The sequence below is a fragment of the Oryctolagus cuniculus genome, chromosome 2, assembly GCF_051225735.1.
Source record: "Oryctolagus cuniculus isolate XC-2025 breed Fujian yellow rabbit chromosome 2, ASM5122573v1, whole genome shotgun sequence".
Classification (NCBI taxonomy): domain Eukaryota; kingdom Metazoa; phylum Chordata; class Mammalia; order Lagomorpha; family Leporidae; genus Oryctolagus; species Oryctolagus cuniculus.
In genome coordinates, this window is record NC_142868.1 from 9,007,078 (window position 1) to 9,151,256 (window position 144,179).

Here is a 144,179-nt window from a genome sequence, read left to right on the forward strand (position 1 = left end):
TTGAAATGAGCCTATGAAGATAAATAGAAAGCCACTGAACGAGGCTTCAAAGTAAGCCAATGTTCTCCTGATTAAAGAAAGAGAGATTCTGTTGGTACATGTTTTCTTATCTTTATTTGTTCTCCTTCCTACATGAAGGAATATGGATGTGATGGCTGGAGGGGTAGCAGTGATCGTGACACAAAGATGATGAACTTTTGTACATGTTCAGGTGGTGGAGTAGAAACTGCACTGGAGCCCAATTCCTTTATGTCACCCTTAAGAAACTGTTACATCTCAAGATTACTGTACCCAACTTCGTGTTTTTTTTTTTTTTTTTTGACAGGCAGGGTGAGAGAGAGAGAGAGAGAGAGAGAGAGAAAGGTCTTCCTTCAACTTCTTATTAAACAAGAAAAATCCTAGTTTTTAAAGCCACTATTTCTTGGCACTTTTGGCCCTTACAACTGCATGTAATACATTTGTCCAAAGTTATATACATAATAAGTGGGGGATCTTGGTTTCAAACCAGGCTTATTAGTATCTAAATATTGTGCCTCTTACTAAAGAATGTGGAGAATCATGGACAAATATTACAGCTCAATTCTTCTGAACAGAGATCTCCCTTATTAACTCTTTAGTTGCCCTCTGATCCACTTTGTACCAAGCAGGCAGGATAAATGCTTGATTTGTAAGCCAGCTCCCCCTGTCCAAGGCCACGTGGTCCCAAACAACAGCCTGGGATTAGCACACATCACCGGCACCTCCTCTGGCAGGGAACGAAATGCCGCTGGCCCCACATAATGAGCTGATGAAATACACAAGCTTTTTCTTGCTCCTTGTCAAATGATTTCCAACCTTTCTGCACAAGAAGTCTCTTTTATTAACTCCTCGCGAAATACAACATGTTTTGAAAGATTTTGTCAGGCAAACTCTACTTAATAATAAATATTTGATTCACTTCCCCATTTGAATTTAATCAAATGCACACATAACCTCCAATCCTAGCTTCTGCTCTGCATGACCAGTGTGAGCACGCTGAGGCTGTTGTAATTTGAGTAGAGAATGAAGATACTTTGGTTTGTCTATACAGATTTCAATTTTATTGGGATTTCAAGGATAATAGAAAAGTCCTGACTCCTCTGGTCTCTTTTGAAGACTGTGTGTCTGTGGTCTCTGGTGCCAGCCTAGGCTGTGGAGGGTGGTCCCGGTTCTAGAATGTATGGTCCACATTTCAGGAAGTCAAGATCAAAGAGACTATAGAAGGAGGATGGATTTGATTCTGTTGCAGCTTCTTCTTGGTGTGCTGCACACTGTTTCAGAGCGAGGCTGACTCTGTGATCACCTTGGTTGTCCTAGGCATACCTCCCACCTGAAGTTTCAGCTACACGTGGCCCTGAAAGCCGTGTCCACATAGGTAATCAGTCTTACTGCTTTGTTTCCCATCGGTTGTCCTGTAGCCTTTTCCTCTATCCCTTATCATGCTTGTCACATTCATGATAGTTGAGTTCTGTTTGGACAACCTCTTCTGAGCACTTGTCAGGAGCCAACATAGCCTTAGATGCCAGGCTATACTGATAACTAAGATCCCTTATTTATGATTGGCTTTCTGCTCTGGTTTCTGGTTGATAATCATTTGAAAACTGGACTTGAGCCCCAACAGAGTTTATGAGACATAAGATAGCTAATACTAGTCTCCTTCTACCTTCTACTGGAATTGAAGACCTCTTGTTTCACCTCTAGTTGCTGATGGGCTTCTGCTATGGCCCTGACAGAGTCTTCACCCTCTCAACACTGTAGATCCTGCCTTTCTGCTGAGGGTATCCTTGCTGTTCCATCCTTCCTACCAGATTGAGTTTCTTTGTGTCCCTCTCCTTTGAACCCTCAGTCTCTCTAGTCTATAAATATTTAAAAGGCCAAGGTTTCATTCATGTCAGTTTCAGAGCGCCTGGAACACAGCATAGTGGTGGCAGATATTGATCATTACTGTTGGTTGATGAGTGCAGATGAGTGAATTTGAATTGAATCAAAGTGAGGAGAGGTGAGGTGTTAAGGGGGAGTCCGGTGATGATAGAGCTGAACTATGATGGACATTGAAGCCACTTGTGGTGATGCGGGATGCAAGGGAATCTGTGGGTGAGATATCACTGTTGTCATGAGGCCATCCCAGGATGAGTAATAACTAAGTGGTGATTTGTGATAACAGTGGTGGGGACAGAGTCTGGTGTTGCTGGGGGACTTGAGCCAAAAACGGAGAGGGGCTTTGATGTAAGAGCATAATGCAATTGGCAGAGACACTGGGAGCCTGTGTGCTGACCACAGCTCTGTGGAACACAGAGGGGGATGCATTGAGAGTGGGCAGATTCCACTTGAAATGACTGCGAAGGAAATGGGATTAACAGAAAACAGCTCGTTCTCAGGTAAGGCAAGGCCGTTGTGGGGGAACACACGGTGTTGAGTAATAGCACTGCAATGGCTGCAGAGACTGTGCCTCAGCCACGCTAGACCCCAGGATCGCTGCCTGCCTCAGCTCCCTCCACCCTGAGTGGAGCCGCTGCTGGCTTTGGCTCTGCCCCACCCGCCCACATCCTCTCTGACAGTCCTCCTGCCCCCACCATAGCTTTGTCTTTGATAGCTGCCCCAGAATCCCGCTACTTCTCTCCTCTGGGGAAGGCAGACCTCAAAAGGCAGCTCTTGCAGCTCTCCACCTCTACTTATCTTCCCAGCCAGGACTTTAACTTAATTTACTTCCTGACATTTCACACTGATATGCAGGAACTCATCAGTGGAGTTCTAAGTGTACACATGACTCACGGGTTTTTTGAAGAATGTGTGGAGGAGGGAGGACAAAAAAATCAAGAAAAAATGAGACGAAGAGGATTTTAGTCATGTAAGTCATGAAAGAGCCTACCAGGCCTGCTTTGGTTTTGTTTGTTTTAGAAAATGACTGGAGGCCATGATGTTTGAACTTTTCCATTGTCGGATCTGCTGAGAATTCAAGCAGGGCTGACCCCTGGAGATTTCTCTCTTCAGCTCCTGAGATGGAAAGAATGAAAGTCTGAATCTTATTAACCAGATCCACAGGACTTGGACTGAAAGAAATATGAAAACACAATTTCACGTTCAAGCCTGGGAAGGAAAAATAACTTCAGAGTGAACCAGATGTACTTTGGAATTCCTTGAGCGGCCGCACAGCAAGACCTAGGCAGCATGTGAATGTGTGACTGAGAGTGTGTGTGAGCATGAGGGAGAGTGTGTGATTATGTGTGTGTGATTGTGTGCATGAATGAGAGAGTGTGTGTGTGTGTGTGTGTATGTGTGAATTGTGTGTGAATGGGAGTGTGTGGTTGTGAGTGGTGTGTTTTAGTGGTGTTTGTGAGTGGGTGTGCGAGAGAGTGGTGTATGTATGTGTGTGTTATGTGCATGCATGAGAGCATGTGTGAGTGTGTGAGAATGTGGGAGTGAGTGTACATGTGTGTGAGAGTGGTGTGTGTGATTCTATGCATATTTGTGAGAATGTGTGTGTGTGTGTGAGCGTTTGTAAAAGTGAGTTAAGCATAGAGATGTGTGACCTTTTGTGAGTGAATGCGTGTGTGCATGTGGTCATCTGGATGGAAAACTGGTTCTAAAATTTTCACAAGGTCCTTTTTTATTACCAAACTAACCAAAAAGTGTTAAATGACCTTTGAAGATGGAGCTTCCTTTTTACAGAATGGGTCATTCTGTGACATGTTTCCTCGCCTTGGTCCCTGCCAGGTCAGTGTCCCTTCCCCTAGCAATCCTCTCATTGTCAGGGTGTGCCAAGGACTCCCCTGTCCCCTCCACTCACAGTGCCTCTCCTCCTTTCCAGAACCCGCAGAGACCTAACTGCCTTCCTTAAGCTCAGACTGTCTGTTGGTTAGGGCTGCCACCACAAAGTAGGGTAGTCTGGGTACCCTCCAGCCTGTCCTGGTGCCCCCCCCTCAGTGCTGGGGGCAGGAACCAAGCTTTGAGGAACAGGCCCGTGGGCAGAGGCCTCCCCTGGGCCCTAGCCCTTTCTGTCTCACTCTCTCCCCAGCCCTCCTCCAGGCTGCTGTATGATAAATGTGGGTATTTGTTACTTCCACTACAATTTAAGCCATTGAAAGTCTTACTGGGTAAGTCGGCACCGGCAGTTCGGCGGCTGGAAAGAACCCAGGTCTCTCTGAGTGCAGAGGGGCCCTCTGCTATTAATGGCCATGCCACGCCTGTCCGTTAGAGCAGGTCTGAGAGTCCGGCCTTGGGGGATCATCAGTGTCTGCCACCGCAGGTCATCGCCCATAAAAGAAAAAAAAAAAGGCTCCTAGCTTGGGAGGCTGCCAGCTGAGATCCGTGTGCCAGCAGATTTGGGCTCTGGTGAGAGCCTCTTCATTACACGTGACTTCTTATGGTGCCCTCACGGGTGGAAAGAGGTTGAGAGGGTTCTCTGGGGTGGCTCTCATAAGGGCACACATGCCACGTGTGAGAGCCTCACCTAGGCACCTCCTGAAGTCTCCACTTCCTTATATTATGATCTTGCAGTTTAGGATTTCAGCATGAGTTTTTTGGCGGGGAGGGGGAGACAGGGGGTGGATACAAACACTTGCTTCATGACAGAGCTTTGCTCCTTTCTGGAACTTGAGAATTTCTAGGTCGCCTCTGGCTTCCTCAAGTGTTTTCCTCCATACTGCTTTTTCCTTAAACATGAACCAGCCAGGTCTGACCTTTAATTCACTACAGTGCCATTTATAAAATACTGTTGAAGGCTTGTGGCCTGAGTAAGGAATTACAGTGCAGGGGAATATTACCAAAATGGCTGCTTCTAGTGTCCTTAGCTCAAAACCCTCCCCAGGGGTCCCCATGCTACTGTTTCCTTCTTAGCCTTGGCCAGTCTCCCAGCTGCCATGCCCAGTTTAACATCCTTATGGGGAGTGGAGTGGATCAGTAGATTTCTCCTAACCTAGTCCCCCGCCCTTGGCTCCTTGGCTGTCTGGAGGCTGTGGGAGAGAACGACAGCTCACAGACATGACTGATTTATTGTTGTCTTGGGCCTCTCTGTTTCAGGAGAGGATCTTCCTTTATCTCTGTCTAATCAAAATGACTTGCGAGCATTTTCCTACAAGCAAAGGCTCTGTCTTCCCTCATCGAGCAATTCAAGCCTCCCCATCAGAAGAAGCAGAAGAATTCCCGGCAGCTTTCAAGTGCCAGGCACATGTTTCTGGCTGTCAAGCTTTCCAAATGTGTTCAGGCAGTTGCGGCTGGAGCACCCTCGATCACACCCACCACCCTCTCCCTCTCCGGTGTCTTTAGGGTTACTGATATTTCTCATGAGAGTGCTAAATTCTTAAAACTGAGGACCCCATGTGACTACAATTACTAACTGAAAACTGTGGTTTCCACAAGGGTTCACTATCTGTGGCGTGGTTCTGTGAGTTTTGGCCAATGCATATTGTCACGTCTCCATCATTGCACATAGGATAGTTTCACTGCCTGTGTTACCCCTACCCTTGAACTCCTGGAAGCCTCTGAACTTTTTACTATCTATTTCATTTTGCCTTTTCCAGTATGCCATAAAGTCAATCACAAACTTTATAACTCACTTCTTGTACTTAAAAATTTGTGTTTGAGGGTCTTCTGAGTCTTTTCTTTTAATCATTGTGTAATATTCATTGTATAGATGCCACAAGTCCCTTTATCTACTCGCTGACTGGAAACAGTGTGGTTGCTTCCAGCTTTTGGCAGTTATGAATAAAGCTATCAACATTCATGCACATGTTTTTGAACAAACTTAAGTTTCCGGAGCATTTGAGAAAACACTTAGGAGCGTGACTGCTGAGTTGTGTGGTAAGAGTATCTTTAGTTTTGTAAGAAACTGGAAACGTGTCTTCCTATGTGATTGTACCATTTGTGTCTCTACCAGAAATGAGTTAAAGTTCCTGTTGTCCCACACCCTTGCTAGCATTTTGTGTTGTGCTGTTAGCATTTGAAATTTTAGCCATTTTCATAAGTATATTGAGTTGTCTTATATACTTCTGCTGATGCTCTCATTTATGACCTAATATACTTTTAAAATATATACTTACTTGCTATGTGAACATTTTCTTTGGTCAGATGTCTGTTTAGATCTTTTGTTTATTTTAAATTGGGTGGTTTATTTTCTTATTATCAAAGCTTAAAGGCTCTTTGTATATTTTGGCTATAAATCTTTCTTTATCAGATAGATGTTTTGTAGATTTTTTTTTTCTTACCCTGTGGTTCATCATTTTATTTTCTTAAGAGTATTTTTTATAAAGCAGAAATTTATTTTTATTTTATTTGGGACACACACACACACACGAGGGAGGGGGGGAAAGAATTCCCATTAACTGATTGACTCCCCAAAATGCCTATAATTGCCAGGATTGGGGATACCCAAAGCTGGGGGCCAGGAACATAATCCAGTTTTCCCATGTGGGTAGTGGGATCCAAACCATTTAAACCATCTCTTGCTGTCTCCTGGGGTGACATAAGAAGAAGCTGGAATCAGAAGCAGAGCCAGGATTTTTATCCAGGCAATCTCATGTGAAATGTGGGCCTTTAAAGTGATTTTTTTTAAAAGAAGATTTTATTTATTTTTTTGACAGGCAGAGTTACAGACAGTGAGAGAGAGAAAGAGAGAGAGAGAGAGAGAGAGACATAGAGAAAGGTCTTACTTCTGTTGTTTCACTCCCCAAGTGGCCGCAACGGCTGCAGCTGCACTGATCTGAAGCCGGGAGCCAGGTGCTTCTCCTGGTCTCCCATGCGGGTGCAGGGCCCAAGCACTTAGGCCATCCTCCACTGCACTCCCGGGCCACAGCAGAGAGCTGGCCTGGAAGAGGGGCAACCGGGACTAGAACTGATGCCCATATGGGATGCCAGCGCCGCAGGTGAAGGATTAACCTAGTGTGCCATGGCGGCGGCCCCCAGATTTACTTCTATGGCTTCCTGAGCCAAACGAGAAAAATATACAGAAATTTAAATCTGTGGTTTGTGTGAGATATTATTTTTGTGATTGACCATAGCAGGGGCTCAGTATATTAATTTGTCAATTCTTACCTCAGAATGCTGGGAGCAAAACTAGATAAACAAATGAAACCAAGATGCCCAATAATTCCTAAGTGATCACTTTCCTAGGCAATCCCCTTGACAGATAACTTCTTGGTTTTTAATAGTCAAGATCTAATAATAACATGCCAGCGACTGTTTTAAGCCCTTTACAATATCTATATGATATATACAGATATATATCAACTTCCATAGGCTGTAGGTATCATTTTTTACAAAATTTTACAGATGAGAGATGATATGTCCCCAGTTAGGGTCTAATCTTGCTCTTAACTGCCTCTAAAGGTAATAGGAAATTTTTAAAAAAGACATGTTATCTCTATATTTATCTATAGAGGAAAGTAAAGAATTGCAAGTACAGCTGAGGCTGAGATGAGTAAACCTGGTCTTTGCAGAACCTTTAAGGTTTGTGTATCTGGGTTTTGTTACCGCCCCAGGGCTGGGACCCTCAAGGAGCTGGCCTTACTTCTCACTGCAGCAGTGCGTGATGCCTGTAACCCAGAGGCCCAGGATAGAGAAGATGAAGGTATGATAATAACCAGGTTGGCCACAGCCATGACAAAAGCATCAGTGAGACAGTTGTTGGACTGGTCCATGTTAAAGCGATGCCTTAACCACTAGGCCAAACTCTGCCCAAAGAAAGTTTTCAATGTTAATGAAGTCCAGTTTGTCAATTGGTTCTTTCATTGATTATACTGTTGCAGTTTTATCCAAGTCATCACCAGACTCCAGGTTTCTGTGTTCATCTGCTTTTTGTTGTTACAACTAAATACCGAGACAATGAAATTTGTAAAGAGAAAAGGTTTATTAAACTCAGAGTTTCAGAGGTTCAAGTACAAGATCAGGTGATCCCACTGGTTTGGAATCTGGTGGGAGCTGTGGATGGCAATGGCAGAACGCATGCCTAGGAAGGAGCCCATGCAGAGTCAGGAAGAAGAGTGGGAGATGTGGGGCCCAATTCAGTTCAGGCTTTTATACCCTCCTTGCAAGAATTGCCTTCCGAGGACATGCTCCACTTGACCTGGGGACCTCACTTTAGGCACATCTCCTAAGCACCATAAATGGACTGAGTTTCCATCCTTTTAGTACCATGAAATTTGATGTTTAAAGTTCTATGTAGATTTGGAGCCAAATAATATTCAAGTAGAGCAGTCACCTAGATTTTCTCCTATGCTAGTATTGTAGCATTGCATTTGACACCTAGATCTGTGATCAATTTTGAGTTAATTTCTGTAAAAGGCATGAGGCTTCTGAACCAGATAGGAGGGATCTTCAAAATGTTCATGGAAAATGAATATTATTAGGAAACTGTATATAGATTTCAATTTTGGCACCAAAATAAAATTATCTTTTCATTCCATTTCCCACGAACTTTTTGAAGTGCCCTTGCATTTATTTTTGCATGTACATGTCCAATTGTTCCAGCATCATCTATTGAAAAGATGACTTTTCACGAAACAACCTTTGCTCCTTGGTCAAAAATCAGTTGACTGATTTTTGGGTACATTTCTGGGATGTCTATCTTGTTCAATTAGTTTGCTTGCTAATTATTTTTCCAAAACTGTAGTAAGTTGTTTTCTGTAGCTTTATAATAAGTCTTGAAGATGTGTACTGTCAGTCCTCACGTGTGGCTCTTCTTCAGTATTGTGTGTGGATTATTTTGTGATCCATAGTAACTTGTTGATATTTTCTGTACAATTGTGATGAATCTTTAGATCAAGTTGGGAAGAATAGATGCCTTAACAATACTGAGTCTCCCTGAAGGTGAAATCTTTCTTTATTTTGATCCTTGATTTCTTTTTTATTCTTTGTAGAGGGATTTTGTAGTTTTCCCTACATAGATCTTACACTTATTTTGTTAGACTCATACCTAAGTATTTAATTTTGAGGGGTGCGTGATAATGTAAATGATGTTATGTCTTTTACTTCAAAGTTTAGTGTTTGTTGATGTTCATTGTCAGGAAAAAGGCCTCCACACAAACTCAAACTCAAATTACCTTTGTGCATATAGTATTTCCCTGGAGATTGAGGCTAATTCTTTTCCAAAGCCTGATTGGAACAGTGCCATAAGGAGTTCATTTAGCCTGTGCTTGAATATTTTCTATGATAGGCAGCTCATTGTCTCTCAAAGCAACCGATTGTCTTTTGGGCAACTTTGCTTTTAAATGTTCTCTTGTTATCCTTGATTCTTTGTGGCTGAATTATAGCTTATTCTAAAACAGAAAAATAATTTTTTATCAAAATTAACAATTTAATCTGTTCTGTTTCATCTTCTTTGGATGGCTGTTAAGTTAGGATTCTCCCACAGGCTGGCACTGTGGCTCACTTGGTTAATCCTCTGCCTGCGGTGCCGGCATCCCATAAGGGCACCGGGTTCTACTCCCTGTTGATTCTCTTCCAGTCCAGCTCTCTGCTGTGGCCGGGGGAAGGCAGTGGATGATGGCTCAAGTGCTTGGGCCCCTGCACCTGCATGGGAGACCAGGAGGAAGCACCTGGCTCCTGGCTTTGGACTGGTGCAGCGCCAGCCGTAGCAGCCATTTGGGGGGGTGAACCAACGGAAAAGGAAGACCTTTCTGTCTCTCTCTCTCACTGCCTAACTCTGTCTGTCTGAAAAAAAAAAAAAAAGATTCTCCCACAACTGGGGAAGGTGAGTACAGTGAGCTGAAAGGTTCTGCATACTGAGCTGCCAGGTTCTAGGGCACCAAATAGGAATTAAATGCCAGACTTCAGGCCTGAATTTGTCACTAGTTAGCTGAGTAACTTTGGATAAGCCTATCATTTTCCAATTTCTTGATATTTACTACTGGGAAAATCTGTACTCTTATGACACTGTGCTAACCCAAAATAAATATAGTGAATTTGAAAGCAATTTTAAAGCAAAATATCCAGAAGAAGCTTAATTTGAACTCACTGTCCCTACTTCATTGTCACCACTGAAATCTATAAATATTCAAATGTAAACAGGCATATAAACAAGGAGAGAAACAGAGATGGTATACCTACAGTAAACCCTAGGAGGACCTGATTTCCCAGCTTCAAGTTTTACAGATGAAGATGATTAAAACATAATCCAGGCCAGCGCCGTGGCTCACTAGGCTAATCCTCCGCCTTGCGGTGCCAGCACACTGGGTTTTAGTCCCGGTCGGGGCACCGGATTCTGTCACGGTTGCCCCTCTTCCAGGCCAGCTCTCTGCTGTGGCCAGGGAGTGCAGTGGAGGATGGCCCAAGTCCTTGGGCCCTGCACTCCATAGGAGACCAGGAGAAGCACCTGGCTCCTGCCATCGGATCAGCGCCGTGCGCCGGCCGCAGTGCGCCGGCCACGGTGGCCATTGGAGGGTGAACCAACGGCAAAAAGGAAGACCTTTTTCTCTCTCTCTCTCTCTCTCTCTCACTGTCCACTCTGCCTGTCAAAAAATAAAAATAAATAAATAAATAAATAAACCACAGCAGCATTCACTCCCCAAGAAAAACAGCCAGCTGCTCATTTCTGAGAGAGGTGAAGTATTTCAGGCTCAAGAAAGCCCAAAATGAGCAAATGGCCTCACCTTGTAATTAATTTCTAGTGATCAAAAGAACAAAGCTCCATTTAGATGGCCAAAGAAGGATGTGAACTCATGATGATGGACGTGATGACTGACAGTAATGCTTTGCAGAAACTGGAATTCAGGGGCCCGGGCTGTGGTGCAGTAAGTTAATCCTCTGCCTGTGGTGCTGGCAGCCCATATGGGCACTGCTTCTAGTCTCAGCTGCTCCTCTTTTGATCCAGCTCTCTGCTATGGCCTGGGAAAGCACTAGAAGAAAGCCCAAGCACCTGGGCCCCTACGCCCATATGGGAGAAGCTCCTGGCACCTGGCTTTGGATAGGCCCAGCTCTGGCCATTGTGGCTATTTGGGGAGTGAACCAGTGGATGGAAAACCTCTCTGTCTCACTTTCCCTTTCCCTGTCTGTAACTCTACCTTTCAAATAAATAAAATAATAATAATAAAAAAAAACCCTGTAATTCAAGCATCCTCCTAAAAAGGCCAGGTTTTTCATGTAGCAAACATTCACCAAGTTGTTTTTTTTTTTTTTTTTTTTTTTTTTCTACTAGGCATGGCACTAGGTTTTGGGATCACAAAAATCAAAAATGAGTCTGATATAGTCTCTTGCCTTGAGTTACTTATAGCCTGGTGGTGTAGACTGCTGTATTTAATAAGTATCTGTCTCCAAGAGCTGTGTACCCCAAACCTTGATGCCTCAGGTTTTTTTTTAAAGATCTATTTATTTATTTAAAAGTCAGAGTTACACCAAGAGAAGGAGAGGCAGAGAGAGAGAGAGAGAGAGAGAGGTCTTCCATCCATTGGTTCACTCCCCAATTGGCCACAACAGCCGGAGCTGCACCAATCTGAAGCCAGGAGCCAGGAGATTCTTCTGGGTCTCCTACACAGGTGCAGGGGCCCAAGGCCTTCAGCCATCTTCTACTGCTTTCCCAGGCCACAACAGAGAGCTGGATAAGAAGTGGAGCAGCTGGGTCTTGAACTGGCGCCCATATTGGGTGCTGGCACTGCAGGCAGTGGCTTTACCCACTATGCCACAGCGCCGACCCTGATGCCTCATGTTTTATCATTTCTAAAATAGAATTGATCATGGTGTGTTCCTCTTGGACTGTGTTGTGGGTTAAGTGAGAAGATATCTGTAAATCTCAAGGGACAGTGACTTTCAGAAAATAAGGAATGGTGCTATAATAGATGCCCACATAGAGGTTTGAGAATTCATAGACCTCAGGCTCTAGAATTGAGTGGCATGTGGGGCTTGAGGCATGTGTCACAGGTACGTATTGATTGCTTTTCCTGGAGATGTCAGATTTTCTCTAATTTTTCTTCCTTAAAGATGTTCAGATTTGTATTCTGCTGTCCCATTGGTGTGTAGCTTTGAGGAGATTATTCCATCCTCCCAAACTCTGGGACAGGTCTTGATAAATCTAACTGATCATAGTTGTACCCATTCTCTCTGATAATAATTGACTTAGGTTGGGCACATGCATTTCTGCCCAATGAGATGTAAGTTGTCTAGGAAGCTTCCAGGAGAGATTTTCTTGGTCTTAAAATAAGAAAATGCTGGAGGTATAATCACCTTACCCCAGAAAAAGTTCAGTCCTCAACTGTGGGACTTGTGACTTTATTTGAAAAGAGGATCTTTGTAGATGTAATCAGATTAACATGAAGTCGTAACAGAGTAGGGTGAGCCCTGAATCCAATATGATTTTTTGTCTTTATAGAGAGAGAAGAGACAGAGAGGCACACGACACATGCACACATGCACAGTTGGAAAGATGGGGATGGTATATTTACAAGGCAAGGAACAGCAAAGTGTAGGTCTATACTTTTGAATGAATGAGGGCACTCTAGGGAACATGGAATGATCGTAACTCTTGGAAGCCGGGAAGAGGCTAGGAAATATCCTTTTAGAGAACCACAGAGGAAATATGGCCTTACTGATGTCTTCAGTCTGAATATCTACCCTCCAGAATGGTGAGAAAATAAACTTCTGTTGTTGTAAGCCATCAGTTTTGTGGCACTTCGTTATGGCAGCACAAGGAAACGTACACAGGCGCAAAGCCAGAGTCGGATCTTGGGCTCTTCCTTCAGATTACGCTACTGGATGAATCCTTCGGAATGTCTGTAGCCTCACTGCAGCTCTGAGGCTTGGGCTTTAGGGCTATGGTGAGTGGCCAGGGCTGGCGGGGTGTGGAGTTGGAAATAAGAGTGTCAATTGTTAAATCAACAATGGGAGTCACTGTGCACTTACTTCCCGTGTAGGATCTCTGTCCTTAATGTGTTGTCCTATGTGAATTAACGGTAAAACTAGTACTCAAACAATACTTTATACTCTGTGTATCTGTGGGTACAAACTGCTGAAATCTACTTAGTATATACTAAGTTGATCTTCTGTGTATAAAGATAATTGAAAATGAATCTTGGTGAAAAGTGGGATGGGAGAGGGAGTGGGAGATGGGATAGATGTGGGTGGGAGGGAGGTTATGGGGGGAAAAGCCGCTATAATCCAAAAGATGTACTTTTGAAAATTATATTTATTAAACAAAAGTGGCTCACTAGGTTAATCCTCTGCCAGCGGTGCCGGCATCCCATATGGGCGCCGGGTTCTACTCCTGGTTGCTCCTCTTCCACTCCAGTTCTCTGCTGTGGCCCGGGAAGGCAGTGGAGGATGGCCCAAGTGCTTGGGCCCCTGCACCTGCATGGGAGACCAGGAGGAAGCACCTGGCTCCTGGCTTCGGATCGGCGCAGCGCCGGCCATAGCAGCCATTTGGGGGGTGAACCAATGGAAGACCTTTCTCTCTGTCTCTCTCACTAACTCTGTCAAAAAAAAAAAAAAAAAAAAAAAAAGAAATGAAATAACTGCAAACACCCCCCCCCCCCCGAAAAAGGACTAGAAAATATTTATGACTCTGCAAAGTGGAAAAGGTTACATGCAATAGAAGATCTGACTATGTTATTTTTGTCAAAGAAATGTAAGTATGCATAAGTCCAAAAAGTAAAGAGAGTGTTAGCACTACATATAGTGTCCCTGAACTGTGACTACAGGCCACTGTATAACAGGTTACATACTTTGGAAAATGGCATCTCCATCTCATTGGTGAGTTCTTTCAAAACAAGGAACGCTGTGATCCTATGAATGATCTGTGCTTACCTGGGGCCAGGGTGCATTGGTGAATTTATGACTCCCCAGTTGTCCATTTAAACGGGAAGGTCAAAATCAAACAATATTTTTAAAAAGGTTATGTCAGGGGCCAGGGCTGTGGTGTAGCAGGGAAAGCCGCTGCCTGCAGTGCCATCATCCCATATGGGTGCCAGTTTGAGACCTGGCTGCTCCACTTCCAATCCAGCTCTCTGCTATGGACTGGGAAAGCAGTGGCAGATGGCCTAGGTCCTTGGGCCCCTGCACCCACATGGGAGACCTGGGAAAAGCTCCTGGCTTCAGCCTGGCCAGTTCTGGCTGTTGCAGCCATTTGGGGAGTGAATCAGCAGACAGAAAACCTCTCTCTCTTTCTCTCTCTCTCTTGACCTTTCCTTCTTGCTCTGTGTAACTCTGACTTTCAAATGAATGAATAAATAAATCTTAAAAAAAGAGGAAATAATGCAGGTGTAAAATCACTAACCTCAATTGCGGCAATGCTTCCTCTTTTGTTCCTGGTCAGAAATCAGTACATCTCTTGAGCCATGTTGGGTTGATTTTTCTGTTCCTTGCCAACCAGATTTTCCTAATCTACTCAGAAGGTCATTTCCTTCCTGCCCCTTGTTTGCTTATCTGTGAAGTGAGCATCCTACAGTAGCTACCCCACAGGGTTTTGTGGGGGATTAAATGATGTAGAGAATGATGCAGACTTTTGTCTTCTTATCTAATTTTTATTACAGTGTATAATATGCCCCAAACCGTATTATTATTATTACTATTTTTCTGTGTATTTTTCAGCCTTAACATGTAGTAAGCATTCAGTAGATATCTACCTTTGAATGAATGAGGTTACACTAAGGCACCTTAGGAATGATAGTACAGTCAAAGGAAGTTGCAATGAAGGATTGATTCTGGACCCTGGGTTCAAATCAAGACCTGGTGTTGTGTCCTGATTCCCAAATAATACACGAATGGCAGTCACGGATGCAAAAGCAGAGGGTTTATTCCAGCCGGCTGGGCTTTTACCCACACACATAGCGGAGCTGCGGTGTTGGGGCAAAAGACCCCCTCTCCCCTTGCCCCAGCAACTTTGTACTCTCTAACAAACAAGTACACATGTCACCACCCATAGGCTACTTCCTTATTCTCTACATGGCAACTACCTAAATCTGTGCATCTCACTGGTGCATTTCAAACGTAAAGGGCTATAGGTCACACAAGGGAAGTGGCTGGAAGCAAAGGCCGTAAATTCCAGGAATTGTTTGCTGAGCCTTGGTTTCCGAGAATGGGGCCTATCTCTTTTCTGACCTGAGATGAAGCCTGTCATAGAGGAACACTGTCTCTCTCTCCGAGTGCTTTGTATTTAGCTATTAAGCAAGCTACATTGCACAGAAGTGAAACGCAGTTAGTTAGTCCCTGCTCTCTCTCTGCACTGGGACCACCTCTGTCCTGGATCAGCTCAGGAGCAATCAGAGCCGGTGACTTGGTGCTTTTATGCCGACAGCTTTAAATGACAGGACACCTAAACTGGGTGGGGTGTGGGACAGACAGGAGGAAGTGAAGCTCAGAAATTGCCTTCCAAAGCTCCCCAGCGAGGCCTCAGACTGGTGCACAAGGATTAAGGCAGAAGTGGGAGCTTTGTTAAGTCTCAGAGTTAAGGAAAAAGGCTTTCATTTTGCCTGAGGGAGAGCGACTTACTGTTTCTCCCAAAGACCTTGTTTGAAATTAAGGTCTTGGAACACTGGATTCAATTAACTACCAGTTTAGGAACCTTGGGGAATTTAACTTGCTGCGTGCTTCATTTTCCCTTACAAATCACCTCCTATTTTCTCACTTTCGTATTTCTCCCACCTACAGAGAATTCTGTGCTCAGTATTGGGTCATGACCGGCTTCCTTTCCTCTAGTTCACACTGGGAACACTGTGCACGCTTTGCCTTCAAAGTCATTTTGCATCAAGTTGGCCTAGAATTAAGACCTTGAGAGAAACTACACACACACACACACACACACACACACACACACGCATACATACATACACACACATATATTTATTTAAATACATGCATGTGTTTAAATAACGGTAGACAAAGACTTAATTGTTCAGTTTAATACAACAAACACTTTAAAGCAGACTGTGTTTCAGTCTTCATTCTAGGACTATGCAGAGGCAGAGATAGATTAGACAAAATCTTTATTACAGTCTAGTGGGGGAAGAGAGACAGATAAATTGATAAATAACAATAATTGCATCTGATACTATTAGATTCTGAATTCGTATGAAAATTGGAGAACAATGAAGGGAGGCTTGGCGGGTGGTTAGGGATGAGGCATGACCAGGATGGGATTCACAGAGAAACAGTACTTCCTTCATCTCAGTCTGTGGTGAGAGCAGAATCTTCCCAGGTGCAGATACGAACAAACATACAGGACGGTTGGGCAGTTAACCAAGGCTCTACTCTACGAAGGGCACAAAATACCTGTAAATTAAATTGGAGTAAGGTGTCAATTGACCTAGGTTTTACCTATGGTTCCTGTCGTTTTGAAGGATTGTAAACTGGTCTCTCTCTTACTTGAAGAATATAATAAAACCTTAGTCTGAATTTACTACATTATAAAAAACTAGAATTCCTTTTTGACAGTCATAAACACAATCTTCAGCTTTAATACAGCAGCTTTTGGTGCCCGAAAAATATCTGTCTCTCTATCTCACTGTCCACTCTGCCTGTCAAAATATATATATATATATATATATATATATATATATATATATATAAAGAAGAAAGGGAAGGCACATTTGGGGTAGAAGTTAGAGTTCATTGCTCTGCATTAGAAAGGAACAGAACCAGAAGAGCTGTGTTGTGGAGTGGGACCAGGGGGCAACCTGGAAGAAGATGCTGCATTGCTTTGACTGAGAAGAGATGTCTGTGAGGAAAACCTTGTAGCCTGGAGCTATTTCCCGTTACTTGCAATGGTCTATGTGGTGTAAATGCCCTTCTCCATTTTCTCTAGAACATGTTTAGTTTCCTTGATCAGTAATATACTTGCAGCAGAGGTGCTAATTTTAGAAAGATCTTAAAGAAGAAGGTGTGGTTATAATTGACTCACTATTTACTGACCTAAAAAAGAATCCATGTACTTAACATTATATTGAATAGAAAAGTATTTGAACTCCATTGATGCCAAGTAAACACTGATACATATTTCAGAATTTCAGCTTATAGGAAGGCCAAACACCAGCTTCATCCAAGTGGAGAAATAAGAAGTGTGAAGCCTAAGAGTTCTGGCCATTCATTTGGTGACTAGCAGGGGGTTTGGTAGAGCTGGAAGAGAATATGGGAGTTTAGGTGGGTGGAAGGTGAGGGAGGAGGAACCATACAATGGAGGTGTGTGAATATCTTGTAGAGAGGGTTCTGCTGTTCCTAACGGAGTCTAATAGTTACAAAGAGCTACTAGGATGGTAAGTGCCTCACATAAGGGAACTAGGATGCTTTATCCAATGGAGTCTTACAGATTACAGAGATTTACTGATAGAAGTAGTGTAATAGGGTGATTTGTAGTACCCCCTTTTTTGCAAAGAGAAACGTAAAATCTAGAGAATAGATATATTCCTGCCCAAAGCCATTCAGTGAAGAATGACAGGGTTACTTATGTTGAGCTAAGGTTTGTCTCCCTGTAGTTCATCCCTATCAGTTCTCGTTGGTAATTAACAGAAAGGAGTCTTGAGGCATGATATATAAGAGTGCAGCCTGTGGAGCTCAAAATTAGAGTTAAGCTGATGTGGGTTTAAGTTCCAACTCCATCAATTATTAGAAACTCAAGTGAGTTTCCCACTGTATCTGATACCCCTGGATAACGGAGATTTTTGGCTGAAAAATGAGAATTTTAATGTCTGTAGTATATTCTGTTTTTTTTTTGTGGGAATTTATATTATATGCATAATTATTTGTCACATTGCCTAGTACACAATGCAGGTCAATTTCAGTTGACTGATCAGTTTCTGTCCTTCAGAGTCACATGGAATCCTTCTTTATATTTGTTCATATTTTAAATATTTAAACACACCTCTCGTCCTCTGCTGTCTATACCTTTCAGTCTTCTTTACACAGGCTGACCATCAGTTGTAGATCTTATTATGGATGTGCAACTCCCCCACCATTGGCATTCCCCTTTCCTCCTGTAAAGTGGGAGCATGAACTGGACAGCACAGGGCCCACTGGGGACTGACCCATGTTGAACAAACTCAAAGGCCAGTTCTTTCATGTACGTTGATAAAGGAAACTCTGACACTTTGAGCAGTGTCCACTAGTCCCCACATAAAAACTCTAGGAAGGGTCAAACAGTGCCCCATGTGTACAAAGCAAGAAGAGAGTAAGCTGGATACCCATTGTGAGTACAGCACACTTGCTGTTTTTTGCTCTAGAAATGAACCCGATAAACGTTTACCTTGGGACTGATGTTGTAGGCAAATCTTTCATTGAGAAAGAGGAGCATTTCCTCAAATTTCTTTTCCAAACTTACAGAGCTGCCGTTTTCCCGAGATGGAAAGATAATTTGGAGTCCACAATCACTGTCTTGCTGGAATTTGTTAGCTAGAACTTCAGATGAAGACCCTTCTCACTCAGGAACTATGTCTTACAACTCACTTTGATGAAGCAAATAGCCTCAACGAGTACCAGCAACTTCTTGCAGGATATATTTTACTGGAATCAATATTACTTGGGAAGCTAATCATAAAAATTAGTATCACTGGGGCCGGCACTGTGGCATAGTAGGCAAAGCCACCACCTGCAGTGCCAGCATCCCATATGGTTGTCAATTTAAGTCCCAGCTGCTCTACTTCCAATCCAGCTCTTTGCTATGGACTGGGAAAACAGAAGATGGCTTAAGTGCTTGGCCCCCTACACCTGTGTGGGAGACCTGGCAGAAGCTCCAGGTTCCTGGCTTCAGACTGGCTCAGCTCTGGCTGTTGTGGCCATTTGGGGAGTGAACCAGTGGATGGAAGACCTCTCTCTTTCTCTTCTGCCTCTCAAATAAAATAAATAAATCTTTAAAAATTAATATAACTTATATACTTGCCTCAGCTTCCCAGTCAAGCTCCCCCCCCACTATTGCTCTTCATCTACATATATCCTCCACCAAACTAAGCTCCCAGCTCTCTCCTTTATACCTCTTGTATCCATTCTTTTTTAGTTTTCTGTTTCTTTAGCATAGAATCCCTTTTCTGCCCAGTGATGCTTACTCACTTCTGCTTGTCCGTATTGTGAGTGATCTCAACTTCCATCATTTCCAAAGAACATCACTCCTTCTTCAGCGAATCAGATATTATGTCTTCCTTCTCTTAATGTCTGTGATTCTTTCTCCCGAGCCTCTTTTAAGGCACTTCAGCTCTGCTGCTACCTAAGCTTCCTGAGGCCAGGATTTGGATCTTCACATCAGTCTTCCATCTTTAAGAATCTATATGGCATGAGGTCAAAGGCATGAGACCTGGTGTTAGGCTCTAGGCTAGATACAATCTAGACTCTAGTACTAATCATCTGTGTGAGCACAGCCAATCTCCGGCATACCATAATCATCCAGCAAACACAAGCACTTATTATTTATAATCTTCATGACACTCAGGATAGTACATGGTATCCACTCTGTGCTCAGTAAATGTTTGTTGAATGAATAAATGAAAAGGCAAATGAAAAGTAGTTCACCGTTGAGTGTTTGTTGAAGGATGGAATGAATAATTTAATGGATTTGGAGGCAAATTTATCAAGTACACTTCTTTTCACCAAACCAAAAGATGTTCCACAAATGTTAAAGTGCTCTTGGATCTCACCTCAACTCACTGTACTGTTGGACACCTTTCTTGGAAGCATCTACTAATAAGGTGATGTGGCTTACACAGTATTTTACTTGTATTTATTTTAAGAAAGTTTATTTATGCTATGGAGTTGCTTCAAGCTTTTGAAGACTGAGAAAGAGATTTACTCTCTGTGCCTGTGGATCCGGTTGGTTTCTCTAGACGGCTAAGCCAAAAGACCTTAACCACCTTTGTAACCGTGAAGTTTCCGAGTGAACAAGATGCAATGCAGTGAGGTCCTCGAGTGTTGCTGCCTGAACTTTGAGGCTGCTGATCCGTATAACGCAGGCTAGCAGACACTCAGCTCCCTCCCTTCTCACCAAACAAGAGAAGTTACACAAGCTGGAGGGCAGTTGGATCGCAGTTTTTGCTGCCCCCAGGACACATCTTTCATCTTAATTGTGCTTATTCAGCTGTGGGGACACATTGGTATCTAGCTGACTTTTGAAAAAGCGCAAAAGCTCATTTATAAACACAACAAAATTCTCCTTTTGAGATAGGGGCTTGGTGTGGGAGTGGGGAGGAAAAGGATAAGAAAGTTTTCCATCTTATTTTCTGATATTCTTTTCTTTGTATGTGAATACTTACAGAGATGCCTGTAGGCAGTTTTCCAAAGATCCTTTTTGATCAAAGTTGATAAAGCTCTTTCTTTATGTAAAAAGGAAGTTCTCTGTTTCAACTCTTTCCTTACTTTGTGCTTTCTTATGAAGATAAGTCATCTAAAATCATACAGTCATAGGTTCTCATCTGCCAGGTGACATCTATTAATCCAATGAACATGAATTAAGTGATTTTTTTTATGCATCACACACCGACCAAGCTACAGGTTAAGGGTAGCAGGACTTAGAGAAAACAAAATTGTAGTTACCATTTATATGAGGGTCTTCAAAAAATTCATGCGAAATGTATATTAGGACAAAACCTATGCACAGATTTAAATATTTCGCCACCAAAATACATGGGTCTTTCGATTTCATTCTCTGTTAACCTTTTTAAGTTCTCTTGGATTTGTGTGCGTATGTGTACTATGTGTCAGATACTTAACAGATCCTTTTGTGTAATATTAATGAGAAAAAGCAAGATGGAGATTACTAATTTTATTCTTTAGAGCTGTGGAAAATGGAGCTATGGGAAGTAGAATAATTTGCCTAAGACCACTCAGGAAGATCTGAAATGTTTGGGTTGAGCTTTTCAACACTGGCTGCCAGAGAGGTATGAAAGGAAAGAAGCAAGGAACACTGGGGCACAAAATTGGATAGCAGAGCAGAGGGCAGCAGAGCCAAGCTGTGTTCTGCAAAGAGTTGTGCAACATTGCCTTTTGAACGAGAGAGAGAGAGAGACAGAGAGAGACAGAGAGGGAGAGAGAGAAGTGTGGATTGGGAAGTAAACTTAATCTGGTGAAACAAGATTTAGGATACCAAGCTATGTCCATGAGGTTCCTTCTTTAACACCTGAATTTACTGCTGTTTCCAACTATAATATGGATTAATTATAGGTAGAATTGAGTTAATAAGATAATCAATCAAACAATCCATCAGCGATTTTTGTTCTTTCTCTCTTATAAAAACAATGCATATTAATTATAAACATTTTAGAAAATGCAAAAAATAGAATGAAAAAGAATTGACCTTTGAGTAACTTCCTAAAACAAATATAATGCACAGTTGGGTCTCTTTTCTTTCAGTCTTATGTCTTCGCCTTCTAAATAGTTAAATTGTTTGATTTACATAACTGTACTGTGAATAAAATTTAGTAACGTTTTCACTGAATATTATAAGATATATTTTTCATGTTATAAGGTCTTCAAAGATATTCTTCATGATTGTAATCCATCAATTGGATATACACCACTTCATATAAACAAGACCTTAGAATTGGGTACAAAAATATTTTGCACTTTTCATGCTGATAAATAAAATTTTGATGAGAATTTTGTGTTTATGGATTCTCTGCAAGTTTAAATAATTTCTATAGGATAAATTTCCAAGAATGGTACTACTAAATTAGTCATATGTGCCTTTGAATTTTTTCATCTTAAGCCAATTTCCCTTTCCTTCCTCCATTCCTCCTTCCTTTCCTGTCTCCCTCCCTCCCTCTGTCTTTCCTCCCTTTCTCTCCCTCCCTCACTTCATTTCCTTTTTCCTTCCTTCCTTCCTTCCTTCCTTCCTTCCTTCCTTCCTTCCTTCCTTCCTTTTTTTATTTTTTATTTGACAGGTAGAGTCATAGACAGTGAGAGAGAGACAGAGAGAAAGGTCTTCCTTCTATTGGTTCACTCCCCAAATGGCCACTACGGCCAGCACTGCACTGATCGAAGCCAGGAGCCAGGTGCTTCTCCTGGTCTCCCATGGGGTGCAGGATTCCAAACACTTGGGCCATCCTCCATTGCTCTCCTGGGCCACAGCAGAGAGCTGGACTGGAAGAGGAGCAACCAGGACTAGAACTCAGCACCCATATGGGATGCCGGGGCTGCAGGCAAAGGATTAACCAAGTGAGCCAGGGCGCTGGCCCCTCCTTTTTTTTTTGAATGTCAGCAGTTTGGTATCTGTCCTGTGGACTAAAGAATCCATATTCTAGTTACTTTGTTAAAATACGAAAAGATGAACCATCATGAGTTGTTGGTGACAAGGAGCATTATGAACCTGCATCATGTATGCAGAAAAAATCATGGCTGATGGGGCCAGGAAGAAACATGACGTTCAGAGCTGGAGGGACCCTAGGGAAGCATGTGATATTGCCCCAAGCTGCAGGTAGGAAGACCATTTCACAGAGGAGGCAGCAAGTGCACAAAGCACAGAGTCTGTAAATGAAAAAGCTGTTTATAGCCCTCTACAATCAGTGTGTCTATGTCATTTTTAGCATAAATATTCTGTTGTACCAACATTAGCATTTGTAGGAGTCCCAATCACAGAATGATATGCCAGTCACTCAATTCAGAGATAGGGCTGAATCAGAATTTCTGATGACAAGAGTTTGTTTTGCATGAGACTTAGTATGTTTCTTCCTCATATATCCCACATCCAATATACCAACAAAATGAACCAGCAACTCAACCAATGTTCCTCCCTCTGTGTTTTCCAAGTCTTCCTTTGGTTGGCTGGGTAAAAGGAAGAGCCTCTATTCATAATGTCCTAATTTGACCAATAGGATATGAAGAGAAACCTGTTAGGGGGCTTCTGGGAATGATTTGCTTATTTATAAAGACAGTTGCATCTTTTGCTGGATATTGTATTGTCTACATGCGATGCCTGAAACTATAGCAGCAATCTTGTGATACAGAAGGGAGTTATGAAAATTTGTTGAAGATTTCAGAGTAGAATAATGGAAAAACTGTCTGGAATCATGTCTTTTTGTCGATAAACTACCTCTAAAGGCTCTCTGAACTATTTTTTTCTTGCGAGCTTTTCATTTCTTTTAATTAAACTTAACAACAGCTGTACGAGATATTTCTTATTTGTTGTTCAAGTGAATTGGTGGTTGGTTTTCTGTTATTTAATGCTCAAAGCATCTTACGGATGCAATATGTGAGTGAAACAGCGAGCATGGACTCAGCTGATCTGGAATGTCAAGGTGTCACATTAGTAGTGAGTGCTTTGTGTGGTTCATGATTTGAGAAAGATTTGGCTTTGCTCTTATATCCTTGAGAAAGTCTTTCTGATCCTCTTCCTACCACTTCCACCTGACTGGAGTGGTCTTTCATGAGAGCTATCACAATGGATTCTTTGATTTTATTGTATAAGTATTGTCTGTATCCCTACTAAATTTGGAGTCCCCAGTAATACCAACTCCGTCTTACTCATTTCAGTAGCTCCACACTTAGAATTCAAAATGAGAAACCAAATGAATGAATGGCTCACCAGATGGCCAAAACTCCCATTTTCCATGAAGTTAGTTAAGAGATGTGTGTAAGTGTGTGTTCATATAATTTTTGTTAGACTTCAGCACCTTTACCCATGTACATGCCTGCTGTGGTTTGTTCTTCTATCTTTCTTACGTTTATAGCATCTCTCCTAAATGCTCACCAGAGTTGAGATGAACCTCTTGCTCCCTAAGGGGAACTTAAAACTACTTAGAGTGACTTATCTTGCTGGGAAGGCAATTTGAAGAGAATGTGGGTTGTTGAAAGCAGAAATTGTTGAAAGCAGTCATTTTGCTGACTGACTCCCACAATGCTATTGACAAAATGTATCTGTCTCTTAATAAGAAGGCTGTGTAGTTTCTGGAGAGGCTGTTTGCAGTGCCTCTCCCACCCCATCCCAGCCCAGGGAGTCTGGGAAGTTGATTAAAGATTCTGTAGGTGGCTTGCGGCTCTACCCAGAGGCTTAGGAATGCATGATCTATAATACTGATTGAGTGACTAAGCTACCATCCTCACAGGGTTCAACAGATGACTAATAATTATTCTCATTCTACAATGTAGGGTTTGCAAAGCCAAGCAGTCAAGACCTCTGCACTTCTGTCCTGTGACTCACTCCTGCAAAGTACTCAGCAGTAAGGCCAAGGGAACATCAGAAACACCAGCTGGCATTCCTGGCTCTTCTCTCTGCCTATTTTACCCATTTTCTTTCTCACAGTCCCAGACCTGTAGGGGCTGCACCTCTGTTTTAAATGTGTAGGGAGGGATTGTGCTATGCCATGTTTAAGAATCAGGATTCAGAGGTTCCAGGCTCCATCATGCCCCAGATGTATGGCCTTGGGCAAAGGATTTGGCTTTTCTGAGCTCAGAGGTTGTCATCTCTGAGGTGGGAATTATGAAATAGGTTACCGAGCTATTATGGGAACTAATGGATATGAAGTGTTGTGTGCAGTGCCTTGCTACAGAGTGAGAGTTCAAGAAATTATAATTATTATTAAGTTATCTCCAAAGAGTGTGTTAGTGGAATAATTTGGGGACTTTAAAGATATTTCTCTAGGGGTATGTGTTTGGCACAGTGGTTAAGCTAAAGCTTGGGACACTCTCATCCCTTATTAACATGCCTAGGTTAGAATCCTGACTCTGCTCCAGATCCAGTTTCCTACTGATGCACACCATGGGGCACAGCAGGTGATACTTCAAGTGGTTGGGTCCTTGTTGCTCACATGGAAAACCTGGATTGAGTTCCGAGTTCTTGGCTTTGGCTTGGCCCAGCACCAGCTGTTACAAGAATTTAGGGAGGAAACTAGAAGATGAAAACTTTTCTTTCAAGTGGATAACATAAATAAATAAACAATTTAAAAAGCTTCTCTGGGGCCAGTGCTGTGGCGCAGCAGGTTAAAGCTCCGGTCTACATCCCACATGGGCACTGGTTCAAATCCCGGCTGCTCCATTTCCGATCCAGCTTTCTGCTATGGCCTGGGAAAGCAGTAGAAGATATCTCAAGTCATTCCGGCCCCTGTACCTGTGTGGGAGACCCAGAAGAAGCTCCTGGCTGCAGGATCCTGGCTTCAGATCAGCTCAGCTCTGGCTATTGCAGTCATTTGGGGAGTGAGCCAGCAGATGGAAGACCTCTCTCTCTAGTTCTACCTCTCTCTCTAATTCTTTCAAATAAATAAAGTAAATCCTTTAAAAAAAGCTTCTATGATAATTTATTTTTCTTAATTACTAATTATGATAATTTTTACCTTTCACTTGGGTAGGGGAATTAAAGCAGGGTGTGGTAGTGTCCAGCAAGGTGTAGCTGCTCAGCACATATTTTTCTTTCCTCTCCATGGCAGACTGGGATTCGTTGGTATGTTCAGCCTCCTGAGAGAGTTCTATCAGGTCACCATGGCAGAAGGTAGTGGTTCCTAAGCACCAACTCCAGAATGACTCCCAAACACTGGCTCACACACTGTTGTTGGCCATTGTTGGCCCCTTCTCTGACTTTGAGGAGAAAAGGGGTTGAGGATTTGGAAAAAAAGGTAGATACTTTGGCTATATTTGTGTGTATTCTCCTAGCTTGGATGTGGCCAGTTACAAATCCACATATTCCAGGCACTGGGCCATAGAGTTTAGGGGTAACGTAGGCAAAATCATGACTCTGGGCTCATCCCCATATGTTCTAGGCCAGAAGTATGGTTTAGTACTTGTTCAACACTAGATAAGAGCAGCCCCCAATATTGATGGCGTTTTGGACTTCCTACCACTCTGTTCTAACTGGGGGCTCACAGGTAGACTTATTAGATTCAGATAAATAAAATGATGCAGCATTTCCTGGATGCTAGTGTGAAATAAATTCATATTCACTGTATCTATAAGCTACAGGCAAATTAGTGCTTAATTAATAATAGCTCATATTTTCTCTCTGTCTCTGGGAGAGAGAGTTTGAGGCAAAAAATGTGAGTGTGGATCTTGGAGTCAGGAGCAAAAGCAGGATAGTTGGCTCCCTCACTTCCCATATTGGGGCCCTAAGGAAGTTGGCATACCCTGCTGATTCCATTTATTTGGTTGTAAGTATAGATACTAACAGCATCTCTCATAGAGTGTTATTGGGCATGAGTTAAATGATAGTACCATGTCCAGCTTATGTAGTCGATCATTTGTTAGCAATTATTATTAACATTCCCATAATCGTGTAGTAGCTGTTGAGGGGAGCTTTGTGCTTCCCTATGACTGTTTCTGAAGATTAGTGTTGAAAGGTAAGCATGAGAGGCCATTAATTCTACCCATATTATGCTTATTAACATTCACTCAAGAGAGTTCTGGGATGCTTTATGGCCAATTATACGTAGGCTTAGAAGAAATCCTTTGAGAATAGCCATGCATTTTCATGTAGATGCTCCTGAATACCCCTGCAGAGTTGGAACAAAATCAAGGACAAAGGTAGGGAGACCGGATATTTGGGGGAAAAAGCAAGGCAAATGCTTTTCTTTGGAGTGGTAGAATGAAAAAGGAGGGAAAATATTGGAACAATGAAAAGATTATTGCAACTGCATTTATCATGTTCGTTAAAGATCAAGATTAACTTCGTTCTTTCAGCAAAAGAAACCATGTATCATAACTTTTTTTCTATTGAAGATCTCTTTAGAGCTTTTTAGATCCTTTGCCTGGCATGGGATAAGAGGAGAAACCTCTAAACATTTGGAGAAAGCTTTTCTTGACCAACTTCTATGTTTTGTTTAAAGTAAAAGAAAAAAATTATGCTTAGAAACTTCTTGTGCCACTTTTTTTTTTTTTTTTTTTTTTTTTGGTGGAGCATTCACGTTGGAGTCACCCTGGTTCCTGTAGCAGCTTTCTATTTTTTTACTCTGTGGCTCAAGTCAATGTATTTATTCAACTGAATTTAATAGAATTCATTTCTTTTTAAAATTTTTTATTAATATAAAGAGAACAGATTCATATATTTCATAGATATAATTCTAAGAAGATAAGCATACTTCCATCCCTCCTTCAGTTCCCCTTCTTCCTTCCTTTCTTTATTCTTTAATTTTTTGCAATAATATACTTTTAGTTTACTTTATAATCACAGGCTTAATACAACCCTGTCTGAAATCGGACAAGACCCCCTAAAATTTACACTGAATTGTGGCCCCTTAAAGTTCCCTAGAAATGCTATCCGGTGTGCCACATGCACTACCGGAATTTGAGGTGCCTTACGATTTCACCATGGGCTTATTACTAAATCCCCGATATTAATAAGCCCAAGAGGGTTCTTGCCTAATATTTAGGGAAGAATTCTAAATACCGGCACAGATAAATGAGGCAGCATGGTACGTTTTAAGCTTTTATTTAGTGAGAAAGATGCATAGGAGAGTGAGAGGTAATTAGGGATTCATACCAAGCACCAGGAACCAGCCAGGTGGAAGAGCATGTAGGCCAGGAAGCCTAGAGCACATGGCCTGAAGGCCATACGCCCTGGAGGCACAGGGCTACAGCAAGCCCCTTCCTAGCAAGAGGCCAGGGAAAAAGAATCGCGGGGCACACTGTGCCCTAGGCTTTTAACCCACTTCCAAAGAGGAGTGGTTAATCAACCTGATTGGCTGGTGGGCACCCAGGTGTGGCCAGGTAGGGGGATGAGGACACACGGGGCGTGGTGAAGGCGTGGTCTTCCAGCTCACAACCCTAATCGATTTTAACCTATATGCCTGCCCACTGCATACCCACCCTGTTCAACAAGTAAAAAGTAGAAAGATCACTGTTCCATAGGAATATAGACAAGGGCTACTAACAAGAATCAAATCATAAGATGTCAGTTTCAGTCTTACACATTTTTATATTCTATATTAACTTCCACATATCAGAGAGAACATATATTTGACTTTTTGGGACTGGCTTATTTCACTTATTTGCTTAGTATGTGTACATGCCGAAATAGTCTTAGCCACAAAGGGAATACAAAAAGAGTCCAAAAGTAGCACAGCTCCAGTCCTTGCTAGACATGTGGCCTCACTGGGTGGCACTGAGGCTCTGCCAGTTTACCAGAGCATTCAGAATGACCAGGTAAACTATACGATCAGGTGGGAGAAGGCCCAGTGGTGCCATCCTGCCACTCCTCTTATTCCACTGATGCTCATATATACTTGATTTTTTTTCTAAGTGATTATATAAAAACAGATACAATTGACATAGAAAGCTGTTAAAATATGCTTTTAAATGAAAGAAAGCAGGTTGCAAATTATATGTACAGTCTGATCCACATGGTGTGCATGTATGTTTAAATAGAACAGTAAATGAGCCTTGTTCTATTATCTCAGGTTTCACTTCAGTTCTCAAACTAAGCAATAAGTGCTTGGATGTTCTAGATTATGCAAATGATGTGCCAAGTCATCAGTGAGGCACTCGTAAGGGACATAGAGCTGAATTTCTTGGCATTCACTCATCACTTTTTTCTTTAAAGGATGTTAAGGAGTGTTAGATGGATTGATATGTGAGAAAGTGCTTTGGAGAGAATTATTGGGGGAAAATTCTTCTTCCTCACTATAAATTAAGTGTACTAGTCAGCTGTCATCATAGTAATGCTATAACAATCTTCCAGGTCTCACTAGTTTTTAACAATAAGTGTTTGTAGGTTGACTACAATTTGGATGATCTAAGCTGTGCTCTTCCGTGCAGCTGCATTTCAAACTGGTTTGATTAGGCTTGTTGCTAGCTACACGTTGGGCATATGTCTATTGTGTGTCTCATTCTGAACCAGAGGTTTCTAGGGATCTTGTTTTTATGATGATGACAGAAATGAGAGAATTAGTGGAAAAATATGCTATCTTTTAAAAATCTTTGTAGAGAATCATCACAGTGCTCTCTTTACCAATATCATTTTGGCCAAAGCATGTCACAGGGACTACCTCAACATTAACTTGGGTGGAAAAATAACCTCTACCTTGTCAGGAGGGTGTCATTGCTAAACAACAATGATTTGCCAAAGAAAACCAACTGGACAACTTGATATGTTTACCTTGGCAGTTGGGGAACACATGTACTGGTACCTTATCTAGGGTTGAAAATATTTATCCAGGACTGCTTTAGAATAGAATGTAGTTGAAGAATTTGGTGGATATAAACGCGTGTGTGCTCCTAGTCGTCTGGAAGTGAACCCTATGGAAGAGAATTAGCCATGGGCTACCTGATAGGATTTTGGAGAAGAGGATTTCCTGGATAGATGAGGTGACTAAATGAGACAAAACAGAAGTGAATAGGAAGTCAGTGGCTTAGACAGTCACACCTGATGATCAGTCTGTGGAGTCACTGAGTGCCAAGGCCAATGGAGAAGCAGAACCACTGTGAGAGGTAGAATGAGGGGTTAAATCTTACGCTGTTGTGGAAGCAGGTGGAGGATCCATAGAAGGCTATACTCTGTGTCTAGTGCTGGGCCTGAGATCACCAAGGTCAGCTTTTGGGGAATAGATGGGCAGGAAGTGTAGAGAGCAAGGATAACACTGGATTTCACAAGAATGGTCTGGAACCTTTTTCTCCTACTACCCTGAACCTTGAAGATGTGATAACCTGAAGGGGAAACTGGTATCCTTTGCCACGGAACTACACATGCACCTGACCCAGGACCTGGAGAAGCTGAAGGAATAAACACAGAGAGTGCTAGAGGAGCTATGAGCTTAGGTGCTGCTCCGTACCAGCAAGACGATTTGGCATATCAGTGACAATGTGTATGCCCTGCCCGAGTGTCTGCTACTCTACACACCTTACACCAAGACTGAAGGTGTGAAAAGTGATTGCTGCTTCCCTGGATACTTCTATGACTCATGTTTGCTTTTTGTTGTAGGATCTCCAACATGGGAACTCACAGAGTTGAACCTCTGGGAACTGAGTCCTCATTTAGCTAAGCTGAGATATTACAAAGTCAATACATCCTGTAATCTCATGAGAGTCCTAAACAGAAAAGTGAGAAACGATGTGATTCTGGATGCAAATCAGAGTGGAGACACTGAGCTGGAAAGCACTGTGCCCTTCCTCACTCTGTTCTCTAGCGTGAGGCAGGTGAGGACTGTGGGGAGGGGAGGGGTGTCCAATGGGACAACAGACTCTGAGCTCACCTGAATTCTGTTATATGTGAAAGTGAGTGGAGCAATGATGCGGATTGCCTGAGATTTCAGGCGGGTGATGAGAAGGGAGGGTCACAAGATCAGAGAGGGAAATTGGGGTGTGAAAATATAAAGTTCCTTGTGGATGCAGCTTACTTTGTCAGGATTTTTTTTTAAAAAAGTATATGAATATTTATTACATGTGTGTGTGTGTGTGTGTGTGTGTTTCCAGCCTAGGGGGGAGCAGAGCAAATCAACAAAGCCACTGTCTGCTTAGGTGCCCAGCCAGGAAATGAGTCAGTGTTCCCTTTGTGAGAGGGCTCTCAATGTCTGTGAGACAAATCTCGGAGACTCCCTGCTTAACTCTCAGATAAGCTGACGCCCAGCATTTGTCCTCAGTCAATACACATCGCCTCTTTCTCATCTCTCAAATCTTCCTTACAGAGGGACGTGTGGGCTGTGCTATTGCTGGATGGTGGTTGAAAGCACAGCCATTTTTTAGAAAACCACGTACTCTGCCATAATTGCCATGTAAAAACCTGTACACATTGAATGTATACAACTTGGTAAGTATATACCTGTAAAGAGGTCACCACCATCAAGGCCAAAGTTTCCTCTTGCTCCCTTTGTTATTACTATTGATATAAGCATTTTTTGATAGTGCAGGACTTGGCATCAGATCTACTCTCTTAGCTGTTTTGAAGAATTTAGTTCAGTATTGTTAGCTACAGACACTGTGCTGTATCTGAAAGAGATTCAGAACTTATATTTCTTTTCTTTTTTTTTTTTTTTTTTTTTTGACAGGCAGAGTGGACAGTGAGAGAGAGAGACAGAGAGAGAAAGGTCTTCCTTTGCCGTTGGTTCACCCTCCAATGGCCGCCGCTGCAGCCGGCGCACCGCGCTGATCCGATGGCAGGAGCCAGGATCCAGGTGCTTTTCCTGGTCTCCCATGGGGTGCAGGGCCCAAGCACCTGGGCCATCCTCCACTGCACTCCCTGGCCATAGCAGAGAGCTGGCCTGGAAGAGGGGCAACCGGGACAGAATCCGGCGCCCCGACCGGGACTAGAACCCGGTGTGCCGGCGCCGCAAGGTGGAGGATTAGCCTATTGAGCCACGGCGCCGGCCCTATTTCTTTTCTTTTTAAAAAAGATTTATTTATTTTAAAGGCAGAGAAGCAGAGGCAGAGGAGGAGGGAGGAGGGAGAGAGGTCTTCTATCTACTGGTTCATTTCCCAAATGGCCAGAGCTGGGCTAATCCAAAGCCAGGTGCCAGGAGCCAGGAGCTTTCTCCGGTTCTCCTATGAGGGTGCAGGGGCCCAAGGACTTGGACCAAATTCTAATACTTTCCCAGGCCATAGCAGAGAGCTAGATCTGAAGCAGAGCAGCCAGGATATGAACTGGTGCCCATGTGGGATGCCAGCACTGCAGGCGGTGGCCTTAACCTTTTGCCTCAGCACTGGCCCCCATAACTTATATCTCTTGCACATCTGAAATGTTGTTCCCTTTGGCCAACATCTTTCCATTTCTTCTTTCAGCCTCTGGCAATCACTGTTTTATTCTTGGTTACTATGACTATTTTAGATTCCATATAAGAGTGCCATCTTTAGCATTTATCTTTCTGGGCCTGCTTATTTCATGTGGTATAATGCTTTACAGGTCTATCCATGTTGTCACAAATGGCAGTTTCCTTCTTTGCAAAGGCTGAATCATATTCCGCTGTATGCATATTCCACCATTTCTTACCCATGCAGCCATCAATGAATATTTAGATCGTTTCCATGTCTAGTATATTATAATACTTCAGTGAACTGGATATTGATTTCAGTTCCTTTGGATAAATACCCAGAAGTGGAGTTCCTGAATCAGACACCTCTTGGCAACCCTTGAGCAAGATGTTTGCATTTAGAATGCATGGTACTTAATGTCTCATTGTTTACATGCAGGGGTGGGGAAAGTCCGGCCCCCAGACCATATAAGACCCACAAAATCATTTGGCCAGACAGTGCAAAGGCAACTGCAAGTGGGACTTGAAATTCAATGAATCTACAGCAGGCTAATTTTCAAGTGGATAATTTTGTATGGTGCACAAATGATGTTATAAATACCCAAATGGCTCTTTTACTCCTGTTGGGTGAGTGCCATTTTAAATTCTGGAGTAATAGGAGAAGTCTCATTTATCATTTGTGCATTTGTTAATCACACACATACACACATCTCACACTCATAACCCATAGTAGGGGAAGGGATAGATAGAGAGTGAGAGAGCAAGAACACTGTAGGTCATCTACTGAAATGTTAACAGTGGCTTTCAGTGGGTGGTAAGATTAGAAATTGTTTTTGCTTTCTTCTCTCTGCTTTATTGCATGCTCCAATTTTCCTCCAGTGAAAGTGTATCCCTCTTCAAATAAGAAGATGAAGTACAATAAACATGATTTTAGAATACTTCTGAGCTGCCGCACCATTGCACCAACAGACCAGATGTGGGGGGCAGGGGCTTGGGTTTTCTGACCTCCCAGGGCTCTCTGCAGGCTCATGATTTTATGAAACATCAGCTGTTCTGAATTCCTGCAGCACCTGCCACAACAAAGAGAGGCCCTTTGCTGAGCATACTAATGTGGCTGTACGTGCCTTTAGAGAACAAAGAAACCAAAATGAGCAAGCCATTAAGCCTCCCTTGGAATCTGTCCATCCCACCCTGGCCTGAGCCCTCTCAGAGAGACAGAAGTCCACCTGCAAGGGAAGATGGCCAGTGTCAAGTGAGTCCCCACCACTGCCTCCCTTTTGTCCTCTCTGGTGGTCTCCTCCCTCCCTTTTCTGGTCCTGTGCCTCCCGTTTGGCTCACACCTCAGCTACTGCCTTGTTCTGAGGATGCATTTAGCATCTGCTCCTTTGGCTGTGCCTCTGAATTGTCTCATGCACACATGCTGCCCCCCTACATTGCAGCTGTGCCTGGGAGACAGGGTGGCTTCCCACGAGGCAAAGGTTACAGCAAATCGGCTCACTCTCTCAATCTTTTTAGCATCTTCCTGTCCACTTTCTAATATGCTCTGCTGAGTTTTTGACTAGTGCTCAAAGATATCAATCTCTGCTTGGCTTTGTTGAGATGAGACATGCAGATGTCTGTTCTTCATATGCAGCACCTAAAGATTAGGTGACTTCTGCCATCTACCCCATGTAGTGAATGCCAAGAGGAAGCTTGTGTTCCTCTTCCCACCCTGGCACTCACACTGTCTCAAGGGAGGGGGGATTGACAGCCTGAGTGATCTGGGGCTGACCCTCACAGAGATATATTTATTAGTGCATGATATCACTGTGCCTTAAAGACAGGATCCCAGTCCCCAACCTTCTTTGTGCTTACATAGCAGGCTTCCTTCATTCTTTCTCCAAGGTAGCAAGCATCCACTAGTGGGGACTCTGTCCTTTACCAAAGTAAGTTTATGCCCACTAAGCAGGCCTGTCATTCTCACCAATACAATCATCTAGCTAAATATGCCAAGAGTCTAGTTGGTGACTAGCTGTATAGCTTTTTTCTTCTACAGCATTTCTGAGCTTGCTCATCCCAGGATGTCAAATCTGAGTTATGGTGTCAAATCCAGCTTTCACCAGTGTTCTGCAGGCTTGCAAACCATTGGAGCAAGTGGTAGGTTTCCATTTGGTCCTTGTTCTTTGAGAGTAAATGTCAAATGGAAGTGAGGAGGGAGACTGGACACTACGTTGAAGAGTTTAGGCCTGGATTGGACAATCAGTGTATGGGGAATGCAGTGTTCTTGCAGAGTTTAATTTTGGGATGAGCTACCATTCCTCACCACAGAAACACTCCCCCGTTGGTGCACATCAAGCTGCTGCTGTAGGGAATTGATGCTTTTGCAAGAGTGTCAATAGGATTCTCATAATTTCCTTGTGGCATAGAACCAGGCTCCTTTCAACAACAGGAATTGCAAGAATTTTTGGTCCTAGTGTGAGCAAATTATAGCATGTGCTATGTTGAATGTAAGTGATCCGAAGAGGATTGCAATCTATAGTCTCATTTGCATTTGCTCTAACAAAGCTCCAGATGTTCTGGTGGGAGCTGGTAGAAATTGTACAAAATAAGAGCTCAATAACTTTTCTCTTCCATCACTCAATTCTTTGTTCCTTGAGGAAAATAATCTAAGATGTTGTGGGAGCTTTGATCCTTCCTTTCTTCTGTGTGATAAGAGGAGGCAGGGCAGAAGATCATGACCCTTTTGCTGTGAGAAAGTGGTCATCATTTCCCAAGGTGAATGGCAGAGTGTAGTGAAGTAGACTCTCCAGGTTTAAGGAAGGGAAGTCCTAGCAAAGCATAGCATGGACCCTGGATTCGGAAGAACAAAGTTTTTTAAAAAGTCAGATAATACGTGCAAATTTCTTTAGCAAAGGTCCTGGCATGTGGTCAGCTCTCAAGACATGGTGGATACATATTTATCATATTTTACTATAAGCATGTCCTGTGTCCTAAGGGGATGGGTTAAGAAAGGATTAGGAAGAAATAGTGTAAGGGATAGGAGACAGATGTCCACTCTAGGTGTGGCCTTGGTGAAGACTTCAGGATTTAAAGAGGGGAGGACAGTTAGGACGCACTGAATTCTTTTCACACACACTTCCATCCTTCTTTAATTCACCAAATACATTGTTTCATGGCCAGGTATAAGTATTCCTGGATAATAGAAAAGGTAGTAGACTTAAGGGAGATGTTGGTTTCAATTACAATGTTCTGCTAATTTGCTGCATGCCTGTGGCAGATTGCAATGGTGGATTTCAATCCCTTTAACTTTATCTTCTGCTATATGACTTTGCAGATCCTCTCACTAAAGATGGAATCCTTTATGCATATCTTAAATCTGGGCAGGATTTCTGACTTCTTTCAGCAAGTAGAACACGTAAGAAGTAAGAGTTTTCCAGCCCCGGGTCTAGATCTCAAGAGGATTGTCTTTTTCTACTTCCTCTCTGTTCTCTGTCATGGCCATAAGGACATGCTGGGTTGTAGCTTCTTGGGGGATGAGAAGGACATGGAGCAGGGCTGATTCACCCCATTTGACCCAGCAGAGGCCTGATCTGATCAGTGGACAACAATGAGCAATTTCTGCGCTGTATGATTGGGATCAGAAAAGATAAGCTGGTCTATCTGGATACATCCTAGATTCATCCCAGATAAATGCTTAATACAGATAATAAATTCTTATTGTTGCATGAAGTTTTGTGTAGTTTTTCTTTTTAGGTTTATTTATTTATTTGAAAGTCAGAACTGCAGAGAGACAGGGAGAAACAGAGAGGGAAAGAGATATTCTATCTGCTGTTTACTCCACAGATTGCTGCAACAGCCAGGACTGGGCCAGGCTGAAGCCAGGAGCTTCTTCTAGATCCTCAATGTGGGTGGCTGAGGCCCAAACACTTAGGCCATCTTCCTCTGCTTTTCTCAGACCATTAGCAGAGAGCTGTATTGGAAGTGGAGCAGCCAGGACACAAACTGATGCCCACATGGGATGCTGGCGTTGCAGGGAGTGGCTTTAGCCACTATACTACACTGCCTATTGTGTGGTTTTTCTTATCTAGTTTTGTTGTAAAGAGAGGTAAATGAAAAATGACCTGGCCATGTAACGTTACTTACTTCTCACCTTGGATTCACTCATTCACTCAACATATTTTGAGTGTGCTCCATGTGTCAGACCTGTGCTAAATGTTACTAAGGAGCCAAAGATAGTGGTAGCATCATTTTCACTGGGAGCCTGTTTGTAAGAGTATATGAAAAGAGCAGAGACAAAAAAAAAGGGCAGAGACTCTGTGATAGATTCGTCAATGTGTCTCCATGACCTAGGAGAGCAAGCTGGCACTTAGTAGATGCTTGATAAACATTTGTTGTCCAATGCAGATATAATGATATAATAAACATACACTGTTGCACATGAGTGTTTGTGCTATCTGTGTTCCCTGGAACCCATCAAATATTTTATTAAAGGTTGTAAACCCATTTCCTTTGCTGCCCTCTGAACTGACAGAAATAACTACCCCTGCTCTTTCCTCCATAGTCTTTTTTTTCTCCTCCTATGATATCAGCAGTAGAAACCACAGTGTGCTATAAACTTACCTCCATAATAGAATGCACATGCATAAATCAAAACAGCTTCTAACGGGTTGTCTGCAGTAATAAATGCGACAGAGGCAGCCTGACTGCCAGTGTAAGAGATTATACAAACCACTGCCTGGAGAAAACACAGCATCGTGAATAAACTTGGACTTGAATTATTTATATATTTTAGGCATTGTTTTCTCTCTTGCCTCTTGCAAGGCCTGGGAAGGCTTCTTCACTGAGAGCTGATAGTGCCTGAATCCTGCTAAAATAAAACCCACAGTTGTGATCTGTATTCAGCCAGGGTAAGGGCGAGGATGGTTATGGTCCCATGGGGAGTCAGCTAGGCTTACAGCATTGTTCAGTGAGAAGATGCCACTCAGGACTTAGGGGAGACCTTCTCATTGTGTCCCCATGGCCATGCAGCTGGAGGGAGAGCTTTGGAGACCTTCGTCCTCACCTCTACCAAAGGGATGCAGCTTCAGTCTCTTGTCTATAATAGGTTCCTACCCAGTATTTTGTTGTGGAAAATAATGGCTTTGCTGTAACAGAGAAAGCCACCACTGGCCTGGCTGATCTTGGAGACTATATTCCAATGAACTGAATTCAGAGAGCAGCAGGTCCTGGGGAGTCTTTAAAAGCTGTGAAGGCCAGGACCACAACCTTGAATGCTTAAATCAGAATTTAAGAGATGAAGCTGAATATCAAGATTTTAAAACATACCTAGGTGACTCAGATGTGCAGCCATGGTTGAGAGGAACTATTTTAAACCCTTCATTTAGAACACAGGGCAAGGACTGAGCACCTGATGTACATGAGCCATGTGTTCAGAAGAGAACTGGGGAACAGTGAAGAATGAGACAGTCCAGTCCCTGATTTCATATAGTTCTGCATTTAGTGAGAGATTCCAGAAAGTAAACAGACAACTCCAATCTGGTGGAACATGTGGTGATATGGAAACATAAAATGCCAGGAGAGTAATCGCTGCCATGATCATAACAAGAATGAAGATACTTGTTGCAAGAAGAACATTTGTTTAGCCCTTTTCAGGACTTGGTGCCTGTGCGAAACGATTTACATGAAGAACCTTCCTAGATTCTTGTGCCAACCCTGAAGGTAGTTACTGCTGCAAATAAAGAAAGTGAGGCCCAGAGAGGGTGAGTAACTTTCCTGAGGTAACCTGTAAAGGCGGGTATGGAGGAAAGTACTCCTTGCCAGACCTGGGAGTCAGGATGACGCCTCCAAGTGCTCCCCCAGGCTGCAGAGAGTGGGGAATGTCAGTATGTTGATGAAGGAAATTTAATTTTTCCAAAGTATTGCACTAGCATAAAGCAGGACCTTGCACACACACACACACACACACACACACACACACTGTTATAGTTAGGACAAATAGGCACAGAGACCTTTGCTTGTGCAGGAACATACTTTGCCATACATGGAAGATGAATACAGTTCTGATTCCCCTTTAAGGGCATTTTTTACCTCCCCCACCATGAATCTCAAGTTTTCACTGAATGCTCTTCTAGAGACTCAAGAGAAATTCTTCTCAATTTCAATAAATACTATTTTACCTGAAATTGCATAATAAGACCACCTGCTCTTCAGGTGTTCGGTTCTATACACACCTTGATCCACCCAGCACACACTTCAACTTGTTGTTGCCCCATTTCCTCCTGTTAGCAAGCCCTGCACCTTCAGTAGTTGAGGGAGAACTATGATAATCTGAATTCTCATCCCAACTAGGATAATCTGTTTGGCCTCTAGCAACCTTTGTCTCATGCAATCCAACGAAAATTCTTTTAATAGGTAAGAAAGTTGCCCTTTCAACACATTTAGTAGATGAACTGACCTAGACGAAGGTCATTCAGAAATGGCCTTCCCAGCCCTCCCTGGCGCCTTGATGTCACCCTCATGGTGACAGTGTGATGCAGAGTGGTGGGGATCTTCAGTGACGCTCTCACTTGCTCTCAATGGTTCCATTTACATTTCCTCCAGTCTCAATGCTCCTGCTTCCTTGCCAAGTCACTGGGCTGACCCTTGCCTTCTGGACTTCAGAGATCCAAGCAATCTGGGTGTTTGAGTTAGGAAAAGCTTTGTGCAAGTGTGTGTGATGTGCGTGTACATTGCGATCTTTATTAATGTCACCCCTGGCCCCTATTCACATCCAGGCTACTTTCAGGAGATAGAAATGCGGTTCCTTGCTCCTTCCTGAGGCTAAATTTCTAGAGCTGCTGCTTATTTATAGAATTTCTGCTTCTTTTCTTTTTCTCTTTTCAGTTCTTGATTCCCTGTCCTTTAATTGCTACTAGTTTAGCCAAGCCAATATAAAATATTTCCCTAAAGATGACTCAGTCAATTCTATTAGGCTGATACTCTCTGGAAAATCTAAATGGCACAATGAAAGAGGACTTCACTTCTGGACAGTTCCTCGAGTCTCACTGCTTGCCCGGCTGGAAGAAAGCTTTTTCCAAGGTGCACTGCTTTGGAGGACCCAAGCTACTCTCTCGAAACCCCCTTCCATCACCAAGCAGAGACTCTGGTTGCAGTCAGGATAGGGGGCTACATCCCACTCCGCAGGTGTCATTCTCAGCAGGATGAGTGCCAGGAGAGCTATTCAGAGGGAATTTGGGGGACCTCCAGGAATCATGTTGGGAAGGAAGCATACAGACAGTGTAGAGAGGCAGCAAAGCGCTCTTCAGAGACCTAAGAGAGCAGAAGACACTGCAAGAGTGTTTATTGACAGTAAATGTGCTGGAAATAAGTAGATGTGGACAATATCTGTTCTCATCTTACCTTGTCTCCTCGAAGGGAAAGAATTTTTAAACATCAGCTGGTTAGGATGAGCTGTATGGGTGATTTGGTATGGATGAGCTGTAAGGGCGATTTGACCTTTAATTAATGTGAAATGATGTATAAGTTCAGAGGAAGCGTCTTCCCATGTCTTCACTGACTTTCGTGGGAGAGGATGGAGCAGGTGACCTTTGAGTTTCAGATCCTGCCAGCTGGAAGGACTCTTCTGCTTTCACCCCTCCAATCCCTGATTTTCTCAGTGTCTACAAGATATACCCAACACTGGATGCCATAGATTAAAGACAAAAAGGAACTGTTTTCCTCTTAGGACGTTTCCAGGATCTTGCAAGGCAGGCCCCTGTAAACAAATCAGTTTTTCAGAGAAGGGAGGTAGTGAGACCTTCTTTCACTTACATGAGCTGGTTTTCTCTTCTCCTGAGAAGCAGATGAGATTAACAGACCATGGTGATTGGTTATTGTACTGAAAAAGAATGAGCTATTTATGCATCTAGAGAATGTTATGTCTGAAATACAGTTCATTGTTGGGAAATTTGCCTGCTTACAAAAATACATTTTTTACAAAAATATTAGGGAAAAATGTACTTTTCCACATTCTACAAAAGAGACTCCAGGAGCCCATGGTCTCTATCCTCTCTCTTCTTTCATGTATTGCTTGAAAGAGAGGTCCTGTGGAGCCTCCAGCATTTTAGCTGAATTTTCCAGCAGCCATGTGCCATTGAGTTTTGTGTTCATGATTGCTGGAATATCCCAACATCAGGAAGAGAACTGAGAGCAGCACAAATCATGGCTGGATGGTACTTAGCTCTTTGAAAGGGGATAGGAGTAAGTACTGTATTAGTTTGCTGAGATAGCCACAAAAAATTACCGTTAAGTTAGAAGGTATCAAGAAACAAACAAACAGAAGTTTACTCTCTCACAGTTATAGATGTCAAAAGCTTGAAATTAAGGTATTAAGGCAGGACTGGGGCCAGCACTGTGGCATAGCGGGTTAACGCCCTGGTCTGAAGTGCTGGCATCCCATATGGGCGCTGGTTCGAGACCCAGCTGCTCCACTTCCGATCCATCTCTCTGTTATGGCCTGGGAAAGCAGTAGAAGATTGCGCAAGTCCTTGGGCCGGTGTACCCACGTGGGAGACCAAGAAGAAGCTCCTGGCTTCTGGCTTCTGGCTTTGGATAGGCACAGCTCCGGCCATTGTGGCCATCTGGGGAGTGAACCATCGGATGGAAGACCTCTCTCTCTCTCTCTGCCTCCTCTCTCTGTGTAACTCTGACTTTCAAATAAATAAATAAATCTTTTTTTAAAGGCAGGGCTGCATTCTCTGCAAAAACTCAAGAGATGGCTTCTTCATGCTTCTTCCATGCTCCTGGTGGTGGCCAGCAGTCCTTGGTTTCCTTGGCTTGTAGGTATATAGTTCCAGTCTCTTCCTCCACTGTCACATGATTTTCTTTTTGCTGTGTGTGTCTTTGCATTTCTGTCTAAATTTTCCCCTTCTTATATGAACACCTATCATTGGACATCTTAATCTTATATGTTTTCCTCTTACATCTACAAGACTCTATATCCAAATAAGGTCACATCCACAGATATTAGAGGTTAAGAATTGAATGTACCTCTTTGTCAGACACAATTTTAGCCAGTTCAGAAGTGACAGTATGCTGGGTAGGGACAGTAGTCCCTAGTCTAGCAACCCTCAGAAAGCTATGTTATTGTACATTTATTCAACATTGTACCAAAATGTATTTAACAAGTCCCAGATACATCCCATGGGTAGACAATGCCACCAGTGGCTCTGTAGAAACCAAATTTGTGCTGTGGTTTTCTTGGTCTGATGCAGGCAGCCCCTGCTTACCTGTGGCAGGAAGCCACCTTAGGTGTCTCTCTCAGTCTGTTGGGTGCTGAGTGAAACCCCATCCCCTCCCCTTTCTTGTCTCTGCAGGCTGGGTAGGGACTTTGATTTTATATCTTAGACCTGTCTGGCTAGCCTATCTGTTGCTGCTGTCTTCCTACTGAGGCCGTAAGGTTCCAGGGGCCAAAGGCACCATGTCTTCATTGGAGTAAGCTGATGTCTCTTTCTGTTCACTGGAGAGGGTTGTTGGGATTTCCACTTCGGCCCTGGCTCCAAAGGGAGAGTATGTTCGGATCCATTTCTTTAGGGCCCTTGGCACATAAGCTGATTGAGACACTGCTGAGTCCCTCACCTTTAGCTGTACAAGATCACAGCCATAGAGCTAGTGTTGGATATATTATGATGGCCTCTAAAGGTAACTCAAGGCCTTTTGTAGCTCTTACATAGTTCTCTCAGGAGGAAGCTGACTTAATGGATTTAGGATTGAATGAGGAACATTAATAGCCCACAGTGCTGGATAGATGGGAATATTAAGTGGGAGGGAAGAAGGAAAGCTTAGATTTGTTATGGGGAGACGGGCCAGTGACTGTCACCCTTTATCTACTGGTTGAGTCCAGTGGAGATGAGACAGGGCATGGCCATCCTTTTTGTCAGTGGAAACTGAAGGCAAGTGTTGTTCTTGGGAAAAAGAATATGGTGTGTGTGCAGAAGCCAGCTGTCTCCTGTTGGCATTGATGGTGGGAAGAGTTTTCTGCTCTGGAGTGGGAATTCTGCTGTGGAGTGGAAATATCTGAGGGGCTAACATTTAAACTGTCTTTACCTATTTGTAAGAACTGATTTGCCAGTCTGCCCCATGCCGTAAGTCACTGTGGAATTTGTGGGAGCTGGATGGGGCTCAGGATCCTGATGACCTCTTATCCTTGCTCAGATAGAAAACAGAGGCATAAGAATGTGAAAAGGGGAAATTAATTCTTTCACAAAGGGCTGGTCTGTAATTTTGTGGTATTGGGTAAACTGGAAATGAGCTTGCTAACTATCAGGTGAGGAAAATATTTGTTTGAAGAGCTGTGATTTTATTTATAAGTAAAGAAATTGATACAGAGACCACAAGCACAGGCTGTAGCTGACTACGTGTTCAACAACATGTGGCTCTCAATGCAGAAGTGGTTCTGGCTATTTGATGACAACAAGCTCCTGTTAATGAGTGCTAAATGACAGGTGAGCTAAACACATTGGATTATCTCCTTCCATCACATCAGTAACTGTGTTAGGTGTGATCTTATCATCCCCATTCTCCAAATGACATCACTGAAGTTTGGAGAGACAAAGGAACTTGGCCAGGGTCATACACCTTGTAGCTGTCAGAGCTGGGATTTGGAAGCAAGTCAGTCTGAATGTGCTATGCAAATTCTTTGTCTCTCAAAGGATGCTCCCTGAGTCAATCAGTGACAAATTCTCAGCCCTTTATGGAGGCTTTGATTTGGCTTTAAGTGACAGTGCACTAGGGGTCCTAAGCGAATGTCAGCCTCAGCTGGTCCCAGGGATGCATGTCCTCGAAGCAGGCACCAGCTGTGAAACCACCCTCGCCTTCTTGGATTTGAAGGAAGCTGATGTATGTGAGTGCCACCTTTTAATCAGGGAGACCATCCATCTTCCGTTGTCATTTGATCCTTCTTGAAACAACAGCCACACATCTCCAGGCAACACAGACATGATGCAGGGAAAATGAAAACGGAAGAAGTAGCATCTTTCTCTCATTAATGGGAGAGGAGAAAACATGTGCTCTGCCTTGAGTGTTTTGGGGATGTGTTATTTTTAGAAAAGAACATTTTGTGATTTTAGTTATTAGATTTCTGAGAAAGATTTCCTTTTAAATTTTTTCAATAAGTTGAAGAATCAAAAAAGAATAGTAGATCTAGCAATAACAATCAATCAGCAGAAGTATATTGCACTCCTTCTATGAGCAAGGCATGGAGGGAGAGACAAAGAAATTGTAAGGCTTTGTCCCTGCTCCTCAAATGCTTAGAACTTACTAAGAAAGATTGCATAGTTATGTCTGTACAGTGCTTGGAAAATAAGGCCATCTGATTTTTGATGTTCATAGAAGGGACAATAACTGTAGAGGTGAACTTTGTAGGTCCCCAAAGAACAGCTAGAGTTGTTTATTCATTTGTTCATTTAATGAATATGTATTGAACACCTTTTCTGTACATAGCAGGCACTGGAGAAAGAATGATGAATAAGACCTTGTCCCTACCCTTGAAAAACATATAGATATACCATGAAGCAAATAATAGAATGTTGTACAGATACCATGGGGCCATAGTGGAAGAGGCGATCAATTCTTCCTATAAAAGAGAGACCAGAAAGACTTCATGGAAGAGAGGATGCTCAAGGTGGGTACTGAAGGACAGAGGCTAGTTGACTAGACGGAACGGGAGGAAAGTTCGTTCAGGCAAAAGAAACAGGATGTGCTAAGAATGTGAGCTGGTGCCATATGGGTGAGGCTGTTTGTGGCTAGGAATGGTGAGAGTTTATGGGGGCATGGAGAAACGGGGCTAGAGATGGACTTGGATACTCCTATATCTGAAGATAATGGGGGGATCCTTAAAAGCCTGAATGCAATGGACTGACTTTGTCAAATCTTTGTTTTAGAAGCAAGGGTCACACAGTTAGTTAGGGGACAGACAACTGGATAAGCCAGTGCAATAAAAATCATGATGGAAATAGTTTGGATTCCCTTAGAAATTTAAAGGAAAATAGTTTTATCTAGACTGGACTTGTCTGCAGATGGCTTCTTGGAGGAAGTGACAACAGCAGGAGTTAGCATGATAGAGACTGGGGCGATTAGGGAACATAGTTGTCCAGTGAAGAGGGATGTGTATTTGGGGCACAGAAAATTACTCCCTGCAGCTATAAGATGAGGGAGTGTGTATGCAGTGAGGGTGGACCCAGGAAAGGGTGGGTGCTTCTGGACAGAAGGCACAGAGAGGCCTCCTCACCAATCCAGTGAGACTTGGAGGACTTTAAGCAGGGTACAAACTGAGAAGAATACATTTTAGGAAGGACAGTTGACTTCTGGGAGGGGAATGAATGAGAAGAATGCAAACGTGGAGGAAGAGGAATCTATGAAGAGGCTGTCTTGAGTTGGTCATACAAAAGATGATAGTGGCTTAGATCAGAGTAGAGACAATAGAATGGAGACAAAGACATTAAATGTATAGGTGTTTAGGAGGTGAATAGGAGAGGCCTGGTGATCATCTGGGAGCCCTGCAATGCTGGAAGGAGGTAGAATGAGTGACAGAGTGAAAGAATTCAGGGGAATCTGGGATAATGCTTGTTGAGTGCATTCACAGAGGTGTAGAACATAGGAGGAAGAACTGCTTGGGGCAGGTAGATTGTATTATGGAGGGTGGATAAGAATACTACTTGTGCTGTCTGGGATGTGAGGGGCGTTTAGATTATGAGGGAGTAAGCAAAGAAGGAGGCAGTTGCATCTCAATTCAATCAATGTTAATTGAGGTAAATTAATTGTGTGTCCCAGGTTCTGGGTTATATACTGGGATCCATTGCTATACAAGGAATGCTTACAAGAAATCCTGCAGTCCAGTGAGAGATGAAGATGGAAACGCCAGTAATTCTAATATAATACATCCATGCAGTGATAGACATATGTACAGGGTTCCAGGAGAGTATTACTCGAGCAGATAAATATTGATGAACACCTGTGCTATGCCAGCATGGTCCTGGGTGCTGTGAACATGCCAGTGAATAAGCCTGACAAGACTTTTTGCCTGAAGGAGATAAGAGTTTATTAGAAAGACTTAATCAACAATAAGAAAAAAACACAGAGATAGACAAAGGGATTCCGATAAATATTGTGTTAATTTGGGTTCTGGGAAATCAGATGTAAGACAGATGTGGGAGGGAACTCGGGGAGGATGCTGGAGAGTCTGATGGAGCTGTCAGACTTCCATGCTGGTTTGCATCCATGGAGGAAAGAGGTGAAGAAACAAGGGCGGGTGGCAAAAATCTCCGACTGCTGTGAAGCCTACTAAAGTTTCAGCGAAGCTGACCAGGGCGGGCGTCCCCAAGTCAGTGCTGTCCATCACAGGATCCCATTTCCACTATACATGGGCAGCCTTAGTGTCCCTGCTGTACTTAGCCAGCAGGTGGGAACAGCCCACAGGAAGCGTGGTGTCAGAGCGTGTGTGTGGAGGGATTGCAGAAGCAACAGCAGGCGCTCTTGGACAACTATGTTCTTGCATTTGCAGATCTGCAAGGAGATTCCAATTGCTGCCACAAATGTAAACCAAGAAATCCAGCTGTAAAGGAAGTAACACTGGAGAGGTGAGGGGTGGGGGGTGGCCTATCTGCAGAGATGACATTTAACCCAAGATCAGAAGGGTGAGAAAAGCTTGGCTGAGTAAGCTTCTCCCGGAGCCCTGTACACATGTCTATCACAGCACTGATTTCTGTTTTCACCTTCATCTTTCACTGGACTGCAGGATTTCTTGAAAATGTTCTTTATATAGATTTTGGCCCCAGAATACAGCCCAGAGTCCGGGAAACACAATTAATGTATCTTGGTTAATGTTCGTTGAAAAACGAGATGCAGAGAGCAAGTGAAAAGGCCCTGTGGTGATATCTGAAGGTCCCGCATAAGGTCATTGTGATTTGATTGAAATTAGAAGTGGACAAGAGCCAGTGCTGCGGCTCACTAGGCTAATCCTCCGCCTTGCGGCGCCGGCACACCGGGTTCTAGTCCCCATCGGGGTACCGGATTCTGTCCCGGTTGCCCCTTCTTCCAGGCCAGCTCTCTGCTGTGGCCAGGGAGTGCAGTGGAGGATGGCCCAAGTGCTTGGGCCCTGCACCCCATGGGAGACCAGAAGAAGTACCTGGCTCCTGCCATCGGATCAGTGCGGTGCGCCGGCTGCAGCGCGCCGGCTGCGGTGGCCATTGGAGGGTGAACCAACGGCAAAGGAAGACCTTTCTCTCTGTCTCTCTCACTGTCCACTCTGCCTGTCAAAAAAAAAAAAAAAAAAAAAAAAAAGAAGTGGACAAGAGTGGCTGATGCTGTAGATAGAATTAGACAATTCAGGGTTTGGTAAATCATGTAAAGTCAATTAGATTTTATTCTGACTGAGAAGGAAGTCCAGTGGATAATTTCAGTTGGGCAATGATGGTGATGTGATCTGATTAATTTTTTAAGAAGACTATTCTGGCTGCTATGTGAAGCATGTATCATAGGTTTTCAGAAGTGGAAGTCAGTTAAATGGTGACAGATGATGGTGATTTACACAGTCAAGGAGCACTGGTCCAATCTGGGGCTAGTGTGGAGCCTTCTGGTTTCCTGGGACATGGGCCACCTAAGCTGAGGAGGTGGGTTTTAGGGGAAATCACAGTAAACAGGTGACATTTGAGGTGAATTTCACTGGTTCTGTAAGGGAGGATTAATCTGAATCACTTTTGGAAATCACTTCACTAAAACAGAGCCAAAGCAGCAGTCTTTAATTTAGTGCCTTTTATAGGACTGAATATGGTTTAGGAGTAACCATTCACAGGTGAAAAGTACTTAAATCAGAGAGACAGCATAGTTAGGGAAAGGAGACAAACCATTTTTTTTAATGGTCAAGAATATTCACTGTTAACTTAATACTTCAGGGGCTGAAGCAGAGAAGCAAAGAGAACTCTTGTCTTCTTTCTCAATTTGACTCTGGACCCAAACCAGAGTCGCTCAGCACCATTCTGTACTTGAAAGGCTTTGAGGAAGACAATTTTGTATGGTATTGGAAGGTTGTGTTTTAGAATCCAATCTTTGTGTCTCCTTTCCATGTTAAAAACAAAAACGTAGAAACCACCCCACACTCATGACAATAAGAGACCAAATCACAGCCCGGAGTACAAATGCCTGGCCAAGTGGCTCCATCTAACACTTGGTGGAGATTTTGATTCTATTTTTAATGTTTATTTATTCTTATTGTTTTAAAAAGCATAGTTGGGGGCCGGCGCCGTGGCTCACTTGCTTAATCCTCTGCCTGTGGTGCCAGCATCCCATATGGGTGCCTAGTTCTAGTCCTGGTTGCTCCTCTTCCAGTCCAGCTCTTTGCTGTCGCCCGGAAGGGCAGTGGAGGATGGCCCAAGTGCTTGGGTCCTGCACCCGCATGGGAGACCAGGAGGAAGCACCTAGCTCCTGGCTTCGGATCGGCACAGCCCCGGCCATGGTGGCCATCTTGGGGGTGAACCAACTGAAGGAAGACCTTTCTCTCTGTCTCTCTCTCTCACTGTCTATAACTCTACCTGTCAAATAAATAAAAATTTAAAAAAACATAAAAAGCATAGTGAGAGAACAAATGGGACAGGTGGGGGATGGGAGAGAGAGAGAGAAGAGTAAGAAATCCTGTGAGTGGGAAAATATTTCATGTATTGTTTTACTCACCAAATGCTTGCATCAGCCAGGGCTGTGTTAGGAGAAAGACAGGAGCTAGGAACTCTACCTAGATCTCCCACATGAGCGGCAGGAACTCAAGTACTGGAGCCATCACCTGCTACATCCCATGAGGCACATTAGCAGTAAGCTGAATTGGAAGTGAATGTGGGACTCAAATCCTGGCACTTTAATACGGGATGCAGGAGTCCCAAGCAGCGGCTTAACCCACTGCCCCATGACCCCTGCTTTTTGATTCTGTCTTTTAATAATCACTCTCTCCATTCTTTCCATTCCTTACTGCCTTGCCTTAGATTTACACTTTTGAAATAGATTTCTGACTGATTTCCCTTCCTCTAGACTTTTGTATTGTATCCAAGTCAAATGAAAAAATTGTTGTTTGTTGGTTGAATGTATCTGCAGATGAATTTCATTTTTCTTTCTTGTTTATAACATTGTGGAATAAGATGTCAAAATTGAAAACTAAGATGACTTCACATAAAAATCCATATTCTCTGTTCCTTTTTGAAAATCTGAATGAGCTGACCACACAGGCTGACACCAAGCAACAACAGGGTGATGCTGAACAGTAGCCATTCCTTTTAGCTCAGATGTATCATTTCACTTTAGTTTGTCATAATCTTGCCCTCTCTCTTACAATATTCTTTAAACACTTTTTTCTGTTGTCTGCCTAAGTCTGTGGGATATTTGAATTGAAAAGGCATTACTTTGCAGACTTTTTTGTAAAGATTCATTTATTTACTTGAAAGGCAAAGCTACAGAGAGGCAGAGGCAGAGAGAGAGAGAGAGAGAGAGAGAGAGAGAAACAGAGAGACAGAGAAACAGAGAGAGGGAGAAAGTCTTCTATTCACTGGTTCACTTCCCAAATGGATACAATGGCCAGAGCTGGATTGATCTGAAGCCAGGAGCTCTTATTTATGGTGTCAGTAATCACCTGAGGCTCTTGTCATGAGCTGCCAAGGCTATGGAAGCCTCTTGAGTTCACCAACTCTGATCTTATTTAGACAAGGCCATAATCAAAGTGGAAGTTCTCTCCTCCCTTCAGAGAAAGGTAGCTCCTTCTTTGATGGGCTGTTCTTTCTGCTGGGATCTCACTCACAGATATCTTTCATTTAGGTGTTTTTTTTTTTTTTTTTTTTTTTTTTTTTTTTGCCAGTGTCTTGGTTTTCCATGCCTGAGAAACTCTCATGGGCTTTTTCGCTGGATCCGAATGCCTTAAGGGCTGATTCTGAGGCCAGAGTGCTGTTTAGGGCATCTGCCATTCTGTGAGTCTGCTGTGTATCCCACTTCCCATGTTGGATCGTTCTCTCCCTTTTTGATTCTATCAGTTAGTATTAGCAGACACTAGTCTTGTTTATGTGACCCTTTTGACACTTAATCCTATCTTTATGATCAATTATGAACCAAAACTGATCACTTTGACTAGTAAGATGGCATTGGTACCTGCCACCTTAATGGGATTTGGAATCCCCTGGCACGTTTCTAGCTCTACCATTAGAGGTAAGTCCGAGTGAGCATGTGCCAAACTGTGCATCTCCTCCCTCTCTTATTCCCACTCTTATTTTTAACAGGGGTCAATTTTAAGTTAAGTTTAAACACCTAAGAATAATTATGTGTTAATTAAAGAGTTTAACCAATGGTATGACGTAGAACAAGAAAATACTAAAAAGTATAAATTAGTAAACTGTTCCTCGACAGTCAGGCAACGGCTGATCAAGTCATTGTTTCTTATAGTGTAAGTTTCACTTCTATAGGTTTCCTTTTAGGTACTCAGTTAGTTGTCACTGATCAGGGAGAACAGATGATATTTGTCCATTTGGGACTGGCTTATGTCACTCAGCATGATGTTTTCCAGATTCCTCCATTTTGTTGCAAGTTAGCGGATTTCATTGCTTTTTACTGCTGTATAGTATTCTATAGAGTACAAATCCCATAATTTCTTTATCCAGTCTTCTGTTGATGGGCATTTAGGTTGATCCCATATCTTAGCTATTGTGAATTGAGCTGCAATAAACATTGAGGTGCAGGTAGCTATTTTATTTGCCAATTTAATTTCCTTTGGGTAAATTCTGAGGAGTGGGATAGGTGGGTCATGTGGTAGGGCTATATTCAGGTTCTTGAGGAATCTCCAAACTGTCTTCCATGGTCATCACATTCTCTCTTTTTTTAATTTTTTTTAAAATTTTTTTATTTTTAAAATTTATTTAACAGGTAAAATTACAGACAGTGTGAGAGAGAGACAGAGAGAAAGATCTTCCCTCCATTGGTTTAACCCCCAAGTAGCCTCCACGGCCGGCACTGCACCAATCCAAAGCCAGGAGCCAGGTGCTTCCTCCTGGTCTCCCATGTGGGTACAGGGGCCCAAGCAGTTGAGCCATCCTCCAGTGCCCTCCTGGGCCACAGCAGAGAGCTGGACTGGAAGAGGAGCAACCGGGACTAGGACCCAGTGCCCTTATGGGATGCTGGCACCACAGGTGGAGGATTAACCAAGTGAGTCAGGGCGCCGGCCTCACTCTCTCTTTTTTTTAATTATTATTATTTTTATTTAATGTATGCACTTTACATAGATAAAAGTTTAGGAATATAGTGGTTCTTTCTCTCATGCCCCCCCACCCCGTTCCCTTCCCACCTTCCATTCCCTCTCCCATCTCCTTCTTCGTTATGGATCATTTTTAGTATGACTTTATATATAGAGGCCCAACTCTATACTAATCATAGAGTTCAACAATTTGCCCCCACGTCCACACACAATCTATAGAGTACAGTTTGGGGAGAGAATTTGCTATTGATTCTCATATTGCAATTCAATGTGGATAGAGGTCCTACCTGGGGAGCAAGTGCACATTGACTACTGTTGTTCCTTTAACAATTAACACTCTTTTTTCATGACATCAGTGATCAACTGAGGCTCTTGTCGTGAGCTGCCAGGGCTATGGAGGCCTTTTGTGACCATAGACTCCATCATTATTTGGACACAGCCATAAGCAAAGAGGATGTTTTCCTCTCTCTTCAGAGAAGACCCACACTCTCTCAAAACCTCTCACCAGCTTGCCTGCCCAGTAGGTGGGATCTGAATTCACCTTCGCATAGAAGAGCCTCAAGAATATCATGTCCATGTCTTCCAAGATCTCCCTTGCTCATGCCGCTCCCAGATGTCCCGTGAGACTCTGCTGTGTCACACGTCTCTGTCCTCTGACCTTGGTAGTTCTCTTCCTCCAGCTGGAGCGTCAGTTCTCATGCTCTCCACCTGGCGAGCATCTGCTCCTTAGTTTCTGCTCAAGCACAAAGCCTCCTCCAATTTCTACTTTCTCTTCACCCACTTCTCCTCTGCTTCCCTGTCCCCTCGGATCCACTGGTGTTCTGCTCCTTAGACTGTTAACCAGTCAATTGTAGCTCTTTCTCTGGATTGCACAACCTGTTTTGGTTTCTGAGGGCTGAATCCAGGATAGGTGAGTAGTGTCCACCAAATGAGTGTGTCAAGGTAGCAAGTTCGATGTTCCATTTCCTTCCCTATAGCATGGCAGAGTAACACCTCCTGTTTCCATATCAGAGGATTCCTGGGGGGGGGAGGGGATCAAAGCATGCATCTTCTAAAAATTTTAACAGAATGCTTGGGAATTACAAAGTAATATATGAATTAATGGAATTAATATAGAAAAGGAAGTATTCTCAACTTACTTAAAATGATTTAACTGAGTTATTTCTAGATACAATAGTGAATCGGAAGTCTGAATGCCTGGGTTATAGCTCTATTTTTATTACCAGTTAACTGAGTGACTTCGGGTGAGTCATTCTGCTGCTATATACCTCAGTTTCCACAGTTGAGCTTTGGAAATTTTAAGTATTTTCTCTTTCTTCTGTTCCCCTCCCTGTCATCTTCCTAGGAGTAAGACTTCCTTTTGTTTTAAAAAGGCATTCATTCCCCACATTTGTTAAACTATATTAACCGTAATATAGTAATGAATATCTAGTAATTAGTTTTTCTCATTAAATATACAAATCAGTGACAATAGATATTGTGTTGTACTGATTACTAACATTTCCTAACCTGAAATTGTTTTCATTATTTAATCAACACTAACAAATGCAATCTCCAGAGCTCAGCATCGGAGGATCTCGGCAGCTGGGGTGTGATGTCTCACTCAGTCTCATCAAATCTGTTGCTCTGGATTCACATGGCAACTCCATCTTTCTTCGCATGTCACTCTCAAGTCACCCATTGGACTGATTTATGGTTTGAGAGGAGGAGTTGGAGCTGAGGGAGTGCGGAGGAAATGAGGAATTTACTTGAAGGGGGAAAAGCTTCATCCTTTCCTTGTTGTCTAAATTGCAGCTTATAAACTTGATTCATTGACTGCCGGTTTAAAATGGCGTCTGCTAACAGCCTCTGGGACAGCTTCTCCGTAATGTGCAGTAAAGTGCCCATGGAGGCTTAGAAGAAGATGTAAACTCCAAACACAGTCATAAACTTGGATGTCAATGCACTGAAGGACAGAGCTGCAAGGACTTTCTGCTAACCTTAATGCCAACAGAGAAGTGCATTCCATGGGTATGGTGTTTTGCTGAGGAGGAGATGTTCTATGGGAAATAGGAAGAAGGGACCACCATCCTTCTTTCACTGTGTACTCCCTGGATTATATATCCCTTGGGAGGCACAATCCTGATTGAACTCGCTGGTAGAAATTCATGTGCACTCAGAACCTCAGCATGTAACCTTACTTAGAAATCAGTTTTCTCTGAAGATATAACTAATAAAGGATAGATATGTTTGCCCTACTTTGAATATTCCCAATATACCTGTATCATAGCATCATCTGGACTAATTCAAATTCCCACCAACAGTGTATGAGAGCTCCCCTTTCTCTACATTCTTGTCAGCATACGTTAATCTCCATCTTTTGGATAACAGCCATTCTGACATGGGTGAGCTGATATCTCATTGTGGTTTTGGTTTGCATTTTCTTGATGGCTAGTGAGATTGAGCAGTTTTATTTATATATATATATATATGTATATATATATTTGTATATATATTTGTTAGCCGCTTGCATTTCTTCTTTTGAGAATTGTCTATTGAGATCCTTTGTCCATTTCTTAACTGCATTTCTTGTTTTTGTTGTTGTTGTTGTTGCTGAATTTTTTGAGTTGCTTATATGTTCTAGATATTAATCCTTTGTCAGACAAGTAGCTTGCAAATATTTTTTCCCATTCTGTCAGATTTCTCTTCATGCTACTGATGGTTTCCTTTAATGTGTAGAAGGTTCTGCACATTCGCTTTTGTTGCCTGTGCTTTGGAGGATTTTATTCAAGAAGTCATAACCTATCTACACCAATGTCTTGAAGTGCTTCCTCTGCATTTTATTCTAACAACTTCATAGTCTCAGCTGTTAAATGTAGGTCTTTGATCCATCTTGAGTTGATCAGAATTGAGTTTTGTATATTGTGAGAGGTAAAGATCTAACCGATCTAATTTTATTCTGCTACATACATCCATCCCATTTTGCCAGTGCCATCAGCTGAAGATCATCTTTTCTCCAATGTATGGCCTGAGTAGTTTCGTCAAAAATAATTTGTCTGCATATACATGGATTAATTTCTTGGCCCTCTGTTCCGTTCCATTGACCTACGTGTGGTTTTTATGTCAGTATTATGCTGCTTTATTCACTGTAACTTTGTAGGATGCTTGGAACGCAGATATTGTGATGCCTCTAGCATGATTTTTTTCATTTTTTTGTTTTGTTAGTGATAACTGTGTATATTTCTGATTTCACATGAATTTTATTCTAATTCTGTAAAGAATATCTTTGGCATTTTGATAGATATTTCATTGAATCCATAGATTGTTTTAGATAGTATAGACATTTCAATTATATTAATTCTGGATGTGAGCGCAATCTGGCTGTGACATTTGTCACCCCATTGATCACCAGTGTTGATTCGACTGATCTGTCTAGGGGGGTGTCGGCTTCCTCCCTCACTGCTCCATGTGTGTCCCTCGTGAAGCTGCGCGCTCGGTTGAAGAGGACGACCTTTCTCACTAGAGGAGGACTGGTCTTCAGTCAAGGGTAAACGAGTAGCTGCACTCCCCTGCTAGAACCTCCAAATAAACTCTCAATTATATTAATTCTTCTAATCTATGAGCAAGGAATATCTTTCCCTTTTTTGGTATACAATTTTCATGTATAAGTTAATAATAAAAAGTACCAATGGACCACTAACCCCCCAAAATGATCACCATGAGATCATAATGGATTAAGGTGAGTCCTAAATCCAATGAGAGTATGCTCATAAGAGACACAAAAGCACATGCAAAGACAGAGAGAAGATGGCCATGTGAATACAGAAGCAGACATTGGGGTCATATGGCCACAAATCAATGAATTTTAGGAGTTGCTGGAACCTAGAGAGCCAAGGAAGGACTTGACCCTGGAGACTTCAGAGGAAGTAAGGACCTATTGACTACTCGGTTTTAGATTTTTGACCTCTGGAGTTACAAGGGAATACATTTCCATTGTTTTAAGATACTGAGTTTGTAGATGATTTTTTAGGGTGGTCACAGAAAGCAAGTATAAGTTTATACCAAGGATGAAAGCTCAAACATCTAAGGGATTGAAAAATTAGAGAAGGAAACTGGAGAGGGTTTGCTTTACTCAACACTCTATTATTATCTGCAAAAGTGCAGAAATGGACTTGCTGAATATTTCTATGGTTCAAATGAAACTGAAAAACTGGATTTTAGTTGTATTTGTGTTATATTCGTTTTATAGTGTTGGCCTAATTTTACTTTAAAAATGGTGCTAACCACTTCAAGCAGTCTGAGAACTCCTGTTCCTCCTCTGGGCAGGTGGTGTTTCCTTTCCTCATTCTTTGTAGAAATCCTGGGTGGATTTTCCATTTTATAAGAGGCAGAGTTGTGATCCCTTGGCCCTTCAATATTTATTTTATTTCTTCAGTGACAGCCATTTTTCTGACGTGGCTAAGATTGGAGTGTCTTCATGACACAGAAAAGGGTAGTTCCTGTACATTGTTTGAGGGAGGACTAGGAAGGTTGTGTGTGTGTGTGTGTGTGTGTGTGTATGTGTGTGTGTTGGCAGGGTGACATGGCTGATGGTTACTTCCATATTTATCAAATGTTCACATTGTCAGAAAACCAGAAATAATTAGACAGAATTCCATTTTGGTCTACTGAAATGGCTATCAAAGGTTTTCATGGGAACTCATAGGCAGAGCGAGCCCTTGGCAATTACCTGATGAAGGAAATTCTTTCTAAGGTTTCACTTATTTATTTTGAAAATCAGAGTTATAGAGAGACAGGGAGAGATGGAGAGAGAGAGAGAGAGAGAGAGAGAGAGAGAGAGAGAGATCTTTAATCTGCTGGTTCACTCCCCAGATGGCTGCAACAGTCAGTGCTGGGCCAGGCGGAAGCCAGGAGCTTTATTTGAACCTCCCATGTGGGTAGCAGGGGCCAAATACTTGTCTATGGATTTGGATCAGAAGTGGAGCAACCAGGACAGGAACAAGCACCCAGATAGAAAGCTGGTGCCACTGGGCTATGTCATAATGCTGGTCCTGGATTTCTATTTTTTTTTTTTTAGGAAATAATTTGGCATGTTAGGATGGAATACAAAAGTATCTTTGAAGTAGGATGAATGTCACAAAAAAGAACAATGTGACATGTAGAAGGAACTGTGTAAAATTAGGAAATTTTTCTAGGAAATTAAAATGCAACAGCAGAATTATGTTAGCATTATGAAGCAGGCAAGAACATAACTAAGATTATGGAATATCAAATTGTGATATAAGGGACAAATTTTGCAACTCTTTTAGAAAGTGTGGAACATAGACAAAATTGGTGAGAGAGCATGTTTGCAAAAATGAGTGAGTCAAAAGCTTTAATTCAGGAATCCCAAGTGTTTCTACTTGAGGAAGAAAAAACAATAATGACACACTTAGTAGAAATTTGCTACTGAAGAAAGACTCATGTGTATATGTCCGAATTGGTTCTTAAAAACAGAAGTAATTTCAGCAAAACAAGCAACAAACATGAACAAAAATATGAGCGAGACACACAATTGTACATGCTTTTCCTTTTTAATTACAAAAATGATGAAATATTTGCACACCCCAGCAGGGTATAATACAATAAAAGTTTCTCCTTGCCTCATCTATCTTGTTCTCCAGAGGTAAAAGTGTTAATAGCTCCTGAACAGCCTTGATGATTTTCTCTCTGCATTTACTAGCACTTGTAAATATATGTTAGTTTTCTAGACAAAAATAGAATCACAGAAAACAGGTCTGGAGCTTGTTTTTTTTTTCATTTAGCAATACACTGTAATTGTTTCTTCTTGTTAGGGCATGAGACTTTATGCAAGATTTGAAAGTGCTTAAAAGAGTGTTTTTGTGTAGACCTGCTATAATTCATCCCATCATTAATACACATTTATTTCTCTTTTTGACTATGAACAATGATGCTGTGGATGTTCTTAGTTTTGTCATATTATTTTCAAGTAGCTTTTGCTAGGCTATTTTTTGATGTTGAATTACTCTGGTGTAAAGTTTGATCTAAAGGTAAGGACAAAAGAAACCCACAAGGAAACAGACAGGCATAAATAAAACAAACGACTCAGAACAACCCCCTTCCTTCCCTGTCTACCAGTTACTTAGAAAGCAGTGGAACTCAAGAAGGCTTTCCTTCCGCAACCCTGAATCTCTTTGAATGGAATTGCATCTGCAGGATCCTTAAGTGGAACAGTAATATTGTGCAACAAGAATTTAACTCCAAGGAGACTTCTGAATGAAAAAGTCATTCTCTGATAAGCTGACTCAATTGACTTCCCATCTACCAGCTGGGGAAGGTGAAGGGCAGGGAATGATTTGAAGTCATATTCCATGTCGCAAGTATAAACCGCAAATGGAAAGACCAAGAATGAGAAAGGACAGGACCTGGGGGGTCCTTCTCTGAACTGGGACCACTCTCAGTGTGCAATTGTGGTGCAGAGTCGTGTGCCCGTGGGAGAGGCGTGGCCCTGGTGGAATGCCATCACTGTTCTCTTCCTCCCACTCTCCAGGGCAAGTTTACAGAATCTTCTATTTCACCATTCAGATGGGATCTGTGTGCATGGCTGATATCCATTCTAAGTAATAATTCTGACTATCCTGTTCAAGCACTTGGTAATGCTTGCTAAAATTCAAAGTGTTTGAAGATACCACTCAGAAAAATTAATAAAGAAAAACAATCCACTTTCTTCTCTACAAAAGCGGTGTTTGCAGAGAGTGACATATGACAATTTCCAGTACCACAGAATTGTGGCATTTTCTGCATCCTTAAAATGTTTGTGAAACCCAGGAAGAGCCTGCGTTTTTCAAAATAAACCACCCACTGGCAGATATTATCTGTCATTAAGCCATTCTTAATTTTATCTTCCATGTAGAAATTACGAACATGTCTGAGTTCTTTATGTTTAAAAACATTGTGCATGCCATTATTTCAAGCACATTAAAATACATAGAAAAAGTGAAAGTTATAAATAAAAGTAACTATTTCTGCTTATCATTAGTTATATGTTTGATTATAATTGTTTTTAAAAAGTCAGATAGGATGTCTTTTTTTTCCTTTGTGTCTTAAAAATTACAGAAAGAAATGACTTGGTTCTAAAAATAGCCATGTTTAAGTTTAACATGCCATATCAAAATTAGAAACATACACATTATTAAGACTACAAGAAACTATGCCAGAAGAGTAGGAATTGCTTTTGTTGACAGAAAATAAGTAGTTGTTGAAGAAATAAAGAGGAAGAAGGAAGAAATGTAGGGAGAAAAAGAGAGGGAAAAATTGGGGAGAGGGAGAGAGAATATGTATATTTAAATCTGACAGGGTTATAGTCTCCGTAAGGTAAAAATGTTCTACTTGTAAACTTCCCTGGATATTCTTTCCTGACCCTTTTTGATGGGGTCAAGTGTTTCTTTTGCTGAGCTTCATGGACATGTACCTTTAAATGCAGGAAGTAGGGGCCAGTGAAAGAAGGGTGGCTTCTTTCTTCTTTATTCATAGATTGTAATGAGTCTCACTATTTTTAACTAAGAAGAACAGTTTGAAATGCTACAAAGTGTGGATTCAATAAGATTTTTTAAAAAGATTTACTTATTTATGTATTTATTTATTTGAAAGACAGAGTTACAGAGAAGGAGAGACAGAGAGAAAGAGAACTTCCATCTGCTAGTTTACTCCCCAGACGGGCACAGTGACTGGGGTTGGGCCTGCCCAAAGCCAGCAGCCAGAAGCTTCTTCCAGATCTCCCACATGAGCAGCAGGGGCCCAGGCATTTCTGTCATCTGCTGCTGCTTTCCCCAGGCTGTTAGCAGAGAACTGAACTGGAAGTGGAGCAGCCGGGACACGAACAGGTACCCATATGTGATGCTGGCATTGTAGGCAGCAGTTTTACCCACTACACCACAATGCCAGCCCCTCAATAAGATTTTTTTTTTCTGAGAGACAAGGGAAGAGAAATAGAGTGAGAGATAAAGAGTTAGTTCTCATCTGCTGCTTCACTCTCGAAATCCCCCAAATAGCCAGGAGGAACCAGAAGAAAGCAATGATCTGGAAACTCCACTAGATCTCCAATGTGGGTAGTGGGGCCCAAACTATTGAGCCATCACTTGTAGCCTCCCAGGGTATGTATTAGCAGGAAGCCAGACCCAGGAGCAGAGCTGGGACTAGAACTCAGACACTCCAATATAGATTGGAGGCGTCTTAAGGAGGGGCTTAGCCACCAGTCGAAACACCTGCCCCTACCGAATGCATTTCAAGGTGTGTGTTGGCGAAGCCTCAGAAGCTCAACAAAAGGGACACAAAGTACCTCCTCCTCTGAGTAAAATTCAACTCTGTCACGTTTATGTGTTTTCCCTCCCTCACCCCACGTTTCCTTCCTTCCCTCTCTTTCTTCCTTCAACAACTTCTTATTAGAGATCAACATCAAAGATGTGGAATTGGGTGCAAGATTCTACTCTCACAAACTCATAATGGAGAAAGAAGAGTGTGTTCAGGAAACTGTAAGAGCGTTTAGTCTGGCTGGATTATAGTATCCGTGTGATATAATTGTCAGGTAAAATGCAGTACACCTAATTCCATTTGAATTTCAATGAATAAAGAGCAATTTTAAAGTATGCCACATGTTACATGGGGCAGACATATACAAAACATTGTTAATCAGACTGTTTCTGTTGTGCTAAGTCTGGCAACTCTACCCATAAAGGAAGTGAGGTTAGAAATATGGGCTGGGATAATGATGCTTTATATAATCATTCCAAGCAGTATGAATGTTTTGCTGCCTATAATTAAGTCCAATGAAGTATATTATTTCTGGAAATAACAAGATCAGATTGGACATTTATAAGGATAATTCTAGCTCCAGGAAGAATGTCTGAGAGAAGGATTGAGTTGAGGCAGTAGGACTAGAAGGAGCTGTTTTGTTGAGGTTTGCTCAGCTACAGTTGTTTCCAGTTCTGCTCAGGATAATAATCATTTCTAAGAATTGAGTGCAGGGCCGGCACTGTGGCAAAGTGGGTAAAGCTGCAGCGTGTAGCTCAGGTTTGAGTCCCGGCTGCACTACTTCACATCTGGCTCCCTGCTAATGTGCCTGGGAAAGCAGCAGCAGATGGCCCAAGTACTTGGGTCCCTGCACCTACAGGGAGACCCAGAAAAAGCTCCTGGCTCCTGGCTTCAGATCTGTGCAGCTTTGGCCCTTGTGGCCATTTGGAGAGTGAACCAGCAGATGGAAGATAATCTCTCTGTCTCTGCCTTTCAAATAAATAAATAAATAAACAAACAAATCGTTAAAAACAGATTCAGTGGATACTGACACATATCCTAGGTATTTCTGAGCACAAGTGTGAACCTTCAAATATTCAATTTGAATGTTTAGTCAACTAAGCTCACATCCTAGCTGAGGAATTCTCTTTTGTACATTAGGCTTTTAGATCAATATGTTCAAATTTATGCTTTATTTTAGTTTGTTTTCTGTTGCAGTCACCCAAAGTCACAAACCTTTATAAGCAAAATGAATCTATCACCCATGGTTTTAGTGGCTGGGAAGTCCAAGCCTGACTGGTCACATTTGTGGAGGGCCTTTGTCTGTGTCAGTTATGGCCAAAGGCGCCATATGGCAGGAGTGAGAGGGATTAGGGAGGTACCAGACCTACTTTTATCACAAACTCAGTCTCCTGATAACCCCCCCACTCCTGCAGGAGCAGCATCAAACCCTTATTCCTGAGGAGGGTGCCCTCATGACCTAGGGACTTCTTTTTAGGCCTCATTTCCCAGCATTACTGCGATGGTAACTACATTTCAACATGAGTTTTTGAGGAGATAAGTATGCATACCATAGCATGCTTGTGCAGCCTGAGTGTACCTTACTGGAAATGCTTTGAACCGAAGTGTTCCCAATTTCTGAGGTGTGAGTATTTGAGAAAATTTGCATATACCTGACTGGTTGATCATCCTTAATCTGAAAGTGAAATTTTTGAGCATCATGTCAGTGCTCAAAAGTTTTAGTATTTGGGAATTTTAGATTTTGGATTAGGGATGGTCAATGTGTTTGAAGGGGGCTTCCAAAAATTCATGGAAAATGAAATTGAAAGATAGATTTATTTTGGTTAAAACATTTTTGAAAAACCATGCATAGTTTTTTTCATAATATGTATTTTCACAAACTTTTTGATGATCTCATATGTTATCAACCTTGAACATGTGTTCTCAGACAGCAAGCTTTTATCTTGTGCTGTAAATGAACTAGGAGAGGCAAAAATTCTAAAGCAAGTCTTATTTGATTTGCTTTAATGAATAGATTAGAAACAATTAGAATTTAAAATGTCAAGAGGCTACTACTAAAATCTACTTTCCACTATGCTTGAAAATGTTGCAATTTCTTAATATATTTAATATATTAACTCACTTCCCTCAAATCTTGTTTGCTGATTACTTATTTAACATGTAATATTTTATTTTCCAAACCAAGTCTCTGATAATTAGATGAAGGATATATGTGTGTATGTGTATGTGCCTTTAAGTAGACCAATGAGACACTTACACAGATAGAAATGCAAACATGTAGCAATGAGGGTCTTAAGTGCTGGCTACAGCAGGATAAAGAAAATCAACAATTGTAAACACAGAGCTAGACTTGAAGCAGTGCATTATGGTGAGGGAGGTGTTTCTGTGATAGTCGGCTATGATTATGACAATCATGTTTGAGAAGAATTGATCATGACTTTAAAGCAAAGTGGGAGAGGAAGGAAGGCACAGAGCCCTAGCTAACAATTCAAGGTAAAATGGCACAGTAACAAAAGGAGTGAGAGACAGTAGGCATGAGAGCAATAGTGTGATTCCACATCTGGGCAGGAGCCATGAACTCTCCTTTATTAACAGGGGAAACGGGTGTCTGGCTGAGAGCAGTGCAGAGGTCTCACTTTGAGCCTTGTTGGGGAAGGGGATGCGGAAGTAGAAAAGTGAACATTGTGGAGCTCATGGTGTGCCTCTCGTTGTCAGCTGGTATGCCCAACTCATGAAAATGGAAGTTTGCGGGGTTTGAAAAAATCAACCCAGTTGGGGGGTGAACCAATGGAAGGAAGACCTTTCTCTCTGTCTCTCTCACTGTCTAACTCTGCCTGTCAAAAAGAAAAAAAAATCCAGTGACAAAACTGACATTTGAATTTGGATCTCGGTCTCCAAAGTTTACACCTTCTGTTTCAGCGTGTAGCTGCATGTGGTTTATATTGGACCCTTTGCCACTATAGGGAGGTTAAGACCGTTGCTTTTTCTCCTGATATAGCATTTTCTACCTCTATCTCAGGACACAGGAGAAACAGTCATATTCTATTATCATTAGCATCTTCTGTAGGGGAGAATGGATTAGTGACCTAGCCAAGGTCATGGGCGTGCCAAGCCTTTGCCTGACCAACTGTCTCTCCTTGCCATTAGATGAGCCCATGTTGTGTGAATCTTTCATCCACAGATATCCCTGAATCCTTACACTAGCCATGGCCGAGGCCAATACAACATGTTTGGTGATCAGTTTTTCAGTTGGGAGGCTGAATATCACCTTCCTTGTCCTCAAAATCTGGCGATCATCTGCTACATGCTTTGGATTGTGCTTTAATTGACATATTTTTAAACTTAAATTAATTTTGTCTGTTTTCTTAACTTCAAAAGTTAAAAGCAGCAGTTTAAGTATCCCTAACGTTATGTCAAGGTTGTAACAGTTGAGTAGTTTACACAGCGGTCTAACTACTCTATAATGGCTAAATCCAACTTGCCACCCCTTTTTGTAATTTGAGATTTATTGGAACCAATGATCTGCACCCATTCATTTAACATTGTCTATGGCTATTTTTGTGATACATGGCAGAATTGAGTAGTTGCAACAAAGATAGTATGGTCTGCTGAGCTAAAAATATTCACTACCAATGCTTTGCAGTAAATATTTTCTGACCCCTGGTCTGTGACAGGAGATACTTCTATCCTACATTTCTCATGAGAGTCTAAACATGGCATTTCATTCTGCCTTCTCCAAGAGAAAAAATAAAATACTTACTTTATTTGATAGCATTTAAATTTGCTAAGGCATTTCTTAATCACAAAGTATTTATTTCTACAGAGAAATTACATTTTTTTAAAGAAAAGGAAACTTGAACAACTACTATTAAAAAACAGCTGTGTCTGGTTTTGAACTCGGGTTTGAATGGTTCAAAACTTTCTTTACATTAAAGCTGCACTTTCCGTTTGAGCTCTGTGAAGCCTGTCCAACACTCCTTGTATGTCGTGAGCCAAGAGCAGTTGGCGACACAGGATAGCATAGCTCTGGTTGTTGTGGATAGCATACAACTTAAAAAAAAACCAAACATTTTTACAGGAAAATAAGCCTGGCTATCTTGAAGGAAGAAAACACAAATTTCAAAGAAATATTTAATACAAAACAAAAAACTTCAAATTAAGGTTTATAGTGCCCCCAACCCCAAGGGTTGGACTATTCTTCCTGGAACACTTTTACTCACAGTAAAAAGAAAAGAGAAAAAGGATCAAGGTTTTGGGGAAAATGCACAAAGGGGAAACCTCTTAATAGCTAGGATTTAAACAGAAAGGAGAAAAAGGGAAAGAGTTTGAAGGAGAAGAGAGGCCTCCGATGCAAACTTGAAAATGACTTTCACAGTGTTGTCGGTCAGTCTGCCACTGAGAAGCCTAATCAAGACATCTGCTAGGAGTTACCAGTTGATGGTGGTCTTGCTGTCACACCATTCTAATTGACATGCTGTGATTTCACTCCAGATTAACTTCATAAGTGGTCCCCCTAACAGAAAGATCACTTAAATTAAAAGTGGGCTGTAAATGGGGATTTGTGATGTTAATAGGCCAACGTAACCTCTGTGTCATTTACATACATTTCCATTTTCCCAACGTGTATTTGCATATATTGGAGGATGTCGCTGGAGCTTTTGCATGGCCAACATTGGTATGGAAATGAGCATTCAACTGGCACAGTGTCCAAAGAGGTATTTCTTTGACCTCCCCTCTGCACCGATTTTGGAGACGTCTTTGAGCTTCCAACACTAATAACATAAAACTCATGATCCAGAAAAATTAGACTTTAGTTATTTACCCAGGTGCAGTAAGTGTTTGGAAAACTGACTTGAATGGAAGCCTGGAGCCTTTATAACATTGAAGAGTTGATTTGGGTTTGAAAAGCTCAGTACAATCTTGACACTAAGAAAACCCCCAGAAATTCTGGCTCAATGTGGTTGCCCCTTGATGCTCCTCAATGCAGTATCCCAATGTAGTGGACCTGCCTATTTGGGAAAGCAGGGACAAGGTTTCCTGGAAATACAGTGGAAGTTTTGGGGACTAGCAATGAAACTGGAGTCTTTCTACCTTCATATTGTTTTTAAAATGAAATTTTAAAAAAATTCATGAGAGAGAGAAAGACAGACAGACAGACATAGATCTTCCATCTGCTGATTCACTTCCAGATGCCCACAACAGCTGGGGCTGGACCACACCAAAGCCAGGAGATGGGAACTCAATCCAGGTCACCACATGGTGTCAGAAACCTAATTACTTAAGTCATCACTGCTGCCTCTCAGAGTCTACATTAACAGGAAAATGGATTTATGAGTGGAGACAGAATTCAAAACAGGCACTTTAACAGGTGACTTAAATGGTAAGCCAAACACTTTGTGATTAGTTTAAAACAGAAGATGAAACAGAGGCCAGAGCAACATGGTGTGGTTATTGCTTACCATCAAGAAAGCTCTCTACGGGATAGAGAGGAGTAAGAATTCTGGAGTTCTATTGCATAGTAGGATAAAGACATATAATGCTAATTTACTGTACATTGCTCTATTAAAAAAGAGAGGATTTTAGGATATTTTCACTCTAAAGAAATATAAAATGCATGAAGGATAAATACATTTGCCCTGATTGGACATTGCATAATGTATACATGTAGTAAAACATGACAATGTACCCCATAAACATGAACAATATTTATATGTCTTACATTTTTTTTTCAAATAAAAATTAAAGATATATCCCTCTCTGTCAGTTTCATGTGTAAGCAGCAGGACACCACAGAACCCATATCCTGTAGACTGACATTGGAGTCCAATAAGGGGTAATAATTACCTGGTAACACCTTACTTAAGGACTGTAGGAATAAGGCTTACAAGTGTTGACACCTAGCACAGAGGATTGGTAGGCCAGGAAGAACACCCAGGGAATAGAATGGTGCCAGAATATCATCTAGACTACTTGGCACTTCAGAGAAAACATTTCTATATCTCACCCATGATAACATCTTTGAGAATTTCAGGGCAGTTAGATAAGGTGGGCAGATCTAGAAACTGTCCTATTTTATTACTGAGACAGACAGTGTTAGTCACATTATGGTGTGTATTCAGCCTGCTTTCCAATCTTTTCTTCTATTTCTTCAGTGAACCTCTCCTTCAATCCACATGATATTGATGGCATGTAGAAATAATCCTGTCCTTTCTCCCAGGTAAAGAGAGAGCATGTTTCTCTGTCTGGGTAGAATGATTGGCTGCAGGTGGGCAGCTCTAGTTGTGTGCACGAGACCTGATGAGCAGAGTACTTTTTCCACTGGCTTTGCAAAATTAGGAAGGTGTGGGTTGAGATATGCAGGTAGGCATATGAGTAGAATCTTTCAGCAGATGATTCCAGGACGAGATGAGACAATAGGAAAAAGACAGATCCCAGGTCCTCTCCATGCCAAAACTTCCTAGTTGTGTGAGCTAAGGCATTCCATTTTCACTGCTTTTATTCTGAGTTGGGTATCTGATGCTTGTAACTTAATTAAGACTTGGGAGAGGAGGAGAAGAGAGATAGATAACCAAAGGAATGAAGTAGGAATCCAAGTGCTGGTAAAGGATATGAGGTCAAAAGGTTGGAAAGAGGTGAGGCTATGTTTTGACAAGGAAACAAAACTCATTTGCCTTTTTTTTTTTTTTTAATTTTTTTTTATTTATTTATTTATTTATTTTTTTATTTTTGACAGGCAGAGTGGACAGTGAGAGAGAGAGACAGAGAGAGAAAGGTCTTCCTTTGCCGTTGGTTCACCCTCCAATGGCCGCCGCTGCAGCCGGCGCACCGCGCTGATCCGATGGCAGGAGCCAGGATCCAGGTGCTTTTCCTGGTCTCCCATGGGGTGCAGGGCCCAAGCACCTGGGCCATCCTCCACTGCACTCCCTGGCCATAGCAGAGAGCTGGCCTGGAAGAGGGGCAACCGGGACAGAATCCGGCGCCCCGACCGGGACTAGAACCCAGTGTGCCGGCGCCGCAAGGTGGAGGATTAGCCTATTGAGCCACGGCGCCGGCTTCATTTGCCTTTTAATTAACCTTTTTTTCTCCTTTTGTAAACTTTGTACCTGTCCTGTCTTGAAAAAGTACTATATTTTTTGGCAATTCTTAACAACGAATTTCCTATCTGGCATGTGATAATGCCCATCTATTGCACCATGCAGGGCTTTCTACTTTCAAGCCCTGTGAAAACAATGTGAAAGAGATTTGAGAGAAACAAGATTGGGAAGCAATGTGATATCACAGAAAGAATATTGGATTTTAAATTAAGGGCTGAGATTGGAATAAACATTTTGACATCCCCTTGGGAGGTATTTACTTTGTGACTCTGAGTCTTGTTTTTTTTTTCAATATGGAAATTGGGATGAGAATAATAATAATCCTAACCCCATATGGTTTTCTTATGAGTTACACATCAGACTGTGAATGATGGGGACTGGCTGGCACTGGGAGCAATAGGGTCTCATTAATGTTTTGTTTGTTGCTTTCAGACCAAGCAATGTTAACAATATCCAGAGGAGATGGAATGATTATCTACAAACTCAGACCCAGAGGAGAGACAGAACCCTTCCAGGAGCCAAAAAGGAGTGGAGCTCTTTGCTATTTTTTGTGTCTGACAGATTTTGTAAGGTGCTTTCATGACATTATGGGAGTATTTTAAGTTGAATCTCTGGATGCTGTTTGGACTACTTCCTTCTCGGAAACGTCCGGTAATTTTGTAGGTCCTCATAAGGCAATAGGAAACAGGAACCAGAGTCCTAGGGCTGACTCAACAGGAAAACTGTAATCCCAAAGGGAGGGCTTATGGACAAGTTTGCTTTTAGGTTGGCCTCATTCCCTGGGGTCAAACAAGATCCAAGGATTTAAAAAAGACTTGCTGTCTAAGGGGGAAAAAGAACTCAAACACCTCATTATTTCTATGTCATTTTAACACCAGCTCCATCACCTCCACTCCTAGAGCTATCAGTCAATAAGACATTTCTAGACAGTTTGCATGCATTAGCTTATTTAATCTTTTCAATGCCACACATAAAATCTCAGATATTATTAATATATGAGTATATAGAAGATAAATTATTCTCAAGAAATTAATAAATTTGCAAAGAACACAGCAAAAGTGAAACTAATGCCAGTGTGTTTGCAAAATGCAGCCTTCCTTTTCATTCCTGGGCACCATAACCACAGATGTATAATGAGTGCCAGTGAATAATGGACAGCCCACGTTGTTAAATCCGGGCCAGGAGTGTTATCAACAGTCACACCTGGAGGGAATCAGGGGCTGAAATGTTTCTTCTCCTTCCTTATCCTCAGGATGAGCAAATTGGTATAGAAAGACAGAGGCTTGGCTTACGGAGTGACTTGATTACCAAGCTCGGGGGAAGAGGTAGCTCACAGCCCCAGACCTGGAGTGCTGGACATTCATTTTCAGGCTCTGTTGGAGCTGGACTCCCAGCTCTGATGGCCTGGGAGATGTGTCAATGAGCCATTTGCATGACCCTTTTCAAAGTTAAGCCTATGATTTGGTCTTCCCTGCTGCTTTTTTAAAAAGCCCCTGACAGACACAATAGGAATAAAATAATATATCCACATGCTGGGTGCCTGCTTAAAAATTAAAAGTTCAAGTTCAAGGAACATCGCAGTCAAAAAGTAGTGAGTTTGGCAGAAAAACTCTAAATGTTAAAGTGGCTCATATTCTGTCCTGCACTTTTTTTTTTTTTTTAAGATTTTATTTATTTATTTGACAGGTAGAGTTACAGACAGTGAGAGACAGGAAGAAAGGTCTTCCTTCCGTTGGTTCTTTCCCCAAATGGCTGCAATGGCCAGAGCTGTGCCAATCCGAAGCCAGGAGCCAGGTGCTTCTTCCTGGTCTCCCATGCAGGTGCAAGGCCCCAAGAACCTGGGCCATTCTCTACTGCTTTCCCAGGCCACAGCAGAGAGCTGGACTGAAGAGGAGCAACTGGGACTAGAACTGGTGCCCATATGGGATGCTGGCACTGCAGGTGGAGGATTAACCTAGTGCACCACAGCACCAGCCCCTGTCCTGTACTTTAATCAAAGTGTTTCTGAGTAGGGCTGGCATGGCAGACAGAAAATAGCAGGTCAGATGAGAGATGGCCTAGGTAGGACAACACCCGCCCACCAGTACTCATGATCTCTGGGATTGATTGAGCACAGCATGTTTCTTTGGAGGCCGGCCTCCTGAGGAGGGTATGGGAATGGACAACCACACAAGGCAATAGACACTGAGCTGGGGAGGGTTGCATCAAAGGCCTGAAATCTCTTTGGTCAAGAAGTGAGGGGAATTGTCTACTCAGGGGTATGGGTTTGGTTATCCCCTAAAGGTTCATATGCTGGAAGCCTGGTTCCCAAGGAACAGGGAGGTGGTGGAACCCTTCAGAGGTGGGGAGATACTTAGGTCGTGGGGGCTCCCCCCTCCAAAAGGATTAATGCCTGTCTCTTGGGTGTGAGTTGAGACTCCACAGAGAGATGTTGGAAACTGAGTTCAGCTTTCTCAGCTCACTCTTTCTTCTTCCACTGCACAAACCCTCTCTCTCCTGTATCCATCACTCTCAAATGCACTCTTGCCATGGGTTGCTGTTTGCATCTTATGATGCAGCATAAAGCCTTTGATGGAGGCCGCTGCCCCATTTGGGACTTCCCTGATTCCAGAATTGTCAGCCCAATAAGTCTGTTTTCTTTGTACATTACTCAGTGTCAGGGAGGGGAGACATGGTTCCACAGCCTAAGGCCTTGGAGAACCAAGGCAGCATGAGGTGTGAAGGAAGTAGGCCCACTTTCTCCAACCAGAATCAGAAAGGGCTGGATAGATTACAGAAACAAAAAGACAGAAGTACCTGAATAGGAGCATCATCCGAGTCCAGGTCTCTGGTTGGCTCAGAATTGTGAGCGCTTCCTCGAGTGATCACTTTCATATTTGAGTGTTACCAGGAAATCTGCTGTCTTGCTGGTATGAACCAGACTACCTGAAATCCGAGCTGCAAACTCAGTTGATAGCTTTCTGTGCCAGTGGTTCATCCTTTGCCAGCCATAACAATGCCAACCATAACACTGCATCACCTTTGGATGATCACTTGTGGTAGTTCTGGTTTCCTGGGAAGCAGATACTGACAATGGAGTCCTGTGTGTAGGATATTGATGTAGGGGATTCTTGGGGTCCACATCTGTGGGAGGGAGAAGAATGAAGCAGGCATGGGCCAGAGGAGAGGTTGAGTTGGGAGGTAGGCCCAGAGACATTGTGGCCATGCTCAAGGGTCACGTGGAAGTAACTAGAGTGGCATTTCAGGATTGTGCCCAGTTGAGATGAGTTGGGGACTTTTGCTTCCTTTCTGATCTCTGGCTATGAGCAAGTGGGGACAGGGTGTCAAATATGGAAGTGGACATAATGGGGAACTTATAGCCAGGTCAAACTTACACAAGCTCTGGAGACAGCCTGGGAGTTCTCAGCTCCTTTCTGAAGCCATGCATTTTCAACACAAACAAGATTGCAGAAGTTGACCCTTGGCAGTGCATGTGTGTATATGTGTGAAATAATAGCACTTTTTATATAAATAAAGCACATAGGATACTTTAATTAATACATAGCATCTCTTGATATTAAAATTTACTGGATGCTGACCAACTTTGAGGCGGAGCCAAGATGGCGGAATAGTGAGGGCGCGCACTGATAGTCTGGGAAAAGATAGTTTAATAGAAGTGGAGTTACTGTAGCCTCAGGAAAAGGCTCAGGAAAAAATTGCAGAGGAAACTCTTCCGGATCTAGTGGATATGACATGGAGGACCTACGAGGAGAGCAAGGTCGCCCACTGCATGGAAGCCCAGCTGCGCAAGGGGAGGTGAGACAAAAACCTTGGTAACCCGAGACATTGGCGGGGAAAGGCAGAAAGAGCCTAGAGGGAACGAGGCCTGAAGCCCCACTGGGGAAAGTTCATCAGGCTGACTGGAGGAGAGAAAAAAATGAGTAAATAAGGGGAACTGGCACGGACATTAGCCTTTCTCTCCACTCACCTTACAAAGCCGAGCAAGACAAAGAGTAAGCGCCATTTTCCGTATGTAAAGCGGCGCCCGCCATTAGCCAAGCAGAAAAACCTTACTCGGGTGGGGAGAAATAACAGGAGGTTAGGGCCTAGTGAAAGTGTGGAGCTAACGAACTGAGACTGTGAAAATCTGACGGGGGGGGGGGTGAGAGAACTCACTGAGTACACAAACTTGGTAACCTTGGCAACCCCGTGAGAGACTGCGGAGAAATTTGAGACTACAGTGAGGGCTGCATAAACTCTTTGTGTGGTCCCAGGGGTAGAGCAGACGAATACCCACAGTGGCCAGATTTCATACATCAACTACACTCAATTCCACTCAGCTGTGTGGAATTACTTCCCAACTAAGTCAAAAAAAAAAAAAAAGAGAGAGAGAGAGAGAGAGAGCGAGCGAGAGAACAATCTGGGTGAGTCATCTTTGGCACACCCTTAACCCTGAAGAACCAAACAGAGCTCTCTGGCCACACCCATCACAGCCTCTAAGGAGCCATCAAAAGCAGCAGTCCACTTAATCTAGAGTCACAGTATAACGAGAAAAAACACCACACCGAAGAAACCAAAGAATATGCCAAACAACAAATGCAAAAACCAAGGTAACAAGAACAAGGAAGACACTATGATGTCCCCAAATGAAAAAGACACCCCAATTCAAGATTATGAAGATGATGAGATAGAAGAAATGCAAGAAGCAGATCTCAAAAAATTGATAAGAACATTAAGAGGTTCTTAAAAACAAATTCATGAACAGAAATCCTTAATGGACAAGATAGAAAATCTATCACACGAAAATGAAATATTAAGGAGGAATCAAAATGAAACGAAACAACTAGTACAACAGGAAACTGGGATAGTGACAAGAAATCATAATGAAGTGAAGAATTCAATAGATCAAATGACAAACACAGTAGAGAGCCTTACAAACAGAATGGGTGAAGCAGAAGAGAGAATATCGGACTTAGAAGACAGAGAACAGGAAAGTATACAGTCAAACCAAAGAAAAGAAGAGGAAATTAGAAATCTAAAACATATTGTTGGGAATCAACAGGATACTTTTAAAAAACCCAACATTCGGGTTCTAGGAGTTCCTGAAGGCATGGAGAGGGAGAAAGGATTAGAAGGCCTTTTTAGTGAGATACTAGCAGAAAATTTCCCAGGTTTGGAGAAGGACAGAGACATCCTAGTACAGGAAGCTCATAGAACCCCTAATAAACATGACCAAAAGAGATCCTCACCACGACACGTTGTAATCAAACTCACCACAGTGAAACATAAAGAAAAGATCCTAAAATGTGCAAGAGGGAAACGTCAGATTAAACTCAGAGGATCTCCAATTAGACTCACAGCAGATTTCTCATCAGAAACCCTACAAGCTAGAAGAGAATGGCGAGACATAGCCAAGGTACTAAGAAAAACTGCCAGCCCAGAATATTATATCCTGAAAAGCTCTCATTTGTGAATGAAGGTGAAATAAAGACCTTTCACAGCAAACAGAAATTGAAAGAATTTGTCACCACACGTCCAGCCCTGCAAAAGATGCTTAAAGATGTGTTGCACACAGAAACACAGAAACACGGCCATCAATGTGAAAGAAGGTAAAGGAAGGAAACTTCACAGCAAAAGATCACAGGGAATTCAAAGCATATATTAGAACTTATCTTTGGCAAATGGCAGGGCAAAGTTACCACTTATCAATAGTCACATTGAACGTTAATGGCCTGAACTGTCCAGGTAAAAGACACCGATTGGCTGATTGGGTTAAGGAACAAAACCCATCTATTTGCTGCTTACAAGAAACACATCTTTCCAACAAAGATGTATATAGACTGAAAGTGAAAGGCTGGAAAAAGATATACCATGCCAACAGAAATGAAAAAAGAGTGGGCGTAGCCATCTTAATATCAGACAATATAAACTAACACAAAAACTGTTAGGAGAGACAAAGAGGGGCACTATATAATGATTAAGGGATCAATTCAACAGGAAGATATAACGATTATCAATGTATATGCACCTAATTACAGGGCACCGGTTTATTTAAAAGATTTGTTAAGGGACTTAAAGGGAGACTTAGACCCCAATACAATAGTACTGGGGGACTTCAATACTCCACTCTCAGAAATAGACAGATCAACAGGACAGAAGATCAACAAGGAGACAGTAGACTTAAACGACACTATAGCCCAAATGGATCTAACAGATATCTACAGAAATTTTCATCCTACACATAAAGCATTTACATTCTTCTCAGCAGTACATGGAACCTTCTCTAGGATTGACCACATACTAGGCCATAAAGCAAGTCTCAGCAAATTCAAAAGAATTAGAATCATACCATGTAGCTTCTCAGACCATAAAGGAATGAAGTTGGAAATTAGCAATTCAGGAATCCCTAGAACATCTGCAAACACAGGGAGATTGAGCAACATTCTCCTGAATGAACAATGGGCCATAGAAGAAATTAAAAGAGAAATAAAAAATTTTCTGGAAGTAAATGGGGATAATTTCACAACATACCAAAACTTATGGGATACAGCAAAAGCAGTGTTAAGAGGAAAGTTTATATCAATAGGTGCCTACATCAAGAAATTGGAAAGGCACCAAATAGATGAGCTTTCACTGCATCTCAAGGATCTAGAAAATCTGCAGCAAACCAGACCCAAATCTAGTAGGAGAAGGGAAATAATTAATATCAGAGATGAAATAAACAGGAATGAATCCAAAAAAACATTACAAAAAATCAGCCAAACGAGGAGCTGGTTTTTGAAAAAATAAACAAAGTTGACATGCTATTGGCCCAACTAACTAAAAAAAGAAGAGAAAAGACCCAAATCAATGAAATCAGAGATGAAAAAGGAAACATAACAACAGACACCACAGAAATAAAAAGAATCATCAGAAATTACTACAAGGACTTGTATGCCAGCAAACAGGGAAACCTATCAGAAATGGATAGATTCCTAAACACATGCAATCTGTAAACTACCTAAATTGAACCAGGAAGACATCGAAAACCTAAACAGACCCATAACTGAGACAGAAATTGAAACAGTAATAAAGGCCCTCCCAACAAAGAAAAGCCCAGGACCAGATGGATTCACTGCTGAATTCCACCAGACATTTAAAGAAGAACTAATCCCATTTTTTCTCAAACTATTCAGAACAATCGAAAAAGAGGGAATCTTCCCAAATTCTTTTTATGAAGCCAGCATCACCTTAATTCCTAAGCTGGAAAAAGATGCAGCACTGAAAGAGAATTACAGACCAATTTCCCTGATGAACATAGATGCAAAAATCCTCAATACAATTCTCGCCAATAGAATGCAACAACACATCAGAAAGATCATCCACCCAGACCAAGTGGGATTTATCCCTGGTATGCAGGGATGGTTTAATGTGCGCAAGACAATCAATGTGACACACCCATTAACAGACTGCAAAATAAAAACCATATGATTATCTCAATAGACGAAGATAAACATTTGATAAAATACAACACCCGTTCATGATGAAAACTCTAAGCAAACTGGGTATGGAAGGGACATTCCTCAATACAATCAAAGCCATTTATGAAAAACCCATGGCCAACATCCTATTGAATGGGGAAAAGTTGGAAGCATTTCCACTGAGATCTGGTACCAGACACGGATGCCCACTCTCACCACTGCTATTCAATATAGTTCTGGAAGTTTTAGCCAGAGCTATTAGGCAAGAAAAAGAAATTAAAGGGATACAAATTGGGAAGGAAGAACTCAAACTATCCCTCTTTGCAGATGATATGATTCTTTATTTAGGGGACCCAAAGAACTCTACTAAGAGACTATTGGAACTCATAGAAGAGTTTGACAAAGTAGCAGGGTATAAAATCAGTGCACAAAAATCAACAGCCTTTGTATACACAGGCAATGCCATGGCTGAGGAAGAACTTCTAAGATCAATCCCATTCACAATAGCTACAAAAACAATCAAATACCTTGGAATAAACTTAACCAAGGATGTTAAGGTCTCTACGATGAGAATTACAAAACCTTAAAGAAAGAAATAGAAGAGGATACCAAGAAATGGAAAAATCTTCCATGCTCATGGATTGGAAGAATCAATATCATCAAAATACCCATTCTCCCAAAAGCAATTTATACATTCAATGAAATACCAATCAAAATACCGAAGACCTTCTTCTCAGATCTGGAAAAAATGGTGCTGAAATTCATATGGAGGCACAGGAGACCTCGAATAGCTAAAGCAATCTTGTACAACAAAAACAAAGCCGGAGGCATCACAATACCAGATTTCAGGACATGCTACAGGGCAGTTGTAATCAAAACAGCATGGTACTGGTACAGAAACAGATGGATAGACCAATGGAACAGAATTGAAACACCAGAAATCAATCCAAACATCTACAGCCAACTTATATTTGATCAAGGATCCAAAACCAATTCCTGGAGCAAGGTCAGTCTATTCAATAAATGGTGCTGGGAAAATTGGATTTCCACGTGCAGAATCATGAAGCAAGACCCCTACCTTTCACCTTACACAAAAATTCACTCAACATGGATTAAAGATCTAAATCTATGACTGACACTATCAAATTATTAGAGAATATTAGAGAATATTGGAGAAACCCTGCAAGATATAGGTACTGGCAAAGACTTCTTGGAAAAGACCCCAGAAGCACAGGCAGTCAAAGCCAAAATTAACATTTGGGATTGCATCAAATTGAAAAGTTTCTGTACTTCAAAAGAAATACTCAGGAAAGTGAAGGCCTCTTCACCGACAGAATGGGAAACATATTTGCAAACTTTGCAACTGATAAAGGGTTGATAACAAGAATCTACCAAGAAATCAAGAAACTCCACAACATCAAAACAAACAACCCACTTAAGAGATGGGCCAAGAACCTCAATAGACATTTTTCAGAAGAGGATCTCAAAATGGCCAACAGACACATGAACAAATGCTCAAGATCACTAGCAATCAGGGAAATGCAAATCAAAACCACAATGAGATTTCACCTCACCCCAGTTAGAATGGCTCACATTCAGAAATCTACCAGCAACAGATGCTGGAGAGGTTGTGGGGAAAAAGGGACACTAACCCACTGTTGGTGGGAATGCAAACTGGTTAAGCCACTATGGACGTCAGTCTGGAGATTCCTCAGAAACCTGAATGTAACCCTACCATACAACCCCGCCATCCCACTATTGGAATTTACCCAAAGGAAATTAAATTGACAAACAAAAAAAGCTGTCTGCACCTCCATGTTTATTGCAGCTCAATTCACAATAGCTAAGACCTGGAACCAACCCAAATGCCCATCAACAGTAGACTGGATAAAGAAATTATGGGACATGTACTCTAGAATACTATACAGCAGTCAAAAACAATGAAACCCGGTCATTTGCAACAAAATGGAGGAATCTGGAAAACATCATGCTGAGTGAAATAAGCCAGTCTCAAAGGGACAAATATCATATGTTCTCCCTGATCAGTGACAACTAACTGAGCACCAAAGGGGAAACTTGTTGAAGTGAAATGGACACTATGAGAAACAGTGACTTGATCAGCTCTTGTTCTGACTGTTGATGTACAATGTAATACTATATCCATTTTAGTATTTTTTTGTTCTAGTACTATTGGTTGAACTCTGTAATTAACACACAATTATTCTTAGGTGTTTAAATTTTAACTGAAAAGTGATCCCTGTTAAATATAAGAGTGGGAATAAGAGAGGGAGGAGATGTACACTTTGGGACATGCTCAATCGGACATGCCCCAAATGGTGGAGTTAGAATCATGCCAGGGGACCCCAATACAATCCCATCAAGGTGGCATGTACCAATGCCATCTCACTAGTCCAAGTGATCAATTTCAGTTCACAGTTGATCACACTGATAGGTCTAAGAGTCAAAGGGATCACACAAACAAGACTAGTGTCTGCTAATACTAACTGATAGAATCAAAAAGGGAGAGAACGATCCAACATGGGAAGTGGGATACACAGCAGACTCATAGAATGGCAGATGTCCTAAATAGCACTCTGTCCTCAGAATCAGCCCTTAAGGCATTCGATTCTTGCTGAAGAGCCCATGAGAGTATTACAGGCATGGAAAGCCAAGACACTCTGGGAAAATAAAAAAGAAGACCTAAATGAAAGATCTCTGTGCGTGAGATCCCATTGGAAAGAACGGGTCATCAAAGAAGGAGGTACCTTTCTCTGAAGGGAGGAGAGAACTTCCACCTTGACTATGACCCTGTCGGAATAAGATTGAAGTTGGCGAACCCAAAAAGCTTCCATAGGCTCGGCAACTCATGACTAGAGCCTAGGGAGATTACTGATGCCATAAACAAGAGTGTCAAATTGTTAAGTGAAAAACCAGAGTCACTGTGTACTTACTTCTCATGTGGGATCTGTCCTTACTGTGTTGTCTAATGTGAAGTAATGCTATAACTAGTACTGAAACAGTATTTTTACACTTTGTGTTTCTGTGTTGGTGCAAACTGATGAAATGTTTACTTAATATATACTGAATTGATCTTCTGTATATAAAGATAATTGAAAATGAATCTTGATGTGAATGGAATGGGAGAGGGAACGGGAGATGGGAGGGGTGCGAGTGGGAGGGAAATTATGGGGGGGGAAGCCAATGTAATCCATAAACTGTACTTTGGAAATTTATAATTACCAAACAAAAATAATTTACTGGATGCTGACAGGGAGTAAATATCTAAAATAGTTCTTGGAGGGGGGTCAGCAAGGAAATAAAGGTAATAGGAATAAAGAATAGGGATCTCTGGTGGTGGGAATGGGAGAGGGAAGAGATGTATAATTTGGGACATGCTCAGGCTGACTTGCCCCAAGTGGTGGAGTTGGAAGCATACCAGGGGATTCCAATTCAATCCCATCGAGGTGGCATGTACCAATGCCATCTCACTGTTCCAGGTGATCAATTTCAGTTCACAGTTGGTCATGGTGAAGGGACTGGGAGTCAAAGGGAGCACATAGACAAGTCTAGTACCTGCTAACACTAACTGATGGAGTAAATAAAGGGGAGAGTGATCCAACATGGGAAGTGAGATACTCAGCAGACTCATAGAATGGCAGATGTCCTAAATAGCACTCTGGCCTCAGAATCAGCCCTAAAGGCATTCGGAGCTGGCTGAAAAGCTCATGAGAGTATTTCAGGCATGGAAAGCCAAGACACTCTGGCAAAAGATCTCTGCGAGTGAGATCCCAGTGGAAAGAACAGGTCATCAAAGAAGGAGGTACCTTTCTCTGAAGGGAGGAGAGAACCTCCACTTTGACTATGACCTTGTCTAAACAAGATAAGAGTCGGAGAACTCAGAGGGCTTCCATGGCCTTGGAAACTCATGACTGGAGCATAGGGAGATTACTGATGCCATAGACAGGAGTGTCAATTGGTAAAGTCAACAACAGGAGTCACTGTGCACTTACTCCTCATGTAGGATCTCTATCCTTAATGTGCTGTACATTGAGATTTAATGCTATAACGAGTACTCAAACAATATATTTCACCTTGTGTTTCTATGGGGGTGCAAACTGTTGAAATCCTTACTTAATGCATACTAAACTGATCCTCTGTAAAAAAAAAAAAAAAAAAAAGAAATTATCAATTCCCAACTTGACTCTCACTGGGATTAAACATGACAATAGGTCTGCTCTGATTTCATCATCATTTAAAAAAAATCATCTATTATTTTTCACTTTATGTTTCTGTGTGGGAGCAAACTGTTGAAATCCATACTTAATGTATACTAAGCTGATCTTCTGTATATTAAGATAATCGAAAATGAATCTTGATGTGAATGGAAGGGGAGAGGGAGTGGGAAAGGGGAGGGTTGTGGGTGGGAGGGACGGTATGGGGGGGAAGCCATTGTAATCCATAAGTCGTACTTTGGAAAATTATATGCATTAAATAAAAGTTAAAAAAAAAAAAGAATAGGGATCTCTAAGGCCTAATTTTTGCCTTGCCCTTTTTTGTTCCAAGTCTTGGACAATGGGAGTCAGCACCCATGGTCAGCACTTCGGCCACCGCTTTACCTTTTGGAGACTTTGTGTGGGTGCATACACATTCTTGGACGCACACACACACACACACACACACACACCCAGAATCTTAAGCTTCTTTTTTTATGGAGAAATATCTGCAACCCTGAACCTCAGCCCCCTTCCACAGGGAGTCAGTGCATCAGTGATCCTCCTGCTATCCTTACCAACGAGGTACACCGGTCTGCAGTGCCCTCACCACCCTCATCTCTGGAAGATGGGTCAACCTGGCTTCATGAACTTACATGACCTGCTAGGCCTCTGCAGGCCTTTGAGTTACAAGTTCAGTCCTAGGATATTACAGCTGAAAATGGAGTCCAGGTTTCTCAGTACAGATTTCACAGCAATGGGACCACTACAAAATCCCTCCAGGGATTCGGACTGAATTTTCTGGACAGCCATTTGTTATAAGAGTTCCCTAAGGAATGGGAATACATAGCCCAGATTGAGAGCACTGAGCAAGTCAGGCCATCGTTTTGCAGTTTAGCAAATTCAGACACGTAGTGAGTGAGGTGCTGTTGTGTGAGGAGCTAAGAGTAAAATCAGGTCTCTAGACCAAGGCCTGGCACACTTCCCTTTGGGTCATAGCGTCTTTTTTAAATTAGTGTGGGTTGTATGTGGGAAATATAAAGTGAGAGGTAATCTGGCTAAAATGCCAGAGTTTGATCCTATTTTGTAAAAAGAATTAGTATTTATTTTAAGGGAGAGAGGGAAAGAGAAAAAGAGAGAGAGAGAAAGTGCTTCCATCAGCAAATTTGAGTTCATTCCTCAGAGGCCTTCAATGGCTAGGGGATAGGCAGGCCCAAAGCTGGGAAGTAAAAACTCAATCCAGGTCTCCCTTATGTGTTTCAGGGACATAAATACTTGAACAACCGTGGCTGCCTCTCATAGTTGGCATTGGCAAGAGGTTGGAGGTCAGGAGCTGCAGACAGCTTGAACCCAAGCATTCCTATATGAGATGTGGGCATCTTAACTGATATCTTAACTGCTAGGCTAAATATTCATCCCAGAGTTGGTTTCTGAGTTTGTTAATTATAAGCATGCATTGCCTCTAATTATTCTACCACCTACTAGTGCCTTTATCTTCCCTTGGTTTTATGACTGAGATAGCACGAGGTCCTGCAGGTGAATAGCAGAATGGAAAGAGGACTGAAAGATACATCTGGTGGTTTCTGTAAGCCAAAATTGTTCTCGATGTTTAATGGTGGTATCTTAGCTTATTGTACAATAACCTTAGGAGACTGGTATTATTAGCTCCATTTCAAAGTGATGAAACAGGCGCAGAGGGGTTTGGTCAAGAGTCTCACAGTGGCTGGTGCTTAGTTCATAACTTCCAAAGCCAGTAGAGTGTAAGTTCCACAAAGGCAGGTATTTTAAACCTCTGTTTGTTCATTGATCTTTTTACTACTGCCTACAATCCTGATATCACATAGTATATGCTCAGTAAAAATTCATTGGATCCACGAATAAGTACCACAGGGGAATAGTGATGAAATATAGAACACTGGGAGTTTAATGAAATACACAGGGGAGTTTAATGAAATATAAAACACTGGAGAAAAATTCTACTTTTTAAAAAAGATTTATTTATTTTATTTGAAAGGCAGAGTTACAGATAGGCAGAGACAGAGAGAGAGAGAGAGAGAGAGAGAGAGAGAGCGATCTTCAATCCGCTGGTTCATTCCCCAGATGGCCACAATGGCTGCAACTGAGTCTATCCAAAGCCAGGAGCTGAGAGCTTCTTCCAGGTCCGCCACTTGGTGCAGGGGCCCAAGCACTTGGGCCATCTTTCCTTTCCCAGGCCATAGCAGAGAACTATATCAGAAGTGGAGCAGCTGGGACTTGAATTGGTGCTCATATGGGATGCTGGCACTGCAGGTGGTGGCTTTACCCACTATGCCACAGTGCTGGTGCTGAAAAAGTTCTACTTTTAAGTTTATAACTCAGAAGCCTTCAAAACATATGCAATGGAGCAAGGTGTGTTTAAAATGCCTCTCCCAACTTGTCTGATTCCCTGTTGACATATGCCAAGTGATAGCAATATGCTAACCACATCAGAAAGTGAGAGTATATAATGATGTTACATTGTGTAGGGTAACTTTAAAAAGCTGTAGTTAAAGGGCTAAATAGCATTGGTATCTGATAGATGATTTCAGCATACTAGGCCCAACAAAGAGGTATGTCTGTTGAGAGAAGCTGACTGGGCTTTGGGAAGTTTGGGGGACTTGTGGCTTCCCCCATCCTTGGACCTGAACAAATGTGTATGCCAACAGTCTTCCATATACTGGTTCCAAAATCATAGCAACATTTTCAGAAATGTATGTATCCCTCTCATCTCTGCCTCTCCAGTACTTGGTCCCTATGGCTACCCCACAAATGCCTGTTGAATGAAATGCTTATTCCTATGGGAATGGTATTTCTCTCAGTTGAAGCACACACCTCAGATATAGCAATTTCTATGCCTTCCCCCCCCACCAATAATAACCTCCAGTTTATTTTGGATTGAGGCACAGTGTAACCATTTGTTACTACTTTTATGGTGTATAATATGCTGGTGACATCTGGCTTCTCAACAGTTAGCTGAAGTGTTTTCCATGTGTTAGACAACTGAAACAGAGGAGGCCCAGAGAGCTGGGGGGAACTTGCTCTGGCCACTGAGCCAAGAAGCAGTAGCAGTAGACTGTAAGCTCTTCTGACTCAGCTCCAGGAAGGAATCCATTCTGTGCTTTAAGGATTAACCTTGGGCAAAGAAAGCTTTGGTCCTTGGCTGGCTCCTTGGGGGATAACATCTAAGTCCTGGGAATGTCCTCTGTGTGCTAACAATGTGATTTATCATGGGGGTTGCGGGCCATGTAGTATCCGCTTGACCTCCTGAGAGTCTGAAGACTAAGGGAAGCCCTGTGGGCAGCAAGTTAGACCTACGACACCATTCCCAACAAAAAATCCTCGACACCAAGGTTTAGACAAACTTCCTTCCTTGGTTTTCAATTGTAACGGGTGTTGCAATACACCATCGCTAGGAGAAACAAGTTTAGTCTCCATGACTCTGAGAGGGACTCTGGGAGGACCCTGGGAGGAACAACTGGAAGTTCCCAGTCTCCCTGGACCCTGCCCTACTCACCTTTTGATGTGACTGATTTCCATCTGTAACCTTTCCTCTGTGACAGACCACAACTGTGAGCCTAGCTGCTTTGTGAGGATGGCCTTGGGTACTGCCTGAGCGCCTGTGTTCCTACAGCTCCTCTCTGCCACACTGGGGCGAGGATCAGTGGCGGACTAACTGGGGGGCATTCCCTCCAAAAGTGAAAGTAGGAAGCACTGGAGGAAGTGGCCAAGAGTGGGACGTAGGTATGGGATGGAAGTGACTTTCCAAATGGGAAGGGAGCGTGAGCCCAGCAGGCAGTACACCTTCCTTCCTTCCTTGCTTTGCCCAGTAAGCATCAGGGTACAGCCTGGGACTCAGCCCTGGATACCTTCTGTCCTGGCACATACATACTCCAAGAGCGAAGTGGAATTTTTTGTGAAATAAACCATCTTTGCAGTGTCTCCCTCTCTTGCATTCTCCTGCTTTCCTTTCTTCTCTATCTCTTCTCTTCAACCCTCCTCACTCTTCAACCCTCCTCACTCCCATCTTTTTTTTTTTTTTTTTTTTTTTGCTGTATGCCCACTGTTGTGTCAGTTTTCTCAGAGAAAGTGGAAAGGGTAAGCACAGCGGTTGAGATGGAGGTTCTGAGTTCAATTCCACGTTTTGGTTCTTGCTTCCACTGCGTTCTTGTTCTTGGTCCCTCTTGAAGTCGGACCAGACCTAGGATAAAAGCAAAAGAGGCTTTCTAGTCCCAGCCCTCATTCTACATCTGCAATGAATTCTAGGCTCTATCTCCTGAGATCATGCAAATAGCAATTACTCTAGCCCCCATGCTAAGCTACAACCACACAGAGTAAGTTCTCTGAGAGGCATGCCAGCTGTGCATTTTAATGGCTCTCATCCACAGGAACTCTGCCATCTTAGGAGAGGATAAAGAATTGACTAATATATAGCAGGAAAATGTACATTTTAGGCCAGTCTAAAATGTATAGATTTCACTGCTAGAATAAGGCAGTTTCACAAGGCTTGGGGTAAGGGAAATTTGTCTTCATGTATAACTGAGAAAACTCATTTTTTCCCTCAAGAAATGAATGATTCAGCCACCGTCTGCTATCCACAGGCAGCATGATACCACACAACCCTGCACAGAGTTTTACCTTCTAATATTTGCTGATGAGGGAGACAGGTTTACCTGGGAGTGCCACTGCCTGAAGGGCAGCATTGTTCCTCAGGATGATTTCCAGAGCCTTTCTTGATCTCATTTTCTTGTTTTTGAGCTTTATTTAGGTATAATCGATACATAAATATTATATGTTTTTAAGATGCTGGGAGAAACAAGTGCAGTCTCCATGACTCTCCTGAGAGGGACAACTGGATGTTCCCATCTGGTGTCCCCTGGACCCTACCTTATGCACTTTTGTGTGTATACGCACACACATACATACATATATACATACAGGCCAGCTATTTTCTATATGGAACAGAGTGGATGAACCCGGAGCACATTATGCTCAGTGAATGAAGCCAAACACAGTAAGACAAATATTACATGATCTCACTTGTATGCAGAATCTAAAAAGTCAAACTCATAAAATTGAAGAGTAGAATAGTATTTACTTGGTTTAGGAGGAAAAGGGAGATGTTCGTCAAAGAGGACAGACCTTCAGTAACAAGACGGATAGGTTCTGAAGACTTAACGTACAGTCTGGTGAAAATAATTAGTAAAAATACATGCTCTACTTGAAATTTGCTAAGAGAGCAGATCTTAAGTGTTCTTCACACACACACACACACACACACACACACACCACTGACCTTGGTTTAAACCCTGGTTGCACACTAGCACCCCATGGAGAGTTTTTCACAAAGTCTTAAAGCCCAGCTTCTCCCCTAAACATTTGACGTATCCTTGGTGCTTGATGGCATGGTAGTTTCTTTAATCCTCTTGGAGAACCACACCTACAGGGTCTCCTCCCCTACACCTGGCCTTTTCCTGTTTGTGTCATCTTTACCTCTGTGGTCCCCTCACCTGGTGCTTCCCATGCTTCGCCTGCCTGGTGCACCCTGATTCATACTTTTTAAAATTTTATTTATTTATTTATTTTTATAGGCAGAGTGGACAGTGAGAGAGAGAGAGACAGAGAGAAAGGTCTTCCTTTTTCCGTTGGTTCACCCCTCAATGTCCGCTGCAGCCGGTGCGCTGTGGCCTGCGCACCGCGCTGATGCGATGGAAGGAGCCAGGTGCTTCTCCTGGTCTCCCATGCGGTGCATGGCCCATGCATTTGGGCCATCCTCCACTGCACTCCCGGGCCTCGATTCATCCTTTAGGAGCTGACTCGAGTGCCGCCTTCTTGGCTCTTTCTAAGAAGCCGGGGGCCAGGAAGAGGCGATCACCATCTCATCTTTGTCCCCCTGAAATTGCCTACACATCTCCCATCGTGGGAATTTCACAGAATGATAGACATTTTTGTTTACCCATCTGCTGGGATTCATAGCTGGGACCTCATCTCAGTCACCCTTGTCTGCCTAACACCTGGTGGATTCAGCACCTGCAGTGGGAAAAGCAGTTGGTAAATACTTAGTTGGAGTGAACTGAGGGACTCAAAACAGCTGTCCTGACACTGAGGCTGAAATCACCATTTCTGACAAAGCTGGTCTCCTTGTTTGTCTGTTACTATCTCTGCTTGGCATATCAATGTGCTTCATTTGTGCAAACACTACTCCCACTTGAATATTGAAGTATTTTGCTAATTGCAAGATTGCTTTTGGCCACAGGGTGATTTTCTGGTGCATTCTAAGGCAGAATTTAAAACCAAGATTGCAAGGGGAATACTCAGTGGTCTGTAACAAGCCTGCATGCAGTGATGCTAAGATGCACCTGCAGACTCCATGGATTTATATGAAAATCCAGAAGAGATTTCCTGCCCTTTGAATCCTCTCTAAGGTCAAAAACCCTTTGATATTAGGGACGATATCAATTGTTTAATTGCAATGTCTCCTTTTTTTCTGTTTATAGCAAGTCTCTGCTACAGTGTTGGAATATGTAGAGGGATGGGGCTGGCAAGCTGAACTGGATGGAAAGCAGGAGAGAACATCTGCAGGGGCCAGCAGGTATGCATCGGGTGGCTGTACTCCTGTGGAGGACAGTGGCTGAGCTGGTAGTTTATCATGGCATCCATTCTGATTGCTCATTGCCTGGAACTTTCCAGTTGTAAATATTTTTGCCAATAGGTCCTTGGAGGAATTAGAGGCCTGCAGAGACTAGAAGCAAAGTATTTATCAACAGAGAGTGTTAAGTCTCTCTAGGGGATATGAGAGATTTGTGGCAGAGGTGGGTCAGGTGAAGTATGCATCGTGCAGGCAGCAGCCAGTAGGTGATTCATGACTTCCTGCAGGGCAGGATGGTACTAGGTCATAGTACAAGGATTCAAAGTAGGGACCATGCTAGGCCTGTTTGTGTCGTGATATGAGCCCGGGTCTGAGAGTGTCTCAGTTCATGTTCTCTTTGCTGCTTTATCTTTTAGATAACTATCTGAGTATATGAATATAAGCAGTCTATCATAGCAAATCAAGCTGAGATGGACTCTCCTAGTACTGCCAGTTATGGTTTGTATATGGTTTGAGTTTGTCTCCCGTATGTTGGAAGCCTGGTCCCCAGTGTGTCAATGTTGGGAGGTGGTGGAACCTTTAAGAGGTGGAGTCCTGTGGGAGGTGCTTAGATTATTGGGGACGTTGCATTCAGAAGAGATGAAGGAAGTTCTTTGGGAGCTGGTTAGTTCTCTTGATGGGTGGTTATAACAGAGCAAGACTGCTTCTCCCTGTTTCTGGCCTCTTGTCTTGCCATGGGAATTCACCCTCTCACAAATGCTTCTACCATGATATCATTGACTGTGATGTGGCACAACCAAAGGGATCCAAGCCAGAGGCCAGTAGATGTTGGCGTCATGCTGTTGAATCTCCAGAACTGTGAGCCAAATAAATTATTTCCCTGATATATAACAGCATCAGGTATTTTGTTATAGCAATGGAAAATAGACCTATATACACTACCATCTTCAATATGCAGTTTTTACCTTGTGATCTAATGTGGCTACTGTAGTTCCCACTATGATACCCATATTCCAGCCATTAAGAAGAAGAGAAGAGAAAGAGTGTGTACACTCATTATATGTCAAAGATTGATCCAAAACTTCAAACTCAGAACTTCCATTCATACATTATTTACATTCATACATTATTGATCGGAATATAGTCACATAGATATACTTTGCTTCAAGAGAATTTAGGAAACAAACTCTTATAACTGAATGGTCTTGGTGTATCCAGCTAAAATCTTTATTATTTAGAAGAAAAGGAGAGGGGCTGGCATTGTGGTATAGTAGGTTAGTGTCTGCCTGCAGTGCCTGCATCCCATTTGGGTGCCAGTTCGAGTCCCGTCTGTTCCGCTTCCAATCTGGCTCCCTGCTGATGGCCTGAGAAAGCAGTGGAAGATGGCACAAGTGCTTGGGCCCCTTCACCCACATAGGAGACCTAGAAGAAGCTCCTGGCTCCTGGCCTTAGATTTGCCCAGCTCTGGCCATTGCAGCCATTTAGGGAGTAAACCAGTGGATGGAAGACATCTCTGTCTCTCCCTCTCATTGTCTGGAACTCTGCCTCTCAAGCAAATAAATAAATCTTTAAAAAAAAAAAGACAAAGGGATAGATGTTGGAGGAAATAATCAGCCATTTTGTTCCATAGGAGATGTTTCCTTGACTACTGCTTCAACTCGGCAAAATGTAATAAAGTTCCCTAAGTGCTTGGAGGGCTAACTCAGAAGCAGAGTCATTTCTAAATCAATTTTCTGTTTAATTATTTTGTTTGAAAAGCAGAGAGATATAGAAATGATAGATAGAAAGGTGTGTAGATAGATTGATAAATCTTCCATCTACTGGTTCACTCTCCAAATGTCTACAAATCCAGGGCTGGGTCAGGATGAGTCCAGGAATCAGAATTTAATCTGGGTCTTCCGTGTGAGTGGCAGGGACCCAAGTATTTGTGCCATCACCTACTTCCTCCCAGGGTGTGCATTCACAGGAAGCTGAATAGGAAGTGAAACTAGGACTTGAACCCAGGGTTTCCAATGTGGGATACAGGCATCTCAAGCAGTGTTTTTTTTTTCTCTGAAGATGTACTTGTTTACTTTAAAGCAACATCTTAACTCCTGCACCAAATCCCCACCTCAAGGCACATTTGAATGTCTTAAATGCCATCTCAGAACAAGAAATCAATGATTAAGGTTAAAGTATTAGCATTCGGAGGTAGCTCAGCAAATCTCAGCACCTATAAACATCTTTTGGTTGATGCATTTGTCATACAATGTTTAATGTTAATTTAACTTAGCATAATTTGTGGTGAGAGTGTTTGCCCAATATTCCCAAGAGCACTAGGGAGGTGATTTGCCTGTGCAGGGAGGGGAGCAAGCAGTTGAAATAGGATTGCAAATTTCCATAAAATTAATTACTTGGAAGGAGACATGAAAATTACATGAATGGAGGTGGTCTATGTATAATTTGTACTTCCCCTTTGTAAAAGGCTTCATGATTTTATGCATGGTATAAATTGTGTATGTGGCCATATATATATATATATATATTTAACATGATCATTAGCATAGTCATATGAGATAGTTGGGGAAAGTGTCATTTACATTTTAGAGAAATTTGGTGATTAGATCCTGAGCTTGGAGCTTGAGCCTGTTGCAATAATAATAGGAGGAGTCTTAGGAGAGGATGAGGGCGATTTTCATGTGGAAATTTGAATAGTGTGATGTGTGCAGTCAGAGAATAAATTGCAGTGATTTTAAAATGTCTACACTTAAAAAATCTATTTAATTTTAAGTTTAATCCCAAACTTCACGTAACTCACATGTACACGTTAAGGAACATAGTGATATTTCCCGCCCTACCCTCCCTCCCATCCGTGCCCTCACCCTTTCTCCTCCTTCCTCTCTTATTTCCTCACTTAATTTTTACAATGATCTACTTTCAGTTTACTTCATACTCATAAGATTAACTCTGCACCGAGTAAAGAGTTCAACAGACAGTAAGAAGAAGAAGAAAAAAAAGCACTGTTCCTCCAATTTTTGACATTTCTCTGATTGAGGAGAGAAGTCTGAAGCCCTTCCCATTGAACATGGTCTGGCCTTTGTGGTTCTTTCGTGGGAGGGACATCAGACATCTCAAGAGTTGCCTTCTGCGAGTAGCCATTTAAAGACTGAATTCACTCTAGCTTCCTTGATGGTGCTATTGAGGTAACTCACAAAGTAATGCAGGTGTTGCAGACAGTGATGGCAAGCACTCTGGGAGCTTTTCTTTTTAACATATACACTCATAAGGCACACACAAGAAACACACCATGGACCTGAGTGTGCATGAGCATACATTTATCCTTGAACTTTCTCTTCTCTCACTTGAGCTTAGAAGACAGTCTATTGCCAAGTTTATGAAGTATAATAGAAAATTTCATCTTTCTATTCTTAGGACAAGATAACATTGATTTTTTTTTTCCTAAGAGGCTCAGCACAACATTGTAGCTAATAGCAAAACTTTGTGTGTCTAGAGCACCCTCCTGTCCTGATCTCCAAGATTTCACTTCTACAAGCGACAAGATGTTGGCTAGGAACTTCTCCTACTTCACATTTTTCAGTGGGGGATCCTGGGCCTGCTACCACTGGGATATGAGCTTGCTACTCCACCCTCAAGGTGAAGATAGAAACCAAACCAGAGTACTCCTGAAGTGTAGAATGGTCTCAGTCACCATGAAATGAATAATCAAGTGCTTACTCTATATATGGTTCCAACCTGCATTGAGGCTCAGCCTGGAGCAGATTTGGAGGCAGTGGAACCAATAGAGCTATTGAAACAATTGCACAGAGATCTGCAGAGACAAAAGGTTGCATGTTCTTTGAGGAGAGACTCTTTTTTTATTTATTTGACAGGTAGAGTTAGACAGAGAGAGAGACAAAGAGAAAGGTCTTCCTTCCATTGGTTCACCTCCCCAAATGGCTGCTACGGCCAGGCACTGTGCTGATCTGAAGCCAGGAGACAGATGCTTCCTCCTGGTCTCCCATGAGGGTGCAGGGGCCTAAGCACTTGGGCCATCTTCCACTGCCTTCCCAGGCCACAGCAGAGAGCTGGACTGGAAGAGGAGCAACCGGGACAGAATCCGGCACCCCAACCGGGACTAGAACCCTGGGTGCCAGCACCGCAGGTGGAGGATTAGCCTAGTGAGCCATGGCGCTGGCGATGAGAGACTCTTAAGAAGTTACCCGTGTATTCAGTCTAGATCTAGGAAGCTTGAACTCAAAATGCTGTCAGAAATTCTGGTAATGAGTAGCTCATTGCCATAGACCTCTCTAGCCAGAATGGACTCCTCAGTATCTCCAAAGATACTTATTTATAGTTTATCCCTGTTGTGACCTTCTCCTGAAACTAGTTTCTTCATATTTTCTGTCTCTGGTCATAAGGGTCCAAAAAATTATTTTGGTGTACATTAATTTTTCAACCTATAACAAAATACTTAAGCAGTCTGACTTTAAAAGGGATTTATTTTGGCTCATGATTGTGGAGGTTCACTGTCCAAAACCAGGTGGGCCTATTGGTTTGGCCTCTGCTGATGGTGTCTGTGCTGGCCGAGTTCTGAGGTGGTGCAGAGCTTCACTTGGTAAAACACAAGGAATATGTGTGACTTTTTATGCCTATGTAGTCTCCTATAAAACGAGGAAGATTGAATCATGAGCCTCACCCTAATGACCCCATCCAATCAAATTGAATCCCAAAGACCCTCCTTTAAACTCCATAATTGGGTTAAGTTTTCATCCCCTTAGTGTTATTAGTGACACTCTGGGAAATTAACTACTGGATTGGGGGCTCAGGGGGTGGGGAGCCTATGGTTTTAACCATAGCACTCTTCTATTCTCTGCTTGCTTGGAAAGAAAACTGCATAGAACAAGTCAGCAGACAATACCTTTAGGATGGGGTTCAGACAGACATATTGTGAGCTCATGCTCAGAGAACTTATTAGTGTTGGACACCAGACTTAATCTTCCTAAGCCTCAATTATCTCTTCCCTAAAATGTGGGTGACAGTGATCATGATGACAATACCTGTGGAGTGGTAGTCAGGATTAGGTAGAAGGTAAGTTTAGAAGCTGCTGCATTGTGGAACACTGATCATTGATAGCTCTTTTGCATCAGTAGCACAATCCAGTATAATCTTTTTCCTCTGGATCCCCTTATTGGCATCCTGTCAGTTGTCTTCATTGTTATTCAGCGTCTGCTAGACCTTTCCTCTCCATTAAAGTCACAGCTGTAGCTGCATCTCTGTACATATATACCTCTTACTTTTCCAAGTTCCATAGAAGCTAGAGATTGAGCTTTAACAAGTATCATGCAGATGTACCCACTGAATGAATACCAATCATAAGAAAAATTTGATTTTTAGCTCTGCTAGGTTTTTTAAAAAATATTTTTGGCAGGTAAATTAGGGCTTATTTTTATGATTTTTTAACATTTTGCTCCTGTAGAGCACCTCTGATAGGTTCTTTTCCATGGTAGTTTTTAAAATGTACCTGCATATCACCTCATTGGATCTCCATGATTCCTCTACAAGGCAGAAACCACTGCCATTCCTGAACATAGTTAATGAACTCAGACTGCTCTGGAGGCAATGTGACTTATCCATATGGAGCTTATGTCTCACTGGCTGCTTGTGCTCTGCCCTCTCTCCTGCACTGGGCTGACTCCCCTGAGAAAGTCCTAAGAGATAATGGATGTGAAAACCCTCCACAGGCTCCAACGCGGAATATGAATGTAGGGGATTATTGCTATTATTTCTAGGGCAGGCAAGTTATAGCCTCTTGTGGAATCATCTATCAACCAGGAAATCCTGTTGCTGTTCACTGAATTGTACCCCTGTGACCCAAAAGATAATGTATTTCCCAATGTACTTAACTTAATACCATGGACTGACCTGGACCTTGAACTGAGCTTGGTGAGAATATTTAAATACAGAGCCTGACAGCTTATAACCCACGGCAGCTTAATCTGCCTGCGGTGAGCAGCCAAGCCAGGGAAGGGCAGTGGAATGTGAGGATGAACAGGTTAGAGCTGGATGGTATTTCTTCAAAAACAACCCTGGCTTACATTTATTTTTGATAGCTTGGTGAAAGGAACATCTTTGCTTGTTTTGATAATCAAGAGCACTCCTCAGGCCACCTTCCACTGGCACACTTATGCTGTCAATTTCAACCTCCTTCACACTGGGTCAGGACCATTCCATATTGATTTAAAAAGCCACTGGGGGAATAATTGGACAGGAGTTTGATATCATGGATCAACAGCCTGATGGGTCCTTCACAGACCTACAAAAAAGAAAATACTTTCTGGATATTCTGCAGACAGGAGTTAGTGGGAAAGAAAGGGTGCAATGTCTCTGTGTTAATCTCTTAAATACTAGACTTAAATACAATTGAATCATACAATTAAGTTAGTGTATGAGTAGAAGGGAGCTTAGACATTACTGCAGACTGATTTTACAGATACGAAAATGAAGACTGACAATGGTGGACAATTTGTCACGTTTGATATTGAAATCCTTCAAATTTAGATGAATATTTCAGTCCCCAACTCTTTCTGCCCTTATCATGCTTTCATAAACCCAGGGTGACATCTGATCAAGCCAAGAATGACTCAAATAGTCAGTGTTTAGAGTCATTTCTCTTTTGGGTTCTAATGACCATCAGTCAATCAACAGGCACAAGCTCTACTCTGCACCTGATACAGAGCTTAGTGCTGTGAGGGGGCCCTAAAATGGTATCACTGAGATGCTGTCTTCAAATCATGCTCACATTGTGAACAACCACCTGCACAATTACTGAATAATATGTAAAACACACATACTATAGTTTGTGGGGACCATGTTATTCAAGGTTGACACAAAACAAGAAGACACTGTTTTTGGACCTTTGGGTTTAGTTTGAAGGCACTAATTAATCAGCAATGCCCTTCTGTAGGTTTTTAACCAATTGAAAAATAGCTCTAAGAGCAGGATAGTGATTATAAGGAAGTCAATTTTATTGCTGGTCGAACTTGAGTCAGACAACAGAGCTTGATACCATGGCTGAAGTGGACAAATCCAACCAGTGTAGAACCTGGAAAAATCATAACCCAAGAAGTAAGATGTAGGGGATATCTTATGTGTGACCCGATGGGAGATGAAGTTCAAGTTAGAGAAGACAGAGATAGAGTTATGGTAACAGAAAGGGTGAGCCAGAAGAGGATGAGAGACCCACTATCTATCCCTCTAAGAAGGGAAGTCTCACTTCCTGATGGAAAGTGGGAAGTGGGAAATGCAGGGAGGATAAATTCTCCTATTTGAAAGGGCAAGGAAGGATTATGCAGACAGGAAGAAGTACTTCTTCTACACCTTTAGGAACTAGAGTTAGAAGATTTCACCAAGTATAATGTGTATCACAGCATCACATTTTACCCCATCAACATATAAAAGAAAAGAAAACAAAACAGAAACAGGAGAAATGAAGACACACCAAACCACAAGGAGGTAATAGGGTCCATGCCACAGAGCTGGGGATGATGTAAGAACCTAGGTTTTTATGTTTATGTTTTAATTTTATTATTAATCGCTATAAATATTCAATATAAAATTCGCCATTTTGGCTGGCGCCTTGGCTCACTAGGCTAATCCTCCACCTTGCGGCGCCGGCACACCAGGTTCTAGTCCTGGTCGGGGTGCTGGATTCTGTCCCGGTTGCCCCTCTTCCAGGCCAGCTCTCTGCTGTGGCCAGGGAGTGCAGTGGAGGATGGCCCAAGTGCTTGGGCCCTGCACCCCATGGGAGACCAGGAGAAGTACCTGGCTCCTGCCTTCGAATCAGCGTGGCGTGCCGGCTGCAGTGCGCCGGCCACGGCGGCCATTGGAGGGTGAACCAATGGCAAAAGGAAGACCTTTCTCTCTGTCTCTCTCTCTCTCACTGTCCACTCTGCCTGCCAAAAACTAAAAAAAAATTCACCATTTTGACCACTTTTTAAATGTATCATGTACTTGATACTGCTGAGAAGATTAAACAGAAGCTGGAGACCAGAAACTTCTGTGTCTACGGATTAGCACATATGGCCACATCCATCCCCTGAAACGAATGCTTTCCTTTAAAGGAGTGGCAAAGGAAACAAACACTGTTTCTTTCCCATAATTACAACTTTACTTCTGGTCAACAAATATGTAGGTTTTTTTTTTTTTTTTTTTTTTTTTTTTTTTTTTTTTTTCCCGTACCAAGGGATTCTCCATTTCTTAACAGTCCTATGATTTAACTCAGTTTTGATGCTATCTACCTGGACATCAGATCTTACAGATTAAGAGATCAATCCTACAAGGCTGCACCCACTTCAAACACCAATTTTAAGGGGTGGGTCCTCAGGTAACCCACAACGTCTGTCTGACTTGGTTACCAAATATAAGCTTCTATGACTCATTCCTCAGGTTCTATCATTTGCTAGAATGGTTCCCAGAAGTCACAGAAACAGCTCATTTACTGGGTTATCAGCTTATTTATTTATCTTTTTACATTTTTATTCATTCATTCGAAGAACAGATACAATTGGAGAAAGTGCCCATCTGCTGTCTTACTCCCCAAATGCCAACAATGGCTGGGCCTGAGCTGGGCTGAAGCCTGGAGCCAGGAACTCAATGTAGGTCTCCCACATTGGGCAGGGACCCAATTAGTTGAGCCATTACTGCTGTCTCCCAGGGTCTGCACTAGCAGGAAGTTGGAGTCTTGAGCCAGAAACAGGCATTGAAACCGGGGATTCCATTATGGGAGATGGGCATCTTCAATGAAGTCTTAACAGCTAAGCTGAATGTCTGTTCCTAGGTTACCAGTCTATTATAAAAAGATACAATACAGAAATTGCCAAATGAAAGAGAGGTACAGGCTAAGGATAGAAAATGTGCATGGAGGGGCCGACGCTGTGGCATAGTGGGTAAAACTGCTGCCAGCAGCATTGGTATCCCATTTGGGCGCCGGTTCGAGTCCTGGCTGCTCCACTTCCATTCCAGATTTCTGCTATGGCCTGGAAAAACAGAATAAGATGGCCCAAGTCCTTGGGCCCTGCACCAATGTGGGAGACCTGGGAGAACCTCCTGGTTCCTGGCTTCAGATCTGCAAAACTCTAGCTGTTGCAGCCAACTGGGGAGTGAACCCAGTGGATGGAAGACACTTTCTCTCTCTGCCTCTCCTTCTCTCTCTGTGTAACTATGACTTTCAAACAAATTAATCTTTAAAAAAAAAACAAAAAGAATGTACATGGAACATCGATGCTGTCTCTACCCCCCTCCCATCACCTCCAACTGTACAACAACCTGGATGCTCTCTGAACCTACTCATGTTGTGTTTATAAATGTTGTATTATGTAGGCATGTTTGATTAAATCATTGGTGATTAGTGGTCTACTCAACCTCCATCCACTCTTCCCTCCTCTGTCAGGGGGTAAGGCCAAATTCTGATCTTTTAATTACAAGGTGGTTCCTCTGGCCACCAGCCCCCATCCAGTGTTTGTCTAGGGACTTTCTAAAAAATGCCTAATTAAATTCAGGTGTGGCCAAAGGAATTTGTAATGAATAGCAAAATACTCCCATAGTATTTATTACTCTTATTATTTAGGAAATTCCAAGTTTGCAGAACTCTGCTGCAGAAACAAGGATGAAGCCAAGACATTAATTTTTTTGCTATAAAACACAGTATCATATGATTATAGGGGTTAAGCATGTGGACTTGGTTTTCAGATAGTCGTGGGTTTAAATCTACAATCTACTACTTACTTATTGTGTGAATTTGAGTAAATGTTTTAACTTCATTGAATCTTTGCTTCCTCATGTATCATATGGAGATGCTGAAAGTGGGATCGTGTCAGAGAGCTTATAGGAGGCCTAAATGAAGTAATATAAGAAAGAAACAGGATTCTGCCCATCACAGGATAACTTGCACTGATGCCATGGCACCTGGGGGTGGGGCATGAAGTAGGAGGTCTCAACAGTGGCAATGCCAGCACCAGTAGCATGGCTGCGGCATTCTCCAGACCAGTGCTGGGAGGGGCACACAGAACCAGCTTTATGGAGCTCAGCTTCATGCACTTTGAGGCAGGAAAGAAATATTAGGAAGAGTTTCTAGAAGAGCAGAGGCATTAGGTAGAAGTAGACTGGGCAGGTTCCTATCATATATACTCTAGAGATGTGGAAAAATAAGCTCAGCTCAGCGTTCAGCACATTGAGTGAGCCAGAAAAGCAGTGCTGTCAATTTTCACTCTAGTGTGGGGAATACTACAGATGAATAAGAGCCAATGGTAGCCAGGTAAGGCAGATTCCGTGTCATAAATGAACCCAGGACTATATCAGAAGCCATGGGATAGCAATGATAGAAAGCAGATCCAAAGGGAGTTGGGCAATGGCTTCAGATCTTACTTTCAGCACTTGCAAGTATATACTTGGAAAGTTACATGACTTCTCCAGGCATCAGCTTCCTCACCTGTAAATCAGATAAAGTGCTATTTTTACACAGTGTTTGTGGGACTAAAGTGTACTCAAGTCTACAAAGGCACTTTGCAAACTGTCAATCCAGGCACAGATATGAGAGGTTATTAGGTTATTTCTAACTAGTTGCTGCTACTGTGGATTTTAGTTTAGTGGAAGAAATTCATCTAGTTCATGTTCTATTTGGTAGTTTTTTTGAAACTCGTGTTCTCACTCATCAAACACCTTGAAATGTGGAGGCACCTAGAATGGCTGAAACAGAAAAATCTATCACCTAATTCAGAGCAACCTCTTCTCTGTAGCTCACAGGAAAGGGAGAGGAGACCATTTCTTTTGTTGGGGGTGTGTAAATCAAAATGGAAAAAAAGAGAGTTGCAAATGAGAGGTCTAAATGCAGGAAGATATCCAGCAACGTGTCTGGTTTTGATAATTGCTCAGCTAAGAAAATCTAGTCTTTATCCCCACCCTCTACTCACATTTTAAGGTCCAGGTTTCAGTTAAATGTCACTGTGTCAAAGATGCATGTCAGACTTAGCCAATGCTCTCACATCGCTCATTTGTTTTCTTCATCACATTTGTCACTATTGTGCTAATCCATTTGAGTGACTAACAAGCTACCATAGACTGGGTGGCTTATAAACAATGGAAATCTGTGGTTCACAGTTCTGCAGGCTGGAAAAGTCCAAGATCAAGTTGGCAGACTCATTGTTTCATGAGGGTCCATTTTCTGGTTCATGATCAGTTGTTGTCTTGTTGTCTCCTCATGTGAGCAGAGGGAATGGGAGGTCTCTAGGGTCTCTTCTAGAAAGTTAACTGTCCCATTCATAAGAGTGTTACCTAATCTAAGTGTCCATACTTTGCTTCTATCACATTTGAGATTTTTGTTTCAGTATATGAAGGGTAGGTATTCACGAAGGCACAGACATTCACTTTACAGAACACTTTGGAATTATCTTATTACTTTACTTATGTATCTTGCTGATTATCATATGATAAACTATTAAGGGCAAATTTTATCCACCTCACTATCTCTAACGCCTCTCAGTGTCTGTCTCATAACGGAAACTCAAATAGTTTCTTTGCATGCATGAATGAATGAATGAATAAATGAATCCTCCAATCCTGGAGGTGTTGGGAATCACAGATAATGACAATGTGACCATTGCTTGCAGGAAATGGCAGCTGGCTCAGAGATGGACATAGCAGAGATTGTAGAGGCTGAGTGGTCTGGATGGAAGGGTCTGACAGTTTAGTTCTCTAGGATCACGATTCTGATGGGCATCTAGGTAGAGACCCCCTAATGATGGGCAGCAGACACTCTTACCTGCAGCTCTGCATGATATCACCAGGAGCCTTAAAAGCAGCACACACAGAGACCAAGAACACTGTAAACCCTTGCATGGAGAATGTGGGATGAAGGATGGGAAAAGGGAGGAGGTTGCTGGGAGCTGTATGACTCACTTGGAAGGAATTAGCATAGACTCTTTCTGTGGTCCTTTCCTCCACTGGGGGTCTGGCAAACAATTCACATTCAGAGAACAGAGATCTTAAAATACAAACCAGTAGAATCTTTCCCCCAAAGTTCCCTAAACATCTAACACTGACTCAATATTTATGTGTGCACGTATAAGAAATAGCACAGGGCTAAACACTTCACCATCATTATCTCATTTGGTCCTCATGACAAGTACTTCCTATTATATTCCTATGTTACATATGGGAGAGCTGAGGCTCAGAGAGTGAACTGATTGCTCAAACCGATAAATGGTAGAGCTGGGATTAGAGCCCACTCAGTCTGGCTCAGAACTGGTGCTTCTAAGCTACAATTAACAATTGCACATGAACACAATACCTTTGACCAGTAACTTTTTGTAAGAATGTAAACATCTTGAAGTTCTTCAGGGCTCTGTCTTCAACTCGTTTTCATGATTCTTACCTTACACAATCACCAGGGGCTTTACCTCTGTCATTTCCTTCCTATCAATTCACCATTTGTGTTTATCAGCTTCAGACTGCTGCATGCAGCTGCCTGCTGACTTCTTTAGCCGGCTGCCCAACAGCATCACAAAATGCCCAGAACAGCATTCATTATTTCCTCCCTAAACCTTCTTTTCCTGAACATTTCCTATTCCACTCAAATTATGCCTAACCCATGCAGCCGTGCCAGTGGGAAATCTGGAAGTTATTCGTGAAAGCTTCTTCCTAGAGGGTGTTTCTCTTTATTCTTGCCCCACTATATTTTTGTTTAATATTATTGGCTATTATGATGAGTATTTAGCTAGTTTCTTTAAGTCAGGTATTCACCATCCCAAATCCACCTTAACTAGTCACTATATTAAGAAACAAGTAGTAAACGAAAACCTGATTACGTTACTCGTCTGTGCTCTTTTCCTGCTTGAGATGTACAGTTGTTTCGCTATTTTGTTTTTAAAACTACCACAGGGTATTTTGTCTTTCTTTCTATCTTCACTCCTTTTTTTTAAATTTTTACATTTATTTAATAAATATAAATTCCAAAAGAACAGCTTTTGGATTAGAGTGGTCCCCCCCACAATAACTTCCCTTCCACCCACAACCCTCCCATCTCCCGCTCCCTCTCCCATTCCATTCACCTCAAGATTAATTTTCAATTATCTTTATATACAGAAGATCAATTTATTATATATTAAGTAAAAATTTCAACAGTTTGCACCCACACAAAAACACCAAGTGTAAAGTTATAGTATTAATTCACATTGTACAATACATTAAGGGACAGAGATCCTACATGGGGAGTAAGTGCACAGTGACTCCTGTTGTTGACTTAACAATTGACACTCTTGTTTATGGCATCAGTAATCTCCCTAGGCTCTTGTCATGAGTTGCCAAGGCTATGGAAACCTTTTGAGTTCACCGACTTCGATCTTATTCCGACAGGGTCATAGTCAAAGTGGAAGTTCTCTCTTCCCTTCAGAGAAAGGTACCTCCTTCTTTGATGGCTCATTCTTTCCACTGGGATCTCACTTGCAGAGATCTTTCATTTCACTCCTTTTTTATTTTGTGCTTTCCCCCAATTTTCTTTAGCTTCCTCTTTGTTCCCTGCTCTGAAACTAATGTTAAAAGGTTTATACTGTAGAAACATATTTTCATACACATTGCCTCATTTATTTCTCAGAGTACTGTTGATAGGCAGATGGAATTAGCTCCACGTTTACCAGTGAGGTCATGGGCTCAAATGGGTAAAACACGTTGCCAAAATGTATAGAGTCAGTGTCACGATGGGCACTGGGTTCTGGGCTTACAAGTCCTGTCATTATTCTACTCTGTAGCACTGCTCTTTGAAGGAGGACATAACCTGCTATTTATACCTCTCAACCTTCCAATACAACAGAATACATTGTTAACACCTAGAGATGTCTGATTCAACCCAACCAAGGCAAGTGGTGTTCAGTAGAGGCCGGTGGGGGAAGAAGTACATGCTATAACAATAGAGGTTTTGGCTTCAAGCATTCAGTATTTGTGGCAATGATACAGCGTACTTCACCCTGAGAAGGAAGCGCTTCCGTTCTCCTGGCTACTGGCCAAGTGGAGGTCACGACCAGAGCTTTTCTTGAAACTGTGGGTTTGTGTAACTCAGAACAAGCGAACACCACAAAATCAAACACTGCTGCTCATTCTTTGTGTCTCTACTGCCCAACACAGACATGCTTGCTCAATAAGTAGTGCTCTATTATTGGGATCAACACTTGTGGATTTAGAGATGGAAGGAAACTTAAAGAGAATTTTTTGTGCACCACAGAGTTCCTAACTCCAGTAACTTATGTAATAGATGCACACCATAGATCTGTATAATACAGTGCATGTGTTTTGTGATGTGTGAGTCTTCCCTGTACTCTCATTTAGTACTTATTTACTCTTCTTTTTTTTTTTGACAGGCAGAGTGGACAGTGAGAGAGACAGAGAGAAAGGTCTTCCTTTGCCGTTGGTTCACACTCCAATGGCCACCGCTGCCGGCGCACCGCGCTGATCCGATGGCAGGAGCCAGGTGCTTCTCCTGGTCTCCCATGGGGTGCAGGGCCCAAGCACTTGGGCCATCCTCCACTGCACTCCTTGGCCACAGCAGAGAGCTGGCCTGGAAGAGGGGCAACCGGGACAGAATCCGGCACCCTGTCCGGGACTAGAACCCGTGTGCCGGCGCCGCTAGGTGGAGGATTAGCCTAGTGAGCCTCAGCACCGGTCTATTTACTCTTTATTGTTTGTTGACTATTATTACCATAACTGGCTTTCTAAGTAAAGAAATCAAAGCTTAGTTATTAGGGTGCTTGCCTCAATCTCCTAGGACTGCAATTAGTCAGGAATTAGTGTTGGAGCTGAATTTGAACATAAGCAGTCGGGTTCCAGATGCTGGGGTGTAGTCAGTTCTTCCTGCTTTCATATCTAAGGCTCCTTCTGCTTCCTGGGCAAAGGAGCTGTGCTGTAAGCAGGCTGCAGATTGGGAGATAACCAGGTGACTGCAGCCATCCGTGAGGTGAATGCAAGAAGCCTCGTAGGGGAAGCTGCTTCCGTGCTTCTTGGACAGGGGGAGGGGGCTTAGGAGAGAGAGAAGTCAGAATCATCTCCTGGGGGCTGAGCTGAGGGAGATGGTGGTGTCCTGACTGGAGGGGAAGACAGATGCATTTTTCTCTGAACTGAGCTGAGAACACTGGCCATCCATTTCAAGTCTACATTTTGGAAGGAAAAGATATAATGCCCTCTTAAAACCGTTCTCCCTTCTCTTGCAAAATGAAGGTCAGCAGGAGAGAAGTAGCATCTGAGATGCTAATGAAAGAAAACCCCGATGACTGCAGAAGCAATTTGAAGATTTGCCTGGATTTGTTGAGGCCCCTGTGGCTGTGCCTTCTACTTGCAATTCCTCCTCAGCAGTCTGGATGGGGAGATAAATACATTTTTTAAAAGTTCAACATTCAGGCACTTTTGAAAGTAGGGAAAGCGGAACCTGGGAGGCTTAAAATATTAATCATAATATCCAGGCTTGCCAGAGAAGAGAGGATGGTGTTCTGCAGGTGTAATACAGACAGAAAATCCCCTCCAGGAACAAGTGATATGGAGGTGGATTTCACGCATGTGCACACCAGACACAAACACAAGGCTTGATTCATACTTAATGCGGACTTAGATTCCAAGCCCTCCTCCTTAAAGAGGAAGCAGCAGGCCAGAGGTTTCCTTCAGGACACTCTGAGACCTCAATAGACTCATTACACAGCCAATGAGGCTGTGCTGCAGCAATAGGCTGAGCCCAGAAATACAGATGAAAGTCTTTCGGAAGGCTGGGTTAAAAAACAGAGCACAGGCATTCAGAGGTAGGAGTTTAGTGGCAGGATTCCCAAGGCCCCAGCCCAGAGCTCAGGAGAGAATCTCATCGGAACACATGGGTAGTGATTCTGTACATTTTATCTCCTTTGAGCTCTCCGGTGGTCCTAGGAGGTGTACTTGCAAGAGTTCTTTTTAGTATCTGGGAGCTCCTTTGCCCATCTACTGAATATTCCAGGGCTTGTTCTCAAGTCAGATCTCCTTCCTGTGCTCTTTTAGGCTGCTTATTGCAGGTCCCAGCCACAGAGATAATGTGCCTTCCTGATCTGCTTCAAACGGCTTCCACTCACTGCTTTACTTTCACAATCAGTAGGAGTCTCTTTAGCTCCTTGTGTTTGTGCTGCTCAAGATAAGCCCTTAGGCTCTCTTATGAGGTAAATATTTTGAAATGATGGAAATACTGAGAATGCCAGCAGAGAGGAAGCAAATAAGGTACTAGAACTTCCAAGTTGTTTGAGTTTGGTTCTTGGTGGTTAGCTCCTCTCTTCTCTCTGGAGTGTACCTGGACTCTCAATGATTCATCATTCTGTTTTCATTCCTGAGGTGGTCATCATTTTCTCCTTCACTTCCCCCTGGAAACTCTACCTTATTATTATTATTATTATTATTTTGACAGGCAGAGTGAACAGTGAGAGAGAGAGACAGAAAGGTCTTCCTTTTCCATTGGGTCACCCCCCAGTGGCCGCTGCTGCTGGCGCACCACGTTGATCCGAAGCCAGGAGCCAGGTGCTTCCTCCTGGTCTCCTATGAGGGTGCAGGGCCCAAGCACCTGGGCCATCCTCCACTGCACTCCTGGGCCATAGCAGAGAGCTGGATTGGAAGAGGAGCAACTGGGACAGACTCCGGCACCCCGACTGGGACTAGAACCTGGGGTGCCGGCACCGTAGGCTGAGGATTAGCCTAGTGAGCTGCAGCGTCGTCCATCTGCCTTATTCTTTAAGTAGAGTAAGCAGCTTGCTATTTCTTAATCTTGTCCACAGCCTGTTTCAAATAACTACACCTTTCCTTTCTTTGTTTTCCATGTCTGTCTTAATTGAAGCCTCTTCTCTTGGTGCAGCTTTCCATGCTCCTTGCAGTTCCATTCACACTGGTAGAACCCATAAGCACCTGCCACAAGAAAGCCTGGGTAAGTGCTTAGCTCTGCCTAAGAACAATTAGAATCTTCAGGATTGGACATTGGTCACTGGAACCTAAGATGAGTTGCTTCATGCTGAAGGTGGTCATGTTTGAAATAGTACATGGATTATAACTTTGTGTAATATTTAAGCACTCTCATGGCTGCAGAGTGACTTGGTCTTGTCAAAACAGCTTTATACTTGAAGACTCAAATTTCAATTTCAGACCTATCTTCTACTGGCCTCATGGTTGTAAGCACTTTCTGAAACTTACCTCATTCAATTATCAAGTGAGATCTGTAATACCTAGCTTATGACTTTTTTTTTCATTATGCATTCTTTTTCTTCCAACAAAGCCATTTCCAGGATAACTATGGAGTATTGGGAGGATATTCTTCACATTTCTCCCATGTTAGAACCAGATGCTCATGAGAAGGTCCCAACTGCTGAAATCAAAAGTTGTTACTCCACTCTCTATTTCCATTCTTCCCTAATGTAAGGACCCAAAGACCTGAAGTTCCCTGCCCCACCAGAGTCTGCAGCGCAGTTTCTTGCTGTGGTACTAAAAGCACAAACATACACACATGAAAGCACAAGTTTCATTGTCCACGTGTCTAGTTCTCTCTTTTCCTAACAGGCTTACATGGGTGGTCAAGTTGTGATCAGATTCTTGCTTGGTGAGAATGAAATCAGACAAAAGAGCATTTACTGGATTTGGGAGTAAAGTGGCATCTTGGAATAGTGTGGTATCTGCACTCTCCGATTTGGGATGCTTTTGCTGAATGGAAATGAAACAGAGCCACTGCTTTTTTTTTTTTTTTTTGACAGGCAGAGTGGACAGTGAGAGAGAGAGACAGAGAGAAAGGTCTTCCTTTGCCATTGGTTCACCCTCCAATGGCCGCTGCAGCCGGCGTGCTGCGGCCAGCGCACCGCGCTGATCCGATGGCAGGAGCCAGGTACTTCTCCTGGTCTCCCATGGGGTGCAGGGCCCAAGCACTTGGGCCATCCTCCACTGCACTCCCTGGCCACAGCAGAGAGCTGGCCTGGAAGAGGAGCAACCGGGACAGAATATGACGCCCTGACCAGGACTAGAACCCGGTGTGCCGGCCCTGCAAGGCAGAGGATTAGCCTAGTGAGCCGCGGCGCCGGCCCCCACTGCTCTTCTTCAAGGTCAATGATTTCATAAACATCCATTGGTAAGATCAAGATCTCACAAATTGAGGATTAGGGGAAAACCAATTTAAAGTTTTTTGCTACATGCATTTAAAAGACAAAGCAAGTGAGTATCCTACAAAGTATTCACTTGCTTTGGCAAGCTAGACTCATGACTTTGAAAGCCTCTCTGAAAAAAAATAAGCTTCTCCTGGATGATTTCTTCCTGATCCAGGAGCTATTACTACAGCATTGCCTTCACTGAGGCAGAATACTTCTCCAGTTTTATGCTGTGCAGAGTACTTCTCTCTCAACTTTAGCAACCAGCCATCCCAGAAATGGTATTTGTTGGCTCTCTTGTTCAAGAGTCTCAGAAAAATGCCTGGTCATTTCACAAGTTGCAAACCCATCCTTTGTCTCAGGCCCTCTGTTTGGTGGATTTTAAATACATAGTCAGGGAAGGCTAACTTAAATTTGAGCAATGAAGTAAGGGGTCAGGTTAGGGGAAGCCATGTAAAATTTGGAAAAAGAAAATCCCAGAACAAAAATTTAGCCATTTTAAAAGCAGCAATATGACCAGGTTTAAAGTGGAACTGAGAGGGGTGGGAATGAGATGTATTGAAGTTCACTCATGTGAGTTTCAGGGACCCAGCAAGCAGTTTAGGGATTTGTTCTCAAGGTGATTAGCAGTCACTATAGATCCCAGCATATCGTGTAAGACACATGACCTTGGACAGGCTTGTATCACACTGAGCCCACTGCCTTTGTGGTTCTTTGTTTCTGTATTTCCATGCCAGTCATCTTCCTTTTAAACAAAAAAACCACTTTCATCTAAATGGTTTAATATCTTCATTTGAGGTTAGCCCTCATCATTCTGGCTCAGGGCCAACTCGAGAAGTGACTGCCCATCTCATTGTAACTATACTGATTTTCTGGTTTAACTCTTTGGAGGATACTCTCTGTCATATTTGCTGGTTCTTGGGAAGTATAATGCTATTATTTTCCTACTCATGTACCAAGAACATAATCAAGCACATAGCTGCTTTAGGAATCCAAGCCAATAGCAATAATAAAACACACAGATTTAAGAAGAGTGCTGTTTGGAGTCCAGGTGTGTTGGGAGCTGTTCTAGCAGTAGCCAGACTGAAAACACTCAGCATTCTCAGAAAGGGAGAGTTAGAAATAAACACTTACGTCATCCTTTCCTTCCCCTGCATTGATGCAGTGCAGACGGATGATGGTCCAGCATTTTGGATTTGTCTGGTTTCCTCATTAATTCTCCTCTCACTTCTGCGTTTATTATCTACAATGACAATGGCATACTATCCCTAGGCAGCTTCTAAAGTCATCTAACTGTCATTAGAGCAATAAAGACTTGTATCTTTCCTCACAGTAAACAAATTAAACTTCTCCTTGGCATCCAAACCTTCAGATTAAAGCACTGCTGTCTTTGTTGTAATCACTACTGTTCTTTGCAAACATACTGCATAGCAGGCATAGTTAGTTGCTTTACTTAGACTATTTCATTTAATCTTTGCAACGGCACTTTCACGTTAAGGATCATTGACCCAAAATGCAGAGGAGGAAACAAATTTCTGAGTGGTAAAGTGCTTGTCCTTTAACCAAAGTCTGTGAATAGCAGCACCTGACTCTAAGCCAGAGCTGCACATTCATACAGCCCATGCTCTACCCAGAGTACTTCATGCTTCTTAAATACACTAGACTGTTTCCACAGATTCTTTCTTAAAGGCTTCCCTTTCCCACTGTAGTATGAATTCACCTTTGCTTTCTTTTCTCTGAATACGTCTTAAGAAGCCTGTAAGGATCCAATTTCACTCCATCTTTTTTTTTTTTTTTTTTTATAATTCTAGCCCTAGAGCCACAGATTCATTATTAGAGGGGACACTGGAGATTGTTTTATTTGGATGTTTCCAATCTTGAGTTCCTAGTTGGTAGACTTGAAGGTATTTTCCATGTCCAGAAATACTTATCAAATCACTGTACTGTTGTTTGGTTTGTCCAGCTCAAATATGAAGTTTAACATTGTTTGATAAACAAAAGTTGTCTAATGGATAGAAAATTTCAAAAGACCGGCTGATGGTGGACTACTAGGGAAAGAAAGGAATTATTAAAAAGGGTTGCTGGTGAAAACTCTCAAAAATAACACCAGTTTGTTCTCACGTGCTCTTTTATAGATGACTCAGCTGATGCCCACCAGGAGGAAAAATGAACATAAATTAAGCCTCACTGGTTTCGCAGTAGCGTTAAAGCTTATGTTGTCCAACTGTAGAACTTGTTGAGCAACTAGTAGTAGAACAGTCAATAGAGGGGAATTTACTGTGGCCCCAGATGTCCTCTTCCATTTAAAATAACATATATATTTATTTATTTGAGAGGGAGGGATATTGATTACTTGATTGATTGAGAGGGCTTCCATTTTCTAGACTGCTCCCTGACTGATGATGAAGGAGCCGAAGCTGGGATCTAGAAACTCAATCCAGGCCTCCCACGTGAGTGGCAGGAACCCACGTGCTTGAGCTATGATACAGTTTCCAGGGGTGTGCATTAGCAGGAAGTCAGAGTCAGGAGCAGCTGGGGATCCAACCATTCTAACCAGTGTCTTAACTGCTAATTTAACAACACTGGCTATCAAACATTCTGCTTCTCTGTAGTTCCTGCCCTTTGGTTCAGCTTTTCTGGAGCTTCACACGTGGCTCTCATCATTCTTTCAAGTGATGCCTTTCATGCTTGGGACATGGAATTATAACTCACAGTAGATACACAGCACTGGCATAGAGCTTACAACCCTCTCATCTCAGCTTGCAGATCATGAATGATAAATCAATCATTTTCTTAAAAGTTCATCAGGGTTTCTGTCCTTTGACCCTTTGTTCCCTGATGCAGCCACAAGCTTTAAAACTTTGAATTGAAGATATGCTTCACTACATAAACATCTGTCTATGCTCTTGACTCTTTATTTCTAGAATATTCTTTCTACACTCTTCTCCAGCCCCTTCTGGGAAGCTTTTCATAACTTAATAGGATAGCATGAAGCCCACTAAGCCGTGATTCCATAATACCTTGAGTGTTTTCTTGTCTATCACATTCAGTTATAATTAACTACCTATTTCTCTCTCTTTACCAGGACTATGGTTCCCAGTGGCCAGCGATGATATTTTATTCTCTTAGCCTGAAGTTTAGAACTGCATTGAGACACGTAGTTGGTGCTCAGTGAAAGGAATGCATGCATGCATGAATGAATGAATGAAGTTTCAAAAAGCCAACTCTTAATACCCTGCTGTCTTCCCATGTACTCATTTAGGGCTCAGCACTAGATTGTGTGGGCTTTCCTGTGTCCTGTCTGAGTCCATTCACCAAGAGCTGGACTTACATCTTCATCACAACAGTAGAAATGTGGAGTTGACAGGAATGGAAGTGAGAAGATGCAGGGAGTGACAGGGAAGGGAAAGCAATGGGGTGGTAATCACACATGAGTAAAAAAAGTTCCATTTCACGGATGAGGAAACTGAGACAAAGAGGAAAGTGACTTACCTACGTCACATAGTGGAGATTGGAACCTGCTTTCCTGGCCACAGACCCCTGTGCCTTTCCACTAGATGGTGAATATTGCAATACGTACATACATCTAACACACAGTCAGAAATCTACTAGTTCATTTCTGAAGATAACAGACTCATTGTCTGAGTGAGGGGCCCGTGGTTGAAATGTTAAATATGATTCCTGATTTAAACCCAGCTTCTCACTTGGAGCAATGACTCAGGCTAACTCTGCAGGCAGCATGTTTTCCTTTGAGATTTCTCATCCAATCTGTTCCCAGTTCTCCTAGATTGCATAAGGATAATGATGAATTCCGTGACTAGATCCCGCCTTCCTTAGGCTCAAAATAGTCGTCATTCTGTTTTTCATGGTAGATGAAGATATATATTAGGATTTTAACATTCTTTGAACATTCATTTTAGAAACAGAAGACATCCGTGGCAGGTGGAGCTTACAAATGATATTTCTAATCAGATGTTCATCCAGAAAGCAATTAACTTCAGAAAGTGTCTTCCCTGTAAGGCCCTGGAGGCTTCTGAAGATTTCCTCACTCTCAAGTCTCTCTGAGCCTCCTTCACCCCCGCCCCAGTGTGGCAGAGCTCAAAGAGAAGTCCTGTGGATAAGGACACCAAGCACATTGTAGTGACTCAGAACCGCAGAGGCAAGAAGCCTTTTTCTTTCTGCCTGCATTCCTATCGCAGAACCCTCAAGGTTGTGTTTTCTCGTGTTTGTAAACTGCTCTGGGCTCTGCCAGTTTTCAGTTTTATCTTGCCTTCTGCCTTGGCTTCCTTGCCACTCATTTGAGGAAATCCAAGGGAAGAGAGGCTAAGAGTTTGTTTAATGTCAGAGAGTCATGAGTGAAGCCCTGGGTCAGCTGTTCCTGCCTGTGTACGGGTGGCAGCAGCCTCTGTTTGTCACCTGTGACCTGCATTTTTATAGGACTGTTGTGATGTTTCACTGAAGAGTCCCCAGAGAGTACTTGGTTTATGCCTGCTTCTCAGAAGTTTCTCAGAAGGGTATTTATGTTATGCCCTGTCTCTGTCCTGTCTGTTTGAAGAAAAACCTAGGTTGAAAGTACTTTGTCCAGTATAGCAATTTCCAGGGCTGCCCTAAAGTATAAAATGGTTGTATTAAGACAATAGAAATTTCTTATTGTACACTTCTGGAGGCTCAAAGTCCTTTATCAAGATGTTGGCAAGGCCACGTTTCTTCCAAAACCCATAGAAGACTCATTCCTCTTCCTAACTTCTGCTGGCTTTCTGGAAACCTTTGGCATTCCTTGGCTGTGACTACACCACTGCAGTTTCTGCCTTCATCACCACATGGAGTTTTTGCCTGTGAGTCTCTGTCTTCATATGGTTGTCATAATAACACTAGTGCTACTGGGTTGGGGATCCACTCTATGCTGATTTGACCTCATCTTAAATAACTACAACTGTAAGAACCCTATTTTCAAATAAGGTCACATTCTGAGGTGCTGTTAGGACTTAAGCATGTATCTTTTAGTGGGGTGGAGAGAAGGCAAAATTAAACCCATAATAGATAGATATTATATATTATATTAAATATTCTAGTCTATTTCATCCATGTGTAGTTTAGACTTCTGCACTATTTATATTTTACTTGAAATATCAAATCTTAGAATCACAGTCTTAGAACTTCAAAGAAAAGTATCGTTTTTTTCTTTTTCTTCCTTTATATCCCTGTTCGGAATCTTTGTTCATTCCAGGTCTCTAAGATGCCCATCTCACCAACTCCAGCTCACTACTGATGCAACAGCCAGAGCTCTCTTTCTCTCTACCATTCCCTCCTTTCTGGAAAAATCTTCTCTCCAGATCAATCATCTTCTTCTTCATAGGACAAAGACCAGACTTTTCTCTTTCATACAAACTGCCTGTCAGTTCTTGACCCTTACTTACTCCTGAGACAATTGTCTCAGTTTATCCCAAACTGCTCTAATTTTAGAACTAAAAAAATGCATCTGAAGAAATCCCCCAGTCATGGACAATCTGGTGCAGTTGGTCATCCGGCTACCTTCCCACTTCTTTTGATTGCACAGCTCTCTGGTTATTACATGTTTAATTATGTCTTGCTAAATACGCATTGCTTTGGCATTGACTCTGCTCATTGGATGCTTCTGCTAAATTACATGTTTCTTAAGTGTTTTGAGTCCAGATAAACCTGGCTTTGAATTTCAGTTCTGGTGAGCTTGGTCAATGCATATCTTAATAAACATCAATTTCCCCAAAAACAAAAGGGGGAAACTTTCATATATTCTTTAGTTGTTGTGAGGGTAAATTAAATATGATGAATAAATCACCTGACAAAGTACCTGATGGGTACCAGGCTTTGCATAAATGGTAGATTGTTTCTCACTGGGGGTGGGGAGGTCTATCTGTATATTCCAGTGTTTCTGTGTTCAGCAAGTACTTTTGAAAGAAAGCTCCACATTCCAGAGTTCAGATCTCTTGAGCTATGATCATTCTATCATGCTATTTTCTCTCTGTCTTAAAAATAAATCCATTGTTTCAGAGGTTATCCTTACCAAGAACTTTGTTCAAAGCCTTGCCAAGTAACGTGGAATATGACAGATGCGTTTTCTCCGGACCTTTCACTACTGGAATTTTCCATGTCAATAGCTTTCTACCCGCCAGTGGGTTTTGATCTTGCCAGATTCAGTGCATGGTCCATGATGGGAAAGCAGAAAGACCTTGGACCCTTTTTATGCTCCAGTTCCCCTGAACTCAAAACATAAACTCATTTAAAGTTGGGTGGCGTTATCGACTGAAGGTTGGGGGTCATTTAATGCCTTCTGTTACATACCAGTCCCACAAAGAAAGCAGAAGTGTTTTAACTTAGTGCCTCTAGAGAGTTTTAAGTAGGAGGGAGCCGAGAATGAGTGACATTGTCCTTTACCCTGGAGGGGAAATCCTGATTGTGGTCAAAAGTATATCACTGGCTCTTGGTTTTTCCCTCGGATCCTCACTGTGGGGCCTGACTTCTTTTTATCTAGTGGGTATTTGATTTCATGAAGAGATTAATAATTCACAAGGTCTGGGCAGTACTTTTCCACTGAGGGCTGCGTGCAGAGACAAGCAGAAGTGCTGCAAAAGCCCAGGGGCTTCTGACAAGGTCGGATGCCTTACGCTTCAGCAAGTACTCAGAATCCTCGGGAATCACTTGATTGCTGCAGCTGACACACGGGAGGGCAGAGATTTTTGAAAGATTGTGAGCTTTCTTGGCTGGAGTTAAAGTGAGCTCAGTCAGAGAGATGATTAGAAATGGCCTGTCAACAACAACAGAGACAAAAATGTAAACGAAGTTTTAATTAGCAGTTCCAAACAATAATTCAAGAGGTGTTTTGAAATCATACATGATTCATTGTGATGGTGAGAAGGTTAGTATGGATCGGTGAGCCAAGGGGAGAGGAGTGTGATATATATTATTGTAAGCACTTATGTTGATTATCCTTATCTGCCATTTTCTTCTTTCAGGCACTTTGCATTGCATATTGCATCACCTTGATTTTTTTACATCCATTCTGTGAGATACACATTCTTAGCTTCAAGTTATAAAGGAGTCAGTCAGGCTGTTTCAAAGTTAATGAAGTGGTAACAAGCAGGGACAGTGTTTGGCCCTCAGCTCATATGTTTAAAGAGACTATTTTTCCATGTGCTGTATCACCTTCCAGTAGTGACGAAACATTAGGGTTTAGTATTTTACAGCATATGAGGATTTTAGAGACCATTTAAATATCCATTCCCCTTGCTTTTCACAGCAACCCTTTGCAAGGACAGATTGGGGTTTGCTATCTCTACCTGCAAGTGAAGAGTGTAAACTCGAGAGAGATTAAATAATTTCCAAGACAATTGATTAGTGACCAAGATGTTCCTGGAACTCAGGACTTCTAATCCCACAGCTGGATCTCTGTGGCCATGCTTTGGAGGATAAAAAGGTTTACATCAATGGTAGCTGCCATTTTTGGTCCCAATCTGAGCCAAAGGAGATGAGGTTGGAGACTGGCTTAAATTCAATACACTATTTTCACTTCTCCAGAGTCAGGCTCTGCTGTTTGTAACCAAGAACTCCGTTCAACACAGCATTTCACAAATGTTGTGTGCAAAGCAACTGGACAGTGCTGCTTCACAGTCTGTCTTCAAGTCACCCCAGCTCATGGTCACACCTCTATGTTTAGCACTGTGGATTGTCAAAGTCTGCTCTATATGATCCAAAAACTTGCTAACCCATTGTATCAACCCTGCTTTATGGAACTATTTCAAGCAATTATCTGGTAAGATGCCCTAGGAATCTGATTTGAGATTCAACCAGGGGAGCAGAAACATTAGAATACTGGACAAGGAACTAGAAAAACCTTTTGGAGCACTTGATCAGCTGCTAACCAGCTATCTATCATAAACAAGTTTCTCAAACTCTGAAAATATTAAGACAACATTGGATGGGTACAAGCATGTGAAGGTAGGACAGTCTATGGAAGATAAACAGAACTAAGGTTTTCACCTGAAATGTTTCTTTCGTTCTGTATTTAGTTGGCTTCCCCACAGTACATGTCCTGACATAGCTTTGGGAGGCAGGAGATCTAACTTTCCTGTCCAACATGAAGTCTCAGGATTTATACAACCAGACAGATTCTTATGGTCTCTTCCCATCAGGAAAATGAGCTGCAGCATGTTCTGTACTTTGAAAACTTTACTCATGGATGCCCCTAACTGATCACATTTTGTACCCATAACACAATTGAATGGGGGCTGTAGTAAAGCCCATTTGTAATAATTCATCTTTAATTTTGTAGAGAATGGATGAGGTCTGGGAAGGCAAACATCACACCTCTGCCTCCACATAATCATTAACAACATCATAACCTTTCAAATGGATTACACAAGCAGCTATGATGGTAGATACACTTGAGATAAATTCTTGGTTCTACTGCTTACTCATGAGTTTCCTTGTCCAGGTTATTTAACCATTATATGCCTCATTTTCTTCTTTGAAATGGATTATGATAACTCTAGAACCTTCTTGAGGTAGTTATGAAGATTAAGTGTGGACATCCTTGTGAGCAGTTAGCCTTGTACATGGCAGAGAACATTCAGCTAATATTCGGTTATTATGTTTAGTGCCTAAGACAGAGTAGTCCGTGATAAATAGCAATCCCATTTCCAACAGCTTGATGCTCTGTCACTGATGAAGGTGACACAACACATGGGTATGATGCCCTAGTAGTCTTCTCTCACAAGAAAAAATTGGCAAATCTCATCTGAATCAGGCTCCTATATTAAGAGATTTAATAAGATTTAATAACACTTTTAGATGCTATTTTCAATTAGAAATAGAAAATATACTATTGGGTTTTAAAAATATTTATTTATGTGAAAGAGAGAGAGAGGAGAGAAGAGAATGAAAAAGACAGAGAAGTAGTGTTCTCATTCACTGGTCCACTCCCCAAATGTTTGTAATGGCAAGGTTGGGTTGAAGCCAAGAGCTGGAATCTCAATCCAGGTTTCCCACAAAAACCCTTTATAAACCATCACTGATGCCTTCCAGGGGCTGCAGTAGCAGAAAGATGGAATCAGGAACTGGAACTGGCATAAAACCCAGGTATTCTGATGTGGGTCATGGGCATCTTAACTGGTGTATTCACTACTTGGCAAAATGCTCACACAACCATGGGTTTTTAAACCAATAATAACAGGTAAGCAGATTTTATTTTTTCTTTTGTTTTTGAAAATGAGTTTCTTTGTGGTGTAAAGGTGGAAATGGGCTAAGAGGTTCAGGAGGAGGAAAATGCCTAAAAGGCCATTTGTAGTACATCAGGAAATGGGTTCTACTGCTCATTTTAAATCATCTGCTGTCGCTCCCCCTCTTCGTGGAGGAACGACACAGGACCCTGCGCTGTTCTTTCGTCTGCTCGGCCCTCCCCGGGTTTGCTGCTGGTTCTTCCCGGGTTGGCTACTATCCCTTCCACCTCCGTGGAAGGGCAGTTCCCCCTGGCCACATTCCCCACTTCTGCAGGGGAGCGGCACACCGCCGGCCGGCTTTCTCGGGGGCTGCACGGGTTCCCTTAGATGTTCCCCATAGATGTTCCTGGTGCATGCCGTCTCTCTCCTCCTTTATAGTCCTCTTCCACCAATCCCAACTCGGCTGCCCACACACCGAGTATGCTGCTCTCCAATCAGGAGCAAGTCCTACAGTTTATTGGTTGAACTGGAGGCAGCTGTGCGGAAGCTGTTTACTCCTCTCCCAGCGCCATATTGTGGGAGAGCAGATGCATAGAATAAGTCTTAATTCCAGTAACTCAGTCCAGTCCGGATTGCTCCCCACAATCTGCTTTGTATGTAGAAGTTTTGCTGTTTAGATTACAAGTTCTAGGAAGATACAATTTGTGATTGGGCTCTTTCTGTTTCTCATGTGTGTATCATCACTATTTAAGGTGTCCATTAACTCTATTCATATTATTCTATTTGCAATTCTTTCCCACTCATGCCTCAGCACCTTTGTATGTGTTGTTTTCTCTGCAGGAAAATTCTTTTCTGGCTGTTTAACCCATTTCTCAAAACTGTGCTCAAATGTCACCTCCTGCAAGGCTAGTTTTATTTGCTTTCTTGATCACTTGGGATTTCCTGGACAGGAAGAAGAACTGCTCATTGGCACAATAGCTAGAGAACAGACAGTGCTCTGATAATTATGTCACATCCAGGACCAAAAAAATCCTTATTTTCATATAGGAGGTCTCTGGATATTTTTAAGGCTTTCACATGATCAAGTCTTCTCTAATGAGACTCTTGATGTCTTGGGATTCCTCTTACAAGGAAGAGATTTGTGTGGCTTTGCAAACAGAGATAGTAGGGTTTATCTCTTGGTGCCTACCACATATTAGTTATGTAAAAACTGAATCTCAACATTCTCTCTCTTTTTAAAAAGGGTACAATGACAGCTATCTCAAAGGTGCATATGATAATAACTATAATAATAATAGTCAAACATCCAGCATGTCTCTGGGATCTATCAGGCACTCATTGAACACAGTAATCATAAGGTTTTCAGTCCTTATGGGATATTCTGGGGCTCTTTCTAAGAACTTGCAGTTCAGTTTCCGTTATGCATGCATAAAACCTCTTTATACAAAGTGGTCCTAAATGTAGCTTATCATAGAAACAACCCATCTGCATGTGCTACTCCATCTTTCTGGAAATGATGACTCTTGCCAACACAAGGATTATATTCCTGGAAAATATTGTTGGTAAAGAGTGTTGCTGATGAAGTCAATGCATAATAATAAAAAAAGAGGTTTAGTGGATGAACAGTTAAAATGCCCTTATAGTTATTTCCAGAAGCAAACAAATGTTATAGAAAACACCAAATTCCAAAACACAACTTATTTATCAAGATTAAATTCTTGCTTTGTATACAGACATTGGTGCTGTAATTATATTGATGTAGAAACTGAGGCTTAGAGGATAGTGTATACTTATTTCATTTTCCTTCATGGCAATTTGAGTGAACAATTTGAATGACTCTTTTTGACATTGACATTGAAAATTATTATTTCTTTTCACTTTATTTGAAAGAGATAGAAAGGGAGAGAAGAAGGGAGGGAGGAAGGGAGATAGGTGGTGGGGTCAGAGACATGGAGAAGTAAAAGAAAGATAACTTTCATTTGCTGGCTTCCTCTCCAAATGCTCACAACAGACAGGGTAGGGGCAGGCTGAAATCAGGAGATAAGAATTCAGTCTGACTCTCCTACATGCGTGACAGGGACCAAACTACTTGAGCCATCATTTGCTATCTCCCAGGGTGCACATTAACAGGAAGCTAGATCGGAAGCAGTGGAGCCCCCACTTGAACCAGGCACTCTAATATGCAATGCAGGTATCCAAAGCAGGGTGGGTTGGGTCTTAACTGTTGTAACAAGAACCTACCCATTGATATTCTTTATTATTACTTTTTGTTCTTTTTAAAAAATGTTTTATTATTTATTTTGAGAGGTAGAGTTACAGACAGAGAGAGGCAGCAACAAAGAGAGGTCTTTCATCCGCTGGTTCACTTTCCAAACGGCTGCAGAGGCTGGAGATGGTCCAATAGGAAGCCAGAAGCCAGGAGCTTCTTCTGGGTCTCCCACGTGGGTGCAGGGGCCCAAGCACTTGGGCCATCTTCTACTGCTTTCTCAGGCCATCACAGAGAGCTGGATCTGAGGAGGAGCAGCCAGGACTTGAACTGGTGCCCATATGGGATGCTGGCACCACAGGTGAAGGCTTTAGGCCACTATTGCACAGTGTCAGCCCCTACTTTTTGTTTTTAATTCTCCAGGGAATCCATGTTGGGTTTGTTTATCATTTTATTAATATTATGACAAGGGCCAGTGTTGCTGTGGATTTGTTCTGAGGAGGAGAAGCGCAGTGGGGGAAAGAGGCACAGAGTCACAACACAGTCACTGGGAGTTGGGTGAAAGTGGGCTAGAGGTGAGCAGCTCGCAGACTTGTTTATTCCAGTTGGTGCAGAAGCTTATATAGCCGAGGCAGCCAATCCAGTCAAGGGGTGTTTTATGCCGTAACCAATTACTGCCTGTTGCCAGGCAGGCTCCTTTGCCAGGTGGGTTCTGAAGCCATTTCCTGAGTAATTGATGCTCACTTGCCAGTGGCCATCTTGGCATGGCCTTATTCCACCACAGGACAGTGGTACCAGATGATGCATGCAAGATAAAAGAGCAGAATGGAAATTAAAGTTGCATGCTTTACAAAAACAATGAATGTTCCATTTTAACATAATTTAAGATATAGAGAAAAATTGCAGAAGTGGTATAGGCACTTCTTTTTATATACCTTACCCTGTTTTCCTTAATATAAGCATCCTATATGACTTGGTGCAATGATCAAGACTAGAACTCAACATTGATAGAATATTATTAAATAAATTATGGACTTTTATCAACAGTCACTGAATTTTTAAATAATATATTTATGCTAGGACTGAATTCAGGATATTCCAAGTCAATTAGATGTCTCTGCTCCTTAGTTACCTCTAGTCTGTTACAGTTTTTCATTCTTTCCTTGTCTTTCCATATCTTGACATTCGTAAAGGGTAATGGTCAACTACTTTGTAGAATGTCCCACAACTTGGTTTTGTGCAATGTATTGGGCTGAAGTTCTGTATATTTGCTGAGAATGCCACAAACACAACGTGGCATCCTTCTCAGCAGGCCATATCCAGGGTGCATGATATTGATATATCTTGTTACTGGTAGTGCCTACTCTGGCTGCTTCATTGTTTAAGCTGTTTGCCAAGTTTCTGTATTGTAAAGTTCTTATATTTCCCTTTGTTGTGAACAAATTTCTTGGACAAGACACTGAGATTTGGCAAATCCTTTTTCTCCTTATATTTCAGACTGTGAATTGTGTACCATGTCTGATTCATTTTTGCCTTGTAGTATTTGTGTAGTGGTGATTCTAGATTTACCTTACTATCTACATTGTTAAACTGAAATTCTATCTCTTATCCCACATTTACATATTTATGTGTGCTTCATTTATCATATCAATAGAATTCATGGATATTTTTCTAACTATATGGATTAAAATGGGTAGTGCCATTATTTATTTTATAAACACATCATTTTTCACAGTTACCTTGGTTGTATTTGGGAAAGCACTGGGAAAACTGATCGAAAACTGTGTGAGTCTTTTCTGTTATTATTATCAATTGTATCTCTATCAACATCATTATAAATTCTATACATCAGTTCATCTGAAAAGAGGGTTTAGGTGTTAAGAAACACACATACACATACATATACACATACACACACATGCACACTGAAAGCCTAAATCCACCCTTCTGTTCCAATATGAACTGAAATATTTATACCAGTAAACTATGGATATGGAGACAGAGAACAGAGCATTAGAACATGAGAGGGAGGGAGAGAGAGTGTGCATCAGAAGCCCACGGGTAGGGAGAGGATAGTCAGCTCTGCCTGGAGCTGCTTGCTGAGTAGATGTAAGCAGGCATCAGTCCCCCTTTCCACCTCCATGGAGTAGGCAGGACAGAGAATTTCCTGTTTATCTTGGGAAAGTTTTCGACCTTTAACAGAATTGGTAACCAAACATGAGCAATCATTAGATATTCCTTTACGATAAAATCCATCTCAGAGCAAATGGACCAGTTGTAAGTTTTTGTCTTATCTCAAAGTAGACTGAACATAAGGCTAATCAGCAACATTAACTAAATCTTTTGTGAGCTTATAAGAGATGGAGGGATTAAAGAAAATAGGAGACTTGCAGTGTTCTGGAAAAACTTCTATGTAACTTGGAAAAATGAGGGGGAGAAAAATCCACCCAAACACTGAATTAGAGGCCAAGAATTCAAGTGCTGATCATGTCTGTTCCCTAGGAGTTTAATATCCTCATCTGAAATATGAAGCTATCTGATAGTCTTTGAAATCCCCTGCTTTCAGCTATCAGACCTGCGTTGTTTTCTCTAATGTGTTTATTATTGGTAGAGTGGGTGTGTTGTATTAATTTGTAAGAAATTCCTGGAGAGTTTAAAGCATTGTAGCCCCAGGGTCCATGAACTGAGAACTGCCCTAAGGAGGACCAAGGAAAGCTGGCTGGATTTTCAAAGCTTAGACATTGCTGAAGACAAATGCATGAAACCATTCTGTGTCTGATGCTTCCGTGTAATTGTTTGAATTCAGTTGCTGTTGGGCACATATGCTAGAGAGTTTGGTTTCAAACCTAGCATATGGTGGCTTTGGAATAAAGTTTGGATTCTTTTTAAGATCCTTGGCTCATGTGTCTTTCCAGTTCTGGCAAATGACAGAAGAGAGAGTAGAATAAGGGGACCAACTATTCTGGTTAAGAGTGTTATGTAAGGGAAGTCTGCTTTCTCTACCCACTTAGGGGAGCTGGCATTTAACATTCAGAAGCTCACATCATTATGTTTTGTCTTTCTTTGTGCTCTCCCTCTCTTTCCCTTCTCTATCCTACCCCCTTCCCCCATCCCTCCCTTCCTTTCTTCTTCTCCTTCCTTCTTCTTCCTCCTCCCCCTCCCTCCCTCCATCCTCCTGCCTCTTTTCCCCTTCCTCTCTTTTGTCCTTCCCTCATTCCCTCCCTGCCTGCCTCCCTTCCTTCCTTTTTGCTCATGTGTTCCAAAAGACAAAGAGAGCTTTTTCTGTGAGATCTGTTCATATTTGTTGGAAAGCCATGAATAGAAGGGCCATGTGCAATGAATGTGGCGCTCTCTGTAACCAGGCCAAAGCCTGCTCTCTGTTGAGGGACTACCCCTCCTGGGACACGTGTTCTGATACAGAGGAGAATAAATTCATTTCACTTAACAGAGCCCATGTCCTCTGAGCTGCACATCCAGGATTTTCACCACATAGAAAGAAAGTAGAATTAGAAAAGACTTTATAGTCCTTTTAGTTCAGTGATTTTTCCCAATTGTGCTGTACAGTGCTTTGGAAATTTGGAGGTACCTCAAGGTTGTTGGGAGGATGTTGTTGTTACTTCAAGATTATCAAGGTTGAATGAGTGAGCTCTGATTCCCTATCCTACTTGCTAGTCAACGTGGTAATTCAGAGCAAGGAGAGTGTGCCCGGGACTGCTGGGCAGGATGTTGGTACTGGCTTTGAGAGCTAGGGCAAGTTACTTAATTTCTCTGTAAAATGGGAATAGTAATAATATGAGTACTTATATCATAGAATTATAAGAGAGAAATTAGTATATTTATATAGCAATTATGATGTAAGTCTTATTAGTAGCACCTAATAAGTAGTTCTGCTTGATGAGAAAGTTTAGCTTTTGAGAAAATATTTGAATATGCACATAGGTATTTTTCTAATTTTATCCAGAGCAAAGCAACTATATTATATAGTCAGCTAAACTGTGCTTGGGCCTCTCTGGTGACAAAGAGCCATTTTATCAATTTGTGGGACCACCTGCTGTATAGGCAGTAAGTTCTTTCTAATGAGAAAAAGTAGCAGCCGGCGCCGTGGCTCAATAGGCTAATCCTCCACCTTGCGGCGCCGGCACACCGGGTTCTAGTCCCGGTTGGGGCGCCGGATTCTGTCCCGGTTGCCCCTCTTCCAGGCCAGCTCTCTGCTATGGCCAGGGAGTGCAGTGGAGGATGGCCCAGGTGCTTGGGCCCTGCACCCCATGGAGACCAGGAAAAGCACCTGGCTCCTGGCTCCTGCCAGGATCAGCGCGGTGCGCCGGCTGCAGCGGCGGCCATTGGAGGGTGAACCAGCGGCAAAGGAAGACCTTTCTCTCTCTGTCTCTCTCTCACTGTCCACTCTGCCTGTCAAAAAAAAAAAAAAAAAAAAAAAAGTAGCTTCAACTGACTATTCTTATTTCTCCTTTTTGATATCATTCAAAGTTAGTCTCTTCTACTTCCGTACAACACCTAGTTGTTTTCAACCTGACCTAAAGTTTAGCTCAACATTGTTGATGGATGTACCTCTTCACTTACATGAATCTGGGAAGAGTGAGCCTGCTACTGCCCAAGGAAGCTTTCCTGCTTTTTGGTTAACTTTGAACACTAGGAATTCTTCCTGCAGCCTAACTGGCTGGACTATCCTTGTAACTTTCCTGTCTTCCTCAGTGCTGCTTAAAATTCCAACTCCAGTTTTCCAAATGCCCTTGAAACAAATAAGGGAATATTTATTTTATCTTCTCCAGAACAAGGTTTACTTGAACTATTCTTTTTTTTTTTCTTCTCTGACAGGTAGAGTGGACAGTGAGAGAGAGAGACAGAGAGAAAGGTCTTCTTTTTCTGTTGGTTCACCCGCCATTGGCCGCTGCTGCCAGCGTGCTGGGACCAGCGAACTGTGCTGATCCGAAGCCAGGAGCCAGGTGTTTATCCTGGTCTCCCATGGGGTGCAGGACCCAAGCACTTGGGCCATCCTCCACTGCACTCCCAGGCCACAGCAGAGAGCTGGACTGGAAGAGGAGCAACCAGGACAGAATCTGGCGCCCCGACCAGGACTAGAACCTGGTGTGCCGGCGCCTCAGGTGGAGGATTAGCCTATTGAGCCACGGCGCCGGCCTCAACTGCTCTTTTTAAAAAAAATTTTGTTTTTCAAAGAGTTACAGAGAGAGGGAGAGAGAGAAAAAGATTTTCTATCTACTGGTTTACTCATCAAATAGTTTAACAGTCAGGGCTGGGCCAAGCTGAACCCAAGAGCCTGGAGCTCCATCCATTTCTCCCACATGTATGGCAGCACCTACTGACTCCAGCCATCTTCCACTGCTTTCCTAGACACATTAGCAGGGAGATGGATAAGACATTGAGTGTCTGGGATTCAAACAGTGCTCATATGGGGTGCCAGCATTGCAGTCCGAAGCTTAACCTGCTGAGCCACAACACCAGCCCCCAACTCCTCCTATGTGAAGAATTTCTGCAGGATTCATGTAAATAAAACTGAAGTTATTGTAGAGGTAAAGACTTTCAGTCACCTGTGCATTCTCGGAACCTCAGAATTTTGTGTCATTAGGGCTCTCTGGCTCTTCTTTTCTTATTCATCTGCTTTGGTTGCTTATTGTTAATGCTCGCTCTGGAGAAAGCAAAGGGGCCTCACTTCACCCTGCTACAGCTGAGGACTCCAGCGAGCTGCCGCCTCTCCCAAAGCTGTGAGCTGAGCTTTATGAGAGTTCAGAAGGGAGCACTTGATCCTGCCTCAGGCATCAGAGCACCTTGAGTTCCACATGGAGGCCTCACTCACATCACCTCCACTAGGTACCTCCGTGATAATGCTATCCCTGGTCTCAGGGGCTCATTGGGGGTAATCACTCTGTTTGTAAGACTGGCACAAATGCATAAGGTCATGTGACGAATAATTGATTACAAAGGACATTCTCTCTTGGCCCTGCCCCCAAATGCTTAAGTGAAAATATCTGTCTGGTGGTTGGTTTCTTTCAGTACACCCATCAGCTCATGCATATCTGTCCCAATTTAAACTCAAGCTGGGGTTCCTCAATATGCCATACAGTTTGTACAGGCCTGTTGCTATTGTGGTGCCTCATTTGAACAAATGATGACACTAGTGCAGATGTTGAGTCCAACCTGTGGTGGTGACAGGAAGTGTTCCCAAAGAGAAGCTGAGGAGGTGCTTCTGTGAGAACACAGAGGTTCGATCTTAATAGGGATCCCATAAGCAGAGGATGATGAGCTGCAACCTTTAGTGGTTTAGTTTGGAATTCTAGTGCAATGTGCATGCACACAGGCGCAGTGCACTTTCCTAGGATACTGGAATAGAATAGAATGTGATTGCTTTGGGGAATAATTAAAATAATTAGGCTTTAAATTAGAACCATTGACTTGGAAGGCTATTTTCTTATGGTGATTTACTCTAATATAAACAAAAAAAATCAATACTGTTTACATAGTGTAATCCCGTTAAGATTGCTATATTTAGCCAGCCTTTACTCCTTATCAAGGTTGACAGTGATTGTTTATCTATCTGTCCATAATAGTCAAGTTGCAACTGGAAAATCTAAAAACAAATTTAAAGCTTTTGCTTTATCAGTTATTTTTTTCAATTGCATTCCTTTGCCTTTGATTGCATTTGGTACAGGCTCTAGCCCTTATCTTTTTTAGTTGTTTGAGAAATTTCATTGCAAATATGTTTTTATTTATTTATTTATTTAAAATTTTATTTAAGGTATACAAATTTCATGTATACAGATTTAGGAATATGGTGATACTTCCCACCCTACTCTCCCACCTGCACTCTCACCCTTCTTCCTCCTCCTTCTTCTATTACCACTCATAATTTTTGCAAAGATCTATTTTCAGTTTACTTTACATTCATAGAGTACCCCTATACTAGGTAAAGACTTCAATAAATAGTATGAAGAAAAAACACACTGTCCCTTAACAGTAGAGACAAGGGCTGTAAATGATTATCACATCTCAAAATGTCAATTTCACTCCAATAGATTACATTTTAGGTAGTATTAGGTACCCCAGAATGGGGAAAACATATTAGACCTTAGCTTTTTAAAAACAAATTCCTAAATTGTTTAATTTATGATTTTAAATTTTCACCCCCCAAACAAACCTATTTATTATACAGGATATTTCTCTTCAAGACCATTCATTCATTTATCAATTCATAGAAGAAATATTTATTAAACATAATGTATGCAAATGAGTGAAATATTATCATGATCACTCTCAAGGAATAGTTCAATAACTAGGGGGAAATATCTCTTTACGTTTTAATCCCAGATAGAGTATAATTCCTTTTAGAATAGTGGCATTAGCCAAGCACAATGGGAACAAATAAATGGAAACTTGAATCTTCTAACTGTGATATTGACAAGAATTCAAATAGTAGATTTTCTAGAGGGGGGGAAAATTCAGAGCAATCTTGTGGAGTCCAGCCCACATTTGGAGAATAACAGATATTTCAGTTTTTATGCAGAAATGCTTGGAACAAGGGCTGACAATTTTCCAGATTGCAGAAGGCTATAGAAGACAATCTTTGAGGACTGTACATCCTACTCTTATCCAAAGTGAAGACCCTGAGGAGCTTGGAACAGATGAGTGACATGATCAGAACTTGGCTTCTAATATCCATGTTTTTTCCCACTACACATTTTCCATGATCTTTTTGAATAATCCTTATATGCATGGCTTTCACAGTTTTGCACCAACATAAAATCATCTTTTAATTCCATTTCCACAAACTTTTGGAAGTACCCTTGCATGTGTCTATGTGTACATATATATATGCACATATATTTATTTTTTTCTCAGTTTATCCTTAAGATAACCTTAATATGTATAGACTTTCCTTTTTTGTGTGGCCAAAATGCTGCAAGGTGTATGTTGATGAGTGGAAGAAGTGGAGCAGAGAGGAAAGTTGAGAGGGAAAATAATTAAAAATCTCTTGTGAGCTACTTTGTGCTAAGACCTTTCTTTTTTTTTAAGATTTATTTATTATTTTACTTGAAAGTCAGAGTTACACAGAAAGAGAAGGAGAGGCAGAGAGAGAGCGGTCTTCCATCCGCTGGTTCACTTCCCATATGGCCACAATGGCCGGAGTTGAGACAATCTGAAGCCAGGAGCCAGGAGCTTCCTCCGGATCTCCCATGTGGGTGCAGGGACCCAAGGACTTGGGCTATCTTCTACTGTTTTCCCATGCCATAGCAGAGAGCTAGATTGGAAGTGGAGCAGCCAGGACTCAAACTGGCGCCTAAATGGGATGCCGGCACTGCAGGCGGCAGCTTTACCTGCTACGCCGCAGTGCCGGCCATAGCCGTTTCTGCATTTACTGTTTGTGCATTTTTGATAGCTGTAGGAGGTTGTATAATGATTATCATTTTTATAAATGAAGAAATTGAGACTGAGGATTATTATATGATTTAAAATATACACAGGTGTGGACACTCACCACATGCAGGGCACTATTCTGAACACTTTTGGGATCTAAATCATTCAACCCCCATGACAGCTTTAGAGATGAATAAATTATTATCATATTTATATAGATTAGGAAGTGGGACAGAACATGCAGAGAGACTTGCCCCATTCGAAAAAAACCTGGTAAAGAGATAATGTAAGAATTAAACCCAAACCATCTGTCTGTATAGTGCATTTGTTTAATCACTATAGTGTATCTGATTAGTGCTTTAACAGTTGGCCTGGAATTGATACATGATGTACCTTGAATCCAAATCTGATGAACATTCCACTCTTTTCTTGAACTTAAAATATTATCAATCAATCAACTCAATTCAATTCAAAACATTTATTGACCACTGCTGTATGTCAGATTTTGTGATGCAAGTGCACTAGTACACACACACACACACACACACACATTTCTCAACGAGAACCATCATTAAGTTATGGAACAAAAGATCCTTTAAGATTTGTAGTAACCATTAATAAATCTAGTTTCTTAGGCCACCAGTCAGAAAGACAGTACTTTAATGTATATTTAGATATTAGCTGTTTAAAATATTTAGTTATTAACATCTGTCATTACTAATATCAAGTATTTAATTAACCTATTGATACTTAAAAGCGAAATTATGTTCCTACTTTAGGACATGGAGCTATCGCTATTACAGTTAAGTAATCCTCAAAATCAGATGTACAAAACTCTATCCTTTGTTTATCCTGGATAAAGTGCTCAGTCTTTTTTTTTTAAGATTTATTTATTTTATATTCATTTGAAGGACAGAGTTACAGAGAGAGAGAGAGAGAGAGGGAGGGAGATGCCTTCCATCTGCTGGTTCACTCCTCAAATGACTGCAATGGCTCGAGCTGAGCTGATCTGAAGCCAGGAGCTGGGAGCTTCCTCTGGGTCTCCCACGCTGGAGCAGGGGCCCAAGCACTTGGGCCACCTTCTACTGCTTTCCCATGCCACAGCAGAGAGCTGAATCGAAGTGGAGCGGCCAGGACTTGAACTGGCGCCCATATGGGATGCTGGCATTGCAGGCTGGGGCATTAACCTACTGCACCACAGCACCAGCCTCTCATAATTTTCTTAAGATTATTTATTTATTTTATTTGAAAGGCTGAGTGACCGAGAAGGAAGGGACAGAGAGTGATATAGAGAAATAGTCTACCTGCTGTTGCATTCCCCAAATGGCCACAATAGCCAGGACTGGGCATCCTGAAGCCAGGGACCAAGAATTTCATCTGGAACTCCCACAGGGGTGGCAGGGGCCTAAGTATCTGAGCCATCATTTGTTGCTTTCCCAGGCACATTAGCAGGGTACTGGATTAGAAGTAGAACAGCCAGATCTTGAACCAACACTCTGATATGGGATGCTGCTGTCTTAAGTAGCAGCTTAACTGGGACCAGATGCAGAGTCAGGATTCAAGCCCATGCATTCTGACACTGGAGGTGGATATTTCAAGTGGCCTCTTAGTCACTGCCCACTCCTCCCCCTCCAACACACGTTAGCTTTTATCACAGGAAACAGTAGTATAGGAAGCACTCCAAAAGAGTTTCTGTTCCAGACATACTCCTCCCTGTTTTAAATTATTGTTAGCTAGTGTCCTTATGATAGGATCAGTCACTCTAGTCTGATTAACATCTTCCTTTTGTACACATAGTTTCATTGGTAAGAAGAACCCAGTGTCCTGGTACCAGTCTCAGCTTCCTCTTGAATGCTGCTGTAGATACAGTCTATGATAGAGGCATTAGCCCTTGAGAACTGAGAACTCTAAACCAGTTGAGCTCAAAGTGATGGCACAGTAAGACACAAGAAAAATCCCCTGATCCTGGAATGCAAGTGACTACTAGGTCCCTTGTGTCCTTTCCTTTTAAAATGTATTCATTATAATTATCTTGTTCTGTGTCCCAACTGTGTGTTGGGGAACAGATAACTAACTTAGTTTATGGTTCTCTTACACTACAGACTGCACCCAAATAACTTAATGCAGATCATGGATTGTGGATTCTAAGTCACATGTCAGTACTGAAAGGGATTTGAGAGAGGATCAATGTTGTTAGCACTCAAAAGGGCATGGATTACTGGGGCAGAAAAACAGATTCTTCCTTCCTCAATACTTTTCTGCAGGTTATGAGGCAGAGTTCTATGGGTTGCAGTTCCAGGGATCCCTTGCTCTGTGGGTTTTGTTAAGTTTGATCAATGGGAGTTGGCAGTAGGAGATTGGAGATGAGGAGAGTGTGTCTTAAGGCTTCATTCTTTCTGAATCCTTCCTGCTTCAGAAGGCCTTTGGCAAAGCTGTGTTTTCTACAACTACAGCTTTTGTTGGGCAGACCTCCTGCCCCACACCCTTCCCTTTCCCCACTAGGAATAGGAACTGTGTGTGAATGACCACTAGTTACATCTTCAGGAAATCTTATGAAACCCTGGCTGATGTTTCATTTCTATGCCAGTACTGACTGACATTTCTAGTTTAAAGTACTTTTTTTGGTCACTTTACTACTAAGTGAAAAAGAAAAAAAATCATGCAGCTATTTTGGATTTAGTACCTTCAACTATAAAATAGAGTTGTAGGGAATCATCATGTTTAATGAGAATCTATCATATAATGGGCATTTCACGTAGGTTAATTCATTTACTATCCATATTAGTTTTATGAAAGTGTTTTTTTCTCACTTTTCATCATATATAACCTGTAGCCTGAAATCCATATGGGCACCTGTGACATGTTAGATATTCAGTAAATGCTTATGAGCACATGATGCAAAAATAAAATTCGTGTCATTATCTTAGTTATAAGTAAATTCATGGCATGTTAATCACCAGATAAAGATCACAAAGCTAAGGAATACTACCACACTTTTTTTTTAACTTTTATTTAATGAATATAAATTTCCAAAGTACAGCTTATGGATTACAATGGTTCCCCCCCCCCATAACTTCCCTCCCACCCGCAACCCTCCCCTATCCCACTCCCTCTCCCCTTCCATTCACATTATGATTCATTTTCGATTCTCTTTATATAAAGATCAGTTTAGCATACATTAAGTAAAGATTTCAACAGTTTGCTCCCACACAGAAACATAAAGTGAAAAATACTGTTTGAGTACTAGTTATAGCATTAAATCTCAATGTACAGCACACTAAGGACAAAGATCCTACATAAGGAGTAAGTGCACAGTGACTCCTGTTGTTGACTTAACAAATTGACACTCTTGTTTATGGCATCAGTAATCACCCTAGGCTCTTGTCATGAGCTGCCAAGGCTATGGAAGCCCCCTGAGTTCACTGACTCTGATCATATTTAGACAAGGCCATGGTCAAAGTGGAAGTTCTCTCCTCCCTTCAGAGAAAGGTAGCTCTTTCTTTGATGACCCGTTCTTTCCACTGGGATCTCACTCATGGAGATCTTTCATTTAGGTTTTTTTTTTTTTTTTCCCCAGAGTGTCTTGGCTTTCCATGCCTGAAATACTCTCATGGGCTTTTCAGCCGGATCCGCATGCCTTAAGGCCTGATTCTGAGGCCAGAGTGCTGTTTAGGACATCTGCCATTCTATGGGTCTGCTGTGTATCTCACTTCCCATGTTGGATCGTTCTCTCCCTTTTTTATTCTATCAGCTAGTATTTGCAGACACTATTCTTGTTTATGTGATCCCTTTGGTTCTTAGTCCTATCATTATGATGAATTGTGAACTGAAATTGATCACTGGGACTAGTGAGATAGCATTGGTACATGCCACCTTGATGGGATTGAATTGGAATCCCCTGGTATGTTTCTAACTCTACCGTTTGAGGTAAGTCAGCTTGAGCATGTCCCGAATTGCACATCTCTTCCCTCTCTTATTCCCACTCTTATATTTAACAGCGATCACTTTTCAGTTAAGTTTCAGCACTTAAGAAGAATTGTGTATTGATTACAGTATTCAACCAAACCTATTAAGTAGAACAAACAAAAAAATACTAAGAGGGATAACATATTAAGTTGCTCATCAACAGTCAGGGTGAGGGCTGATCAAGCTAGACTAATCTTAAAGCTCTTTCCAGGAAGTTATTTTGCTTACCTGCCTTGCCAGTTCCGATATGACTGTTGTGGAAGGCCAATGAAAAGAAAATGTGAAAGCATGTTACTAATTCTGAAATCTACTTAAACACACTGCATCGCTATTACTTTTGTGGATATAGTTTATAATCTATTTCCTACTCTCTTGCCCCAGAGGGAGTGAGATCATAGATGCAAACTCATTCTCATTTAAGTGTTAGTCAAACATAAATATGAAGGTGATTTTCTGTGAGAAAAAAGAAAATTATTGAGGTTTTCTTCCCTTCTGTGTTATTTTCTCAGCTGTATCATTCTAATGGCTTTGCTAATTAGGAAATAACCTTTCAAATTTCAAAATTTAACAGTAGAAGAAAGCATTATTTTAAAGAAAGCATTTAGACAGTGGATCTGTATGTGACAGAAAATTATTCTGAGAACATAAGTTTAGAAAGAGCTTGAACTTAGTTCTCTGATTCCCAACTCAAAAGTAAATGGAAGTCGTGAGAGTCACAGGAAATTGTTCCTTGGACCTTGGGTATAGATTGAGGTTCTGAACCTTGGGACGCATTATTGACTGATTCCATGATGAAACTTATGTCTCCTGGGGAGTGTGCAAGATTGGCTAGACCCCAAAGGCAATGGACTCTTTGATGAAGAAATGGTTGGAAGAACCTTGCAGAAGTTGTACACAGCATAGCATTTTTTTTTTCTGCTTCTTAATTGCTTATACACAGCTTCAGAAAGTTCCAATTATATAGCAACACAGGAATTGTGAAAAGCTAGATTTACCTCTTAGGGCAGTGTCCTCAGCAGTTGAATTCTCTTCCTCTGCTTGTTGGGGTTCAACCTTACTGATCCATATCGTTTGTAATTTGGAAGATCTCAGGTTCTAATTATGATTTGTATCATAGTTGAAAGAAAACAAAAACTCATAGGAAGAAAGTATATCTATGAATAACAAATGTGGTCTTAACAAACAAAAGTATTGTGGTCAATCTATTCTTCCTTTTGGTTTTCATAGGAAATGAAGCTTTAGGTCCATAATGACAACTTTGAGGAACTGTGTGCACATTTAAAGCATGAATGAGATAATGATCAGAACAAATCCAAAGGTCACTAAAACATTTCCCTACAACTGTAATATGAAGGATTTTAGGAACTCCTCTTCAGTGAATTTTTATTTATTCTTTTATTTAGATATTATGCTAGCCAGCTTTTTATTTTTACAGTGAAATACCTAAGCTACTTAGGAGAGAAAGAGGTCTACTTTGGATCCCACTTTTTGAGATCTTTTGTGAACCCCAGCGGGTCTCATTGGTGGAACCATAAGTTATGTCAGAGGACGGCACAGCATGCATGAAAGTGTCACACAGTGAGCCAGGAAGCCCAGTGTGGCTAGACCCTATTCAGGCTTCCTAACCAGTCTGTTCATGAGACTACCACCTTCCAATGGTACATCTCCAGTGACCTAAGGACTCCTAAAACCATAACTGGATCCATCATTTTAAGACAGTTGATTTATGACATTGGGAACTAATCATCTGCATAAGTTTAGAAGCAATATCCTGTTCAAAAATTGGTCATATCCCAAAAATATTCACTGTGCATTTACTAATGAGTCAGATGTTATTCTTAACATTGTGGCTTGAAATGTTTTTACAGTCTAGGCCCTTGAAGAGCTCACAACTCCATGTGGGCAAGACAGATAAACATCAATAATCAAGGATGGAAATATGTTCAGAGAGTAGTGACAAAACCCTCTAGAAGAGACTCGTCAATATTCTGGAGGATCAGGAAATTTAAATTAGAAAACTCTCAGACTGAGTTTGGAGGGACACTCGAGTAGTCCAGGCACAAGGACTAGAAAATCAAGATCAGCATAAGCAAAGGAGCTAGGATGAGAGGGTGGCTTATTCATCAAGCCACAGTTCCTTACGGCTGGAGTGCAAGTCAGGTATGTGAGTGCTGGGGGAAGAGCCAAGAAATGTAGATCAAGGACATCAGCAAAGAGGAGACACCTGTAATCCAGTCTTTCTTAGATGTAGTAATTTTCTCATCAATGAATCAAGGCTTTGAAATCACAGCCAAATTGCTTTTCAACTAACCATGTTTATACAAAGCTTTTACTGGTCCCAGATTTTAGTTGTAGATAGTAAAGTTGGGAATTCAAGAAAATTTAGTTTGCTTTACTAAACTCCATGCTTCTTGAATTCTATTTTTGTTTTGCACTACTCTGCAGTACTGTGTGTAAGAATTTGCTAGTGTTTATGGATAAGTACTTGGTTAGTGCTGTGGTGTTGGATTCTATAATCTCACCTTTGTATCTACAACTATTGTTGCTAAAAGTAGTCCTCCATCACCCCAAACCAACTTCAGATAATTCCCCTAAGATATCAATACTGGTTCAAATGGGATCTAAGGTGGCTTTATCTCTATAGGGCTTGATGGTTTAAATGACAATTTTTATATGGCCCAGATTCTCTCTTATAGATTTAGTTCATTTCATGTTCCTATCCAGAGCTCCCTTCTTCTCCCTCATATTGGGTCACATGGCCCAGGGCTTTAAAAATAGTCTGAACATGAGGAGTTCTTTTTTTTTTTTTTAAAGTTTGTTCAAATCTACATGAAAGGCAGAGGAATGGAGTGAGAGAGATAGAAAGGGAGAGAGATCTTCAATCAGCTGGTTCACTCCCCAGATAGCTGCAATAGCCACAATGGGCGGGGCCCAAGCACTTGAACCATCACCTTCTGCCTTCCAGAATTCATTAGTAGGAAGCTGGACCAGAAACAGAGTAGCCAGAATTCACCCCATCACTCCGCTCTGGGATGCAGGTATTCCAGGAAGCTGCTTAACCTCTTGCACCACCATGTCCATCACAGGGAGTTAATAACAGTTTGCTTGTTTTGCTTCTGAATTAGCAATTAGTAAAATAGAAGTAAATAAAATTGAGGTTTAAGGGTCAACATCAGATGTGGGTTTGAATTCTACTGGCGATGATGATTGACAAACTCGCATCTGAGATCCCTGGAAACATTTGATAACTGAGAACAAAAGAAATTGTATATGGCCTGTTTTTGGTAAAGGATGGATTATTTACAATGGAATAAGAATGAAAGGTCTTTCCTTTCAACATTGTGGAGATCATTCCTGCAAGAAAACACCTGTCAAGTACCACCAGAACTGTCTAGCCCATAGTTGCTCAAGCTCTTGCTGGTCCACCATGCCTGTACCACCCTGCTGAATCAAGACATTGCTGCTGCTTCGGAGGTTTTCTACTGGGAATCCAGCAGTGCTGGGGACATGGATGCCCTTTTTAGGATGTGCAGTCTCAGACGCCGTCCCCCCCCCCCACCTTTTTTAAAAAGATTTATTTATTTATTTGAAAGTCGGAGTTAGAGGCAGTGTGTGTGTGTGTGTGTGAGAGAGAGAGAGAGAGAGAGACAGAGAGAGAGAGAGAGATCTTCCATCTGCTGGTTCACCCTCCCCCAAATGGCCGCAGTGACCAGACCTGGGCTGATCTGAAGCCAGGAGCTAGGAGCTTCTGCCAGGTCTTCCACATGGGAGCAGTGGCCCAAGGACTTGGACTGTCTTCCACTTTCCCAGGTGCATTAGCAGAGATCTGGATCAGAAGTGGAACAGCTGGGACTTGAACTGGTACCTTATGGGAGGCTGGCATTCAGGGATCTTTTGCAATGTGTCTTCTTTTCTATTATTGATGTGTACTTTGTTATTAGGACTAACATTACCATGAGTATTTTTGTAGTTGTCTGATGCAGCCATTTCTGTGGAACATTCACCCAGGAGGGAGTCCATGGTCAACTTAGTGTACTTCTGTTGCTTGTAGGAAACAGCAGACACTGCTTTTTTTTTTTTTTTTTTTTTTTTTTTGACAGGCAGAGTGGACAGTGAGAGAGAGAGAGAGAGAGAGACAGAGAGAAAGGTATTCCTTTGCCGTTGGTTCACCCTCCAATGGCCGCCACGGCCGGCGCGCTGCGCCGATCGGAAGCCAGGAGCCAGGTGCTTCTCCTGGTCTCCCATGGGGTGCAGGGCCCAAGCACTTGGGCCATCCTCCACTGCACTCCCTGGCCACAGCAGAGAGCTGGCCTGGAAGAGGGGCAACCGGGACAGAATCCAGCGCCCCGACCGGGACTAGAACCCGGTGTGCCGGCGCCGCAAGGTGGAGGATTAGCCTAGTGAGCCGCGGCGCCAGCCTTTTTTTTTTTTTTTTTTTTTTTTTTTTTTTTTGACAGGCAGAGTGGACAGTGAGAGAAAGAGCCAGGTTCACCCTCCAATGGCCACCGGTGCGCTGCGGCTGGTGCACCATGCTGATCCGATGGCAGGAGCCAGGTACTTCTCCTGGTCTCCCATGGGGTGCAGGGCCCAAGGACTTGGGCCATCCTCCACTGCACTCCCTGGCCACAGCAGAGAGCTGGCCTGAAGAGGGGCAACCGGGACAGAATCCAGCGCCCGATCAGGACTAGAACCCGGTGTGCCGGCGCCGCAGGTGGAGGATAGATAGCCTATTGGGCCGCAGCGCCGGCTGTTTGTTTTTAATCTAAAATGTAGGGGCTGGCGCTGTGGCGCAGTGGGTTAATGCCCTGACCTGAAGTGCTGGCATCCCATATGGGTGCTTGTTCAATTCTTGGCTGCTCCACTTCTGATCCAGCTCTCTGCTATGGCCTGGGAAAGCAATAGAAGATGGCCCAAGTGCTTGGCCCCTGCACCCAAGTGGGAGACCCGGAGGAAGCTCCTGTCTCCTGGCTTTGGATCAGCACAGGTCCAGCCGTTGCGGCCAATTGGGAAGTGAACCATCGGATGGAAGACCTCTCTCTCTCTGTCTCTCTCTCTGTCTCTTCTCTCTCTGTGTAACTTTGACTTTCAAATAAATAAATACATCTTTAAAAAAACCTAAAATGTAGTAAACTCTTTGAATGTTATGCTGCACAATTCCTCCCCTGCCAGCTTGGAACACCTTCATTTTCTGTTATGGACTCATCTTCCTCTAAGATTCAGACCTTGGTTTTCTTTTTCCTTCTTTGCACTGTGCCCTTAGGAGACCCCACTTATTATTTTTTGTTTCTTTTAATTAATTTTAAAAATATTTTAGGTGAACAAATTTCATGTATTTTATAAATACAGATTTAAGAACATAGTGATACTCCCCATTTTACTTTCCCTCCCACCCATGCTCCCACCTTCCTTATCCTTCCTCTTTGTTCCATATCTTAATTTTTTACAATGACCTACTTTCAGTTTACTTTATACTCATAAGGTAAACCCTACACTAATTAAAGGATTCAACATATAGTAAGAAGAAAAAAAAAACACTATTCCTCAATGTAGAGACAAGGGCTATAACAATCTTCAGATTTGAGTGTCAAGTTCATATTTCATTCTTATACATTACATTTTTGGTACTCTATTAGTTACCACAGGTCAGGGAAAACATATGGTATTTGTCTTTTTGGGACTGTACTGGCTTATTGCACTAAGTTTAATGGTTGCTATTTGCATCCATTTTGTTGCGAAACATAGGACTTCATTACTTTTTATGGCTGAGTAGTATTTCATATTATGTATCACAATTTCTTTATCCAGTCTTCAGTTCATGGGTATTTGGGTGGATTCTGTATATTAGCTATTATGAATTGAACTGCAATAAACATGGGGGTACTGTAACTTTTTCATATGCTGATTTCATTTTGTTTGGGTAAATTCCCAGAAGTGGGATGGCTGGGTTATATGGTAGGTGTATATTCAGATTTCTGAGGTATCTCTGTACTGTCTTCCACAATAACTGTATTAGTTTACATTCCCTCCAACAATGGGTTAGGGTAAATTTTTCTCCACATATCCTCACCAACATTTATTATTTGTTGATTTCTTTTTAAAAAAAAATTATTTAATTGATAGGCAGACTTCTAGAAAGGCAGAGAGAGAGAGAGAGAGAATGAGACAGAGACAGAGAGAGAGAGAGAGAGAGGAGAGAGAGAGAGATCTTCTAACCACTGGTTCCCTCCCTAAATGGCTGGAGCTGGGTTAATCCAAAGCCAGTAGTCAGGAGCTTTTTCTGGGTCTCCCATGCAGGTGCAAGGGCCCAAGGACTTGGGCATCTTTCACTGCTTTCACAGGCACATTAGCAGGGAGCCAGATCAGAAGTGGAGAAGCTGGGACTTACTGGTGCCCATATGGAATACCAATCACTGTAGGCTGCAGCTTTATTCACTACGCCATAGCACCAACCCCTGTTTGTTGATTTCTGTATGAGGGCCATTCTAACTAGGGTGAGGTAAAACCTCACTGTGGTTTTGATTTGCATTTCCCTGATAGCTAGTGATGCTGATCATTTTTTTTTTTTTATCTTTTATTTAATGAATATAAATTTCCAAAGTACGACTCATGGGTTACAATGGCTTCCCCCCCCATACCGTCCCTCCCACCAACAACCCTCCCCTTTCCCACTCCCTCTCCCCTTCCATTCACATCAAGATTCATTTTCGATTATCTTAATATACAGAAGAGATGCTGATCATTTTTTCATGCGTGTGTTTGCAATTTGAATTTCTGCTTTTGAAAAATGCCTGTTCAAGTCCTTTGCCCATTTCTTAACTAGATTGTTTTGCTGTTGTTGAATTGCTTGAGCTTTGTATGAATTCTGGATATTTATCCTTTATCAGTTGCATAGTTTGCAAACATTTTCTCCCATTCTGTCAGTTGCCACTTCACTTTGCTGAGTGTTTCCTTAGCAGGGAAGAAGATCATCAGCTTGATGTAAGTACATTTGTCTAGTTTTGATTTGATTGCCTGTGTTTCTGGGGACTTTTCTGAGACTTTGCCTATATGATTGTATTGCAATCTCCCCAAAGTTTTCCTATAGTAATCTGACGGTATCAGGCAGGAGATTTATCCTTGATACATTTTCAGTTGACTTTTATATAAAGTGTAAGGTAGGGGTCTCGTTTCATACTTCTGCATATGAAAATTGATTTTCCCAATACAATTTGTTAAACAGACTGTCTTTTATCCAGAGATTTATTTTAGCTCTTTTTATTTAATGAATATAAATTTCCAAAGTACTGCTTATGGATTACAATGGCTTCCTCCCCCCCCCCCCATAACTTCCCTCCTGCCTGCAACCCTCCCCTTTCCCACTCCCTCTCCCCTTCCATTCACATCAAGATTCATTTTCGATTCTCTTTATATACAGAAGATCAGTTTAGCATATATTAAGTAAAGATTTCAACAGTTTGCACCCACACAGAAACACAAAGTGAAAAATACTTTTTGAGTAGTAGTTATAGCATTAAATCACAATGTACAGCACATTAAGGACAGAGATCCTACATGAGGAGTAAGTGCACAGTGACTCCTGTTGTTGACTTAACAAATTGACACTCTTGTTTATGGCATCAGTAATCACCTTCGGGTCTTGTCATGAGTTGCCAAGGCTATGGAGGCCTTTTGAGTTTGCTGACTCTGATCATATTTAGACAAGGTTGTAGTCAGAGTGGAAGTTCTCTCCTCCCTTCAGAAAAAGGTACCTCCTTCTGTGATGACCTGTTCTTTCTAGTGGAATCTCACTAGCAGAGATCTTTCATTTAGGTCATTTTTTTTTTTTTTTTGCCACAGTGTCTTGGCTTTCCATGCCTAAAATACTCTCATGGGCTTTTCAGCTGGATCTGAATGCCTTAAGAGCTGATTTGTCAGATTAGTTGCCTATAGATACGTGCAGTGATTTCTGGAGTTTCTATTCTGTTCCAAAGATCTGCATGTCTATTTTTGTGACAGTCTCAGGTTTTTTTCACTGTAACTGTAGTTTGTCTTGAAATCTGGGTTTGTGATGCCTCCAACTTTGTTTTTGTTATTGAGGAATGCTTGAACTATTAGGGGTCTCTTGTGTTCCCCTGTGAATGTTCGCATCATTTTTTCTAGATATGAGAAGAACATCTTTGGTATTGATTGCAATCACATTGAATGTGGACACTTTATTGATATTAATTCTTCCAATTTATGAATATGGATATTTTTTAAGTTTTGCATTTTATTGTATTTTTTCTTTAATGTTTTGCCATTTTTATTGTAGAGAACTTTCTCATATTGGTTAAATTTACTGCAAGACAGTTTTTTTTGGTAGCTATTGTGAATGAGATTGATCTTAGAAAGTTTTTTATCAGCCATGGCATTGTATGTGTATACAAGAGCTATTTTTTGTGTTAATTTTATATCCTGCAACTTTACCAGACTCTTTCATGAGTTCCAGTATTCTTTAAGTGGAATCCCACTTGGTCTGGATGAATGGTCTTTCTGATATGTTGTTGGATTCGATTAGCTAGTATTTTGTTGAAGATTTTTGCATCTATGTTCATCAGGGATATTGGTCTGTAGTTCTTTTGTTGTATCTTTTGCTGGTTTTAGAATTAAGGTGATCCAGATCTTCCGGAGGGAGTTTGGGAGGATTCTCTCCTTTGAATTGTTTTGAATAGCATGAGAATAATTGGAAATAGTTCTTTAAAAGTCTGATAGAATTCAGTAGTGAGACCATCCAGTCCAGGGCTTTTGTTTGTTGGGAGAGTCTTAATACAGATTAAATCTCCATCTTGGTTATTGGTGTGTTTAGGTTTTCTGTGTCTCTTGACACAATTTTGGTAGATTGTGTGTCCAGGAATCTATCCATTTCTTCCAGGTTTTCCAGTTTGTTGGCATACGACTTTTTAGAGATAATTCTTGATAATTGTTTTTATTTCTGTGGTACCCATTGTTACAGCTCCATTTTCATCTCTAATTTTATTAATTTGGGTTTTTCCCATTTTGTAGGTTAGTTGAAACAGTATTATATTAATTTTGTTTATTTCTTCAATAAATCAGCTCTTCATTTCACTGATGTTTTGTAGTTTTTTGGTTTCAATTTTGTCTATTTCTTCTTTAATTTTAATTGTTTCTCTGCTACTAATTTTGGGTTTGGTTTGTGGTTGTTTTCCTAGGTCTTGAGATGCAAGATGCCTTTCTAATTTCTTGATGTAAGTGCTAATTGCTATAAACTTCCCTCTTGACACTGCTTTTGTTATATCCCATAAGTTTTGATATGTTGTTTTGTAAACTTAACTTGTTTACAGGAATTTTATATTTCTCTTTTGACTTGTTCTATGACCCACTGTTCATTAATGAGCATGTTTTCCAATATCCATGTGTTTGCCTATTTTCTATAGATTCAGAGTTGTTACATTTCAACTACATTTTATTGTGGTCAGAAAAGATGTATTATATGATTTCTATTTTTTTTTATTTCATTGAGACTTGCTTTATGGCATAGCTTATAGTCAATCCTAGAGAAAGTTCCATGCACTGATGAAAATAATGCATATTCTGCAACTGTGGAATGAAATGTTCTGTAGATATCTGTAAGGTCCATTTGGTCCATTGTGTTGATTAGCTTTATTATTTCTTTGCTGATTTTCTGTATAGTTGATCTGTCCATTGATTAAAGTGAGGTGTTAAAGTCCCCCAGTACTATTGTACTGGAGTCTATGTCTCCCTTTAGACCTGTTAACATTGCTTTTAAATAGCCAGGTTCCCTGTAATTGGGTGCAATATACGTTTATTGTCATCACATCTTCCTGTTGATTTGATTCCTTAATCATCACATAGTGCCCTTCTTTGTCTCTTGTAACAGTTTTTTTTTTTTTGTTAAAGTCTTCTTTGTCTGCTTTTAAGATAGTTATACCTCCTCATTTTTGCTTTACATTAGCATGGAATGTCTTTTCCATCCTTTCAATTTCAATATGTGTGTGTCTGGTGAGGTGCATATCTTGTAGGCAGCAAATAGTTGGGTCTTATTTTTAAATCCATTCTGCCAGTTTCTGTTTTTTAATTGGAGAATTAGGCCATTTATATTCAATGTTAGTATTGATTGATAAGTAATGACTTGGCCCTGCCATGTTTCCATAAATATTCCTATCGTTTGCTCCATATTTCCTTGGTACCTTTACTGGGAAATTTTCTGCCTTCACATTGTGCCATAATGATGACTAACTTTCTGTGCTTCTGTGTGTGCAGTACATTGTTAAGCATCATTTATAAGGCTGGACATGTGGTGACAGATTCAGTTTCTGTTTGTTATAGAGTGTCTTTATTTCACTTTCATTCATAAGTGAGAGCCTTGCAGTGAATAGTATTCTGAGTTGACAATTTTTTCTTTTAATACTTGGATTCTATTTCTCTATTCTCTCCTATCTTGTAGGATTTCTTATGAGTAATCTTCTGTGACTCGAATTGGAGATCCTCTGAAAGTAATCTGGCTTTTCTATTTTGCACATTTTAGAATTTTCATGTTTTATTGTTGAAAGTTTGACTACAATGTGTCATGGTGAAGATCTTTTCTGGTCATGTCTGTAGGGAGACATCCCTGTCTTTCTCCAAATTAGGGGAGTTTTCTATAATTATTTCACTGAATAATCCGTTCTCTCTTTCCACACCTTGAGGACCTCCTAAGACCCCTATGTTGGGCCGTTTGAAAGTATCCCATAAATTCAAACATTGTTTTCAAGTTTTCTAATTTCTTCTCCTTCTATCCTACTCCTCCTCATTCTTCTTCCTCTTCTTTCTCTTCCTCTTCCTCCTCCTCCTCCTCCTTCTCGTCTTCCTCTTCCTCCTCCTCCTTGTTCTTCTTTTGGTCTAACTGATATTTCCAAAGATTTATCTTCTAGCTCAGATATTATTTCTTCTGTTTCACCAAGTCTGTTGTTAAGGCCTTTCATTGTACTTTTTTTATTTGACATATTGAATTGTTCATTTCTAATATTTCTTTTTTGTTTGTTTGTTTGACAGATAGAGTTAGACAGTGAGAGAGAGAGAGACAGAGAGAAAGGTCTTCCTTCCATTGGTTCACCCCCCAAATGTCTGCCATGGCCAGAACTACACTGATCCGAAGCCAGGAGCCAGTTGCTTCCTCCTGGTCTCCCACGAGAGTGCAGGGGCCCAAGCACTAGGGCCATCCTCCACTGCCTTCCTGAGCTACAGCAGAGAGCTGGACTGGAAGAGGAGCAACCAGGACTAGAACCTGGTGCCCATATGGGATGCCAGCACTTCAGGCCAGGGCTTTAACCACACTCTAAAATGAACATGTTGTTGTAATCTTTTGGCGATTTATGTTGCCTTCCTTAGTCTGTTTCTTGAATTTCTGCATTTAATTTTAGGCATTTGTGGAAACACTTTTTGATTTTTCCTGTGATGGATTTTATCTTTGGATCATAACTCCGTGGCTAGTGGAGTGTCTGCTCTTTCGTGAATACCCAAAGGTGTGTATTGGATGTGGCCAGGGATCTCTGGTCAGTGCTCCAGGGTGAGGTGAGTATTCAGGGTGAAACCCAAGTTGGGCTTGGTAGATCTCCTCTGTTGTCAGCAGGGAGTAGGGTATGATCACCACTGTTGGCTTAATCCAGTCCTTACCTCTTCAGTTGAAAGCTGATCAATGCAAGGGATTAGCCTGCTGTGGGTGCAACACTCACCTGAGCTGCCACATGAACTTCACAAAGGATCTGTGCGGTGCTCAGAGTGAGCACAGATCTCTCTGCAATGACCCACCCCAGGCAAAGAGCTCTAAGCCTCTGGTGCCTGACCCAGTGGCTGCTGAGCGATCCAGCTACAGCCTTGCTTTATCGTGCAGCCGCGGAATTCCCACAGTTACAGCGTGCAAGGCCCCCATAGTCACAGGGTGCACATGATCCAGGGGGTGGATTTTTTATGGGCTGCTTCTGGTGTGAGCCCCAGCAGCTTAGGTGAATCCCCCAGGCTCACACAGAATGTGTGAGTATAGCTCAGAAGCCAATTCCCCAGAACTATCGCAGTTCTGGGGTGCAGGGATCTGTCCTTTGCCCCGCACATTGCCCTTACTCTGACTATGACGCTGGTAAGAGCAGAATAGAGAGATGCTGTGCAGCTTTTCAACGCCGAGTTCGATGCTCTTTGCAGTGGGGGAGGGGAAGGAACGCAACCTGGCTTCACTGCTCCAAGCCCAGCTGTTTCTCAGGTCCAAGGCAGCTCTCCAGGCTGAGGTAGAAGTCGGTGGGTGACTGTGGAATTCCCTCTGAGCTAACACTGTCAGCGGCGGGGCACGCAGTGACTCCTTCCCACCGTGAGGTGGCAGGATGGCGGCTCACAGCAGCGGCTGGCAGTGCCCCATGGCTGACTGCAGCGGTGTCTCTAGCTTCTCTCCTCTTGTCCCATGGAGCTTTTGTTGTTGTTTTTCTCTTCTTCACAGAACGCTTCTGTTAGTCAGACCCCTGGAAGTGTAGTCCTCCGTTAGTTCATTTCATATCCAGTGCAGTTTATGTTAGTGTGGCTATATCCTATCCAGCCATCTTGGATCCTCCTGGCTATATCCTATCCAGCCATCTTGGATCCTCCTGGCTAGATCCTATCCAGCCATCTTGGATCCTCCTGGCTAGATCCTATCCAGCCATCTTGGATCCTCCTGGCTGGATCCTATCCAGCCATCTTGGATCCTCCTGGCTATCTTTTATTAAAAATATTTATTGAGCATGTACTCTGCATGCATGGAGAGCCTGCCATACTCTGAGGATCCCCCACATCTTCCTCTCTCATCTAATTTGCTATCCCCAACACCACCATGTTCGTTTGTTTCCTGTGCATCTATGGGGTTCCATCCTCAGACTTTATTGGATTTATTTCCACGTGGACACTAATTCCTGTAGCATACCTGGTTGTATTTCCTCTTAATATCATAGGGTCCTTGTGTCATTTTGTTTGCCTTCCTTATGCACTTAGCTGTTGACTGCCTTCCTGGTTCTTTGTCAAATTATTGGATCCTGCTCTAAAATGGACTGGTTTTTGTCTCCGTCAGTCTGTCTTCCTTTGTCTACATCTGCTAGATTAGACACTCTAGCCTACCTACAACTGGTTTTGCCTTGCTACATGGAGTGATAAGTGAGAACCTACTCTGGGGCTTTTATATGCAGGTCATATAAGCCTGGCCTGTGTTTCTCACTCAGACACCTTACTTTTTATTGACCTGACTCCTCTCTCCCTACTTCCCTTAAACCAAATCTGAGGTCTCTAAGTCTTAAAATTCAAATACCTAAGTACCCTTGAACTAGTGTCATCCAGAACTTTGGATTTGACACTGATGTCTGCAGCCTTGGTACCAAGGGCATGGCCCTAGCCATCCAGGTCTTCTCAGTAGCGCTTGTTATCATCTTCATGCCTATTTATGGAACAGGAATTGGACTTCTCCAGTGACAGAACGGACCCTTGGCTATTTGTAGTAGAGAGGATAACTTTTTATGTCTCTGCTTTCCTGTTACTGAACTTTGTTTGATTCTACAGGGTGTTAAAATTTGTTAATCTGACAACTGTGTTTAAAATTTCTAACTCTATGTGAATAATCAAACTGAAGTCACTGATGAAGTTTAGTTAGACACATTTTTGGCACAAAAATAGGTGGATTAACTACAATGTTCTATTTTAAATCAGAGGTTTTAGAAAAGACTAATGCAGCCTCAGTCTGCTCATTGTTCCTCCCAAATGCATCATTCCAGGCTATGGCTGTTTGAATGAGCTGTTTGTGCAGTGTTGCTCTGAAGTTTGTCTGAATCAGGCTGACAGCAAGATTAAAAACTACTAAAATGTAGGGAATGCTCTGAACTTGTTTTACCAAGGGGATTTTCTTGTATGGCAAATGAAAATTGTTGCTATGAGTGTTCAACTTACGCCACACCTAATTTTAAACTCTATTTTAATATCTCTTTTTTTTTAAGGATTATTAGAAAATAACACGTAGGCAAAGGGACAGGACCCAAAGACTCAAAGGACTAACTAAAGAGAATATTTTAGGTGTCACATACATACTAGAAATCCATGGTTTCACTTTATCATAGCAGCACTGGAATATTTTGTACTTTTTTATGTCTAAAATGTATATTTGTTTTCCTTGATTTCAGTAACCATGCTTTTGTCAGGCCATTAATAAATACAAAACAATCACAAAAACATGGGTGAAGGAACTGATGTTTTTCCAACTTTCAGGATAGAAGGGAGGAAAAGAAGGTCGTTGAAGGGTTCTTTTTGGACGTCCACATTTATTGATAATGTTTCAGTAAGTTCTAGGGATCCAGAAGTGAAAGACAAACTTTGTACTCTTTGTAATAGTCTTTTGAGTTGGCTGTCAAATATTTCCAGGTTTATCTCGCTACTTCCTGGTTGCCATATGGTTGGATGGGTCATGTATCTACTCTGGTTAATGAACTGGGAACAAAAGTGCTTGCGTTTCTTTTAGTCCAGGGCATTTTATTGTCAGTATAAAATTCTCCATCTCCTTTGCCATCGTATTGTTGCACTGCAGATGGAGAAGTTCCCCTGAAATCTGACTGGATCTGGAAGGATGATGGCATAGTTGTCCTGTGAACAGGTTACTAGTTGGCTCTCTTTGAATCAAGTGGAATGTTACCTTGGGTGGTCATGGAATAATTCAATGGATGAATTCTTTAAAAAGAAGACCAAACATCAAAGAGATGTTTTTCTCACTGTCCTGGAAGACAGAAAAGAACAAGATAATGGGGCATCAATCATATAATCATAAGGAATTGAATTCTGCCAAAAAATTTGAATTTATTGAAAGCAGTAAAATTGACTTCAGCATGCAGTTTTTTTTTAAGTTTTTAGTTAATTTGTTCCACAACTGTATCTTCATTGGTCCTTGTACTCTCCTTTAAGCTTCTGCCTGCCAATCTCAGGATTTTACCAGGTTGTGCCTCAGAGTATCTCAGGACCATGACAGGAAAACCATTCTGTTCCCTTCATGCTGCCATGTGCAAAGCACAACCCAATGTGATTTATTTTCTGTGATAGGATTTACCATTCATAGATGCACATTGCTCTCTGGCCCATGAATAAGAGCATTTGACCCAAATTTCCCATTTTATATGTGAGATGAGAGGCCCATAGGGATCCATGATTTGATGTGGATAACTCCCACGGATGGAACTGAATACCCTTGCCCACATTCATATGTTGAAGTCCTAACCACTGTGACCATGTTTTGAGATACAGAGCTTAAGAAAATAGCAAAGGTTAAGTGATATCAAGAGGGTGGAATCCTAATCTGATATGACCAATGCTCTTTTTTAAAAAAATTATTTATTTGAAAGACAGACTACAGAGAGAGGAGAAGAAACAGAGAGAGGGATAGAGGGATGGAGAGAGAGAGAGAGAGAGAGAGGGGAGAGAGAGAGAGAGAGAGAGAGAGAGAGAGAGAGAGAGAGAATCTTCCATCCTCTGGTTTACTCCCCAAACAGCTTTGATATATGAGGCTGGTCTAGGCCAAAGCCAGGAGCCTGTAACTCCATCCAGATTTCCCACGTGGGTTCCGGGGCCCAAGCACTTGGGCCATCTTCTGCTGCTTTCCCAGGCACAAGAGCAGAGAGCTAGATCAGAAGCAGAGATGCTGAGACTTGAATTAGTGCCTATATTGGATGCTGGCATTGTATGCAGCAACTTTACCCACTGTGCAACAACATCAGCACCAAAATCAGTGTTCTTGTAAAAACAGGAAGACACTGTAGACTCCGCTAACCTCAGGGTACAGGGGAACAGCCCCGTGAAGACACAGTGAATAGGCAGCAGCAGCCTGCCGTGTAGGAAGAGAGAAGGGTTCACCAGGAAGCAACACTGACAGCACCTTGATCTTGGACTTGCAGTCTCAAGAACTATGAGAGAAATCATCCACTCCAGTCCAAGCTGGCCCTGCCGCCACCTGGCAGACTTGTGACATTTGCCCAAGTTTTTCTGTCCACAGCCATCTGGGAGCGGGGAGCGGCGGAAGATGCTGGCTGTCTGTGGAAGGGAAAGGAGGGGGAATGGAAAAGAGGAGCCAGATGCAGGAAAATGAAGAGCAGACAGAGGAAGAACATGAAGGAGAACAGCAGAGAGGTGGAAATAAATTAGAATTATTACTTTAGGTTTGCAAGAGTTAATTTAAAAAATCAATATATTTTCCTTATATTCCAACTGTGAAGGCTGAAAGGATGAAGAAAGATGAATGTTTTATTATTGAATCAGAATTTCTGAGCTGGAAAGATACTAGAGGTTAAGGAGTCTGAGGCCTAAACTACAAGAAAAGATTGCCTGTGTTCAACAGTGAGTTCAGGGTGCCAGTCTTGCTGTGAACCCGGGAAGCGTAGTCCAAGATTATGGCTTTCTGGATACACTTGACAGGATTGTCTCCTGTGCAGCCCATGTACACAGGTGATGAGGATTAAGGAGCAAAGCCTTGGAGCTGGCGCTGTGGTGCAGTGGTAGTAAGGCCACCGCCTGCTGTGCTGGCATCCCATGTGAGTGCCCGTTCAAGTCCTAGCTGCTCCACTTCTGATCCAGCTCCCTAATGATGTGTTTGGGAAAGCAGCAGAACATGGACCAAGTGCTTGGGCCCCTGTAGCCGTGTGGGAGACCTGGAAGAAGCTCCTGACTCCTGCCTTTGGCCAGGCCAAGCCCTGTCCATTGTGGTCATCTGGGAAGTGAACTCTGTCTTTCAACTAAATGAATAAATCTTAAAAAAAATAGAGAGGACAGCCTTTAAAACATGAGTGAACTAGGGCCTATGCCAGATTTGGACCTTCCCAGCTGTGTGTTTTCTGGAAAATGCCCTTATTCCTCTGATTTCTATGTGGTTCATGTTCCAGACTGAGCAACCTTAGATCTAGGGATTAGATTTTATTTAAATGTGCAAGTTTAAATTCAGTGAGAAAGACATGTATTGGGGCTTTATTAAAAGTGTACGATGCAGAGAAAAGCACCTATGTTTCCATGGTGATTAGATTTGAACTGCCCCCTTCCTCCTTGTCATCCTATCCAAACAGTGTAGGTGGAATCCTAAAAGGTAATGCTGTTTTCCTCCTTCCCTCTGACTTTATACACTGTATCTTTTCATAAAAACCTAGAGATGGCTTCCAATCAAATCCAGTGCTGTCAATCAATGACAGTTTGATGAGAAACCTGGCCTCAGCTCTTGCCTGTGGGTATACTTGGACTTGAAAGCTGTGCCCAGGGATGAAGCTTTATGCTGGATCAGTGTCCCAATACAGGATCCTACAGGGGCAGGAAATGCTCAGATGTTGGTTTTACTGCAGAAATCCTGGCACAGTGTGGAGCACAGATTTCAGGAGAATGGTAGCTGGGGCTCCCTGCTTTCTTCATCAGGCAATGCAGAGGTCCTGCTCCTCCTGCTTCCCTCAGTAGAGTGGGGCTGTCCCAGAGAGGGGCAGGCTAAACACATGCCCAGGAGCTCCCTGAAACTCTCCTCAGATTTGTGCTTTGGCAAATGCTGTTTTGTGAAGTACTGCTTCTGTGCACTTGCAGGTACCATGGTCAGAGTCTCTCAAATGCAGTGTGAAAGGGCTCAGGCCACTCGTCTGACAGTCCATTTAAATTGACGTAAGTGAAGAAATGTGACAACAGGGGTACACAAGTCATCTTATTTTAAATGTTTATATTGAAACATCTAAGCCCCTTGTTCTACTCACTTTTTTTGTACATGCAAATATACAAGGAAAGCAATGTTATTGTATTACTAAAGAATTAGTTCACAAGGTATTGCAAGAAGTATATACAAGTATAAAATGAAGTGATGATGGCTCCTTTCAGCCCTGATGGACTGTCATCATGACTGTGAGTCACCCACATGGCCTCTTCTGGAGGGGCTGAGGCCTTGGAGAAGTTGAGGCCCACGCCTAACTCAGGAATTCTTCTTGCCTTCGGCCTCCATCATCAGTGATGTGTCTTGATCTTGGCGTCTGATAGGGACTGGCTCTAATAAGCAGCTTGCTTCCAGTTGAGGACTGGCCCACAGGACAGGAACAGAGTGTACAATTAGATACTGAGGTGGATCCATGCTTTAAATGTGTCCTGCTTGATAACCTTCACCCTGGTGAGAAATAAGAATAACTTGGTCCTTCCCACCTGGCTCTGGGAAAGACATTCCCTCCCTCCACTGCCCTGAATGATTCTCTAATGACTTATATAAAATATACATGATGGATATGTTATCAATCTGAGACCAAAGTCATGGATGAAATGACATCTTGGAATCCCCTATAGATCAAAGATCTAAGAATTGGAGGAAAAGGCAGAAAAATGTACAGCAGTGATTTCCAAAATGTAGTCTTCTGACTGGCAGTAGTGGCATGACCTGGGAGCATGTTGGAAATGCACACTTTTGGGATGCACCTGGGACATATTGAAGCGTACAGCCTGGGTGGGGCTGGGGAATCTGAATTTTAATAAGGTCTCCTGGGGAGTCTGATCCATGCCCAAGTCTGAGAAGCCCCTTGTAGAGCAATGAGCAAAGCCTCTTCCTTGTGAGTGGCTGAGTCTAAACTCTCTGGGCCTCAGTTTATTCACTGACAGAAACTGGATAGCTCTGCTTCTTGTGAAACCTTGTCCTGGGTTCTAAATGATGTAAGAGTACCTGAGAGACAAGTGCCCAATAAACAGTAGTTGACGTTGAAGGACCAGAAAGGTTGAAAAGGGGAGTGAAGAAAAAGGATGAGAACTCAGTCTTCATTTTTCCCTTATATAATTTCTTCAGCCTTATATAATTTGCAATTTGCATGCAAAACACCCCACCCCAGGGCATCATAGAAGCCTTGAAAAATCCAATATTATGCAGACAGCCAGAGATTTTGGCTGCTAAA